General features: G+C 42.2%; 3 pseudogenes across 1 annotated transcript; 2 read left to right on the top strand and 1 right to left on the bottom strand.

Moving 5' to 3' along the window:
- Positions 1-37,753: 37,753 nt before the first annotated feature.
- On the top strand, positions 37,754-41,624 carry LOC149749921 (UDP-N-acetylglucosamine--peptide N-acetylglucosaminyltransferase 110 kDa subunit pseudogene; annotated as a pseudogene).
- A 44,524-nt stretch (positions 41,625-86,148) lies between these two features.
- On the top strand, positions 86,149-86,254 carry LOC149749920 (U2 spliceosomal RNA; annotated as a pseudogene).
- A 2,798-nt stretch (positions 86,255-89,052) lies between these two features.
- On the bottom strand, positions 89,053-136,124 carry LOC149749919 (UDP-N-acetylglucosamine--peptide N-acetylglucosaminyltransferase 110 kDa subunit-like; annotated as a pseudogene). Its single transcript, XR_016392873.1, has 5 exons — positions 131,558-136,124; positions 129,506-129,596; positions 127,023-127,084; positions 101,198-104,391; positions 89,053-94,735 (listed from the first exon to the last, which is right to left on the bottom strand). The product of XR_016392873.1 is annotated as a UDP-N-acetylglucosamine--peptide N-acetylglucosaminyltransferase 110 kDa subunit-like (transcript).
- Between the last annotated feature and the right edge of the window lie 8,055 nt (positions 136,125-144,179).

Raw genomic sequence — 144,179 nt, 5'->3', positions numbered from 1 at the left:
TTCCATTTGTTTTAATGCATTATAATTTTTGATATATTTTATTATTACTCTTTTGTGCTGTTAGATTTTATTTAGTTTTATCCACTTATTTCCGTGATAACTCGGGGTCATCAGTTCAATCAACGTTTGCATGAATAATGCAAATGGAAACAAGACAGGCATGCTTACTGAAACTGAAAATGACATGGCACTGGCTGGAATAACTGATGAGAGAGCAAGAAAAAAACAAAAATGAAAACAAACCGTGATCAAGAAACAATCAGTCAAGTTCTGACTTTCTTTACTTAGTTTCAAAACGGGATACCACAAATCCCAGCGAGAGACTCCAGCATCATCAGCTGTCTTTCTCCTTTGTTTCCACCTTCCTTTCCTTTTCCTTCTACCCTAGATTGTTCCAGAAGTGTTTATAGCTCCTTGCAAGACAAATTCTAATACTTGCTTTCTCTCACGCAAACTTCACAATATGTCCATGTGATAAATAGTGTAGAGGTAAAAGACAATTCATCACAGGCACATCTCCTATGAAAATAGAATTAGAAACTAGCTTCTAAACATGCAGAGAGAAGGGCGTGGTGTCAGGCACTAATTTCCTTGCGAATTCCTCTCCATTTCTAACAGACGTTCTTCTTTACCAAGATCCCTTTTTATTGGTGTCCAATTCCAGACTGCTCCACTCCGCCCATCCTCATCCTGTAAAATACATTCACACTCTTTTGTGACCCTACTTATTTGCCCATTAAATAATCAATCATAGAACTGTCGGAATTAAATATAGAGTGAAATTAAAATACTGGAGTCACTTGGAGGGTTTAAGCAGCTCCACCAGAAAACACTGGGCATGGATTTAAAAGAGGCTGCGTGGGACTTGTCCTTGTCCAAGTTCTTTCTCAAGAAGTATCTGAAATAAGCCTAAATTCAGAGTTAATCAGATTGGCCTGCTTTCTCAGGTGGACTGGAATTCACTGATCTTTACCCTCAACTCCCTGATGTCAGTGGCACTTTCCGGAGATGAGGTGGACTTCTCTGCCTACTGCAGAAGCTCAGTTCCCCCCGGGCCCACTCCCTGTCTGAATCCCACACTTGAGGCCAGATGCCAGCCTTCCCAGAACATTCGTGGTCTCCTTTCAGTTTTTGATCTGCTCAGATTGAGTTCCTGTAGACTCTTCCTCAGCTTGAAACCTGATCTTCCACCCCTTTCCCTGACCTCGATGGTTACCTTCCTACTTTAGGCCTCAGGTGCTTTAGCTATAAATTGATATATTTGCCCTTAATTCTAAAGTCTTCTTTCTAAAGCTCTACAATGTGTGGCTCCTTGAAAATGTTTCTCTTTGCTGGTTTTAATTTTGTAGAGAATTAAAAGCACAGCTACTCTAAAAGACAGTAAGTTGCATGGGTTAAGGAAAGTGTGCTTTTGTAGTTAGATTAACAGGGATGGAAGACGACTTAGTATGTTTTAAGATACTCGTGATCCGTTCTCGTGAGAGTCGGGGAAAGAAGGGGAAGAGAGTTAATAAAATACCAAACGATTGTGACAAATTAAGTTCACCAAGATGTAGCTGATTAGTTACTACTTGAATAAGCCACACAAGTCCAATTCAAGTTGTTCTTTAGTTTTCTAAGAAGGATCCCAGTGAACTGAGTCCCATGTTCAGTAGCTCCACGATCAATGGCTTAGTCTTTAAAAACTGTTATGTTGCTGGAAGAAGAAATACTGCCCATCAGTTCTAAGTGATGTTTAGCTATCATGCACATTTCAAATAAGTTTATTACATTGCCTGATCTCAGTGTAATACATTCCAAAGGGGCACAGAGCACACGAAAAGTTATGGAGTCTCCATCTTCTACACTGAAGTATGCAATAAATTACATATTATTTGGCTGTGAAATTCACAAGCCATAGAAACCACGCCATTAGCAATGTATACAGCGGTAAACAGCAGGTAATGAGAATGATATAAAACAAAACAGACTGTGTATGTTGGCACTGCTGCCAATAAAACAATCATTAAACGCATTCATATGCATCTATGCTAGGTAAGCTCTTTAGGGCAATTGCTATAAGTTCTACATACCTGTCAGGATATTATATATAGCCCAGTTTCTATGGCCTTTATTCGAAGTCTCTGAGAAAGGGTCACTCTGGGTGAATTCAGACCTTTTCTCAATATAGAATTTGGTCAACATGCATTCTGAACAGCAAAATTTCACAGTATTTTCCTACACTAATTGCCACCTCAGCAAATGCAGGATTAAGTATAATGGATTATAAGAAGTGAGAAAGGAAAGATGGAAGAAAAGAAGGAAGGTAGAAGAAAGGTGGGTATGGAGTACTTCAACATTTATGTAAAGAGTGGACCTAAAACTAACCTGAGGTTTCCCTGAGCTTTTAGCAAAAGCTGTAGAAACTTAAATGAAAAAATAAAAAAAAACCAGCAAGGGAAACTCAAAGATTCTTTGTTTTTTCACTTTACTGCATATACACGTCCATCTTAAACAATCTATATGCTTATATCCAATATGAGAGCATTGTTTTGCAAGGCTATTTGGGTTCTATCAGCATGTAAATAAAGGTCGGACGACTCAACTTTAGCAGAGTTAGCCTTCAGGTGAATAATTGCTTCTTTCAGGTTGCGAGCATTTGAATTTTCCAGAAATGTCTCCCAAAATATGAAAACTCAAAGAAGGGTCCTAGGACAGCATCCTTTAGAAGTTTTATATAGTATCAAGGCTTTTGGAGGAAGAGAATCCTTGTCGATTATCAACACAATGATTCCAAGCAGGTCAATTTTTGCTGAGAATATTATATAACAGAACCCACTTCACCTCCATTATACTGACAATGATCTTCCTTACTTCAACCTTGTGCTTCTTAGTAAAGTTGAAAATACGGAGGCAAGAACAGACAGTGACAATGCCAGAGACTCAGATGTACCTATAGGTGCCTTCAGACAACATCAGCCACCCAGGCTAAAGTCCTGGTTTAAAACATCCCAACATGAATGAATCTCAAAAACCATATGCTGAGCAAGTGAAGCCAGATCAAAAGGGCACCTACTGTGTTATTCAACTTACATGAAATTGTAAACTCGGCAAAAGCCATCTCTAAAGATAAAAAAACAGATCCGTGGTTGCCTTGGGGTGGGAGATGGGGATACTTTTGCAAAAGCCTAGGAGGAAACTTTCTAGGGTTTTAGAATTGTTATCTATCTTTATGGGGGTGGTAGTTAAACAAATGTATACATTAATTAAAAGTCACTGAACCGTTGACTAAAAATGTCTGCATTTTATTGTATGTAAATGATACCTTAATAAGGTTGATTACAAAATGAACCAAAACCAAAACAAAGCAGAAGAAAAACCTCTCAAGACCTCAAAGGAAATACACTGTTTTCTTCCAGGGCACCAGATTGGAAATGAGGCATTGGTCTGTTCTACCCTCAGATTATCCCTAGGATTATCTAGTCTATTTTAAAGCACTAGAGTCCCCTATCAGGAAAACTCACCCCATGTTTAATTACTTGGATTTCTTCTCTGCCTCTTCTCCCAACACAGTGAAGCCATTCACGGAAGGAAAACCAGCTTTTTCCAACTTTGCATCACCACATATTCTTTCCAAAGCTATTATTTATGGAATGAAATTTGGCTACACTTTGTAAAAATCTAGCTTTTTGAGCCTTACAAATCTTAACAGTTAACCTATTGCCTCCACTGGAATTAGGAAAAAAATTATTTTGAAAAGGAATAGCTGAGACTTGACATTTTTTTGTGTGTGTGATTTTCTCTTCCCCTAAGAGAGAAGTGAGTAGGAATGAGAAACACATACATAAAGAAAAAAAAATTATCTTGCTGCCTTTCCATGGTTATAATTTATAGGAGGCCCTTTTCAACAGTAATCTATTATCAGAATCAATAAAATATAATCTCCACGAAGGCCAGGCCAGGATATTTGTCTCTTTTTCAGCAGATTGCAATACAAACTACATTCATGGATATGCTTCTTGATGATCTTTGTAATACTGTAACAGTTGCCCATTTCCTCATGCCTCTTCACCTTAACTTCAACCTGGTTTTTTACCAATGACCTCACATTTCCTTCTCTATCACTTGGTTGTGGGCCTCTTTTCCAACTCCAACCCCAACTCGCATTTCACTCTGGCACCAAAGGAAGACTCACACCTTCCTGCTTTTTAGTGATACCTCAAGGTCATTACCATACTGTGATCACCCTGAAGAACAGCCAGACAATTGTTATTGCAGAGCCATCTGACAGTTTGTAGCTCTAAAAATTAACTAAGGACCGCATTTGTCAAAAATATCCTAGTTTAAGATTTTGGTAATACAGCAACAGTAATTCCGAAGTCATTTATGACAATCAGTGTGGGAAGCACCCTCCTTCAGGAAGATCCTTTGCCATAACAATACTCTTTCCCTGTCTGGTAATAAGGAAGAATGGCCGTGGAAAGTAACCTTTTGTGGAAAGAAATACTTGGCTTTGAGAAGGCTTGAAGTTCATACATTTTTCTTGAATTAGATTCCCCATTAATTACTTTATCCACAAAGAGGTAATTATCAGAGTTATGTAAGCAATTAAGGAGATGCTACTCCACATTCTTTCAGCTTGTTGACCTTTCTCACTTTATTTCATGTGGCTATCTGAAACATCAGTGATTTACATGCCTTTCTTTTTTTTTTTTAAACAGATTTCTGTGTGTGTGTGTCCCCATGATGAAAACATCATTAAAGTAAAATATCATGAATAGACTCTTAAGAAGCAGAGTCTACTTAAAGTCCTGGAAAATATGAAAGCACTAATATTCACGGACAACTCTACACTCTGAAAGTTACTCCAAATGTTGTTGATCTCTCTTTTGTCTAGGCGTTTTTCAAATTTTTACCATGATCTTTTGTTAGTTTTATAATTACATAATAAAGGCATTACATCATACAATCTTTTGTTATCCGTTGCAGTTTTAAAGCTATTCCTTTCCTTGTCCTCAGCAGATATGTCATAGATTATTAGTACACAAGCAAAGACTTTCAACGTAACAGTGCTTCATAGTGAGAAGAACTATACTGAGCTATCTCTATCCTAAGACAATGCACTAGGAAAGCACTAGGAATTCTTAAGCACTAGGAATACAGAGACGATCAAGGGGCAAGTTCCTTGCCTTCGAGTATACATGATCATTATAGCAAATGCTTAAATAGCACTTAGTATGTAACTCACCACAGCAGTCTTATTATCCTCCTTTTTAATAGGTGAGCAGAGGAAGCTACAGGGAAGTCATAGGGTAAAGCCAGAATTTGAACCTAGGTAGACTAGTACACTCTCCACGGCTTTAACTACTACATTAAAATATATATATATATATATATATATATATGTTTTATATATATATATACATAAAACTCCAAGTATTCCAAAGTTACAAAACACTTATCTACCAAAACTCAAAAAGGAGCACACAAACTTGCATAGAAAATAAACATGTGGGCTTCCCTTGTGGCGCAGTGGTTGAGAGTCTGCCTGCAGATGCAGGGAACAGGGGTTCGTGCCCCAGTCCGGGAAGATCCCACATGCCGCGGAGTGGCTAGGCCCCTGAGCCATGGCCGCTGAGCCTGCGCGTCCGGAGCCTGTGCTCCTCAACGGGAGAGGCCGCAACAGTGAGAGGCCCGCATACCGCAAAGAAGAAAATAAACATGTAAAAGTTCATAAATAAACCACAATATAACCTGCTCCACATAATATACTGACTGCAGTGTCCTGGGCCTCTCCCATCCTTAGGTAGCCGGAAATTACAACAAAATAATGCTTTTCACCTTTGGAAGCCACACCATCTCTCACACCAACCAACCAATTACTTCCTTAGAATTGGAAATTAACCTGAATATCATAAAATATATATATATAGCATTAGTGATGTAGAATCTTTGTTTAAAGACAATAACTTCAATAGCAGAGGGAACTTTACCATTGCAGGCTTCCGATAACCTCTATATTTCTCAGATTTCATGCTAAATCATAAAATGCCATATTGTGTCTGAAGCTATTTTTTCAATAGTCCATTTTCTTAAATGGACTAGCAAAGCCGTAAATACTGAGGAACATTTTGGCTCCCAAATCCTAAAGCCATTCTGATCATGCATGGGTGATCATGGGGACGTCATCGGAACTACCAGAGGACTGGCTGAAATACCAGTGTTCTGGCCAGCTTACAAATTAGAAATTATACAGAATCCAATTTTATTTTTTGGTTAAGTAATTCCTATGAGGCTTTTAGGATGTCAGTGTAAAGTCCTTTCATGTGTAATCTTTATCCATTAGATAGGGAACAATGCCAATCCCCGTCATAAATACTTTCACAACCTGACACTGAAAATCCATTGTAGGGCATAAGACCCGCAAATAGGATGTGAATCACACACATCCACGCATTCAGACAATCCACAAATATTCATTTTTAAGTCTACTATATGCCAATAATGTACCGGCCTCTCAGATGCTAAACCATGCTAAATGCTGAAACAGACATACTCAGTTCGGGCCCTCCTGGAACTTATTACCTACAGAAGTGCCTTCGTTGTAAATGGTCAGCTCTCAGCCAATGCTATTATCATCAGCAGGTGACCAAAGGATAGAGCTTGCTTCCCTTCAGAGGCACAAAACAGTTCTTACACCTGAATGGGATGCAAAGAATAATCTGACTTCTGTTCACCAGGGGATGAACTGAACTGTCCTTGCAGAAGAGGTAACAGATGGTGTGAACCCCAGATCCTAGAAATGGGCCAGGCACACGATAAGTGTTCAGCTTTTCAAAAACAAATGAACAATCACTTCCTCTCCTAGATCTTTACACCCTTCCTCTGTTGGCTACTTTCTCGCAGCTTATAAACATCCTCAAATATACCCACTTAAAAAAACTCTCAGACCTATGATTCTTTGGATATTCTTGTGGATAAACCTAAGTCTCTACCATGCCTTCAAACACCTGTCCTCCCAAAAGCCCACATCTGTACCTTGGGCCCAGACCTGTCTACCAGGCCCCTCTAAAGCACTGAAGATGAAGTAAGATCCTCTCGCCACCCCCAATCCCTTTCTACTGTGCTCTGTGTCTCTCAAAAAGATGCAGCTGTAAACTGTCACCCACGCTTGCTGCCCTCCCTTTTCTAACTGGTCGCCAGGCCTCACCCATTCTCTCTCAGATCTGCAAAACCCGGTCCCACCTTTTGTAACTTAAGTGGGACCCTCAGATTACAATTCACCCTGCACCCAATCAACTGCCTTCCACATGGAGGTCCAAGTGAGCCTCTAAACCAGAATTCCATTTCACTGTTCTTTGGTGTTTCCCGCAGCCTTCAGGATAAACATCCAAACTTCTGACAGGACAAACAAGGCGCCTTTCTGTTGGGCCCCACTGAGTTTTCAGTATCAACTCTCATTTCTTTCCCAAACCCTGAGTTCCAGTCCTGTACATTAGTTTTGCCATATTTTCTTACATTTCTCAAACTTCAACACACACTGCTTTCTCCTGCCACCCCAGGAGCTTCTACATATCCTTAGAAAGGATGGCACTTCCTCCAAGAATCCTACCCTGAACTTTCCCTTCCAAGTTTCTGTGCTCTGCAAAGGGGAAAGATGGCGGGGAGGGATACATTAGGAGTTTGGCATTAACATATACACATGACTATATATAAAATAATCAACAAGGACCTACTGCATAGCACAGGGACCTCTACTCCATATCCTGTAACAAACTGTACGGGAAAAGAATTTGAAAAGGAATGGATATACGTATAACTGAATCACTTTACTGTACACCTGAAACTAACACAATATTGTAAATCAACTATCCTCCAATATAGAATAAAAATTAAATTAAAGAAAAAAGAGATTCTGTGCTCTGTAGCAGCAGAACTCACTTCTTCCAGAGCACTGACTCCTGTGCTTGTGTTTACTTGCTGCCCAGTAGAAGGGAAGATTACCTAGGGCAGAAGCATCGTCTCCAGCAGCCCTTGGTTCTGACAACTCATTCAAGTGCCAGGATACTTTACACACATAACCTGCTTCATTAATTCTAAGAACCCACAGAAAGAGTGGTTTTTAATGTCATTTTACAAGTGTGGGGATTGTAGTGCAAAAGAAACCTGTCCAGGCCACAGAGAAAATAAGCCCTGGAATTCAAACCCTAAGCTGCCTTGACACCGGTGCTCTTTCCACTATATATGATACACCTATTGAAAAAAATTTTTTTTTCCTGAGCCCTGTTTGAATGGAAAGGAAATGAAGCTGGGATATATCCATTTCCTAATCGCTTTGGTGTGTACCAGGCAAAGTCATTCAGCAGACCAGGTAACATCTGTGCAACAATGAACGATGCTCCAAACTGTGCTAAGTGTTCTACTTTGTAGAGTCGAGAAGCATTAACACAGTGCATCCTTGTAACCGCCACGGAGGCTGGGTCCTGTTAAGCCCACGCTACAGATGAGAACACTGAGGCCTTGAAGCCTTAAGGCACTCGGCCGGGCTCACCGAGCTGGCAGGAGTCCTAGGCCGCACGCCCCGTCTAGCGCACGCACACCCGGGCACTGGGCACCGGTTCTAGTGCCCGCCCTCCACCTTTAACCATTTAAAACCCCGCTTCTCAGCGCCCACACGAGCGCCCCTGGAAGCGGCAAGTACAAACCTGTCTCGACAAGCCGTGGCTGGAAGAAGCTCTGGATACAGATCAGGGGCAGAGGGTGCTCAGGAGCGGCGCCCAGTCTACCCCGCGGAGGCGGTCGGCGTTAAGTCCAGCAGGCCCTCCCTCAGGGAAGCCCGCACGGAGGGCAGAGGCACCGAGTCCTGCAGCGCGCACAGGTCCTCAGAGCGCGAGAAGGAGTCGGCCGCGCTGTCCGGGCGCAGCTTCACCGAGTGTTCATGGCCTGAGCGCGGCCTCGGGGACGCTGGCTGCAGGCAGGATGCCCACACCCGCCTGTGGGTCCCGGCTCGCCTCCCGGCCCCTCGGGCGCCCACCGCCCGGCGGCTGCGGCCCGGCGGCTGCGGCCCCGCATCGTGCGCAGGACCGGCGTCGCAGCCAGAAGACATAGGGCCACGGGCCCCAGCTAGGCCGGGCCCTCCATGCCGCGCTCTGGAGCCCACGCGCGGCCTGCTGTTGGCGCGGGCATCAAGGCCCTCCCGAGCCGCGGGGTTGCGGTTTAAGCCTCCGGGCGGGCGGGCCCGTGGGGGCGGGGCTCGAGGACTTCTGCGCGCTCGCCGTGCGTCCGCACGCAGAGCCGCCTCCCATGACGACGCGGCTTGAGGAGCAGCACGCAGACCCGCCTCCCATGACGACGCGGCCTGAGTAGCGGTGTCGGCAGCTTGGAGACTACGGCAGCGCGAAAGGTAGGAGGTGTGGAGAATTTGGGGTTTCCAAAAAGCGTTTGCTGACTGATCCAAACAAAAGTGAGACATGGTTGTATCAGCGCATTTTAAAAGTAGTTAAACTCCCGCAAAGTGTCTGTGCTCGCCCCGCCCAGGAGAGAGCGTGAACTCCGTGAGGGACGCAGGAAAGGCTGAGTGAACGTCTGCCTGTGGTCCCTTACCTGGTGCACGGGTGTGTGAATTTCTGCGGAGAGCTCTTAATTTCTGTCGTTTCTGCTGACTTGACACGGTGGTTGGCAAACGGTGACGTGTTCCGTGCATTCAGGACATGATCGTGGTTCCTAATAATCACTTTGTTTTGTACTGACACCTCCACAGAGAATTTACTACTGAATATCCACTTTACAGAAGAGAAACTGAGGCATAGGAAGTGAAGTGACTGAGTAAGAGGAAGGACTCAGACATTTGGTGTTAGTAAATTAAGCCTGCAAGGAGGCCGTTAGCCTGCGGTGGCTCTAGCGATGCGGCCGCCTAGTTAAACCAACCAAAATCTAAGCCTGTCAACGCCTCAGGGTGACGAACAGCGCCGAGGACACCCAGTCACACACCACCAACTAGGCCTTAAAGCCATAGCAAATCACTCGTTTCCTTGCTTTGCTTCTGCCCTTTTAAAATAAACATCTCTGCAGCTCCTGTGGCTGGAGTGCTCCTCACCTCTTCCGCTTTGTGGTGCGTGAATTGAATCTATTTTTGCGCACATAAAGTGTTCAAATTTTAAATATGCCTCAGTTTGTCTTCTAAGATTGGCCGTAGAGGTTGGATTTGTGTCCAGTTTCTAGAGCAGTGGTCGTCCTCTGGTCAGGCCTTAGGCGTTACGTGTACAACGTTCCTCTTCTACCACCACCTTCTGGATGCCTCCACCCACTACCAGCTCCCACGCATCAGTTCCCCTAGATGTGGTCAGCAATGGCTTTTACATGCAGCGTGCTCGCATTATAACATCGCAGATACTCCTCCATCCTCCAGCCAGCGTGTGAAGTGAAACATTACCATTCCTGTTGAAGAGTCTGGTGTGACCACTTTCCCAAACACAGCCACTCCCCAGCTGACCCTGGGTAACCACTCCTCTGAACTTGGTCTCCATCACTGGCATGGATGTCTTTCTATGTAGGCTACATGTTTAAGTATTCTTAAACTGCATATCGTATTCTATTTTGTTTTCTCTTGTTACTTGCTTTATTTAGTGTTATCTTTGCTAGGTTCATCCATGCTGACATGTAAAGGTCTGTCTAGTTCATGTACTTTCCTCGCTACGTAGGATTCCCATGTAGGGAAATACAGTAATTTATATGTGCATTTTCCTGTTGATGGACATTTAAATTGTTTCGAATTTTAAGTATGATTTCTTTTTAAAAAAATTTTATATACTTTTTAAAGGTTACTTTACAGTTATTACAAAATATTGGCTATATTCCCTGTGTTGTACAATACCTCCTTGAGCCTGTCGTACACCCAGTAGTTTACATCTCTCACTTCCCCACCCCTGTATTGCCCCCTCCTCCCCCTCCGCACTGGCAACCATTAGTTTGTTCTCACTATCGGTGACTCTCCTTCTTTTTTGTTATATTCATTCAATTGTTGTATGTTTTAGATTCCATATATAGGTGATATCCTACAGTGTTTCAGACTTCAAAAGACTCTCACGACAGAAGCCAAAAGGTAAGAGCCATTTTACATTGATAAAAAGCATTTTAACTATGTAGAAGCAGGAAATGAAAAGAAAGAACTTTGCATTACATTTAATAAAAGCTTAGGGAGATCTTTGTGGTATATTAGTGAACTTATTTGTGGAAATTTAGCCATGTACATTGTGTTGGAGAGGCACCAAGAGTTCAAGAACTCTCACAATTTGAGTACACAATTGCCTTACTTGTAGGCATGGTGGCAGCCATTTACATAACAATGATTTGGAGGATGTTGTGTTAGTCAGCTCTTGCTGTGATAATACTTTGGAACAAATCGACCCAAAACTCAGTTCCATAAACAAGAATTTATTTTTCTTGGACCTATTGGCTAGCTGCAGTGGCTCTCTTTTAGACCTCTAGATGGCTGGTTTTGCTCCGTGTTTTGGGTCAGTTTGAGGTCTGTAACACACATCTTCCTCTGGAGCCCAACTGTGAGGCCGCAGCTCCCAGGCCCTGTCTTCTCACAAAGTTCACTGAAACATAAGAGGTGAGCCCAACTGCACAAGCCCACTTAAGGCCTCTGCTGCTCATTGAAGGCCATCATGTCTGCTCACACTTCATTGGCCAAAACATGTCACAGATCTAAGCTGTATTTAGAATATGTGTATTTGTTTAAAGTTGGGTGCCCTCGCAGAAGAATATTGCATTTTGGACAGTGTTACCTTAGCATTTTCATTGGCATTTGCAAACGTGATAAACGCCGTGTGCACTTTTCCACCTTTGAGAACTTTCTGAAATTGTGGGACCATTTCTATTGGAAAAGAGGAAGGTAGACTTTAGAACTCAACTCTAGTTATGGCATTGTTGGGAGAAGAATTAATGAGATAAGGTCAATACAAGTGAAAGATTTGGGATCACATATTCATCATTAACATTAGCATTCTACAGAACATTCCTGGAGAATTGTGATGCTTGCTTTATGTGATTTCTATCATAAATCATTAGAATTTGACCAAGACACTTCAGTGAAACATACATCATACAGCACATCGCAGTTTAGTTTTTCCTACCACTCCACAACTTATCATCAATACTTCACCATAACTCAGAAACAGAAAAAGAAACTGAGTGAGTTCATTGTTAGCAGACGGGCTTCACAAGCAATACTAGTGGAAGTTCTTCAGATGATAGCAGACAGTAACTCAAGCCATAAAAACAAAACAAAGAATGCTGACTAGAGCAGTTGTGTAGGGAATTATAAAAGATACTGTAATTTCAAATTTCTTCTCCTTTCTTCTCTTAACTAATTTAAAAAGTAAGTGCCTAAACAATATGACTATATTTGGATTGTTCTCTATATAACATAAAAAAATATCATATATTTGATGATATGGCACAACGAAGGCAGTGAGAACGAAGCTGTGTTAGAATAAAAATGACAGTAGATCATAAGCTGAATCCGCAGGAAGAAAGGAAGAGAACCAGAAATGGTAAATAGATTAACCCGACAAACTCAAAAATATTTATTTGCTCAACTTTCTTCTCTAAGCTCTTTGAAAAAATAAGCTTGTGAGAAGTAATTATTATAATATGTTAAGTATGTAACATATATAAATGTAATAAAAACAAAAAAGAGGGGAAGGCATACAGCTCTATAAAAGTACAGTTTCTGTTTCTATCTGGAATGAACCTAGTAAAAATCTGAAGAGATTCTGAGATGTATTACATAAGCCCTGGTGCAGCCATTACTCAAACAATGTGGTTAAAAATCATTAAAGGAATTACATGTTACAGTAGAAAATATCTACTTACTATAAAAGGAAAATGGAGGAACAATAACAAAAAAACAAAAACATGAGACATGTAGAAAACCAAAGGTAAAATGATAGACATAAATAAATCCTACCATATCAATAATAAAAACTAAATGTAAATGAATTAAACAATACAATCAAAAGGCAGATATTGTCGAACTGGGTATTAAAAAATGTTTTCTATAGCAGGCACTGCTTGGATTCAAGAGTCTAATGTGTACAAAGTAAAAGGATGAAAAAATGTACATCATGCAAATGGCAACCGTAAGCATTGCTGAAGTGGCTATACTAATACCAGAAAAAATAGACTTTAAAACAAACAAAAAAGTTACTAGCTATGAAAAGGGACATTTTATGATAAAGAAAGGGAAGATACAAAAATCTTTAACATATTTGCCCTGAATAAGGTAAAACCAAAGTACATGAAGAAGAAAATACCAAAATCCATGAAGAATTGAAGGAAGAAATAGATAATTGCACAACATTAGGTAGAGGCTTCAGTACTCCACAGTCAATAATGGATAGAACAGTTAGGCAGAAGGTCAACAACGATATAGAAGACTTGGACGAGACTATGAATCAACAAGACCTAATAAATGTTTACAAAACACTCAACCAAACAGTAAAATACTCATCCTGCTCAACTACATGTGAAACGTTTTCCAGCATAGATGACATGCTAGGCTGTAAGAGAAGAGATTGAAACCCACATACATTGCCGGTGGGAATGTAAAATGGTGCGGCCATTTTACAAAACAGCTTGAGAGTTCCTGCAAGTGTTAAACATAGAGTTACCCTGTGACCCAGCAGTTCCACTACTAAATATATACCTAAGAGAAATAAAAACTTATGTCTGCACAAAAGCTTCTACGTGAATGTTCATAGAAGCATATTTCTAAAAACAAAAGGTGGAAATAATTCGAATGACAACCGGATAAATGAATAAACAAAATGTGGAATATCCATACAATAGAATAGCATTCAGCTATAGAAAGGAATGATCTATTGATCCATGTTACAACATGGATGAACCATGAAAGCATTATGTAAAGTAAAAGCAGCCACTCACAAAAGATCACATATTGTACGGTCCCATTTACATGAAATGCCCAGAATAGCAAATCTGTAGAGACAGGAAGTAGATGAGTGGTTGCCTAGGGCTGAGAGGGTTGAGGAGATTGAAGAAAGCTTGTTAATGTGTAATGGTTTTTTTGTGGGGGGACAGAAATCTAAAATTGGATTCTGGTGATGCTTACACAAGTCTTTTAGTGGTTACACTGAGAACCACTGAATTGTATACATTAATGTGTTGAAATTATGGTATGTAAATTACATCCCAATAAAGCTGTTAAAATTATGATAATTTTATATTTATAAATTTGAAAATTCATCGAAAATGACAAATTCATTAAAAATGCAAGCTAACAAGACTAACCCAAGAAAGAAAAAATATCTAAAAACCCTATATCTACTGCAAAAGTTGTTTGTATAATTAAGTACCTTTACAGAAGATGATTTCCAGGGATAAATGGCTTTCCAAGTAAATTCTTCCAAATATTTAGGGAAGAAATATTGGTAATCTTACATAAAAATCTTCCAGGAAACAGAAAAGTATATATTGCTCAAAATGTTTATAAGGCCGACATAAGCTTCAGATCAAAACTAAAAGGAATATTACAAGAATAGAATCACAGGCCAATTTCTCTTTTGAACATGCATGCAAAATGTGTAAACAGAAGCACAAACTGTATCCATGGTATGTAAAACAATCATATATCACAATCAAAGTAGCTTTATTCTAGTAATGCAAGGTTGGTTTAATGTTCAAACATGAAACTGATCCCAGGAATGAATTAGAGTGGGAAAAAAAGTCATTTAAAACAGAAGTCTTGGGACTTCCCTGGTGGTCCAGTGGTTAGAACTTTGCGTTTTCACTGCTGGGGCCTTGGGGTCCAATTCCCGGTCAGGGAACTAAGATCCTGCAAGCCATGAGGCAGGCCCCCCCCCCCAAAAAAAGGAAAAAAAGAAGACTTAACCAGGAGAAGCACAAGATCGAATAAACATAACAGATAACACCTTATGAAAAGTAGGTGAAGATTATGGAATATTCTAAAATTTTAAAACAAAAAGAAACATTTAAAGATTCAAGAGGATGTGACAAATATTGTACATAGGCAAAAAATAAAATAAAATATACGGATGATGGGAGCCCAAAAATCCAGATGCCCATGTCCTGTCTCTGAAGATTCTCATTCAATGGGTTATGGATTTCCTCTATGTTTAAAAACCTACAGGTGTTATAAAGCAGAAACTAACACACCATTGTAAAGCAATTATACTCCAATAAATATGTTAAAACACAACAAAACAAACCTACAGCTGATTCTGATATGATTCACAGACAATGTAAAGCTTCTGCTTTACAGGAAATAATACCAGATTATTTTGTTATTTTATAGTTATAGTAACAGGTTGTACTATTGACCGGTAAGTCTGATGTCAAAACGCACTCCCCACTAGGGATATAAAAGGAACTAATAGTCTGTACGGCTACTTGGTGGCAGCATGCGTGTATTGCAAGGGCAATTATTGTAGGAATCCAAATGAGTGGAACATTTTAGAATTGGAAGACTACATACAGATCATCTAGTCAAGCTTCCAACTATTACAGTTGTGAAAACTAAGGCCCATATAAAAGAAATGATTTCTCTCCAAAGAGCGTTAGTGAAAGAGTATGAAATTAAAAATATCTCTGAACTTTTAATTTAGTGCTGTTTTTATTAATCTCATGTATTAGCTTAAACTTCAGTGTGACAGATTTGGATTGAATTCTTGCTCAAGTTTACTGATTGCGTGCCTTTTAGGAAGTTACTAAAACACTTTTTTTTTTTTTTAAATAGATTTCTTTTTGGCTGCATTGGCTCTTCCTTGCTATGCGCGGGCTTTCTCTAGTTGCGGTGAGCGGGGGCTACTCTTTGTTACGGTGTGCGGGCTTCTCAATGTGGTGGCTTCTCTTTGTTGCTGAGCGCGGGGTCTAGGTGTGTGGGCTTCAGTAGTTGTGGTTCACGGGCTCTAGAGTGCAGGCTCAGTAGTTGTGGCACATGCTCTTAGTTGCTCCGTGGCATGTGGGAGCTTCCCGGACCAGGGCTCAAACCCGCGTCCCCTGCACTGGCAGGCAGATTCTTAACCACTGCGCCACCAGGGAAGCCCTACTAAAACACTTTTAACTTCGCTTTTCACATATGTAAAATGGTGAGCCTTGGCTGATATAGAATATGAGATAACCTAGCACTGTTCTTAACACATACACGTAGTTAACATTTTTTGGCTCTCATCCCTCTTAAACAGCCTCTATCCTCTTAACAATGAAAGTGTGTTTCAGCTAGCAAAGCACCCCAGAGCTGACCACATTCTGGCAAGAGATATAGGATTCTTTTTCTTGCTGGTGGTTCTTTATACCTCATATTTGAACTGCACTGAAACATGAACATCTCTTGTTTATACTGTATTAATGGATTGATGAATTTGATAATTTGATAGATGAATTTTAAAAAGTAATATGCAGGGAAAAAAAAGTAATATGCAGGAATTGAGCTGCCTTACTCTCAAGAAATATAATTCGATAGTGGTGGCTAAAACGATAAACAGTGTTTGGACAGGGAGTCCATATTGGATGTGAACTACCTGTACTCCCTTTCGTCTATTAAGAATAAATAGAATCCTTTCAAAATCTGTTTTAAAGGGCAGTTATTTCCTTCTGACTCATTTAAGTTACCTGCAAGAAAAAGACAATCTCCTGAATCCTTGCTTAAAAGGCTTTTAATATAAAGCAGATAATTTTTTGCAACATTTCCCAAACTTTTCATTATCAAATTGGCTGAGGCTTCTCAACGATTATCATTTCACAACAATATCTCCATTTTCACCTTTTTTAAAAGAATTGGCCTCGTAGATGTGCCCTTAAAACAGAGCTTCACTCTCAACTTATTTTAAATTTTGTATTCAAACAGTATGAAGAAAACAGGATTAGGGAATTCAGCCATAAAAGTGAATGGATTACTGATACATGCTACATCATGGATGCAACTAAGTGAAAGAAGTCAGGCACGAAAGGCTCTATATTGTATGGTTCCATATTTATGAAATATCCAGCAGTGGCAAATCCATACACACGGAAAATATTATACATTAGTGGTTTCCAGGGGTTTGGAAGAGAGGGAAATAGGGAATGACTCCTCAAAATGGGTGTATGTTTCCTCTTGGGGTGGTGAAAATGTTTTGTAGTTGGGCAGTGGTGATAGTTGCACAACATTGTGACAGTAGTAAATTCCACGGAATGGTACAGTGAATTGTAAAATGATCAAAATGGTGGATTTTGTGTTATGTTCATTTTACTACAATAAAAAGGAGAAGGAATTAGGGAAAGACTTAGAGTTTGGGAAACTAAGGTGAACTGGTCAAGAAAAAGACAGCTGTACCGTTCAGTGTTCTCTCAGCTCTCCCAGTGCATTAATCCTCAGCAAAAAGTAGCCTGAACTTGTCGATGACAGTCATTCAACACAGTCCAGGGAGAAGTAAATAAAATAAAACCCAACTCTTCTTCTTTAGCACATCTGTGAAAGGTTAACTTGCTGCTCAGCCACGTGGACATTCATGAAGACGTTTCACTTTAGGTGTCCTCTACTTCAGTACTTTACTCACAGCTCATTCACACATGTAGGCAACAGCATTCCTTAATTGGATGGAATCTGCAGTGCTGGTTGTGATCGGTCTCATGAAAAGAAAAGGGAAGGAGGAAAAAGCCTCCACATTGACTTGGTGGTCTTGACGAAATGGATGCAGAAGACAGCTTGAGTGTCAAACTGGAAACTGTTATTTTCCTTTTCCTTTTCTTTTTATCTTTGCTATCAGGTCTTCTGCCCACTTCCCACCCCCTTCTTTCAAACAGGAAAGACACTAATTAGCTGCTTTTTTGTGTTTTTGGTAAAACACTATTGTTTTGCGTTTCTTGTTGTTCGTTGAACATTATTGTTTTTACTGCCAAATGAGCTTCAGTGGTTGATGTAGGGGGTCTCTTGGGAACTTAACTTCTTCCAGTTTAAGTGGAAAAGCTTTTTTGTTTGAATTGGCTTTTACTGGGTGCTTCAGGGTTTGCTCTTGGCTCTTTGAAGGGGGACTGAATAGCACTGTGTTTCCTTTGAGGTTCCAATGAATAAAGGATCCTATGTCCTGGGCACTTTTTGTTGATTTTGCTGTGTGTCCTCTCTAGTAGCCAGATGCAGATTCCAGGAAAATGACATTTAAATGAATATAAGTAATCTAATATTTTTACAATTTGCTTTGGCCATACTCCTGGTCTTATTCTACTTGTAGCAGATGGCTTTAAAGAGCATTAGCTCTGTATATATTAAAAATAATATAAATATACCAATATTAAATATTATATTGATGTATAAATGTAATATACTAATATTTATATTAGTGTATAACAATTATGTATTATATTAATATATATTTTTGCCTAGCATATATTATATACAAAATATATGAGTAATGAAATGTATTTCTATGGTTAATATGTTCATAATATTAATATGATATATCCTGTAATACTGATTATAAAACAATTATATCATAATATATAAATATATATTATTATCTGATATAATACACTATAGTTAATATATTCTATATAACACAATATATAATGTATTAGTATAATTGTATTATATAATATAAATATAATACATATATAAAACTATATATCTTTTAGTTATACATTACACATACGAGTATGTATAGCTATTTATAATTTTATTTACATAGGAATCTGGTCATCATAACAATTGATGTAAAAATATGCAATATTTTCAATCAAATGGGCCTTAACCTCACTACCTACACATAACTACTTTTAAAATCTTGAACCCTGTCTAACTCATGCTTCCATATCCCTCAACCGGCTTTTCTACACATGCACGTAGACACACATTTATACACGATATACATGTATACTACCAGTTTTCAGTTCAATGTATATAAATATGTAATATATAATTATATTCCTGTGTATGTATACAAATATAAATCAAAGGTATGTGTATAGGTATGTATTTCATATGTTTATATAAATATATCATACAATGTATGTGTATATCAATACATGACTGTATACATACATACACAGAAATATACTTATTTAAACAAAAGGGACCTAAATAAACATAGTTCTCTAAGAATAAAAAGTTATGTCTCACTGTTTCAATAACAGTTTATAGTTTTCTACTGTATGTGCTTCTATAATTGTTATGAACATTTCCCATTTTTGTTGAATGTTAAGTTGTTTTAATTTTTTGCCTTTTTTTGTTTTATGTTTGTTTTTTTTTGGTACGTAGGCCTCTCACTGTTGCGGCCTCTCCCGTTGCGGAGCACAGGCTCCGGACGCACAGGCTCAGCGGCCATGGCTCACGGGCCCAGCCGCTCCGCGGCATGTGAGATCTTCCCAGACCGGGGCACGAACCCGTGTCCCCTGCATCGGCAGGCGGACTCTCAACCACTGCGCCACCAGGTAAGCCCAGTCTTTTGCCATTATTAATGAAGTTCTGAAGAATACGGTGGGCAAGATTACTTGAAAAACTCTCCTAAAAGAAATGGGTTAGGTATGCTAGATTAAATGTACACAACTTATTTTTAAGTGCGTGGTTGATTTTGGAAGTGTGCAGTCGAAATTTCCAGGACCCATGAAGGAAGGGTGGTACATGTGTAAGAGTTATACAGAAGCTGGAAATCCTGTTTTTATGGAGCCAAATGGCAAATATTTTAGGCTTTGTAGACCAAAGAGGCAAAATTGAGGATATTATTTAGGTACTTAGGTAACCATTTAAAATGTTACCAGTTAAAACGTGAAAATTATTCCTAGCTCATAGGCCATAAAAAATAGGCAGCTGTCTGGATTTGGAATACAGGCCGTAGTTGAATGACACACCTGGTATAGAGACTTGTTTTTAAATGGCCATGACCACATGGGAGGCAGGAGGTAAGACTCCATCCCTACTAGATGGGAAGTTAGAACTAAACCTATCTATCCCTAGCTTCACCTTTAATGAAAGGGTGTGCCAGGAGAAAAAAATATCTGCTGGCAAAGGGAGACTAAGAGCAAATTCTCTTGGCCTCTGCTCTGGGTAGGAAACAGGTAGGAAATCTTGAGAATTCTGAACCGCCGATCTGTGTTCACAGTGTTTGGGTTGCAAATTTATTTGCGGTCTTGCAAACAGAAGCCAAGAACTTAACTTAAAATGCTCCCAAATCGGTGGTATTCCAAACACAAAACTAAACCCTTTCTGGAGAGGTAGACCCTCAACACAGGCCTATAGCGTTCCCACAGATAAAGTTTAGCTAAACGTGAGCTCATGATCTAAATTTACACAATAATGAAGAAATCAGCTACAAGTGGAGAGAATCAGCAAAAACAATCAATACCAGAATGAAATTCCCAAGGCCATCCATCAGATGTTGGAATAATCAGGTGCCAGGCAGAACATATACATAAAACTAGAACTGAAACGAGGAGCAAGGATGTTTTAAAAGACTGGGTAGGATCTTTCAAACATTTTTAAAATACATGTCATTGATAAAGCTAAAAACTCGAAGGTCGTGTAATACAGCAGATTAATCGTGGAGAAGAGTGAAATGATGCTGTTTTTTAAAATATGGCAGATCAGATTTCCTGCCTAATTATATAAGTTGATTTATCTTAAAAAATACACAGTACTTTAAAGACTTATTGGCTGTAAAATAAGTTGAGGGTATTTCAAAGGGCTTCTCTGCAAAGAAAAGTGAGAAGTAGCAAAACACAGAAAGTCGAGGGGAAAAAATGTCAATATATACATTGCTATAGGGTGAACTAAGCCTTAGGCCAGCAACTATGAGGAGGAGCGGACCCTTAGATACGTACAACTAAGCTGGAACCTTCAAAAAGTTCAACTATTTATAAGTAAAAAGATTTATTAAAATGAATAACCAAGTGTTTTAATTGACATCAGAAGAGTAAAACAATAAACCCTGAGAACATAGAAAAATAGACAATAAAGATATGAGCAGAACTTAATAAAACAGAAAAAAGTATAAAATTGAGGTGATTTAGTAAGTCAAAAGAATATTCTTTGAAAAGATTTAAAAAAACAAAACTTTGATTAAGCAAAACAAAAACGTAAGTAAATAATATACAGAAAGAATCAGGGCAATGTTATAGCAGAGAGTACAAACAGAGAATATATGAAATGCCAGTAAATTTGAACATTTCTGTAAAGTGGACAATTTCCTAGCTCCTAAAGTTTACCAAAACTGACACAAGAGGAAATTTGTAGCTGGAGTTCTTGCACCAGTAAAGGAATTAAGTCAATAGTTTACAATCTTTCACCAAGAAAATACCAGACCCGGCCAGATCATTTGGGAGGTGAATTCTATCAAACTTCTGTTAAACAGATAACATCAATATTAACAAAGAAAAACTTCTAGAGAGTAGCAAAGGAAGAATGCGCCTTTATTCATCTTATGAAGTCTATATAATCCTAATACTGAAAACAGATTAGGACTGTAAGGAAAAAGAAATTTACAGGTCAAATTTACTTGTAAATATAAAAGGAAAAATTTAAAACTATGATATTAGCTACCCAAGTTCACTAGGGTAAGAAAAAGCATGAGCAAGTTAGGTCATCCAATGAATGAAAAGGTAGTTTAATGTCAAGAATATATATCAATAGATTGAAATCACCACATTTTATTTCTTTCATCTGTGTCTTTAAAAAATTGGTAAGTACTTATATTGATCTCTCTTGTAGTAGGCACTGTGCCAAGTCACTTACATATTTACTCCTTTAAACCTTCTATCATCCCTGGGGGAAAGTTCTATTTTGCTTCCATTTCTTAGCTAAGACTCTAACCCCCAGGAAAGTAAAGCAACATTTGTAAGTTTTTGTGGATGGTCAGTGACGGGACCAGTACAGGAACATCCAAAGTCTGTGCTTGGAAACAGTGCCCCATGTTGACACTCACATTACAGATGAAAGGAAAGGAACCATGCACTTACCATATAGATTAAATCTCACATTACAGGTTAAAGGAAAGGAACCATGCACTTACATTATAGATTAATACCCACATAACAGGTTAAAGGAAAAAGAAACATGTGCTTCTCTCAAAAGTTGTAAAGAAGGCATATCCATTTCTAAATATATTTCCCAATTTCTTTGGCTTGTTTTCTGACCTTTGTAGTGCATTTTGCCATGAGGAGAATTTTAATTCTTATATAATTAAATGTATCCTTTTTTCTTTGTATCTTAGAAAGGTATTCCTCATGAATAATTTATTTCAAGTCTCCCAGGTTTCTGATACTTTTACACTTTCATTATTTTTTAACTTTTAACTCGTTGCTGTATCTAGAATTTACTAATTCTATGATAGCTATATTTTCCCACTTTTGTTGAATAATTTTTGCTGATCCAAAACGTGAATTTTATTTTCATCTCAATTCCCTTATGCTCTTGCATCTAATTTTAAGATGCTTCCTATTCCACTGGTTGTTTTGTCTATCTAAAACAAAATGCTACCTTAAAAATAATGTAATTATAATATAATAAATGTCATTAGTAAACAGAATACAATGTATGATAAATAACATAATATAAAATAACAAAATATAATTTACCATATAACAAGGTCAAAGGAGAGCAAAACTATACAATCACTTGAAATATCCCCCAAAAGATATTTTATAAAATTCAATATTCATTTGTAATTTAAAAGAAAGAGTAAAATAGGGATTGATGAATGCTTCCAAAATAAGAAGAAATTATATGTCTAAAAGAGAAAGAGGTAAGTGGTAGACTTTAGTGACACTGGCAATAAATGCAGGACAAGAGGAGGATGCCTGATATAATGTTAAAGAAAAAGTATTATGTAACATTGTTTTTGCAGGACTGATGAGTTCAGTGAAAAGAGAATCTCATAGAAAAGAGTATCTCGTTCTTCTTAATGTATGTGCACTTGTCCATTGCATGAACATAACAGCTTATTTAACCAATATGTTACTGATCTGCATCTGGAGTTCTAGGTTTTCATGGAATTTTATTATGCACAGTTGTTTCAAACACTAGGACTTCCTCTTATGTTTATATCTTTTGAAAGAAACAATATCTCCACAGATGATTTATCCGTGCTGGCTGCTAGCTGACTTTGGGTACTTCTCAGTTCTTCCCTTTACCTTCCTAGTCAATATGAAAAGGGAAGGCAAGAAGGTCTCCTGTTTAGAGACTGTAAAGATAGGTCTTGGTGATAAAGTCTTGGTGGTAAAGGCTAAAAGTATTAACCCAGAACAAATGTTTTTCCAGCTGTAACTGTGTGTGATTCCCTTGGCTTGATTCCGTAGAGGATGTAAGACAAGACTGTAGAATCTGCCCTCAAAGTGCTTCCGGTGGGACGAGCTAAGTCAAGTATGGTGGCATATCTAATTCAAGACAAAATATAACGTCTCCTTTTCTCCCCTGGCAAAACTTGGTGGAGTGAATGTAGAAGTCACTGTATGCTTTAAATTAAAGCAACACAATAAATCTTGTATTGGAAGGTGCTTATTCTGGTCTCTTTGTGGAGACGAATTGGAAATTGTCTAGAAGAAGGAAAATTAGGTTAACCAAAGTTAAACTCATAAATAATTGAGCATTAATTAAATATCTGTGGTCTATGTTTCTCTTTGATCATAATTTCTGCCAATTTATAGACCTCTTTGATACCTGATTAATCCTTGTCAAAGATGCAGTTAACAATGATTATTGCTGTGTATTAGGTTTTGCCTGGGCCCTGAAGAAACTATCCTAAATCACCAGCTATGATTGTCACTTGATTTCCTCACAGAGAACAATCAGAACTCCTTGTCTTAAGTGGCTTGGGATGAGAAACTAGTTAGTCTCTTAGATACTGTTAGAGGACCCTACAGAGCCCATTGGTGAAAGTTTGGAAAACACTGGGCTTCTTAAAATTGATTCTTGTAGTGCTTCAGGAAAGATCACTGAACCAAAAGGATAACGGTGTTTCTGGTTCTGTTGTTAGTGCTCTCCATGGAAACATTGCTGAAGCTTCTGGACTCAATTTCCTTCCCCATGTGTGAATGTCACTGAAAATATCCAACTCCATTCTATCCCCATGTAACTTCAGAAACTAAGCAAAATGAAGACTCAAAATTCATTTCAAATAATGAAATGAATATATAATGTAGAATGGAACTGGGAAAATACCTGGTTTAAATTCTGGAAAGTACCAACTCTACAATTCTGGATAAGTTGGTTAATCTTGCTTAGTCTAATTTAATGCCCATCTCACAGGATGTTATGATGATTAATTTAATATCTTTGTATAACATACAGTGTTACATAATTTCTTCTTGTTTTTCTTGAGTAAATTCATATCCTTAAGCAACTCACTGTAAACAACAGTTACTTACTTGCTTAAATTACTCTTATCTTCTATTATCAGCTGAATTGTGTCCTGCTCAAGTTAATATGTGGAAGTCTTAACCCCCAATACCTCGTAATATGACTGTATTTGGAGATAAGGCCCTTACATAGGTAATTGAGGTCAAATGAGGTCAAATGGGTGGGTTCTAATCCAATATGACTGGTGTCCTTATAAAAAGAAAATATTAGGACACAGACATGCACAGAGAGAAGACCATGTGAAGACAAAAGGAAAACATGGCATGTACAAACCAAGAAGAGATACTTGAGAAGAAATCAATCCTGCTGACACCTTATCTCAGATTTCTAGCCTCTAGACCTGTGAGTGAGTAAATTTCTGTTGTTTAACCTCCTCAGTCCCTGGTACTTTGTCATGGCAGCTCTAGGAAACTAATACAACTTTTTGTGGCCTCCTTGTCTCAAGTTGAAAGTTCAATATTTGGCATCATAGCTAGGAAACAAAAATATCATCTACATTCCTTGTTGTAGTCTTTCTTCCCCATTCTCATTGCTAGTAATTTCCATATTTGGGTCTGTTTTCTGTGCCTTGTAAACAGAGCGTTACGCTCATTTCTGGTCTTACCACTAATATACAGTAAATGTACAGATACTGAATAGATTTTGGAGAAGTGCAACATATAGTTGGCACATGTGTGTGTATTCATATAATTTATACTTTCTCTTTTTTTCCTTTGGTGTGAGCTAAGATTCTCTGCTTTTGTGACGAGTACTCCTGAATACTAATCCCTGAATTTAATTCACCAAAAATTGCCAAAAAAAATAATAATATGGGGAAAGAGAGAGTGATAGAGGGAGAAGAACAAACAATCAGGCAAGGGCAGTACTGTGAATTATTATGGTCTTATTAATAAGATTATGTTAGTCTAGAGGAAATGACCGTAAATATCATCAGTGAGCCCAGTTGGTCTTTACTGACTGCTAGACACATCCCTGAGTTCTGTTCTTAGTCTCCAACTGTATGATTACTGCTGTCTGGAAGTATTATTTGAACAACTAAAGTCACTTAATGGAAAAGGAATATGTCTTTAGAGAATCAACAGTAATTTTTCTATCTGATTAAAAAGGACTGTTGACTGTCTGGAAACCTCAGTCATATTTGTAAGCAGGAAAGCATTGGCTATTAAAAGTGGATGATGTAAAGAGATGAGCAGAAACTTTGGCGATAGGTATACGTGGATTTAATTCTCACTTCTACCACTTGGCAGCTGGATAGCCTTAGGCAAGTTTCATACCTCCCTGAAATTCACTTAATTCAGTCTGTAAAATGGCATAATAACTTATTATAGCATCCTTTTAGGAATTTTAAATCAGTTCTTGAAATAAAAGTACACAATATATAGACAAGTATGGATTCCTCAATAGGTGTTTGACCTTTCATTTCTCCAGTATCCCACCCGCATCAAATAAAGAAAAATACTTTTTAAAATTTACGAATATTTCATTGTTCTAAAGGTAAAGCCATAAAAATAGAAATAATCAAATGGCCTACTATCATACCATTAGAAGAAAAAAAAAAAACGGTGTTCATGAGAGTTCCATATTAGAATACAAGTTTTCCTTAGGTACCTGTTTATGTATGCTATTCTGCTCTTTACAATAAATAATTATATTTAAAAGACTTAATTCCTCACTTTTAAGACCTTATTAGTTTACAAATTACATATTGACCTATGCTAAATTTTATACCAACCCATGCTAATGAATTCAGTACAGAAAACAAAAAACACTGCACTCAAGCAAACTATATATATATATATATATATAACTTAAATGCATTTATATCCTACCGTGTCTCATAAAGCATTGTGGTATCTCAGCGGAATACAGACAATCAAATATAATGGCAAAAGCACTTAATATAAACAGGGCCAAGGAAACATAGACAGAAGATGAAGAAAAGATGAGGGAAATGTGAACAGGAGGACGTGTAGTTAATCGAGTTGTATGTTTTGACCTTAAGATTCTCTGTGTGGGGACTTCCCTGGTGGCACAGTGGTTGGGAATCCGCCTGCCAGTTCAGGGGACATGGGTTCGAGCCCTGGTCTGGGAGGATCCCACATGCCGCGGAGCAACTAAGCCCGTGCGCCACAACTACTGAGCCTGTGCTCTAGGGCCAATGAGCCACAACTACTGAAGCCCGCGTGCCACAACTACTGAAACCCCAGCGCCTAGAGCCCGTGCTCTGCAACGAGAGAAGCCACAGCAATGAGGAGCCCGCATACCACAATGTAGAGTAGCCCCCACTCGCCCCAACTGGAGAAAGCCCATGTGCAGCAACAAAGACCTAACACAGCCAAAAATAAATAATAAATAAATTTATTTTTAAAAAAAAGATTGTGAATAAAACAACATGTAAATAATTGGTTACAAAGCCACGTTATTTGAAGGTGCCAGACTGCACATTAACAGTCTGACACAAAGGGACAGCACAGGAAAACTATTCAAACATAAAGAGTTTTAAATCTTTGCAGTTTGAAACCTTTTAGAGCAAGTATAATGAGCTCGACACACATTTCAACACTCAACATGTTAATCACATGTTCAAAGTATGTCTCAAAGTCATTGGAAATAGTTGCTGTCTCTGTCTCTGATATGTAAAACTGATCTGTGATGTGTAAAACTCAGGAGGTATTGATACCCACTTTTTGGCATCTGAACAGGAAACAAAGTTGTTTCGCAGTGATAATAAAGAATGAAGTAAGTGCAACAGTCAAATAAAAGACAAAGTACTGAAGGAATGTATTAACAAAACGAATCCAACTAAATTCTGGTGACCTGGGGCCTACGATTGTACACACTGCATGGAAATACCCCAGCCTAAATACTGGCATAGGAGGAAGGGTACTGCTAAGCCCATCACAGTATAATCCTTTTAAATGTCCCTTTCAAGGTTGTCTGCACTCAACACTGAGTATAGGAAATCTTCCCATCAGGCAGAAACACTGGCTGCCCAATGATTGACCAAGAAATTAACACACTAATGAATAATTGATGCTAATTTATTTCTATCCCTGACGACGGGAAACAGCACACACTCTGTGTCAATGATATGTCCTCTTTCCCACTTTTCTAAATGGTCAATTATGTTTTTCCCTTCATTGCTTTATATCATGTGTGGCAGGCATGATGGGAAATGGCTACCAATGGTTCTGTTATTGATTTCTACCTTCCTTTCACTGTGGTTAAAGAAGATACTTTGTATGATTTCAGTTTCTTAAAAATGTATTGGTACTTGTATTGTGGCGTAACATATGGTCTTTCCTGGAGAATGTTCCATGTGTACTTGAGAAAAATGTGTATTCTGCTGTTGTTGAGTGGAGTGATCTATATATGGCTGTTAGGTTTAGTTGGTTAAATGTGTTATTCAGTGCCCCTACCTCTCTACTGATCTTCTGTCTAGATGTGTTATCCATTATTGAAAGCAAGGTATTGATCTCCAACTATTATTTTAGAACTATCTATTTCTTCCTTCAATTCTGTCAATGTCTGCTTCACATATTTGGGGGATGTTTGGTACATATATGTTTATAGTTGTTATATCTTCTTGATAGATTGAACTTGTTATCAACATATAGTGGCCTCCTTTTCCTCTTGTGGTAGTTTTTGATTTAAAGTTTATTTTGTGTGATATTAACGTAGCCATCCCAGATCTATCTTCCTTCCTTCCTTCCTTCCTTCCTTCCTTCCTTCCTTCCTTCCTTTCTTTTTCTCTCTCTCTCTTTCTTTCTTTTTGTTACTATTTGCATGGGATATTTTATTCTATGCTTTAACTTTCAACCAACTTGTGTCTCTTGTAATCAAGTGAGTTTTTTGCGGACAGCATATACTTGGATTATGGTTGTTTTTAAAGTCCATTGGCCAATATGTATATGTTTATTGGAGAGCTTAATCCACTTACTTTTTCAAAAATTACTGATGAGGAAGAACTTAATTCTGTCTGTTTCCTGGTTGTTTTCTGTATGTCTTATGCATTTTTTGCCGCTTATTTACTCCATTACTGACTTCTTCTGTGGTTTGCCGATTTTCTTGTAGTGAACTCTTGATCCCTTTTTCATTTCTTTTTGCATATAGTCTATTGATATTTTCTTTGTGGTTATCAAGAAGATTACATTTACCCTTCTAAAGTTCAACCAATATCATTTGAATGGAAACCAACTTCAATAGCACACAGAAACTCTGTTCCTCTACAGTTCCATTCCTCCTCTTTACATTATTGTTGTCACAAATTACACCTTTATACTTTGTGAGCCCAATAACATGGACTTATAATTATTTTATGCATTTGTTTTTTCAATCATGTAAGAAATAAAAAGTAGGGTTACAAGCCAGTAGCGCAATACTGGCTTTAGTATCTGCCCATGTATTTATCTTTACTGGAGACTTCTATTTCTTTATACAGCTTCGAGTTGCTGTCTAGTGTCCTTTCATTTCAACCTGAAGGTTCAATTTAGCATTTGTCATAGGGCAGTGTTAGGAAGTTGTAAAACAAACGCCTCAGCCTTTGTTCATCTGGGAATGTGTTAATTTCTCCCTAAGTTTTGAAACCATTTTGGCCAAATATAGAATTCTTGGTGGACAGTTTCTTTCTTTCAGCACTTTAAATATGTCTGGCCTCTTGCTTCCGTGGTTTCAGATAGAAAATTAGCTATGAATCTTTTTGAGGATCCCTGCTTTGTAACAAATTTGTTTTTTCTTTCTCCTTTGGGAGAAAAGATTCTTTCTCTGTCTTTTGGCATCTGAGAGTTTGATTATACTGTTTCTTGTTGTGGGGTTCCTTGAGTTTCTCTTAGTCCTGAAATCAGCCAAAGATTTACAGCAACCACACACATACTGAACCAGGGAAGAGGCAATTGGAAAATGGCAGGAAAGCTTTGTGGCATTTTTACTTGCCCTTGCCCCATCCACTGTTAGTGTAGAGATGGTCTTAAAGTGGTGGAGTCTTCATGCAGTGATAGTCTTAAAGTAGCGGCAGACCATTCGTAGTATGGGACCCTCAATCCTGCTTCAGGAGGGAGCAGAAGAGACCGTACTCTCAGATTATTATGTGTATCTGTTGTAACCTGTCTGGGAGCTACCTGAAGGACTGACACAAGATGCTTATCTCTGTCTTAGCTAACCTGGAACACAGTCTGGAAAAGCAGCGGTCATTGCTGAAAAAAAGTGCAAGGTGAACTAACAAAGCACAGATGGCTGGGGCAGAAGACTGTGCATTGAAATACAATAGACCACATAAGATGCAGGAGCAAAAGTTGGGGGAGATTCTTTGGGAACTTAGAACATACAAAAAGTACACATGTGTCCAGAGAAATTAGGAAAGCCGCATGCATACTCAAGATAAGATGCGTGTTCTGAAAACACCAGAGGAGTCTGTAAGCTTTCACCATGGGCTGAGCCCTGAACTCAGTGCAGGTCAGCTAAATGTTGAAGGAGTGATCCAGCAATCTGCACAATGGGGAGAGGTGTGTGGTTTTGAGTGTGCATGTGGATGTGCTTGTGTATATTTGTTTTTGTTTGTCTTAGGTGCAGGAATTCAAGGACATCTCTGTCAAAACATTAGCTAAACATGAACTAAAGGGACAGAGACTTCAGTGCCTACATACGATAAGGAGTCATTGCAAAGCTATTTTGGAAAGTCAAAGTCATTACAGTCATTGCAAAGCTAGTTTGGAAAGGTCCCTAAACAAACAGACTACTACAGCCTTCAACAATCAAAAGCCCAGAAAACCCTGGGAAAGTGGGAGAATCTGATTTCCATAGACACCACATTATAATATTTGAAAGCCAAATGTTCAACCAAAAAACTCACAAGGTATACAAAGACATGGAAAAGTATGGTCCATTTAAGAAAACAAATTAATTGATGAAACCATCCCTAAGGAAGCCCAGACTTTTCTCCATTGCATATTCTTGCCTCCTTTGTCATAGATTCATTGACCATAAGTGCATGGGTTTCTTTCTGGGCTCTCTATTCTGTTCCAGTGATGGATGTTTTTGTGCCGGTGCCATACTGTTTTGATTACTGTAGGTTTGTAGCACAGTCTGAAGCCAGGGAGCATGATTCCTCCAGTTGTGTTCTTCTTTCTCAAGACTGTTTTAGCTATTCAGCATCTTTTGTGTTTCCATACAAACTTGAAAATTATTTGTTCTAGGTCTGTGGAAAATGCCCTTGATATGTTGATACAGACTGCATTGAATCCGTAGATTTCCTTGGGTATGATGGTCATTTTAACAATATTAATTCTTCCAATCCGTGACCATGGTATATCTTTCCAGCTGTTTGTGTCATCTTTCATTTCTTTTATGAGTGTCATATAGTTTCCTGGGTACAGGTCTTTTACCTCCTTAGGCAGGTTTATTCTTATGTATTTTATTCATTTTTGTGCGATTGTAAATGGGATTGTTTCCTTAATTTCTCTTTCTGATAGTTCACTGTGAGTGTATAGAAATACAAAATTTATATATAGAAATCTATTGTATCCTGCAAATTTACCAAGTTCATGTTTGAGCTCGAATAGGTTTTTGATGGTGTCTTTCAGATTTTCTATGTATCATGCCATCTGCAAACAGTGACAGTTTTACTTTTTCCTTTCCATTTTGGAGTCCTTTTATTTATTTGTTCTTGTCTGATTGCTGTGGCTAGGACTTCCAAAACTCTGTTCAATAAAAGTGGTGAGAGTGGGCATCCTTGTCTTGTTCCTGATCTTAGGGGAAATGCTTTCAGCTTTTCACCATTGAGTATGTTAGCTATGGGCTTGTCATATATGGCCTTTATTATGTTGAGGTATGTTCCCTCTATGCCCACTTTCTGGAGAGTTTTTACCATGAATGGATATTGAATTTTTTCAAAAGCTTTTTCTGCATCTATTGAGGTGATCGTATGGTTTTTAGTCTTCAGTTTGTTACTGTGATGATAAGAGACCTAAGACAGCTGCAGAGGCTAAGTGACCTTTCCTTCCCTGAATGGGTAGGTATCCTTGTTCTGCCTTCTAATTGAGTTAGTATCTGAGGAAAGAACTGCCAGGTGTCATTTAGTTCACAATACACTGCTGTGGCAATATAGAAATGAATTTGCCTAAGTCATTTGGCTTTTCTCAATTATAGTAAATGAATATACTGAATGAATACTTCAACTTAAGGAAATGCTCTTAAAAATATATTAATGTAGGCAACTTCAGTGGAGAACTGAAAACAAAACAAAACATTCAGGTAAAGGGTTGAAATAAAAGTACACTCAGTTGTATCCAGTTTCCTCTTGTAAATCTCTCTTTTTCATTTGAGTGGACAGTCACTTGAGAATATCTGACTTGGGGCTAAGGCAATCTAAGCCTTCTTGGCCACACTGTATTCTCTTATGTCATTTACTAAAGACACCAGTTGGGTTGCTGAAAAAAGCGTGGGAAAAATCAATCCCTCACATCCAAAGGGCGGCTCTTGAAACTATGTGGGTTGTTGTAGTTATTTTGCTCTTCTGGCCTCAGAAGTTCTAATCTTAACCTTAGCCCCTCATGGAGAGAGACTTTGTAAACCAATTGCCACATTACTCATTATGTGACTGTTGAAAAAGAGAAACCCAGCTCTTTTCCTGTGCTTTCAACCAGTTATCTTCTTCAAAAATCTGTTTGGATTGTTATACCTTAATCTTGCCTGGCAAGGGACTTACGGGAAGGTTCTTATTGTTTGAAAGTTTGGTGCCAGTATCTGCAAAGAAAGAAGAAAGATGTGTTTATCAAACATCCCAATAGTGAAGGTGTGTGAAAGCAACTTTTGAAAAAGTTAATCTGTCAGAGTTTAGCCATATTATTACATTTTATTTTATTCATTGAAAATAAATAATTATCAATGAATCCTTTCTAGATGTTCTAGTTTCCCAAAGTTCCCTGTATTCACATTCTAAGAGGAAAAAATGGTATTTTAAGTCACTGCTCTCCACCTTATATTATTTATAATCACTCCTCGTGACCTCTTCCTTCCAAGAAACGTGATCCTGAGAAATGTCCTTTGTTTGTCTTTGTGGAATAAGTGATGAGGATGCATCCTGGAGACCTGTGAGATGTTCAACTTGTGGCATAATGAAACTAGGATGGAGAGTTGTGGAAAGATCTGGAAAGGTGGCTGGTAGAGTGTGGCCAGATGTGGGAGAAGAGAGACGTACAGAGAGAGGGAGAGGAAATTTTCAGAGGGAGAAAATGAAACAAATAATTAAATAAGTTTTGTTGTGTGGTGTGGGATGCAAGCCTTTCTCTCCCCCTTTCCTTCACAATGTCTTTGTTAAAGACTGTGTTTTTCATTAGTTTTACTAAGATAGGATTTGCCGTTTTGTTTGGATACTGAGAATGGACCCATGGAAACAGTTACATTTGGGTTATCTCTGACTGTCTTTAATGAAGAACGTAAATATTGGCCACACTATCTATGCACATGCTATCACCATGCCTTTTTTGTTCTCTGTTCATATATCTAAGTCCTCTTCTTTCTTTAAGGTCAATCTCAAATCTCATCTGAAATGTACATTTATTGATAGATTCAACCCATAATGAACTGTCCCTTCTTTGTCCTCCTTAGGCTCTGATTATTTATAAAAACTCCTTTTTGAACTTAGAAGCTGTCCAATATGATATATTAGTTATTTCACCAGCATGTGTTATATCCTCAACACAATTATACGCTTTTGTGGGGCTGGGATCGTACATTCTGTAATTTTTCTCAGTACTTACACTTACTTTGATAAAAAGCGCATTCATTCATCTAAACATCATTTATTGGGTGTTAATTAAATATCTCAACTCAGTAAATATTGTTTGAATGAATGCATGCATGAATGAGGGAGTGTGCAATAGGTAGCCTAATGTACCGCCCAATGTGAGAAAACCAAAAACATAAACACAAAAGCAAGCCAAAAAGTGGACCAGGACTTCCTGTAAAATATCCTGCTTTGTGTTGGATGATGCCATGAAAATCAAGATGCTCCTGAATGGTCTTAATAGCTGACCAAGAATAGTAAACAATTGAAATTCTCTCAGGCTTCTTCAACCCTATCACTGGACACATTTATACCTCTCAGGAATGATATTAAAAGAAGAGATTAATAAAGCTTTTATAGATGAGTTGATAAATCTCTAAAGATTTAAGTCTTCATTGCCTCCTAGGTTTTCTCTATTTTGGGTTTCCAAAAGATTTCAATAAACCACAGGATAATTAAAAATTAGACATTCTCTTTCTTACCTTGATGTTTTTCGATGGTAAACACCTTTTTATTGTCTCCATAGTGCTGCCCAATTTCCACCAGTACAGTACTTAAGTGAATTTTGCTCTGGATGGTGGGATATATAAGATGTAAACGAATTGTTCGTATATGTTTTAGAATTCTTCAAAAGGGCCTGGCCATGGAAATGCATTGAATATTACTTAAATAACTAAAGTAACTTCCTCAGAATTATTATTCTGTTCTGGTTAGGATACTCTCTGCTCTGGTTTGTTAGAATTTCCCTTTAGAGTGGTTTTAATTTTGTTTCTGATAGGGTCCTAGGATTTATTGCCACACCCATCCTGCATCTGTTTTTCTTTGAATTACTCTCCTTGCAGTTTCTGATTCATACAGGGCCTTACAGGTTAGTGACAACCTGGCCATCACAATGCTGGGAAGGACAGGCCTACTTTTCAGAGGTGTTGATGTTTTCTGTAGCTGAAGGTTTTCAAGAGATATCAATCTTCCTCACCACCGCCCTTGGCCCTCTTAATGGACTAAGCAGTTCCTCATGAAATTTCTGTAGGATATCTGTACCAACTTCTCAGTATTGTTCCATCCTGAGTCTAAATTCCTGGCCTCAAGGTAATGTTAGATTTCTAGCTCCAGCCCCTATTTACATAAGGCCTATACTAAGGAACGGAACCCACAGACATCAGTCCGCTCTTCTTTCTCTGGATTTAATTTCTCTGTTACTTTCTGAAACATGCAGGTGTTCCTTTCTTTCTTTTAATCTCAGCTAGGTGCTTTTAACTTGTTCAAAATTGACCCAGAATTTATATGTGTCTCCAGTAAGAGTACATTAAACTGAGCTTAGTCTGCTATTCTACTGGCATGTTTGAGATCGAGATAATTTGCTACTTAACTGGATTCAATGACCTGTATATTTCAGGCATCTAAAACTCACCATGTTCCAAATTTCCCTCCTTATAGTTAGTAATTTTCTTGGGAATCTGGATGACATTAAATGGAATAAAGTTAGTGAGTGGCCCAGGAATGCCTGAAAGTTTGTTTGTCAGAGTGGCCAGGGAAAGTGAAGCAAGGAAGGAAAGCAAATGAAAAACAGAATCACATTATTATGGCTGAGTTTACTCCCAGGATTCCATGCAGAGCTCTCTGTAGACCTGGGTTGGGTTATAACTTATGCCAGAGCTCTACGTGGGGCTGACACCATCTCATGCCAAGCTCTCAGTTCTGGGCTAACGTCATCTCTGGTCCACTCTGTGGAGTGGAAACTTTGGAGGAATGGCCAATGTGTTCCGCGGCATAGGAAGAGGGAAATTGTGAATGTGACTTTCTAAATTGTGGAGGAACTAACCACTGTAAATGTGCCTTGAACTATGTTGTTTAATTTGACCAGTCAGATCAATGACTTTCCCCTTGAATGAAATGCTGCTACGTATATGAGCAGAAAAACAAAACTGGTATAAGGAAGAGATAGCTAGTGGGAAGCAGCCGCATAGCACAGGGAGATGCGCTCGGTGCTTTGTGACCACCTAGAGGGGTGGGATAGGGAGGGTGGGAGGGAGGGAGAGGCAAGAGGGAGGAGATATGGGGACATATGTATAACTGATTTACTTTGTTATAAAGCAGAAACTAACACACCATTGTAAAGCAATTATACTCCAATGAAGATGTTTAAAAAAAAAACTGGTATAAGGAGATGGAGAGACTGGGAGTCTTATTTTCCCACCAATTAACTTCGCCTCTGACCATGACCTTCCCTTTGAGTCTCCTAGACCTTGGGGATGATCGCAGCCCCTTGGGTTGGGTGACGGCAACCCCATCTTCACTAGAACCTCTATAGTTAACTTTGATTTTTCCCACTCCGTCTATCCATCCCATGTATGCAGTCAGACATTTGATCTTGGACTTTTCCTGACAAAATATGCTTGAATATAACCATTTCTTTTCACTCCCACTGCTACTGCTATTGTCACTGCCTTAACTAGGGCTTTATCTTTAAGTTCTTTATATAAATATATAAATATCTATATGTAAATATAACATACAAATAAATAAAATATAATATTAATTCTGATGATTTTGAAGTCTTTTCTTGATCAAGACTTTTCCTGATAAAGATACACAATATCTTATATAAATATTTTTGTATTATCTGTTCTTTTCTTAGAATTTTAGCCATATGATTCTATCTCTTGGTTTGTCTAGAACTTTTTGATTGAACGCTGGCTATTTCATTTGGCTTTTTCTGTTTTTCTCAGTGGAAACGTTGTTTTGCTTCAAAATATTTTATTCTACCTGGAAGTAGCAAATCTTCAAATTACAATTTTTTAAATGCTTTCAAATATCAATACTATAGGTGTCACAAAATCTAGAAAAATGACATTTAAAAATTAACTACTGCCAGATGTGTCTCTATAAAACTTTTCCCCCACTCTTTTAGCTATATATTCTTTAACTGCCTCCTCATACGACAGTTTATGTATTTTCGAAATAAAATTTTAAGAAATAAACTTTGCAGTTTTTAGACATAGATTTCTTGTAACATGGTTGATTAGAATTTGCTTCTAGTTATGAATAGTTTAGAAAAGTTTATTTCAGCTTCACAATTTATTATTGATAATGTCACATTAATTTTCATTGTTAACTTTGAGAAAACCTCTATGGATTACTTCCTCATAAGTATTTACTATTATAAATGCATTACTGATTTCAGTACTGCTATAGGTCTGTGCATTACAGGGATTCTGATAAAATACACCATTCCATTACACACATTGTTGATGGAGTATATTCATTTATTTATTTATTTTTGGCTGTGTTGGGTCTTCGTTGCTGTGCGCAGGCTTTCTCTACTTGCAGGGACTGGGGGCCACTCTTCGTTGCGGTGCACAGGCTTCTCACTGCGGTGGCTTCTCTTGTTGCAGAGCACGGGCGCTAGGCACGGAGGCTTCAGTAGTTGTGGCTCGCAGGCTCAATAGTCGTGGCTCACGGGCTCTAGAGCGCAGGTTCCGTAGTTGTGGCACACCGGCTTAGTTGCTCCGTGGCATGTGGGATCTTCCCGGACCAGGGCTCGAACCCTTGTCCCCTGCATTGGCAGGTGGCTTCTTAACCACTGCGCCATCGGGGAAGCCCCTGGAGTATATTCCTGACAGAAGAAAATTTCCGTTTTGACTAAGCATTGATGAGAACTGAATCTTTGACTTATTTTTCACATGCCTGATGATTGAAATAATTTTCCACAGAATAGCTTCTGGTTTTGTACTTTTCAGTTGTTTTTTTCTTCTTCAAACGCACATGCTTTGAGAGCTGTGAAGTGCAAGATATGGCTATATTGTAAGGTGGTTTTTGTCCTTATGCTTCTGTGTCTTGTGCTAGGTTAAGTGAGTAGAGTAGTCAGTATGAGTACTGGAAGTTATTCCTGTAATGGGATAGTATATAGTCAATTACATACGGCGGTGTCTGAAAATCACATAATAGCCTCACTTAAAACATCTCCTTAGGGCTTCCCTGGTGGCGCAGCGGTTGAGAGTCCACCTGCCGACGCAGGGGACACGGGTTCGTGTCCCGGTCCGGGAAGATCCCACATGCCGCGGAGCGGCTAGGCCCGTGAGCCATGGCCGCTGAGCCTGTGCGTCCAGAGCCTGTGCTCCACAACGGGAGAGGCCACAACAGTGAGAGGCCCGCGTACCACAGAAAAAAGAAAATCTCCTTAGCCAGATTTCAAAAAAGCCTGTGGCCATTCCAATATGATCCAACATAGCGGAATATGATAGAAGGAAAATTGGCAAAGAAAGAGACGCTGGTCTTACCTGATGGAAGTTAAAATATCTCACTTTTGACAAGTTTGCAAAAACTTATAATTCCATGAACTAATTCCTAGGGTTCTTCATAGGACCTAAAAAGGAACCCATAGAGTTGTGGAACAACACTAGAAGCCGCTGTGATGAGAAGCCCGGGCACCGCAACAAAGAGTAGCCCCCGCTCGCCGCAACTAGAGAAAGTCTGCACGCAGCATTGAAGACCCAATGCAGCCAAAATAAAAATAAATAAAGATAAATAGATTTATTTTTAAAAAAGTAATACTCGGGTTTGAGGCATGAGAAATATGATGAGGAGAAATTAGCTAATCCTTTCAGAACTTTTGAAATATCAAACTCAGTCTCTAAGATTTGAGCATTATATACAACGTTGGTTACTTATTAGTGGTTTGGGAAGGCCAATTTAAAATTTTCTGATCTTACTGTATTGAAATACACGGCCCTAATGTTTTCCACATTGACTACATGAATGATGAAGTAAAGTCAATCATGTATTTCCTTTCCAACTGGACAGAAAACAAAAATTTAAAAAGTGTTTGGACTACTGACTTTTGATTTCTTCTAAGGCAAGTGTATAGGTAATTTTTATTCCCTGATTAGGAGAAAAATGGTGGAAGAGGGCAGGGTTAAGAATTAAGATTTCAAGAGCGTGAGAGGTAGATGGCCAACCAGAGTTCCTAAGGTTCGGTGCCTGTAACCGTTGCCGCTGCTTAAGCCTGCCAAAGCAGTGGTACGGCTGCTGCCCTCGTATTTGCTACCTCTGGAAACATTCTTGCCAGTAGTGGCGGCAGCGGGACTCAATTACCCCCTTTTCTCACTCTCTCCAGAAGCTCCAGATGGCGTCTTCTGTGGGCAACGTGGCCGACAGCACAGAACCAACGAAACGTATGCTTTCCTTCCAAGGGTTAGCTGAGTTGGCACATCGAGAATATCAGGCAGGAGATTTTGAGGCAGCTGAGAGACGCTGCATGCAGCTGTGGAGACAAGAGCCTGACAATACTGGAGTACTTTTATTACTTTCATCTCTACACTTCCAGTGTCGAAGGCTGGACAGATCTGCCCACTTTAGTACTCTGGCAATTAAACAGAACCCTCTTCTGGCAGAAGCCTATTCGAATTTGGGGAATGTGTACAAGGAAAGAGGGCAGTTGCAGGAAGCAATGGAGCATTACCGGCATGCATTGCATCTCAAGCCAGATTTCATCGACGGTTATGTTAACCTGGCAGCCGCTTTGGTAGCAGCAGGCGACATGCAAGGGGCAGTACAAGCTTACGTCTCTGCTCTTCAGTGCAATCCTGATTTGTACTGTGTTCGCAGTGACCTGGGGAACCTGCTCAAAGCCCTGGGTCGCTTGGAAGGAGCCAAGGCATGTTATTTGAAAGCAGTGGAGACGCAACCGAACTTTGCAGTAGCTTGGAGTAATCTTGGCTGTGTTTTCAATGCACAAGGGGAGATTTGGCTTGCAATTCATCACTTTGAAAAGGCTGTCACCCTTGACCCCAATTTTCTGGATGCTTATATCAATTTAGGAAATGTCTTGAAAGAGGCACGGATTTTTGACAGAGCTGTGGCAGCTTACCTTTGTGCCCTAAGCTTGAGCCCAAATCATGCAGTGGTACGTGCCAACCTGGCTTGTGTATACTATGAGCAAGGCCTGATGGATCTGGCAATAGACACCTACAGGCGAGCTATTGAATTGCAACCACATTTCCCTGATGCTTACTGCAACCTAGCCAACGCTCTGGAAGAGAAGGGCCGTGTTGCCGAAGCAGAAGATTGTTATAATACAGCTCTGCGGCTGTGCCCCACCCATGCAGACTCTCTGAATAACCTGGCCAATATCAAAGGAGACCAGGGAAACATTGAAGAGGCAGTTCGCTTGTATCGTAAAGCATTAGAAGTCTTCCCAGAGTTTGCTGTTGCCCATTCAAATTTAGCAAGTGTATTGGAGCAGCAGGGAAAACTGCAGGAAGCTCTGATGCATTATAAGGAGGCTGTTCGAATCAGTCCTACCTTTGCTGACGCCTACTGTAACATGGGAAACACTCTAAAGGAGATGCAGGATGTTCAGGGAGCCTTGCAGTGTTATACTCGTGCCATTCAGATTAACCCTGCACTTGCGGATGCCCACAGCAATCTGGCTTCCATTCACAAGTATTCAGGGAATATTCCAGAAGCAATTGCTTCTTATCGCACTGCTCTGAAGCTTGAACCTGACTTTCCTGACGCTTATTGTGATTTGGCTCATTGCCTGCAGATTGTCTGTGATTGGACAGACTATGATGAGCGAATGAAGAAGTTGGTCAGCATTGTGGCTGACCAGCTGGAGAAGAATAGGTTGCCTTCTGTGCAGCCTCATCATAGTATGCTCTATCCTCTTTCTCATGGCTTCAGGAAGGCTATTGCTGAGAGCCATGGGAACCTCTGCTTGGACGAGATCAGTGTCCTTCATAAACCACCGTACGAACATCCAAAAGACTTGAAGCTCAGTGATGGTCGACTGCGTGTAGGATACGTGAGTTCTGACTTTGGGAATCATCCTACTTCTCATCTTATGCAGTCTATTCCAGGCACGCACAATCCTGATAAATTTGAGGTCTTCTGTTATGCCCTGAGCCCAGATGATGGCACAAACTTCCGAGCGAAGGTGATGGCAGAAGCCCATCATTTCATTGATCTTTCTCAGATTCCATGCAATGGGAAAGCAGCTGATCGCATCCATCAAGATGGTATACACATCCTTGTAAATATGAATGGTTATACCAGGGGTGCTCGAAATGAACTCTTTGCTCTCAGGCCAGCTCCTATTCAGGCAATGTGGCTGGGCTACCCTGGGACCAGTGGCGTGCTTTTCATGGATTATATCATCACTGATCAGGAAACTTCACCTGCTGAAGTTGCTGAGCAGTATTCTGAGAAACTGGCTTATATGCCCCATACTTTCTTTATTGGTGATCATGCCAATATGTTCCCCCACCTGAAGAAGAAAGCAGTCATCGATTTTAAGTCCAATGGGCACATTTATGACAATCGGATTGTGCTGAATGGCATCGACCTCAAAGCATTTCTTGATAGTCTCCCAGATGTGCAAATTGTCAAGATGAAATGTCCTGATGGAGGAGACACCGCAGACAGCAGTAATACAGCTCTTAATATGCCTGTCATTCCTATGAATACTACTGCAGAGGCAGTTATTGAAATGATTAACAGAGGACAAATTCAGATAACAATTAATGGATTCAGTCTTAGCAATGGACTGGCAACTACCCAGATCAACATTAAGGCCGCCACTGGAGAGGAGGTTCCCCGTACCATTATTGTAACCACACGTTCTCAGTACGGGTTACCGGAAGATGCCATTGTGTACTGTAACTTCAATCAGTTATATAAAATTGACCCATCTACTTTGCAGATGTGGGCAAATATTCTGAAGCGTGTTCCCAATAGTGTACTGTGGCTGTTGCGTTTTCCAGCAGTAGGAGAACCTAATATGCAACAGTACGCACAAAATATGGGCCTTCCCCAGAACCGTATCATTTTCTCACCTGTTGCTCCTAAAGAGGAACATGTTCGGCGAGGCCAGCTGGCTGATGTCTGCTTGGACACTCCACTCTGTAATGGACACACCACAGGGATGGATGTCCTTTGGTCAGGGACACCCATGGTGACTATGCCAGGAGAGACTCTTGCTTCCCGAGTTGCAGCTTCCCAGCTCACTTGTTTAGGCTGTCTTGAGCTTATTGCTAAAAATAGTCAAGAATATGAAGACATAGCTGTGAAACTGGGAACTGATCTAGAATACCTGAAGAAAATTCGTGGCAAAGTCTGGAAGCAGAGAACATCTAGCCCTCTGTTCAACACCAAACGATACACAATGGACCTAGAGCGGCTCTATCTACAGATGTGGGAGCATTACGCAGCTGGCAACAAACCTGATCACATGATTAAGCCTGTTGAAGTCACTGAATCGGCCTAAATAATGACCGTGTGCACAGGAGAATTACCCTGTACCTGAGCCTCAACCTTCTGGGGGAAAGGGAACTACTTTTTCCTTATCCGTACAATACCATGTTGCAGATGGGTGACAGACAATGATAAGAAATAGCACAGCCAGACTTGCTTCCTGCATGATCATGATCGTGATAGGGAGAGACACAAGAGATGGGAAACTGCTGTTCCACAAGGAGTCTCCATAGAATTTTGCAGCAGCCAGGTGTCTAGAAGGTCTGGAAGGTAAGTCTGGAAGGTCTGATCTCCCTTGGTCTTCCATGGGATGGATGGTTAGTGTGGAAGGGAGATAGAGATTGCCCAGCCGTTTTGTGATTATCATGGATCGATTGAGTCTTCTGGATTAATATTTTTCTTTATATTTTGGGTATTGGAGCTTTTAAAAATGTTTGGTTTCAGGTATTTTTATTCATGTGAAGTGTATATGATTCTCTTGAGATAAGGTTTTAAGCTAAAATATTCCTTGTTTTAGTTTCTGAACTCTACAGATAAATGGGGACTTTGCTGCTGTAGTCTTTTTATAGGTTTTATAAACCACTTGAGCCTACATCAGTCATTTTAGTTTGTGACATAATGTTTGGAACTATCAGTGCTTTGTTGGTTTATAGATGATGGCTTAAATTCTTTTCCTGGTCCGTTTCCTTCTTCCCTTCCCCCCACTTTAAAAATTCTCCTGTAACTTGGCGAACAAAAAACCAAGTCTGATTCAAAACCTCCCAGAGTGTTTCTCTTAAACACATCTTCTGATGCCAAATGAAGTTTCTTAGGAGCGATTATTAATTCTGAAGGGCACAGTTGTGGTACTGTCACTGATGATAATAATAATGGATTTTTGGCCTAGAGTTTTGACCTATTTCACCAGTGTTTTACCGTTGACTGCCCCTCTATGCTGCTTCCAAAAGTGATAGTGTGTGTTAAGATTTTTACTTTCATTGCTAAAGTTTGTTTTTTTTTTAGTGGGTCCTGTCCTTCCTTTTTCTTTCAGCAGAAATGAAATCCCAGGTAAGTATAAGTATTCAAATATTTGATCAGTAAGTCACAGTTATCTCCAGTACATTAAATAACTTTCATCAAAAAACATGTTATAGGTAAAAAGCTCTGAAGGACCAGCTATGTATATGATAATTATGTTTCAGACCTTCTAGGGTATTATATATAATAACTTGTCTTCTGGACGTGGTCTTGAAGTCTTTATGGATTCAGCCTCAGTAGTAGCGAACTGCACTGCTACTTGGTTTGGAGTACAAATTAGACTTTAGCCCTCCTGGAGGCTGAGTTTTTGGTACTGAAAACCATAGGAATGAAATTATTGTATTTCAACAAAGGATCGAGGGCTTGAGGCTTAAACAAGGCAACATATGTTTGGGAAGCGGTCAGCCCTGAGAGCAGGTAAGGACATGCCAGGCATGCGGCCGCTGCTCGAAGGGACTGTCCCTACTTGTTCCCCTCCTTGTTCCATTCCATGGGAGATAAATCACCAGGGCCCAGAGATCAGAAAGAATGTAAAATGAGACAAACAAAGCTGTCTCCCCCCTGCACATGCAGGTTATTTTTGATGCTTCTGGTTTTATGGGTTTTCTCCCAGGGAATTTAACCTTGAGCCGAGACAGTCTGTAGATAATGTAAACCACCATCTGGCCACCTTCCGATTTCTAGTCTATATAATCTGCAACTGTAGCATAATAAAATTTGCCTTGCAACCATCAGTTGTCTTGGTCCTTCTGACCCCATCCGTCGGTGCTACTTCAGTTCCTTACCCCTTCCCTTCTGACCCTGGGCGGTGAGATCCTCTTACTCCGGCTGGTCCGCGGCAAGTGGCACTCGAACAGGGACCTGAAGCGTGAAGGCAATTAAAAGAAAAAGGAAGTGCAGGTAAGAGAACCCTTATGCAAAATATGTGTGGCCACCAGTAAAAGTGAAACTAATAGAGGCATAAGGCAATAGTCAGAAGTAAAATAAGATGGGGCAGAAGGGCTCAAAGGAGTGTGAATTATTTGCTCAGGTTTTACTTTCGATGCTTAAAGCTCGGGGTAATAAAGTTTCTACCTCACGGTTGACTGAATTTTTACAGCATATCCATGGTGTATCTCCCTGGTTTCCTGATGGCAGCTCTGTTGACATAGAAATCTGGCAGAAAGTTGGAGAAGATTTAAAAAATTATTATGAGTCTCGAGGGCCTACTCATACTCCTGTTGTTACATATAGTTTGTGGACTCTGATAAAAATATGTTTAGATTCTTCTCATGATAGTGTTGATTTGAATGTAAAGTCAGAAAAACATAAGCCTCTGACAGAAGGAGAGACTGTATTATCAGCTACTGTGTCGCCACTTCCTAAACCGAAAGAGCTAATTAATTTAAATATTTTAGATGAAAAGGAACATTTGGACTTAACAGATGAGGCTTTTAAACATAAAAGAGAGAAATATCCTGAGGATGATTTTCTAATGGCTATGATAGATAAGTCAGTGAAAAAGCTGCAGGTTAATAAGGACTGTCTTCCTCAAAAATCTACATCTGTAAAAATGCTCAGTCCCTTGCAGCGCGCCGTACAAGGAGCAATAAAACGAGGAGAAGATCCTATTTTCCGTTGTCCCGTCATAGAAAGACCTGATTCTAATAATCCTCAACAAGCTACTAAGGAGCATCAGTCTCTCCCTTTTAAAGTTTTGAAAGATTGAAAATCTGCCTGTGCTCAATATGGGCCCACTGCTCCTTTTACTACTGCTATGGTTGACAGGAGAAGCTCTTCCCCCCCGCCGATTGGAAGTCTATTGCACGAGCTTGTTTAAATGGTGGAGATTATTTAATATGGAAGTTTGATTTTTATGAACGGGCTGCTGAACAAGCAGAAAAGAATGCTGCCCGTAATATTCCAGTTGATTATCATATGCTGATTGGGGAAGGACAATATCTTTCTTTACAAGATCAATTAACTTATCCCTTTGTTGCTTATCCTCAAATAAATCATTTGGCATTACAAGCCTGGAGGAAATGACCTTCTACACACAAAACTGAGGATCTTTCAACAATTAGACAGGGACCTGATGAACCATATGCTGATTTTGTAGATAGATTGTCACAGGCGGTGGGGAGACTCATTGTGGACGGACTCACTGGTACAATTGTAGTTAAGCAGCTTGCTTTTGAGAATGCTAATAATGCATGTCAGGCTGCGATTCGACCTTGGAGAAAACGGGGAACATTGGAGGATTATATTCGCCTTTGTGCAGACATTGGGCCTACTTACATACAGGGTGCTGCTGTGGCTGCAGCATTAACTAAAGTGGGGTTTAAAAACAGTCAAAAGAAAACAAAGACTTGTTTTAAATGCGGAAAGGCAGGTCATTTTGCTAGAGAATGTAGATCTTTTAATTCTAACCCTAGTCCTTCCTTCCCTACTCAAAAACCTCCAGATGGTCAGAAAATCCCTGGTTTATGCCCTAAATGCAACAGGGGAAAACATTGGGCACAAGATGGTTGCTCAGTGGCCCACAAGGATGGGCCACCACTGTCGGGGAACTCCTCCCGGGGCCTTCCCCGGCCCCAACAAATAATAAGGGCAATGTCTGTGTATCCTCCTCAAATTATCAATCAGACATTAACCAAAAACAAAAACATACAATATCCTCGCTCTCCAGAGCAACACCAGGAAGCGCAGGACTGGAGCTCAGTACCTCCGCCCGATATGTATTAACTCCTGAAATGGGTCCTCAGGCCCTCTCTACGGGCATCTGTGGACCTTTACCCAAGGGTTTGATGGGACTATTATTGGGAAGAAGTAGTGTCACCATGAAAGGTTTAACTATTATGCCAGGAGTCACAGATTCTGACTACGAAGGAGAAATAAAAGTCATGGCACAAACTATTAAAAATATAATAACTATTTCTCCTGGTGCTAAAATTGCACAATTGCTACTTTTGCCCTTTGTACCTCATGGACAAATTTGACAACATCAAAAGAGAGAAACAAAGGCTTTTGGATCGTCTAATGCTGCCTACTGGATTCAGAAGATAGGGAAAGAACGTCCAGAAATGAAATGAACCATTAATGGAAAGGTTTTTTCAGGTTTGTTAGACACTGGAGCTGATGTCTCTGTTATGACGCAGATACACTGGCCTAAACATTGGCCCATTAGTCCTACTATTACAGAACTTCACGTAATAGGACAAAGCTCTTCTCCTATGCAAAGTAGTCAGTTTTTATTATGGCAAGATAGTGAGGGCCATTCAGGATACTTCCAGCCTTATGTTTTGCCTGGGCTGCCTTTAAACCTCTGGGGCCGAGATATATTAAAAGAAATGGGAGTATTACTTTATAGTCCAAACTTTCAAGTCTCTCATATGATGTTGGATCAAGGATTTCTTCCCACAAAAGGGCTGGGAACAAATCAACAAGGAACTGTCTATCCTATTGATGTGATAATAAAAAATGATAGACTAGGTCTGGGTTTTTCTTAGGAGCCTTGGATTCTCCTCCACTCACTGCTGATCCAATTACTTGGCTGACTGATGACCCTGTATGGGTGGACCAGTGGCCCCTCACAAAGGAGAAATTAGAAGCTGCAGAACAATTAGTACTGGAACAATTAGGGCATTTAGAAATTTCCAGTAGTCCTTGGAATACTCCTATTTTTATTATCAAGAAAAAATCTGGAAAATATAGATTATTACAGGATCTAAGAGCTGTTAATAAAACTATGCTAATAACGGGAGCTCTTCAACCAGGCCTACCCTCTCCAACAGCCATACCACACAATTATCATCTTTTAGTTATAGATTTAAAAGATTGTTTTTTCACTATTCCTTTGTTTCCTGAAGATAGAAAACATTTTGCTTTTAGCTTGCCTTCCTTAAATTTTAAGGAAGCCATGAGGAGATTTCAATGGGAAGTATTGCCTCAGGGCATGGCAAATAGTCCTACATTATGCCAAAAATATGTGGCTCAGGCCTTGACTCCTGTGAGAAAAAGGTTTCCATCATTATATCTCATACATTATATGGATGATATACTTTTAGCCACTGATAATATTTCTTTATTAGAGACTGCTTTTCAGTTTTTACAACAGTCCTTACAATCATTTGGCTTGGTCATTGCCTCAAAAAAAATTCAAAGACAATCTCCATTTTTATATTTGGGAAAATACATTGATAAGACTACTATTAGGCCTCAAAAACTGCAAATTCGAGTTGATAATTTAAAAACATTAAATGATTTTCAAAAATTACTTGGAGATATTAATTGGCTAAGGCCTTCCTTAAAACTTACTACTGCTCAATTACAGCCTTTCTTTGATGTTCTTAAAGGTGACTCAGATCCTTCTTCTTCACGCTCTATGACTCCAGAAGGATTTCAAGCTTTACAGATAGTCAATAGATCTATCAGTTCTACACAATTAACTAGGATTCATACTCACCTTCCAATTTTCTTCATAATTTGTCCAACCCCTCATGTGCCTACTGCCGTCTTATGGCAAACTGTTGGAATTATTGAATAGATTCATATGAAAACTACACCCTCTAAAGTTATTAACCCTTATTATGAACTTATTAGTAATTTAATAATGCAAGGTAGAACTAGATGCTTACAACCTATAAGTATAGAACCTTCTCAAATTATTATCCCTTATTCAGTTAGTCAACAAAATTGCCTTTTTCAACATAGTAATGAATGGGGTCTTGCTCTTGCAGGATTTTCAGGTACCTTGGAATGCCATGACCCTGCTGATAAATTGATCCAATTCAGCAAACTTAACTCATATCTTTCCTTCTATAATTAGGCAACAGCCTGTTCCTCATGTACCTTTGGTTTTTACGGACGGTTCTTCTTCAGGAGTGGCTACTGTAATCATTGACGACGGAGCAAACCTCATTAAAGAAACTTCCTTGACTTCAGCTCAACGTGTTGAACTGTATGCTGTCATTATGGCTTTTAAACATTTGCCTTCTATATCTTTTAATTTGTTTTCTGATAGTAAATATCTTATTAGCTTATGATTTCTTCTGGAGACTGCGACCATAGGACATACTAATAACCCTGAATTATCATCCTCTTTTCGTTTGCTTCAACAGCTTATTCGTTCCCACGATGGTCCTGTTGCAGGTCTGTATATCCGTGCTCATTCTAACTTGCCTGGTCCATTGACTAAACTTAATGCGACTGCAGATGTTTTAACTCGATGTAAACGTGATCTTTATCCTGTACATTTTCCTCCCAAGAATAGAGTTGAAGTTACTCCTCCTCCTCAATCTCTTTTCCCTAAAGCAGGACATGTCCCAATTTACTGTACTCCTCCTTTCCGTTCGTCATGCTGTCAAGAATGGCTAATGTACTGCATTCATTATCTTCATGCTGTTGATGCTCATGGTCCATGTCCTGGACACCCTCATATTACGGTAAGTTATGATCAGACTGCTTCACAAGCAGCACAGCCGTTGCACGCTCTACACCGTCAGTCGACGGCTACATTACACACACAATCTTCCCTTACTCGTGAAGCCGCCCGACAAATTGTTAAGCAATGCCCACAATGCTTACCTCACCTTCCTGTTCCACATTATGTTGTTAATCCTCGTGGATTATTACCTAGACATTTATGGCAAATGGATGTTACTCATATCCCGTCTTTTGGGAAATGACAGTTTGTTCATGTCACTATCGATACTTACTCTGATTTCCTCTGTGCTACAGCACAGACCGGAGGAGCTACTAAACATGTTATCACTCATTTATTACACTGTTTTGCTTTCATGAACCTTCCCAAAATTATTCAAACAGATAATGGGCCCGCTGCTTTTGCAACATTTTGTAATTCATTACAAAATTACCCATATTACAGGCATTCCATATAACCCTCAAGGACAAGGTATTATAGAACGTGCAAATAGATCTTTAAAGCTAACTATTGAAAAAATAAAAAGGGGGGAATTGTCTAGAACAACACCACGTAACCTTATAAATCATGCTCTGTTTATTTTAAATGTTCTCACTGTTGACAAATTTGGCTGCTCTGCAGGGGGAAGGTTTGTGGCTGAGCCAAGATTGGCCTCTTAATCTCCGGAGGTCCTCTGGAAAGATCCGTTAACCAGCACTTGGCGTGGTCCTGATCCTGTGTTGATTTGGGGACGTGGTCACGTGTGTATCTTATCCCAGATCAGCGCCTGGACCTTGCTGGCTTCCTGAGCGCTTAGTCAAGCAAATAGATGGCTCGCCACAGCTCACCTAGTTCAGAAGATGAAGAAGCTCTGCACCTCTCCGGAAAATTTGACAGTGTTGATTCAGAAAAAGAAGAAGAAGAGGAGACCACTTGCCAGGACGACTCAAAGGAGTGATGTTCCAACTTGGGGACAAATTAAACAACTGGTTTCACGAGCTCAAGAGTCAGTGAAACAACAGAATAATCCTGTTACACCTGTAACTTTATTTTTGGTTCTGTTGGCAACCATTTCATGTGTTCCCTCTGTTAATGCAGCAACTTACTGGGCCTATGTACCTGATCCTCCACTATTACAACCCATATCTTGGTCTGAAGCACAGTTTCCTGTATTTTACAATGATAACTGTTTATGGGCCTCTTATTGGGAATATAAAACAAATCAATATGTAAATTATACTAACTGGTTTAGTACCTATCCTGTCTGTCTTAGCCCATTGCATCTGGAAACTGGATGTGTAAAGGCTATTAGTTATGAGCATACAGATGTTTATGAGGGAACGGATCAATCAATTAGTTTGTCAGGCTCTCCAGGCATCCTTCGTTTTACAGGAACCAACATTACTCTTACATGCCCGGCTACCAGCCGACGAGAGGATCTTAATGATACCATCATTTGGTATAAAATGGGCAAGCTATTAATATTAGAGGTCAAATCTCATACGCCTCACCACTTAGGGATTCCGCTATTACTATAGCCAAGGTTACAGGTGAAGATTCAGGAAATTATTTCTGTATGAAGCGTTTACTTGGAGGACAAGGGATACTTATAGCTGGACATAAGGTTACTATGCTTAACAGAAAATCAAAAAACCAATTGCCTCCTTTTATGACTGTTAACTTTCCTGGATCCAGTTTTGAACGTTGCAATGCATCTTGGAATAATAACCAAATATGGTGTACTATAGATTATACCAAGGTGTCAATTCTTATCTCTTCTTTTCCCATCATACATAGGTTTATCACATTTCAAAAGAACAGGGATATATGGAAACTAGCTCTAACTTATTCCAGTACACCTGTTAAAACTTGTGTTGCTCCTCCATATACACGTTTGTGTGGTTCTATTAACATTGGTAATTCTTCCAAAGGAGGATATAATATTAGCTGTGTTAATTGTACTTTTAGCAGTTGTATGTTCCCTTCTGCAGGAATGCAATCTGTGCTTATACTAAAGCAACCCATGTATGTTATGGTGCCTGTACATCTGAGAGAACCTTGGTATGAAGATACTGGAGTACAGGCATGGGTGGAACTCTCTAAAGCCTTGCAGAGAAGGAGACGCTTTCTTGGGTGGCTAATAGTAAGTTTACTTGCCTCGGCTGCTCTGTCTGCTACCGTGGCTACTGCCGGTCTTGCTCTTTCACAGAGTATTCATCATGCTCACTTTGCTAATCCGTTATCTCAACATACCAGTCTTGCTTTATCTTTACAAAGTCACATAGATTTACAGATTAATAACAAGTTAGGTGAATTTAAAAAGGCAATTTTGGGGATTGGAGATCAGATGGCAGCATTAAAATTGAGGATGCGTGTAGCTTGTCATGCAAAGTATACATGGATGTGTGTTACTCCTTAAAAGTACAGTGACTGTATTTGGGAATGGGAAAAAGTAAAAATGCATCTGCTGAGTGTTTGGTCAGGTAATAATATTAGTCTTGATCTTAAGAAATTAAATGCTGAAATTCAGGATATACAAAATACACATCTTGTTGATGTTTCGCCAGAAGATGTAATTCAAACTTTACTGGATCATTTAAAGTGGTTAAACCCTCAGTCTTGGATTACTGGAAGGTTGTCAGGATTTATTACCCTGGCCATAATTTGCCTATTATTGATAATAATCTTCTCATGTCTGTTTCGTATCCTCATGCAACAGTATACTACTCTCGGCACTAAACTTCATGGAATTATTTTGCAGCAAAAGTTAAAAAATAAAAAAGGGGGACCTGTGGGAAGCAGTCAGCCTTGAGAGCAGGTAAGGACATGCCAGGCATGCGGCCGCCGCTCGAAGGGACTGTCCCTACTTGTTCCCCTCCTTGTTCCATTCCATGGGAGATAAATCACCAGAGCCCAGAGATCAGAAAGAATGTAAAATGAGACAAACAAAGCTGTCTCCCCCCTGCACATGCAGGTTATTTTTGATGCTTCTGGGTTTATGGGTTTTCTCCCAGGGAAGTTAACCTTGAGCCGAGACAGTCTGTAGATAATGTAAACCACCATCTGGCAACCTTCCTTTTTCTAGTCTATATTATCTGCAACTGTAGCATAATAAAATTTGCCTTGCAACCGTCAGTTGTCTTGGTCCTTCTGACCCCATTCGTCAGTGCTACTTCAGTTCCTTACCCCTTCCCTCCTGACCCTGGGCGGTGAAATCCTCTTTCTCCGGCTGGTCCGCGGCACACATGAATATATGGTTTTGTCTTGCTGTACTGCACCTGTGCTGTCTAGTAACAGATGTTTTGTCTGCTAGTAGCGTTCTGGATTATGTCTCTCCACAGCGCTGAGGCAGTGCACCTATTCTGTAGTTGCAGCTGATGCCTGAATGTATCCTAGCTGACAAATTATTGATTAATAAGAACTTGAATTTCTGAAAGATTTGTACTGTTAACCAAAATCTGAGCAAGGAGTCTCAAATGTAATTCTTAGCCAGAATTACATGTTAATGAACCATTTAACAGTGTGAATCAAGGAACATCAGTGTAAGGATTTCTTTTAATTTATTTTTTACCTGCTTGAAATATCAGTTAAAGTTTGCCAGCTTGGTTGCAGATGAACGGACGTTTGAAGTTCACCAAACTACTTAATGTGGGATAGGATAATAGACTTCCAGCGCCCTCAAGGCTGTGACCTTGCAGCCATTTTACATAGCACATCCTCCTCCTATAGGGATGAACCTTTCCCTGGCCCGAAAAGTAGCAGCTCTGTTGAAGCTTTGCTTATTGTAACAGGCTTTTGTTTCCAGGTTACATGTCTGTGGAAGACTTAATTCTGCATAGAGATATAGATATTACTGGAAACTAATTGTTTTCTCTATTATACTCTGATTTATCAAAAAAGTAAAACATTTAAATTGTGCTACATAAATTCAGAAGTTGTCTTGCAATCTTTAAACAATAAATGAATGAGTTGCCCTTAAAAAAAAAAAAGAATTAAGCAGTTAGGCTTTGTGGGCCTTATACAGTTTCTGTAACTTCTACGCTTTTTTCTTCAGCAACCTTTCTAAACGTGAGAACCATTATTAGCTCACAGTCCCACAGATCCAGGCTGAGAGCCTGATTTGATTTGTGGCCATTTTTTGCCGATTTCTGCTCTGCGTCCTTACTGATGCAGAGGAGGGGGACCATGTTTGAGTAATCACTTCTTTGAATCAACTATTGGTCTTCTGGGGCTTGTCCTTACTCTCCTACAGTCTCTAATCAACATGGCGTCCAGAGAAATCTTGTTAAAACATAAGTGAGATCATGTCACTTAAGTCTCTTCAATGGCTCCTTCACAGGAAAAGCAAAGTCCTCAAAGTGCGTCCACAGCCCTAGAAATGCGGGCCTCTGTTTCCTGTCTGACTATTTCCTTCTCCTCTCCACTTTGCTCCCTCTGTTTTCCACACACTGACATCCTTTCTGCTCCTTGGATACTCCAAACCCACTCTTGCCTCATTGCCTTTCCATCTGACTGTTCCCTCTGCTTGTACTATTCACTTCCCAGATATGCACCTTGCTCCCTCTCACAACCTTAAGTTCCCTCTTATATTTTATCTTCCCCAGAAAGCCCTCATCGACCACTTAGTTTCAGATTGCAGCCTCCTCCTACCAGCTAACAATCTCCATCTCCCTTCCCTGCTTGCTGTTTTTCTCCAACACTTACCTGATATACTATTCTATCCATTTATTTAATTTTTATTTACATATTTATACTTATGATTTTTTTTTTTTTTTTTTTTTTTTTGCGGTACGCAGGCCTCTCACTGTTGTGGCCTCTCCCATTGTGGAGCACAGGCTCCGGACACACAGGCTCAGCGGCCATGGCTCACGGGGCTAGCCGCTCCGCGGCATGTGGGATCTACCAGGACCGGGGCACGAACCCGTGTCCCCTGCATCGGCAGGGGGAATTTCAACCACTGTGCCACCAGGGAAGCCCTATACTTACGATTTTATATTTGCTTATTTACTTTTCTCTCCCCTCTCAGCTCAAGAGAGACTATATTCATCTGTGTTAATCACTGCTGTGTTTCCTGAACATGCCTATAAATCATACTGAAGAATGGTGCCTGAAATTTGGTAAGGGATCAATCAATTTTCTTGGCTGGATGAAGAAATGTGTTCATAAATTAATGAACAGATCTTCGGGGCTTCTGACTTGAGGACTAATGGGAAGAGGATGGCAAATGGTTGGGACAGGGTACTGCAAGAAGTAATATTTGGAGTACTCTGATAGCTATCCTAACAGATAAGATTGTGTTCATTTAAGTAGTTTTAATGAGAGAGCTGGGAACTAGGGACACACAGCATTAAGGTTTTTATAATGCATTCTGTAGAGTTCTTTTTAAGTCTGTACAAATATCATTGAAAATATATGCATACATATACACCGCTGTTACTTTACTTAGTGCTTTACGAGAGCCCCTCAAGGAAGGGGTAGTAGCAACTCTCAGCATCCTTCCTTTATGATGAGCTTAATTTATCCAAAGTTACATCATAATTTATTTGTAACTGTGAAACTAGACTTAGTTATTTAATAGACCCTCCCTTGAAACGTATGACATTAATAAAACCAACAAAACTTTGTTCAGTTTCCAATGATAGACACACTACAGACTCAATTATGGGCCATCCAGTTTAATGAAGGGAAGAAGTGATTTAACAAATATAGAGCAAACAGAATATGAAGTTTTATCCTCCATTAATATTAGTAATGGATAGTGTGGGCTCCAATGCCTTCAAGATAGCGTGAGACCATCATCTCTGTGTCATGGGCAGGGGGATGTTCAGCCAGGATGTCTTTCACTGTCACTGAGAAAAATTTCCATAGTATATAATGATACCTACTGAAACTGATATGGGGCATTTGGGTAATAAGGAATCTATTAGCATATTTTTCCGGAAGCGTTGACTACAAAATGAAGACAGTAGATTTGGACACTTTCAGCCATGAAGAAGTTGTTTGGATATTCATCTTTATGCCTAGTGAAATAAGCTTATTTCATCTCTGCAGCTTCCCGTATACCATTTTCCCACCTCTGTTTTATGTTTGGAAAGACTTTTAGAAATTCAAAGTCAAGTTAAAAAGTGAGTGACAACTTAAATGATATATGGAATATTTTGCTGACTTACAAGAGCATGCAGAATTAAATATGACCCAGTTCAAATGTTTATTTTAACGTGTATGTTGAGGTGGAGTTTTCAAGGTGCCAGAAAACGAGAATTCACCTTCCAGTGTGTGTTACCAGTTCTGTTCATTGCACAGAATCATCTTCATAAAACATACTGTTTTCTATGTACCTGGTATATATCTCAATTAGTTTGAAGAATTTCTCAGATACCTCTTAATATGTAGTGCTCCAATTCCAATCTTGCCATGCCCTGTACCAGTGACACAGCACACAGGAGTTTTGTTTCTCTTTATTTCTCTGGGTTGTTCAGAACCCAATGAAAGAACAATGGAATGGGATCCAAGAGATCAGGGTTCGTGTCCCAGATTTACCATAAAATAATTGTGTCCTCTTGGGAAAATTATAGTCATTCTAGGTCCCTTTTCTTTACTTTGACAGAGCTGCACTAGATGACCCCAAATAATATAGCACTCTTTCAGTAGTAGCTTAGATGTCATTGGTATTCTGAAACAAAGGAAGACAATGACACATGGAGCTGTGCAACATCTCTGTAACTCTGTTGTCTTAGAGTTGCCTCCATTTTACAGATGATAAGATGACTGTGCATAGAAGTAGATGTTTGGAACCAGCGGTTCCAAAGTAAGTGGAGGTAAACCACAAATTTCCTTCCTTCCTGAAGCTCACTTAGCCAAAACATAGGCTTCTGAATATTAAGCTGTAAAGCATATTATCAGTACATTTTAAAAGAAGCTATTCTTCTAGAATTTCCAATTAATAGCAGGAGGTTTTGAAATTATTAAAAGATCATTTAATTTTGTGAGATTTACAGTTCTATTTTCCTGTCAGGCAAGTTGTATTAGTGCCAGACAATCATCTGAGCTTCTGGATGCTTCTCTGAACCTCTTGAAGTTTTCTTCTTGCTATCTGAAATTCATGCCAGATAAGCCTTTTTCTAGAGCGTATGTACAGACTTGTGTATTTTTATATAGGAAAGCGATGCAGTGAGTCAAGTCGGGGGTTCAGCCCTCATTCTCAGAGTGGTATTGAGCTCCTGGTGAAATATAATCATCATTTCGTCAGAATCGAAAAGCAGTTATCTCAGGTGTATAATCCCATTAACTAGTTATACATTTACGTATGACACATGTATTCATTGTACCTACGAGGTGTGTTCTCTCTGGGAAGTACAAAGCTCTTAGAGACATAGGTTGTTCATTTTTTGGTTTCCCACAAATATTGTGACCCTTTGAGCAGGAAGGTCTATATTTTACTAACATCTAGAACCAGCAGTTAACACGGTGTCTAAGATGTAGTCAATAAATATGAAATAGATAAATGAACACATTTTTATGTAAGGGCCAGGACATGGACAAATAGAAATTTTTCATTTTCAGTCACAAAGCAACAACAGACATAAAAATGATACAGACAACAAGTGCTACGGTCGTTCAAAGAAGGCATAGAACAGATAGAAGGATCTCCTCTATGGCACAGGGAACTATACTCAATATTTTGTAATAACATCTGTATGGGGCACCTGCTCCCCACCAGGCCCTATGACAGGTGCTTACATACTTTCCCTCTCCCCCATCCTATGGGGAAAGTACCTCTGCTATAGATTTAACATTTGCCTCCCCCAAAATCCATATGTTGAAATCCTAACCCCCAAAGTGATGGTATCAGGAGGTGTGGCATTTGGGAGGTGATAAGGTCATGAGGGTAGAGCCCTCATGCACAAAATTAGTGCCCTCATAAAAGAGACCCCGCAGAGGTCCCTCGACCTTTCTGCCATGGGAGGTTACAGAGAAAACACGCCAACTGTGACCCAGGAAGAGGATACTCACCGGACTGTGGATCTGCTCGCACCCTGATCTTAGACTTCCAACCTCCAGAACTATGAGAAATAAACTTCTGTTGTTCATAAGCTACCCAGACTCTGGTATTTTGTTATAGCAGCCCAAATGGATTACGATAACCTCTGTCCTTCGGTTTCAGACCCAGAAACTCAACACTGTAGAGGTTAGGAGGACTCTAAAGCCACTCAACCAGGCAGAGGCAGATTTGAAATTTAAGTCTCCAATTCCACATGTAAGTCTATCAGACCCTGTCTCCAGACATGATGTCATGAACAAGAGCTAATGCAACAAAGAGTTTACATGCAGCAAAACAATTAGCAAACCAAGTAAGAATATAGTAGACCGACTGTTTTGGTCACCCAATAGCCATTCACCACTCTTCCAGTTGAACAGAAGCCATGCCCCGTGGGCACATTCAGCCCTGCTGTTTTCACTTCCCAGATTTGAGGGGTAGGAAATTATTATCCCTCCTGGCCATCAGCACCCTGACCTCTACCACCCACCGGGCCAGCTTCAAGAACAGCTGGATCCACCTGTTCAAATGAAACAGGTCTGCTCTCTGTGGTGTTGGCTTCTAGTTCAAGCAGCTCTCCCCACATGATAGCAAAGCTGGCTCCCAGCGGTTGCAAGCATGAATCCTACCAGCCTAGCAGTCCCAAAGCTCCAGTTAAAAGTCCTAGGCTGATTCCAATTTGATCTGCTCTGGACATTTTCTTTAGAACCTAGAAGGCTGCCAGACAAAACACAGGATGCCCGCCTCGTTAAAGCTGAACTTCAGATAAACAGTAATTTTTTTATAGAAGTATGTTGCATGCAATGTTGAAGACACCCTAAAAAGTCGTGGTTTTCACCTAAGGTTCAGCTTTAACTGAGCGCCCCGTGTGGGCTTTGCCGGCTGTGGTGGGCGCCGAGCGGGGTCGGCGGGGACGGGGGTGTGGGGGTGGGGTGGGGGTGGGGGGACTGTGGCCCGAGGCGTGTTGCACACCCAGCCCACAGCGTGCAGGGAGAGAGGGGCAGCCTCGTCTCCGCTGCAGGAGCTGAGACGGGGAGAAGGGGAGCGCCCCAAAAGGAAACCAGCTGCCCCTCCCAGGAGAGAGGAGATGGCTGTTCAGCAGCCAGAAACAGCAGAGGAGCCCGAGCACCGAAGCGGCGGCCTCTGAGGACGCGGCGCACATATTTCAGGTGGGCGAGCGGCACGCGGGCCGGTCCGTGGGAAAGAGGGGAGCCCGCGCCGACCCCTCCGCCTCCCGAGCCTGTGCGTTTCCCTAAAAGAGCAGCAGCTGTGCAAACTGACGGTTCACAGTTGTGATAAATCTCCTTAGGAAAGCACTTCGATTAAAGTCACATCTAACTAGAACGCAAGAAGTCACCCCTGAACAAACCAATTGGGAGAGGGGCAGCTCTGGGCGCGCACCCACCCCGCTGCTGTTTTGCTTTCCCCGCAGGACGAGGGCCGCTCACTGGGTCGCGGGGACAGCGCGCTGTCTCAGCTGGGGAAGAGGCGCTTTCTCAGGACACATGCAAAACCCAAAGTGTGAAAGGAGGCCTTTATTCCATTCCTTTGGGGGATTTCTTAATGATGTAAAGCCCAACTTGGTTTCAGATCTGCCTGTCGTTTCCGTGACAGGACCTTCCTGGGGGGTCCACCAGCAGCGGGGTGGCCAGGCGCCACAGGGCTGTGCTCTCCTTCCCAAGCCAGTTCATCTCCATCTGTAGCATTTTCAGAGAAACTCTCGGATAGGTTTTCTCCAACAGGTTCTTTTTCCTTCACTTTATAAAGTCATTCTCCTGCACAAAATGAACGGCCTGAAGACATCACTGAGCCTCTTTTTCTCCCAGGGTCAGGGCCAGCACGGCCCCCAGACCACAGGGGCGCAGGACCTCACAATGGGCTTCAGGCCTTCCCCTCCCCTCCCGCCCCTCCCACCCTGCCCTACCCCTCCCCTCCTCCCCTGCAGAAATCACATCCCTTTCTCCAGACTCCCCACTTCAGCTTGAATTCCAGCAGATCTTTACCCTGCCAGTTAGTAATTCAGGACTAATTAGGTGATTGCTTTCATTTATGGTTGCAGTTGGGGCGGGGGGGGGGGATGAAATGGCTTTGCCCCTATTCTTGTTGGAAAAATAAATCACACCCACTGTCACTTGAGATCTTATTTTTGCCCCCAATCAAGCAAATTAGCAGCGTGGTTCATTTTCCCAGCATTCACTCCTGAACAGACGGCAGTGCCCTGGAACGTGGCTTAGAGCTGTGTGGTCAGTGCAATTGTTTGGGGCTGTTTGTGCCGACAATGACAGGAGACGCCTGCCTCCCAAAAGTAGAGTGGCCCTTGTCTTGATTAGGCCAACGAGCTGCCCGGAGCGCTGCCCGCCCGGCTTCTGAGGAAGATGTACTCCGCCATCTAGTGGACATGGGGGCTCACTGCAGTGTGCTCGCTCTCCCGCCTTTCCTTCTGGCCGGTAAGGACAAGCAATAATGCTTCTTGTAAATTCCTAAAAATAGGGAGGTCTCATTATATCACCAGGAGTGAAATGTTTGCCTCAACGTCTGTAATGAAAGTGCAACCCCATGCTTGCACAACGTCTGTCTTGTCAGTAGCCCTCTTTCATCCCGATGTTTAGGTCCAAGACAGGATCGTCATTGTCTGAGCAATGGCTATCTCTGTGAAGCTGGGTAATTCTTCCCTGTCCCAAGTAGTGTGGGAGGAGACAGTGAGCACCTTCAGAGGCGCCTTCATCTCTGCAGCCTCGCCATCACTCCTCATCTCGCCCACAGCAAGCCCGATTCCAAAGTGCACAGGGTAGAGGCGTTCGAAAGTTGGCTTGTTCAACCAGGGGCATTGCCACTTCCCAGCCGGAGCCACAAACACACCCACATCCTAAGACTCTTTTCACTCTTGGCGTTGAGGAGGTTCCCACTCTGTCCCCTGACTACACGCAAGTCAGTGTCTTTTTCCTTTCCGCTCATTCTACCTACATGAAGAGCACGTTGATCTCCCCAGTTTTAACACAGGAACCATGATTTTCTTGGGTTTTGTGTACTGGGGAGGGGGGGAAGAGATTGGGAGAGAGAGCAAGTACATCCCAATATGGAAGGGCTTGGGGCCGTGGTTCTCAACCAGGGGCAATTTTGCACCCAGGAGACATTTGAAAGTGTCTTGGGACACTTTGGATGGTCACAGCTTACGCGAGGCTAAATGTTCTTCCATCACAGGACAGGCCCACAGCAAAGAAGCATCCAACCCCACCCAGCAGTCGTGCTGAGGCTGAGAAAGCCTGGTTTAGGCTCTCAGATATCACCCTCCAGCAAGCCGGTGAGAGCACTGATTGTCCTCAAATGGGCCACACTGCAGAGGCTGTGGATAGATAATTCATCCTCTCCCAAGTCAGTACTGACCACCGTTTTTCTTCTTTTAGACTCTTCCATTTTAAACATAATTTAGCTGTCTCTTTTTTGTCCCTCTGCTCTGCTGGGAAGAGAAAGGATTGGAAAGGGAGAGGGGAAGGTGACAGAAAAGGGGGATTAGAGGCCTCACCTGTTTCTCCTGGAGAAGCTGGGCACATTCCTCCCTCACAAGCTTTGTGACACAGCAGGGTACAATTAAAAGCACAACAATTTGCTTGTTATTCAAGTCAGGCATTAGTCTGGGTAATGGCATGCTTGGTAGAGAGATGGACTTCCTTGTTTGGAGCTAAGCACAGGACTAGCTGAATTCTCCATGGAGAAATCTTGATTTGTTCAGGTCTTTCATGTTTTCTACAGAGAAGGGATTATGTCTTCCTAAATTGGGGCCTTGCTTAAAAAGCTACAAAAGTATAAGAAAAGGATTTAGGGCAGAGGGGGCTGTGGTTACGTAGCTGAGGGGTACAGGGAATTTCAGAGCCAAGGATTATTTAAAGCCATAAAGTTAAAAAAATAATTGGTTTAGGGACTCCCCTGGTGGTGCAGTTGTTAAGAATCCACCTGCCAGTGCAGGGGACATGGGTTCGAGCCCTGGTCCGGGAAGATCCCACATGCCACGGAGCAACTAAGCCCGTGCGCCACAACTACGGAGCTTGCACTCTAGAGCCCGCGAGCTACAACTACTGAGCCCAAGTGTCACAACTACTGAAGCCCACGCGCCTAAAGCCCGTGCTCTGCAACAAGAGAAGCCACCCAATGAGAAGCCCGCGAACCGCAACGAAGAGTAGCCCCCGCTCACCGCAACTAGAGAAAGCCCGCGCGCAGCAGCAAAGACCTAAGGCAGGCAAAAATAAAAATAAATAATTTTTTTAAATTTATTAAAAAAATTAGTTTAGCACTACTGCATCCGTGCTGGCGAGTACGCTGTAAAGGCAATTAAGCATGAGCTAAAATTCATTTTACTTTGGCTAATTACTGCATGGATCCAGGAGAGGGAGCGGAAAGAAAACATGCCCCCTCCCTGGCAATCAGGGAGGACGTTGGTTTTGGTTTCTTTGCCTTATAGGCACGCTTATTAGTTGGGGTGCCCAGAATCCAGCCATCACAAGGGCCTTATTAGTTAAAACACAGGAAAATTGTTCTCTCAAGGCAGAACAGTGAATGCTCTGCTGTCCCAGTGACCAAGCAGGCAGAAGCCACTACTAGTTTTAACTCCATCAATTATTGTTAGCCAGAGAGGACATGACATACACAGTCCAGACTTCACCCATGTGCCTGCTGAGCCTGGGTCAGGGGCTCTCAACCCAGAGCAACTCTGCCCCCCTCCCCCCAGCTCCCCGCCCCCCGGACAATTGACAAGTTCAGGAGGCATTTCTGCTGTCACAGCTGGGGAAGGACTGCTGGCGTCCGCTGGGCAGAGGCCAGGGATACTGTAGGAGCATCCCACAATGCCCAGGACAGCCCACAGCAAAGAATTATCGGACACAAAATGTCACCAGTGGCAAAAGTAAGAGGTCCTGGTGTAGACAGAGGCAATTTCCTCTCCTTGAGTAGGTGAAGGTCTTCAGAATCTCCACTTCCTCAAATACATAATGGACAAGTCATCAGATGACCATATTTCATGCTAACACGCTTTTCTTCCCCCTTTTCTACACTGGGTATTCATTCTCCCACTTCAGGAAATCGAGTGACACTAAGAAAAACTTGCCCTGGAAGGATGGTCCGCGGGGGCGAACCGAGACCCAAGTCGCTGCCTGCCCTCTCCTTCTCCGATTCACACACACACAGCCAAGAGAAAAGACAGCGAGCTTCTCTGCAATCCCCTGGTTCGGAGTTTTGAGAAGTTTTATTCCCTTCTCTGAGATTACCCATTCTTCCCTGCATGAAGCATGTTCAGCGAAGTCATTTGTCCTGCAGCTTTACAGGAGTTCAGATCCCGCAGCAGTGAGATATCAATTTCCTCCCTGGAGAATGAGGACTCCCCCTGAGGGAGGTTAATGCTCAGGACAGGAGCATCCCTGGAGCTGGTGACAGCCAAGGGGCTGTGACTCAGGACTGTCCCAGGCAGGCCATCAGCTCTCTGGGAGAGCCTCAAGGATGTACTTAGCCTCCCTTTACAGGAGGTGAGGAGGGCAGAGTGCTGCAGACGGGGAGCGGGGCGGCCACACCCAGACTAAACCCTAGCTGGCACCCTGCAAGAGACAGAAAACCTCTCCCCTCAGGTCCCACCAGCCCTGCTCTCCCCTTCTGTGCACCCCTTTCAAATGCGTTTTCCTGCGTTGCCCCCTCCCATTCAATCCGTTCTAGGTACAGCAGTCAGGGTGATCCTGGTGAGTCCCAAGTCAGATGTGTTGCTCAGAGCTCAAAACCCTTCAGAGGCTCCCATCTGGATTCGAACAAAAGCAGTCTTCTCCCCCTCTCCCCCTCCCCATTCCTCTCTCTCTCTGTCTCTCTCTCTCTGTCTCTCTGTCTCTGTCTCTCTGTCTCTCTGACACACACACACACACACACACACACACACACACACACCGTCCCTCCCCTTCCCTCAAGCCCTTCCAGACACACTGGCACGCTGTCCCTGGCTGTTCCTAGCAGCTCCCTCCCCATAGCCTCCTGCACTTACTATTCTCTCTGCCTAGAATGTTCTTTCTCTCCATAACTACAGGGGCTGCTCTCTCCGGTCTGTCCACATGTCCCCTTCAAATTAGGGCAGCCCTCTTTCCCTTTGATGCTTTATTGTTCCCGTAACCTACATCATCTGGTAACATGCTAAAAACTTCCATGCTTTTATTTGCGGGTCCTTCCCTACCCCACCTCTCACTCCCAGATTGCAAGGATCTCTGTATAATTTTTTCACAGCCGTCTATCTCGAGGACCAAGTACAGTGCCCGGCTCCAGCAAGCACTCAGATATGCGCTAAAGAAATTAGGAAATGGACCAGGCTACTTAGCTTCAGAAGCTCTTTCATGGAAGTTCCCATCCCCTCCGTACCAGTTCTCAGCTAGTTGACTGAAGACTAGCACCCTGACAATGAGGCAGCTCTAAACTGTGAACGACAAAAATATTTACTGTGTCTCCGAGGGGCACTTTTGTTTGGTATTTTATTTTTTAAATAATTTTGTAAATTAATTGTTAAATTTATTTATTTATTTATTTATTTTTGGCTGTGTTGGGTCTTCGTTGCTGTGCACGGGCTTTCTCTAGTTGCGGCGAGCGGGGGCTACTCCTCGTTGCGGTGTGCGGGCTTCTCACAGTGGTGGCTTCTCTTGTTGCGGAGCACGGGCTCTAGGTGCATGCAGTTCAGTAGTTGTGGCACACGGGCTTCAGTAGCTGTGGCTCGCAGGCTCTAGAGTGCAGGCTCAGTAGTTGTGGTGCACGGGCTTAGTTGTTCCGCGGCATGTGGGATCTTCTCGGACCAGGGCTCGAACCCGTGTCTCCTGCATTGGCAGGCGGATTCTTAACCACTGCGCCACCAGGGAAGTCCATGTTTGGTTTTTATTTGTAGTGAAATGCACATAAAATTGTATCATCGTATCACTTATGAGTGTAGAGTTTAGACACGTTCAGGACATTCACGTTGTGCGGCAGCCAAACTCCAGAACTCTTTTCTTCTGGAAAAACTGGAACTCTCTGCCCTCCAGCAACCGCTACCCCCAGCCCCTGGCACCCACCATTCGACTTTCTGTCCGTATGAACTTGACCACTCTAGGTGCCTCATACAAGTGGAATTGACAGCATTTGTCTTTCTGTGACTGGTAGATTAGCATCATGTCCTCAAGATTCATCCATGTTGTAGCCTGTGTCAGAACTTCCTCTTCAAGACTGAATAATATTCTGTTGTGTATATACCCCGTTTTGCTCATCTATTCATCTGTCAGTGGGCAGTTGGGTTCCTTCCACATTTTAGTTATTGTGAACAATGCTGCTATGAACAGAGGTATACAAAGCATCTTGCAAAACCTGCTTTCAGTTATGTTGGGTATATACCCAGAAGTGGAACTGGACCATATGGTAATCCTACTTTTAATTTTGAGGAACCACCATGATATTTTGCACAATGGCTGTACCATTTTACATTCTCACCAGTAGTGCACAGGGTTCCAATTTCCTACATCCTCATTAACCCTTGTTATTTTTTGTTTTCACAGTAGCCACCCTAATGTGTGTAAGGTGGTATCTCACTGTAGTCTTGACTTGTACTCTCCTAATGATCGCTGATGCTGAGCATCTTTTGAGGTGTTTATGGGCCATTTATGTATCTTCTTAGCAGAAATGTCTAATCAAGTCCTTTGCCCGTTTTTTAGCCAGGTTGTTTGCTTTGTGGTTGAGTTTTAGGAGTTCTCTGTACACTCTAGATATTAATCCCTTATCAGATATGTGATTTCCAAACATCTCCTCTCATTCTGCGATTGCCCTTTTCCTCTGTTGATAGGGTCTGGATGCACAGATTTTTAAAAATTTTCATGAAGTCCAATTTCTCTATTTTCCTTTTGTTGCCTGTGCCTTCGGTGTCATATTCAAGAAATCATTGCCAAAATCTAATGCCATTAAACTTTGGGGCACTTGTGCTTTTTAAAAGACCTTTTAATGACAAGTTCCCCAGTTTGGGGAGTTCAGAGCCCTGAAACCTAACTATAAGTGTTCCCAATGCAGAAAGTACATAAGAACCAGAGTGCTTAATCAACATTTCTGTTGGCAAGCGAGGTCCCAAGGAGCGTGTGGAAGCACAGCAGAAGTAACATGGAGGACTTTTAGGCATGTTCTCTGCCACCTTAGTTTCCTCCCTCTTTCTCCATATATCCCTCCCATTTTTCATTCCTTCCTTCCTTTCAGATAACATGTCTGGGGAAGGATATGGTGAGGAAAATGCTTTTACCTCACTCCCCTATAACAACACTGACCACCCCATGAGCCTTGGAGAAACAATTTGCCTAATTTGGAGAGAAAAACTCCATTCAAGCCCTGCTGGGATGCACGTTCAAATCTGCGTGACCACAAAACCCACGTTCATGGACCCACTTGCCTCTATTGCTTTTTTAAGCTATAGGAATGCTGGATGAGGAATGTTGTCTGTTATTAACTAGCAAAACACGATCCCCCTTTGAGCCTTCATGTCATTATCTATAAGATGAAAATGGACAAGAACATCTCCAGTGTTACTTTTGAAATTTTCAGTGCTATCTTACATGAAAATAACATGAAGACACAGAAGCAAACCTGCCTTATTCCCCCTTATGCCTTGACTTCTTGGCCTGCAGAGAGGCCTCCAAGACCCTCCTTGGACGATCCAGGGTTCAGCCCAGCACTGAGCTAGACGACCATGGGCTCCCCTTCCGTGAGTGAGTCTTTGCATGACTGTTTTGGGTTTCTTTCCCTAGACTCCCATTTCTTAAACGTTTAACAGGAGAGCCAGTCACAGATCTCCCTTTCACCCGAGGGCTGGCAGGTCACGAGGTCGCCAATATTTGTTTTATGTACTGCTAAGAGATTAAGGGGCAGTATAATTTCAGAGAAAAGTTAGGTTCTCTGGAAGTCAGGAACCCCAGCATCCTGCCCTTAAACACTCGAATGACCTTGAGCAATGAAAGGTCCCCAGACCTTCATTTCTCATCTTCAAATGAGAAGACAAATTGGACAACATCACTGTTTCCTAAAGTGTGGTGTGTACACCGCTGTGGAAAGTAAGCAATAGGTAGAAACAAGTTAGGTGCTTTTATCTTATGTATATATCTATAAATACTTAAATAGCCTCTCAGCTCTACAGTATCTTAGCTATTATTGCTACAGCAAGGCTGAAGTCGGTGACACACACACAAGCAAGACCCAATGCTAGTACATGCGGTGAAGGTATCGCACCTTCAGGAATTGTCCTTTCCACCCAAACTGTCCAGAAAGATTGACACCGATGAAATGGATCGCTATTGTGGATCCTCATGTACCAAATTCCCATGAGCTTTGCTGAGAAGACCTCAGCAGTGCATCAAAGCATCCCTTTGATGCAATGTGAATAAGGTTTAAAAAAGTTATTAATGTGGTTAGTAACTGACTGCAGTTTGGGAAATCCTACACTTGATTTCTTGGTTTCTTCCACGTCTAGCTGTCTTTGACGTGTGACGTGCTTAGACAAAAGTCAGTGTGCTCTCTTCAGGTCAGTCTTAATCTATAACCTGTGTTATACATGTGCCTCATTAAGGACAAATTTCTAGTTCCAGATGGGGAATTTGGAGCGGGCTCTTTTTTCTCTAAATGAATGGGGCTCTACTCCAAGAACACAGACTTCACATATATGGGTATAAACACATACATACACCAGTCAAGTCACTTTCTATCCCTCTATTCACTGTTTAGGCCCTGAAGGTATTGTTTACAGCTGGACACTTGGCTTGCAGGGAAGAATCTCATCCACCTGAGATCTTAGGCCCAGTGCCTCCAATCCCCTCCTCTCTTTCTGTTAAATTTCTGCAAAGGCAGGAAGTACCAGAGTGATGCAGAGGTTGGCTGGAAGGTTGAGAAGAGGCCCCAAAGATGTAAGGCTTAGGATGACCCTGAAGAACAGATGGGGTTTGGGCAGTCGGCATGGAAGCTAGAGAAAATTCCAACTGGGCAAGGAAGGAGTGGGCACTATAAATGGGGGACAGGGAAAAGACTGGAACACAGGGTTTGGACTGGGAAGTAAAGAGGATGCTATAAGGCAGGTTCGAGGGGTGGGTTAGAGAGAGCATGATGGCCCGCTAAATCTTTTAAGCTCCACTCTGTGCCACTCACGTGCTACAAAAGGATTTATTTCAGTGTGAGGTAAGATGTAAGTGCTACTTTAAGAATTTAACTGAACCAAAATGACCTGGGGACCAGGATGCTAGTCTACTGTTCTAGGTACCGTTCTCCTGGGGAAAAAAGCCAACGTACAATGGTGCATTAGTCTGTTTGGGCTGCCATAATAGAATACTAGAGACTGGAGGCTTAAACAACAGAAATTTCCTTTCTCGCAGTTCTGGAATTCTGCAGTCTAAAATCAAGATGCCAGCAGAGTTGCTTCCTTCTGAGGCCTCTCTTCCTGGCTTGCAGACAGCTGCCTTCTCACTGAGTCCTCACATGGTCTTACCTGTGTGTGTGCATGGACAGAGAGAGGCCGCTGATGTCTCTATCTTCTTATAAGGACACGAGTCCAGTCTGATTAGGGCTTCACCATTATGACTTTATTTAACCTTAATTACCTCCTTAAAGCCCCTATTTCCTAATACAGTCACATTAGAGGTGAGGGCTTTAACTCAGGAATTGGCGGGGGCGGGGCGTTTCTGCCCTATGTGAGAGGGCTGGGAATGGCACAGAGCACATCCCGCTGAAGGCTGTGCCTGTGCTGCCCTTCCCACCTTTTCCAGTGGTAAGATATAGGCAGAGAGGGAAGAGCGTTCTAGAACAGGCTTCATGACTTGCTTCAGTTCAAACCTATTCAAACCCAAGGACAAGCATTCACTCTTGTGGACCAGCACAGCTTACCAGATTTTCAGGGGTTGGGGGAGAGTTTAAAGCCCAAATAAAGTGTTAATTTCTCGTTGGCCGGGGCCACAAGCCGCCCACACAGTGTGGGCAGGTAGCTCCCTCAGCATCCAAACTCCCTCTGTGGGGAAATGAAACCCCCGGGGTCATTTGGAGGAAAGGTGCAGTTTCAATACACCCATACAAAGGGAGTAGAGTCATAAGATTTATTACTTTCAAAAATAGATAACTAATGAGAACCTACTGTATAGCACCGGGAACTCTACTCAATGCTCTGTGGTGGCCTAAATGAGAAAGAAATCTAAAAAGGAGGGGATATACGTACACGTGTAACTGATTCACTCTGCTGTACAGCAGAGACTAACGCAACACTGTAAAGCGGCTGTGCTCCAACAAAAATTAATTTACAAAAAATGATTTCTTACTTATATATCCCAGAAGCAAAGGGACACAGTGAGCCGGGGGAAGGGCAGTCTTCCACCCCAGGTCACAAGCCAGCAGGAGATAGAGCAGGGTAGCAAGCACCTAGTCCTTACAAGGTGATTGGGGCAGAGGCTACTAACTTTTCACAGGCTTAACTCTAAGTGGTTATTTTTTTTTTAACATCTTTATTGGAGTATAATTGCTTTACAATGGTGTGTTAGTTTCTGCTTTATAACAAAGTGAATCAGTTATACATATACATATGTTCCCATATCTCTTCTCTCTTGCGTCTCCCTCCCGCCCTCCGTATCCCACCCCTCTAGAGGGTCACAAAGCCCCGAGCTGATCTCCCTGTGCTATGCGGCTGCTTCCCACTAGCTAGTTTACGTTTGGTAGTGTATATACGTCCATGCCACTCTCTCACTTTGTCACAGCTTACCCTTCCCCCTCCCCATATCCTCAAGTCCATTCTCTAGTAGGTTTGTGTCTTTATTCCTGTCTTACCCCTACGTTCTTCATGACCTTCTTTTTTTTTCCCTTAGATTCCATATATATGTGTTAGCATACGGTATTTGTTTTTCTCTTTCTGACTTACTTCACACTGTATGACAGACTCTAGGTCCATCCACCTCACTACAAATAACTCAATTGCGTTTCTTTTTATGGCTGAGTAATATTCCATTGTATATATGTGCCACATCTTCTTTATCCATTCATCTGTTGATGGACACTTAGGTTGCTTCCATGTCTTGGCTATTGTAAATAGAGCTGCAATGAACATTTTGGTACATGACTCTTTTTGAATTATGGTTTTCTCAGGGTATATGCCCAGTAGTGGGATTGCTGGGTCGTATGGTAGTTCTATCTGTAGTTTTTTAAGGAACCTCCATACTGTTCTCCATAGTGGCTGTATCAATTTACATTAAAAAATTTTATTTTATACCCGCTTAGCTCTAAATGTTTTTAAACTTTTATTTATTTATGTTTTCTGGCCACACAGTGTGGCATGCAGAACTTCCCTGACCAGGGGTCAAACCCATGCCCGCTGCAGTGGAAGCTCAGAGTCTTAACCACTGGACCACCAGGGAAGCCCACTCAGTGGTTATATTAAAAGGTTCCACCAGGGAAGGCAAAGCAGGAACCTGTGGGGATACCCTAAACCTATCTAAAAGTCCAGACTCTGAACTTTTGGTGTTAGTAGGGTCACCATACTGTAAAATGCCTAGGCAGCCACTCAGAAAAACAAAATCGTTTTCCTCAAAGTTGTTTTCCTCATCACCCCTTTCTAGTTTTGACCCTCTTGCATTATGATCCCAGCTAGGACAGCAGGTGACATGACGCAGCTGCAGGAAGGGCTTGGGGAAAAAAGCTCAGTGAGGGCAGCCTGGAGTGGAGTAAGATAGATCCTGGGTGAAATCCCAGCTTCACCACTAGCTGTGTGACCTTGGGCAAGTGACCTCACCTCTCTGAGCTTCCATTAAAAAAAATTTCCATTATCAAAAATTTTAAACAGAAAAATAGAAAGAGAATACAATGAACACTTATACATCCGCCCAGATTCAACAAGTCTAAACTCTGCCATATTTGCTTCAACTAAGCCACTTTAAAGTAAATTACACACGCTAAGGACCATCGTCCCTAAATACTTTAGCATTTGTGTCCAACAAAAGAGAACATTTCCCCCCATAACCACAAAACTATTACGCCTCAATAAAACAGTTCCCTGGGACTTCCCTGGTGGTCCGGTGGTAAAGAATCCACCTTCCAATGCAGGGGACTCGGGTTCGATCCCTGGTCAGGGAACGAAGATCCCACATGCTGCAGGGCAACTAAGTCCACGTGCCACGACTACTGAGCTCCCACGCCTCAACTAGAGAGCCCGTGTGCCGCAAACTACAAAGCCCACACACCCTGGAACCCACGCTGGAACCCACCCTGGAACCCACAACTAGGGAGAGAAAATCCGCACGCCACAACTAGAGAGAAGCCCGAGCCCGCACGCTGCAACAAAAGATCCCGCATTGCCACAACTAAGACCTGACGCAGCCAAGAAAATAAATAAATATTAAAAAAACAATTCCCTTATATATATATATTATTTAATATTCTGGCCACATTGAAATTTCCGCAACTGTTCCCAAATTATATTTTACAGATGGTCCATTCACACCAAGATCCAATCAGAGACCTTGCATTGCATTTGGTCATTATGGATCTTAAATCACTGAGTTTCCATTCTGCTCATCTGTAAAATGGGAAAAGAATAATACATACCTCACAGGGTACACAAATTAGACATAATACATGTTAAGGGGTTAGGCTAGTGCATCCAAAAATGTACACTATTATTATTAGCTTCCTTACTGGACTTGCTCTGCTCAAGGCAGCAGTGCATTGGGATGGAGTGTCTTGAGATGTCAGTAGCATGGGCTAGAGATAATGAGGCAACAGGTCCCAGCATCCTCAGGGATGTAGACCCACAAGCTGCATTTTGCCCAGCCCTGGCCTGGGGATGGAGGGAACCAGTCTCACCTTGACCACCTTCAGCACCCCCGATTCCTGGTCCAGCCCATGCTCCCCCTGGAAGCTCTGCTCCCTCAGGAACTGCTCCACAGCCTGCACAGTCTCCAACACCTCTTTTTTCCACTTCTGGCTGGGATGCAGGCAGTGAGCCACGAAGGAGTTCAGCCTGGAAGCTGGGGTGACAAAGAGCTTCGGGGGCACTGCCATCTCTGTCTTGAGAGTACCACTGGTGGCTAGATATATACCCACACACCTACCCAGCTCCTGGCACACACACTCTTCTTTAAGGGGACTCCTCCTCAGCTGACCTCCAGCACCCTGTGGAATAAAGGACCAGAGTGGAGAGGAAACAAGGGGTGTCTGGCTGACCAGGGGATCCTCTTCCTGGAGGCCATTCACTGCAGCTGGGGTATCGACGGACCCTGGGTGAAACCACATTAACAGGCGGGGCTTTTAGTCACCCTTTCTGCTGTAGGTTTCATTTCTCACCTCTTAATTTTCCTTTTACAACTTGGAAACTGAAACTGGCTTGAGGATGGCTCTGGGAAAGGCAACTCCCCCAGGAGATGGGAGCTGGATGGTATCCACCAATCCCATCCCCACAACCTTGTCACCCAAAACAGGCTCAGTAAGAGCAGGCACTCGCTGGAGGTTGGGCTGAACAGTGGGAATTCTAGGGTTCCGCAGAACAAACTCTGGAATTCCAGTCTGCCCTTTGCCAGACTCTTAACCTCTCTGACTCTCACAGAAATAATCCTTAAAATGGGTTTAAGAATAATACCTACCCCATAGGTTGTGTGGATTAAGCAAGAGAACATTTAGCAGAGAAAACATTAAGTAAATGCAAGTATTGTTATTCGTTCACTGGACATCTATTGAGTGCTGGCTGGGTGCCAGACATTGTGCTAAGAAGACAATGTAAGACGTGGTTCCTGCCCCAGGGGCTCCCAGAGCAGTGGGGGAGACGCAGGAGACACAGAGAGTCCAGTGTCCTGTGTACTAGGAGCAAAGAGGGCACAGAAACTTGGTGGAAATTCAGGCAGAAGAGTTTCTTTGGGGTCACCTGTGGTGTCAGTGAACACCTGCTTGAGATGAGTCTTAAAAGACTGGGAACGCGGCCAGGAGACAGAGGGCACAAGACAGGATAAGGCTGAGAAGTGTGAATCATCCTGGTATGTGCCAGGACTCGGCTGTCAGATCCACGTTGGCATGGAGGGCAGGGAGGGGAGAGGTGAGAGCTGTGCCTGGACAGGTGGGCAGGGATTGAAACTCGGAATGCCATTCATTCATTCATTCATTCAACAAACATTTGTTGCGTGCCTGCTATGTGCCAGGCAGGTGTCCTGGGGATACAGCAGTGAATAGGCAAAATTCTCGGACTGCAGAGAGCTAACACTCTAATGGTGGAGACAGATAATAAACAGGATAAATAAGTAACATTATAATAATTAAGACGGTGATAAGTGCTAATCAGGAAAATAAAGCAGGGAAAGAGGTTAAAAGATACTGACTACGTGTGTGGGGGGGGTGAGAAGTGGCAATGTTCAGGGGTTCAGTCTCAAGAAAGGTGGCTAGGGAAGGTCTGAAAAGGAGACATTTGAGCAAAGACATGAAGGAGGCGAAGAGTGAGCGGTATGTATGTCAGAGGGAAGAATGAGAGAAAGTGGGACTTCCCTGGTGGTCCAGTGGGTAAGACTCCACTCTCCCAATGCAGGGGGCCCAGGTTCGATCCCCGATCGGGGAACTAAATTCCACACGCATGCCGCAGCTAAGAGTCTGTATGCGGCAACTAAGAAGTCCACACGCCCCAACGAAAGATCCCGTGTGCCGTGACTGAGAGCCGGCTCAGCCACAAATTTAAAATAAATTAAATAAATTAAAAAAATTAAAGAAGAATGGGAGAAGGAACAGCAAGTGCAAAGGCCCTGTGGCGGCAGTATGCCTGGTGGGATTGAGGAATAGCAGTGTGACTGGAATGGAATGATCAAAGGGGGAGAGTGGGAGGGGATGAGGTTTGAGTACAAGTGTAGGGGGCAAATTGTGTAGGATCTTGAAGACTACGAAGACTTTGGCTTTTACTCTGATTGAAATGGGGAACCACTGGGGAGTTCCAAGCAGAAGAGGGACATGGATGGACTTTCATTTTAACGGTATCACACTGGCTGTTCGTGGGAAGATTGGATTAAAAGCAGAGGGTGGGGAGTGGAGGTGAGAGCAGAAGCAGGAATTCAGTTAAGAAGCTACTACAACAGTCCAGGCAAGAGACGTGGCGCCTTGGATCAGAATGGTAGCAGTGAAAGGTAGGGAGAAGGGGTATGATTCAATTTTCTTATTATGGAAAATTTCAAACATGAACAAAAGTAGAATAATACAATGAACCTCCATGTACCATCCCCCATCTTCAACAATTATCAACCTGTAGACAGTTTTTTAAATGTTTATTCAGGTCTTCTGCCCATTTTTATTTTTATTGGCCACCCGGCACGCGGGATCTTAGTTCCCCAACCAGGGATTGAACCCATGCCCCCTGCAGTAGAAGCACAGAGTCCTAACCACTGGACCACCAGGGAAGTCCCAACCTACAGACAATCTTGTTTCAATGATATCTCCATCCACATCTCCCCTCCTGTATTATTTGGAAGTGAATCCCAGACCTCATATCATTTCACTGGCTATATTTTGAGTATAAACAGGTCTTGCTAAAGGATAGAGTGTGACGTGAGAGAAAAATTAGAGTCAAGGACCACTCTAAGGCTTTTGGCCTTAGCACTGGAAGGATGGAATTGTCCTTAACTGAGAAGGGAAACACTGGGCCAGGGCACAGTGTAGGCATGAAGGTCGGGAGCTCGGCTTTGGAAGCAAACTTGAGTGTCTAGTGAGAGAGATCCAAGTTGGCTAGGGAGTTGCATATTTGAGTCTGGATTTCAGGGATGAAGTCTGGGGTTGAGATACAAATTACCAGCATAGATATATTTAAAGCCATGAGGCTGGATGGGTTCACCAAGGGAGTGAGTATAGAGCAAGACAAGAAAAGGACCAGTGACTGGGCCCTGAAACACTTAATAGTATTAAGTGATTGGGGAGAGGCAAGCATCCGGCAAACAAGAATGCGAAGGAGTAGCCAGGGAGGTGGAAGAAAAATCAGCAGTGTGTTTTGATAGCCAAGTGGAAACATTGTTCTAGGAAAGAGAAAGTGATCCACTGGGTCACATATCAGGTGAATCTGCGCTGACTTTGTCCTGAGGGCAGTGGCAAATCAGAGGAGCGACCAGAGGTGAAATGACCATTCTGGAAAGATTGGTCTGGCTGCTTCTGTGGGGAGGATGGATTGCAGGGGCCAGGGGTAGATATGTAGGGAAACGTGTCAGGACACTGTACAGTGATCCAGGTGAGAGGGAAGGTGACCCGGACTTGGCCGGAGAAGGGATGGGATTCTAGGTCTACCTTGGGGGGAGGGTGAACAGGACTTGGTGACTACAGGTAGGAGGTGAGGGAAAAGACAGGATGGCTATCAGCTCTCTGGCTTGGGTACCTGGGTAATGGATGGAGGGTACTGTTAACAAAGGGAGGAAGATAAAAGGAGGAGTGGGAAGTGGGGAGGTCTACAAGGGTAGCTGTTTAAGCCAGAGAGCTTAAAAAAGTTGTCCACATTGCCTAATGCTTCCGATAAGTTCAGGAATATAGGTCTGAGAAGCACCCAAGAGGCTACTGGTGATCATTGTGGGTGAAATGTAAGGGAGAGCTGGGAGCAGAAGCCAGATTTTAGGTGCGGGGTTGAAGAGTAAGTTGGGTGAGGAGGATGGAGACCAGGAGTGTAGATAACACTTTCAAGAACTTTGTCGTGAAAGGGAGGAGAAAGACCAGGTGTTAGCTGGAGGAAGTGGTGGGGTGGAGGGTGTTTGTTGTCTTAAATACCATTTGGGGGGAAAAAAAAACCCTCAATCATGACACGTTTCAATTTAAACTTTCCAACTGGCTAACCCCAAACGGAAAGAATCACATTTTTAATTACATAAATTCTAAAAGTCTCCATATTTTCAAAGTTTGGTAGTGCCTGGTCCTTAAACAGTCCTATATTATAACTGTTTAAAGAGCAGTGGCAATTTCGCAAACCAAAGTCAACAATAAAGTGAGATTCCAAACATTTGTCCTATGTTTATAATGACAGATAATGAGCTTCAAGGCAATATAAAAGTTATTCAAACAAAAGTTATTCAAACATTCAGACCTTACATCTTAGTTTAAAACTTTTTTTGAAGTATAATTGATTTACAACACTATATCGGTTTCAGGTGTACAACATAGTTATTCAATATTTTTACAGGTTGTACTCCATTTGAAGTTATTATAGGCACTTCCCTGGTGATCCAGTGGTAAAGAATCTGCCTTCCAATTCAGGGGACACAGGTCTGATCCCTGGTCGGGGAACTAAGATCCTACAGGCGGCAGGGCAACTAAGCCCGCGTGCCACAACTACTGAGCCCATGTGCCCTGGAGCATGCAGGCCACAACTAGAGAGAAACCTCCACACCACAACGAAGAGCCCACGTCCTGCAATGAAAGATCCCGCACGCCTCAGTGAAGATCCTGCGTCTCGCAACTAAGACCCAATGCAGCCAAAAATAAATTAAATAAATAATAAACCTTTGAAAAACTAAAGTTATTATAATATATTGGCTCTATTCCCTGTGCTGTACAATATGTCCTTGTAGCTTATCTATTTTATACACAGTAGTTTGTACCTCTTAATCCCGTCCTCCTATTTTGCCTCTCCCCACTGGTAGCCACCACTTTGCTCAATAGACTTTACATATTAGTTTTGATTCATTTCATTATTCATTTTCATGAGATATCTGGGAGTTCAGCAGCTTTCAAGATTTCGAAAGGGGGAATTCCCTGGCAGTCCAGCGGTTGGGACTCTGGGCTTTCACTGCCAGGGACCAGGGTTCAATCCCTGGTCTGGTATTTAGGAACCTGCAGGCCTTGCAGAGTGGCCAAAATAAGGGAAAAAAAAAACGATTTAAAAAGGGAACATGGGGCTTCCCTGGTGGCGCAGTGTTTAGGAGTCCGCCTGCCGATGCAGGGGACGTGGGTTCGTGCCCCGGTCTGGGAAGATCCTACACGCCACTGAGCGGCTAGGCCCGTGAGCCATGGCCGCTGAGACTGCGCGTCCGGAGCCTGTGCTCTGCAACAGGAGAGGCCACAACAGTGAGAGGTCCGCGTACCGCAAAAAAAAAAAAAAAAAAAAGGGAACATGCAGTCGATTGTGTATTGGTTTTATGGTTTGTAGAAATGCCACGTAGTTGGGCACATTTCTATGGCGGTGGGGGAAGAGCTAGTAGTTAGGAAGGGTGTGGGCTGGGTTTTAGGAAGAGGAAGATACATAAAGATGGGTTTTCTCTTAGCTTGTGTTCCTCCAAATGCAGAGCCTGAGACAAGGAGTTGCATGAGACTTGTTTTGGGAAATGATCCCAAGGGACAGGTGTGGGGGATTGAGAAGGAGGAAAAAACAGTCCAAGAAATATCATGAAATTGATCAGTACTGTGGGCAGCTGAGCTTTGATCCCACTGGGGACCCTCTAAGGAGCAATGCAGAACGTGCCTCAAAATTATCCACCTGAGAGGTGGAGGAGGGGAGTATGCACTCGCTGCACTCACTGGTTCCTGTCTTTCAATGCGCCAAGGCTTACCCCCTGGGGTGTTAACTCCCTGGAACTTCCATATTTGCTCAGAATTACTTGGAAGGCTTGTTAAGACACAGATTGCTGAGTCCCACTACCAGAGAACCTAACTCAGGTAATTCTGGGCTAGTTGCTGAGAAGTTTTATTTCAAAGAGGTTCCAGATGATGTTGATTCTGCTGGTCTGGGGTCCTTACTTTTGAGAATCAATAACTTAGAGGTTTGAGCTTTGAAAGGTGACAACATGGGGGAGAAGGAAAGTTGACTCAAAGTCATGGAGTTGTGAGCCAGCATTCAGTGTTCTGGAATTGCAAGTGTTTGGCCACGTCTGGTATGTTCTGAGAGTGACGAGGAGAGACTGAGAGGTCAGCAAGAGCTAAATGGTCAAGAACCCTGAATGCCAAGCAAAGGAACTTCAACTTGATTCTGTAGGTAATAGGAGCCATTGGAGAATTTTAAGCAGGGGAGGATTCTGTTTCTATTTATGCTTCAGAAAGAGCACAGTGGTCTGGGTAGAAAGGGGTGAGCTAGGGGGACATGACCATAGAAGTCTACAAAATGAACAGCCTGATCTTGGCACTCGTGGGGACGTGGGGCCTCTCTTAACGAGCATGATGGTGTCACAATCCTTGATGTGCAGTCTGAGAAGCTATTGATTCCACAGTTTCTGGCCCCGGAACCTGAGTATCTGATCCTCCATGTAAGGTCCTCCAGCCTCTTCAATCTTCTCTTTCAAGTCGTGGATGGAGTCATCAGGGTCAATGGTGTAAGGCTTGCCCTGGCCACTGGAGTCCTTCATGAAGACCTGGACCTCAGGGGGGAAGGTCTCCAGCACCTGGAGGCTCCTGAAAGGAGAGACAGTGGTGTCCACTGGGGCCACATGTCCTCTTGTTTTCATAGTTTTGCCTTTCCCAGAATGTCATATGGTTGGAATCATCCAGTGTGTAGTCTTTTCAGACTGGTTTCTTTCAACTAGCAATATGCATTTAAGCTTCTTCCATGGCTTTTCATACATCACCACTCACAGTAACAAATTGTTTTTTTCTTGTGATGAGAGCTTTTAAGATCTACTCTCTTAGCAACTTTCAAATACACAACAATATTGTTAGCTATAGTCACTACATTATACATGACATCCCCAGGACTTATTTATCTTATAACTTGAAGTTTGTACCTTTGGTCCACCTTCAGCTATTTCACCCACCTCCCACCTCTGGCAACCAGTCTATTCTATGTATCTGTGAGTTGTTTCTTCTTTGCTTTTAAAGATTCCACATATAAGTGATCTCATACAGTATTTATGTTTCGCCCTCTGACTTAATGCACTTAGCATAATGCCCTCAAGGTCTATCTGTGTTGTCACAAATGGCAGATTTCCTTCTTTTCATGTGGCTGAATAAAATTCCATTATCTATCTATCTATCTATATCTATCTATCTATCTATCTATATCTATATGTCACATTTTCTTTATCCATTCACCTGTTGGACACTTAGTTGTTTCCTAGTCTTGATTTGCCTATTTTATTTTATTTTTTTACACACACTGCATGACATGCGGGCCTTAATTCCCTGACCAGGGATCAAACCCATGCCCCCTGCAGTGGAAGTGTGGAGTCTTAACCACTGGACCACCAGGGAAGTCCCCTGCTTTGCCAATTTTAGAATCAGGTTATTTGTTTTGGTTTGTTTGTTTGTTTGTTTTTTGCTATGGAGTTGTTTGAATTCCTTATAGATTTTGGATATTAACCTCTTATCATACATGTGGTTTGCAAATATTTTTTCCCATTCCTAGGTTGCCTTTTCATTTTGTTGATTGTTTCTTTTGCTCTGCAGGAGCTTTTTAGTTTGATGTAGTCCCATTGGTTGCTTTTTGTTTTTGTTGCTTGTGGTTTTGTTGTCATACCCAAAAAATCATCACCAAGACCAATGTTAAAGAGCTTTCTCTTTATGTTCTCTTCTAGGAGTTTTACAGTTTCAGGTCTTACATTTAAGTCTTTAATCCATTTCAAGTTAATTTTTACAAATGGTGTAAGATAGGGGTCCACTTTCTTTGTTTTGCATGTGGGTATCCAGTTTTCCCAACACCATTTACTGAAGAGACTATCTTTTCCCTGTTGAGTATTCTTGGATCCCTGTCAATTAGTTGCCTGTATGTGTGTGGATTTATTTCTCGGCTCTTGATTCTGTTGCATTGGTGTATGTGTCTGTTTTCATGCCAGTACCATACTATTTTGATTACTCTAGCTTTGTAGTATAATTTGAAATCAGGAAAAGTGTTGCCTCCAGCTTTGTTCTTCTTTCTCAGGATTGCTGTGGCTTTTGAAGTCTATTGCAGTTCCATACCAATTTTAGGATTGTTCTTCCTATTTATATAAAAAATGTCATTGGAATTTTGATAGGGATTGCACTGGATCTGTAGATTGCTTTAGGTTGTATGGACATATACTCTCTGACTGAGATGTGCATGTAAATGATTTGCCTAAGACTTATTAAAGCAAAACAAAAAAAGTCAAAGAAACTGCTACATTAGAAAATACTAAACATGTAGAGTATGGGCGGCTGGTGTGTGCTCGGGATGACCCAGCCCCCTCCAGGCCAGAGAGGTGGGTGGGAAGCAGCAATTACAACAGACAAGGATGACCCTCCCTGTTTACCCCTCCCTCTGGGCCCATTTTATTCCGGGCTGCATCGTTTAAACTCAAAACACACTTTTAATATAGGGCCCTTGTAGCCATCTTGTTGTGCTACTCTTCACAACCCATGAGCAGGGTCACAGGAAACTGTAAACAGGTCTGGCTTTCCATGTTACCACTCATACAAGCCAGTGCTTTTCCCACTTGATCTACAGATCACAGACACGTGAGGATTATGCAAAAGAACAAGAACAAAGCTTTATTATAAGTTTCACATCGAAACAGGGTCCACACGAGGCCCAGCCTGGGAGGAGGTGGACACTGATGGCCTCGCCACAAAATTATTGGCTCAGGCCAACTTCCTCCTCTTAAACCCCAAGGTAATGAATCGTGACCCGGAGGAGAATGACTTGGTCGATGGCCCAGCGGTTTGTTGTCCAGCCAAGCGCTTGGCAGGTGATGAGGGGGCCCTAAGAGCAAGGCTGCACCTTGCTGTGCCCACTGCGGAGCTGGGGCTGATAGTAGTAGAGGCCGGAACCGACACACCCCTAAAGTCAGTCTTGGCTGGGCATGGGTTGCGCCCTCCGCTGGAAGTAGGGGGGCCCTGCCTGGGTGCGCCCACGGGGATGTGACCTAAGATGGGCCCTCCCGTAACACTGAGAGCTGCAAACATGCAGCTCAGATCTCGGGCAGCCGCTCTGCTCCCAAAACCCAGCTGTGTGCTGGCATGGGTGCCCACGGTGGAAGTTGTAAATGATGAACACCCAGAAGATGCTTGTGCGGGGCCGTCCGAAGCTGCGGGGCCTGGAGCAGAGGCAAAGCCTGGAGCTTTCCGCTTCCTATGCTGGGGAGAGCTGCCACAGGCGGTGGTTCCTCGCTGCTGCCAATCAGGGGCCCCAGAGATGGGCTGGGTAGTGACTCCAGGCTGCAGAGGAAATCTCAGAGTTTGGGTGCGGGACCTGAGTGCAAGCAAGCTGGTGGTGACTGTGACTGAGGATGTGCTGTCACTGGGGGGCGTCTGCCGGGCCTGGGTCGAGGAGAAGAGGCTCCCACTGGAGCCAGGGGCGGACCCCAAGAGGAGAGGATGGGAGGGTGGAGTGGTGTCCATGGGGGTGACCTCAGGGTCAGAAGCGGCCTGGGGTGCCAGGCCCGCAGATGTGCCGGGTGAGGGTCTGGAACTGACAGTACACGTAACGGGCAGGCTTGGGGAGGGGGCAGTAGGGCTGGTGACGGGAGGTAGGTTCTGTGGGGTGAAGACAGGAGAGTCCACACACATGGGTTTCCTACGCTGGGGAGAAATGCCCAGGTCCCCGATGGCATAGGTCTCACCCCGCAGCGCACTGTTGATGCGCCGGAAGGCTGCTTGCTTCTCCGAGTCTAGGTCTTCAGCGGTGACCCGGAAACCCGGCTCAGGGGCTGGGGGCAGCCTCAGAGGCTCCCCTCGCCGGTGCGGCAGCAGAGGAATCCTGCGTTTTCGGGGCCTGGGACTGTCAGATGTGCGGGAGCCCTTCCTCCAGGGTCCTTTCTGCCCTCTTGCTGTCTCTGCATTTTTGTCAGGCTGGCTTTTCCTCCGGTAAACCACCGGAGCTGCAGAGGGCGATGGAGGGCCCTCCTCGCCCCCTGTCTTTGTAGACTTCTGGGGCAGCCCTTGCGGTATAGCGGGACCCCTCCTTCTTTCCACTGGCAGGAAACCTCGGGTGGAGCTATATGAGCTCGTGATGGCGTTTCTTTGGGGGCAGGAGCTCATACAAGAGGTCTGCTGTTTCCTGGCGGATCTGTCCTCTGCCCACTTGGCGTGGAGGTCTCTCTGCAGAGGTCCAGACCTGGGCACGAAGAAAGAGCCCCCCAGGGGCCTAAATGCAGATCGTGCGTCCCCGGTGTCATTGGGGCCGCTTCTCTGGTCATCGTTCCGCACTGTGACTGTGGGGACTTCCTCCTGCTTGGCCATCCCTTGCCCGCTCTCTCCCAGGGCCCTCAACACCGTCTTCTCGGTGCTGTAGTTCGGGACACAGCTGGGTGTCGTGGCCGGCACTGGCTGCCCCTGCGCCACACTGGCAGTGACTGTGTCCACTGCGGACACTGAGCTGCGGGACGTCGTGGAGGTGCGAGCACCCATCACTGCCTTCTTCCGATGGCCTCGCCTGAAGATGGAGATAAGGATCCCCATAAGGAGTGCAGCGTCTGCGGGATGGTAGAATGGGGTCTCAGAGACTCTGTGGCAAAGCGCAGATGCAGAGTCACTGGACACTTGTGGGCTGGCCTGCGAGTGGATAGCCGGCCATAGACAGCTGGGTGGCCCGGGCCGGCCACGGGAAGTCGGTGGGCGCGGGGAGCGGGCTGGGGGCAGCCGAGCCCTCCTGGCAGGTGCTGGTCCCCCAGTGCCCGGGGCGGGGGTGAGGGGCAGGGCCTACCTAAGTAACTGCTCCTAGAGAACTTAGGTGAGGTCGGTCCGTGGATACAGAGCTGGGCTCTGAGCACTCTCCTTCAGCTGCCAACTCGGCCAAAAGTGGAGTGCGCTCTCTTTGGCCTGTTGCCTTTTTATACTCTGAAACCTGTGAGCGAACAATGGGCGTGCGTTGGTGGGGCGCAACAATTTAGGGAGGGGTGGCGCATGCGCAGAGTACACGTCAGGCCCTGGGGCGCACAGGTGAGGATGCGCGCCCCTGGACCGTCTAGCGCTTCTGAATCCCCCGGGAGTCTGAGGGCTGGAGGTGTTTGCCTTGAGGGTGATGAGCTTCTTGGCAGGACAGCTGGCCCTTCTCCCCTGGCCGCGCCCCAGTGCTGTCGGGGTAACTAACTGGACTGGATGGGATCCCCGCCCAGCAACGTGGAGCAAGGTTGCTGGCTGTGCAGCTCCCACAAGAGGCGGCAGCTTTGGCAGCAGCGCCTCTGTGTTCCCCTGGCGCCATTGGAGGGGAGAGCCGCTAAGAACGGAAGTGCCCACACCATCCAGATCCTGCTGGGGTGACACCTGAAGTGGTGGCCAGGGCTGGCTGAGAGGGCCATACTTACCATATGACCCAAAAACCCACTCCTAGGCAGTTAACCAAGAGAAAAACTTTTCACAAAACACAAATGTGAATGTTTTAGCTATCTTGTCCACAATTCCTAAATATAGGACTATTGAGGTTATCCAATTTTCTTGAGTTTGTCATTTTTTAATTGTTCTTGGAATAACACTATGTATACGTATTGTTTCACAGTCTGGAGTTAATATTTTATCAATTAAATAAAATTCAGAAGGCTTACATCCATATAGATTCTTTTACCTTCCACTCTTTGTTATAGCTGTCATATGTGTCACCTTTATATGACTTCAACGCCACCCTCTGAGACTGTGGTATCCTTTTTTCATACATATACAGGGAACTCCCTGGCGGTCCAGTGGTTAGGACTCAACACTTTCACTGCTGGGGCCCTGGCTTCAGTCCCTGGTAGGGGAACTAAGATGCCGCAGGCCACGCAGGCGTGGCCAAAAAAAAAAAAAAGTCATACATATATAAAATAATGTAAGAGGATAATTTTTCCAGATACTTGCCATTTTTGTTGCCCTTCCTTTGTTCCTGAAGTTGCAAGCTTACTTCTTTCTTGTGTCATTTCACTTCAGCCTGAAGAAGTTCCTTTCATGTAATGTTTTTATAGCAAATTGTCTGGTGATGAATTCTCTTAGTTTTCTCTCATCTCCATCAGACTTCATTTTGGCTTTTGTTTGGCTTTCAGTCTTTAAGGATATCCTTGCTTTAAGGATATCATATCCTGGTTTGGTCTTTTCCTTTAATACTTTAAAGATGTTATTCCATTCTTTTCTGGTCTCTGTTTTCTGATGAGAAATCACAGTCCTTCAAGTTGACATTCTGTGATGTATAACAGGTCGGTTTCCTTGACTGCTTTCAAGATTATTCTTCACCTTCGCTTTTTTATCAGATTGTGTGTCAGGGTGAGGCTTTCTGAGCTTAGGTCTGTGTCTCGAAATCAGTGACGTTTTCAACTATTCTTTTCCTCATATATTTTCTTCTGCACCTTTCCTTCAGACCCTCCAACGGCACAAAAGGTAGAACTTGCAATATTGTTTCACATGTCTCTGAGACTTAATTTTTGTTCAGTCATGTATCCTCTTTGTTTTTCAGATTGTGCCATTTCTATTGATCCATAAGTTTTCTGAATCTTTCCTCTGTTTTCTCTGTTCTGTTATTCAGCCCATCCAGTGAATGTTTGCTTTTGGATATTGCATGTTAAGTTCTAAACTTTCCATTTGCTTCTTTTTCATAGTTTGTACTTCTCACTGAAGAACTTCTTTCCATTAATTTCAAGAGGATTTACCTTTAACTCATGGAGCATGGTTGTAATGGATGCTTTGTCTGCTAATTCCTCCATGTGGGTTATTTCAGGGCTGGGTCTGTTGATTGCATTTTTCTCTTGAGAATTTGTCACATTTTCCTAGTTCTTTGTATGCTCCGTTGTGTGATTTTGGGTGGTATCCTGGAAAGTTTGCTTATTATGTTTCGAGACTCTGGTTCCTATTAAAATCCTCAGGAGATTGATACTTTTCCTTTTTCTGTGGTTTTTATTAAGCAATTCATGAACCTATGGTCAAACAGGTATTGTGCCTTGTCTTCTGAGTTGTTCCAGTCTTGGTGCAGTTTTCAGGACACTGCTGTGCTGTTTGTGTCCACATGGTGCACGTACCACTCAGGGGTTAATCTCGGAATTGAGTGGCAGTTTATACTGTAGTTCACTTCCGCAAGCCTCTACTCTGCCTCGTTGGCTCTGTCTGTGCATGAGGCTCAGGGGGATCCCAGGACTTATGTGGGCTCGTACACAGACCTAAATAATCTCCTCCTATAGCTCTCTCCTCTTTGGAATTCTACCCACATTCTCAGGCTTCAGGGGCCCCTCCTACATGTTCCTTAAAGTGTTTAAGCCGCCATGCTGTCATGCAGTTCCCTATGACCAGGTTGACCTTTCAGGTGAAATAGCAAGAGAAAAGAAAGGAAAATAACGGCATGCCCCCACACTCTTCAGACAATAGGAGCCTCTTAACCTGTTCCTTTGTCCAGAGACACAGGCCATTTCTCAGTGAAGGCCTCTGCCATCACTGAGGTTGCAGGGGAGATGTGGTAACTGGGGAGAAAAAGACCAATGGGGATGACCCCCTCACTCCTCAACATCCAAGCCCCCCACTTTCTCACTTGTCTGGCTAGAAATAAAAGGTTGATCCCATGGTTTTAACTTTCAGCTGTTGCTGGACTTTGCGTGCCTTGCGTAAGCTGGGAGACAGAGGCAGGAAAAAAACCCACCATAATCACCCTGTTACGGGCTGTTATTCAACTTTGGACTTCCAGGCCCCATCTGCCTGTTAGCGTTCACTTCTTAGAGTTTCAAGTGCATGCTGTTTGTCCTCTATCTTGCTCCATGCGGCTCTCAAGCCCTCGTAATATGACCACAGTTCTCGTGCCACATGTAAACATTCGAACACTTTGCAGATACTGAATTAAAAATCTATTATTTACATTGACTCCACCATTTTTATTTTCCTGGTGTGTTCATTAGAAAATTCAAAATTACATATGTGCCTGGCATTATGTATTTTTTGGTGAGCAGTGATCCAGAGGATGGAAATGTATGCCTCCTTCGACTCCTTCAACTTAACCCCACTCTGGGGCAATGTCCCAGCCAGGCAGAAACTGCAGGTGGAGCTGGAGACCTTGAAGAGTTTGGCTATACTTCCAGCTCAGCCCAAAGCCCAAGGATGATTCTGGACTTTCATTCTGACTCGTGCATTTCAGATCTTTCTGGGTTTGGACCTGGTATATATGTCCCTCCCAGCCCGCCCTGCCTGCCCCTTCAGTTGTCACCCCAGCAGGATCCGGTTGGCTTGGGCACTTCTGGGTTTTTTTTTCTTTTTTTTGCACTTCTGTTCTTAGCGGCTCTCTCCTCCAATGTTACCAGGTGGGAGGGCAGGTGGACGCACAGGCGCTGACGCCAAATCTGCCACCTCGGGCGGCGGCTGCTGAGCCAGGTACCCTGCTCTCCAGCTTTCCTGCTCTGGTGGCCGGGGACCCATCCTGTACAGTTAGAGCCGGCCGGGGGAGAAGGGGCAGCTGCCCTGCCAAGAAGCTCATCACCCTCAAGGCAAACACCTCCAGCCCTCAGACCCCCGGGGAGATTCAGAAGCGCTAGACGGTCCAGGGGCGCGCATCCTCACCTGTGCGCCCCAGGGCCTGACGTGTACTCTGCGCATGCGCCACCCCTCCCTAAACTTTTGCGCCCCGCCAACGCACGCCCATCGTTTGCTCACAGGTTCCAGAGCTGCATCCCAGCAACAGGCCAAAGAGAGCGCACTCCGATTTTGGCCGAGTTGGCAGCTGAAGGAGAGTGCTCGGAGCCCAGCTCTCTATCCAAGGACCGACCTCACCCAAGTTCTCTAGGGGCAGTTACTTAGGTAGGCCCTGCCCCTCACCCCCGCCCCGGGCACTGGGGGATCAGCACCTGCCAGGAGGGTTCATCTGCCCCCAGCCCGCTCCCCACGCCCACCAACTTACCGTGGCCGGCCCGGGTCACCCAGCTGTCTATGGCCGGCTATCCACTCGCAGGCCAGCCCACAAGTGTCCAGTGACTCTGCATCTGCACTTTGCCACAGAGTCTCTGAGGCCACATTCTACCATCCCGCAGACCCTGCGCTCCTTTCTGGGGGTCCTTATCTCCATCTGCAGGCGAGGCCATCGGAAGAAGGCAGTGATGGGTGCTCGCACCTCCACGACGTCCCGCAGCTCAGTGTCCGCAGTGGACACAGTCACTGTCAGTGTGGCGCGGGGGCAGCCAGTGCCGGCCACGACACCCAGCTGTGTCCCGAACTACAGCACCGAGAAGACGGTGTTGAGGGCCCTGGGAGAGAGGGGGCAAGGGATGGCCAAGCAGGAGGAAGTCCCCACAGTCACAGTGAGGAACGATGACCAGAGAAGCGGCCCCGATGACACCGGGGACGCACGATCTGCATTTAGGCCCCTGGGGGGCTCTTTCTTCGTGCCCAGGTCTGGACCTCTGCAGAGAGACCTCCACGCCAAGTGGGCAGAAGACAGATCCACCAGGAAACTGTAGACCACTTGTATGAGCTCCTGCCCCCAAAGAAACGCCATCACGAGCTCATATAGCTCCACCCGAGGTTTCCCGCCAGTGAAGAGAAGGAGGGGTCCCGCCATACCGCAAGGGCTGCCCCAGAAGTCTGCAAAGAAAGGGAGCGAGGAGGGCCCTCCGTCGCCCTCTGCAGCTCCGGTGGTTTACCGGAGGAAAAGCCAGCCTGACAAAGATGCAGAGGCAGCAAGAGGGCAGAAAGGGCCCTGGAGGAAGGGCTCCCGCACATCTGACAGTCCCAGGCCCCGAAAACGCAGGATTCCTCTGCTGCCGCACCGGCGAGGGGAGCCTCTGAGGCTGCCCCCAGGCCCTGAGCTGGGTTTCCCTGTCGCCACTGAAGACCTAGACTCCGAGAAGGAAGCAGCGTTCCGGCACATCAACAGTGCGCTGCAGGGTGAGACCTAGGCCATTGGGGGCCTGGGCGCCATGCAGCCTTCCTGTCCCTTTCTGCTGCCTGCCGCAGGGGCTGCTTCTCCGCAGAAAATGTTTCATAGTTATTTCTATTTTAATATGATCATGGTACATTAAAATGTATTAGTGCTGGCCTGTGAACACTGAGGTCACTTGACTTGTAATTGTCTATGTTGTTCTATATTTTTGTGACTAAAGGCATTACTTGGGGGAATGAAAAGAATATCTTGAAGCGATTTTGGCTTTTGATCTGCCACTAACTCCTATTTAACCTTAATTCAGGCGTCGGATTCTTTGACCCAAGGAAACAGAATAGTATAAAAAGAAAGAATGTGAGTGTCAGATGGTGGCAGTGATTAAGTATAGCAAGAGACGCCTTTGCAAAAGTTACTCTTGGTCCCAGAAGACTCTCACTTAGCTGTGTGACCGTGGGCAAGTCACTTCACCTAAATCTCTGAATTATAGGGCTGTGCTGATGATTTAAAAGTGACTGAGCACGGTGGACACTCGGAAATCCTGGGTTCTCAATAAAGTCACTGCCCTGCTCTTTGGTCCTTTGGGATTACTATATTAGTAAAATTTATACTTGACAGTAATTTTAGCTTAAAGTTTATTTTGTCTATTTCATCTCAGGCTTTTGGCTAAGATCAAGTGTAGTATCTGTTCTTGTCAATTTAAATAGCAAGAGAAAAGAAAGGAAAATAACGGGCATGCCCCCACACTCTTCAAACAATAGGAGTCTCTTAACCTGTTCCTTTGTCCAGAGACACAGGCCATTTCTCAGTGAAGGCCTCTGCCATCACTGAGGTTGCAGGGGAGATGTGGTAACTGGGGAGAAAAAGACCAATGGGGATGACCCCCTCACTCCTCAACATCCAAGCCCCCCACTTTCTCACTTGTCTGGCTAGAAATAAAAGGTTGATCCCATGGTTTTAACTTTCAGCTGTTGCTGGACTTTGCGTGCCTTGCGTAAGCTGGGAGACAGAGGCAGGAAAAAAACCCACCATAATCACCCTGTTACGGGCTGTTATTCAACTTTGGACTTCCAGGCCCCATCTGCCTGTTAGCGTTCACTTCTTAGAGTTTCAAGTGCATGCTGTTTGTCTTCTATCTTGCTCCATGCGGCTCTCAAGCCCTCGTAATATGACCACAGTTCTCGTGCCACATATAAACATTCGAACACTTTGCAGATACTGAATTAAAAATCTATTATTTACATTGACTCCACCATTTTTATTTTCCTGGTGTCTTCATCAGAAAATTCAAAACTACATATGTGCCTGGCATTATGTATTTTTTGGTGAGCAGTGATCCAGAGGATGGAAATGTATGCCTCCTTCGACTCCTTCAACTTAACCGCACTCTGGGGCAATGTCCCAGCCAGGCAGAAACTGCAGTGTGTCTTGGAGAAGGTCTTTTGCATTGAGATAGTAGGATGCTCTTTTAGCTTCAAGAACTTGGATGTTGTTGAGTTTAACCTGGTATAAGTTCAAATTAGAGTGTTTTAATTTTAGGATGTTAAAGGTAATCCCCATGGTAAACACAAAGAAAAGAGCTATAGAATATTCCCAAAAGGAAGTGAGAAAGTAATTTAAATATTGTATTGTAAGAAATCAGCTAAACACACACAACGAAAGAGAGGAATGCAGGAAATGAGGGGCAAAAAAGCTTTGGGCAGATGGAAAAGAAACAGCACAATAGCAGAAATAAGTCTTTTTTTGGTCAGCAATTACTTTAAATGTAAATGCATTAAACTCTCCAATCAAAATACAGAGATTGGCGGAATAGGTAAAAACATATGATCCAACTATATGCTGTCTACAAGAGACTTACTTGAGATCAAAAGACTCAAGCAGGTTGAAAGTTAAAGGATAGAAAAGGGAATTCCAAACTCAGTGAGAAAACTCAAATAGTAACCAAGAGAGCAGGAGTGTCTATACCAATATCAGACAAAATAGACTTTGAATTTAAAATGGATCAAAGAGTTAAATATAAGACCTAAACTATACAAATTTCTGAAGAAAAAAAGGGATAAATCTTCATAGTCTTGGATTTGGCAATGAACTCTTAAATATGATAGCAAAAGCACAGACAACAAAAGGAAAAAGAAATTGGACTTTATCAAAATTAAAATCCTTTGTGTTTCAAAGAACACCATCAAGAAAGACATAATACAACCTTCAGAATGAAGGAAAATGTTTGCAAGTCATATATCTGATAAAGCCTAGTATTCAGAATATGTAAAGAACACTGGCAACTCAACAATAAAATGTCAAATAACCAAATTTTAAAAACGAGAAAAAGAATCTGCACAGATACTGCTCCAAAGAAGACACAAATTGCCAATAAGCACATGAAAACATGTGCAAAATTATAAGTCAAAATTATGCAAACTGAAACCACAGTGAGACACCACTTCATACCCACTATTGTGCCATATAATTTTTTTAAAAACAAGCGTTGGCAATGATGTGGGGAAATTGGCACTTTCAATCATTGCTGGTGCAAATACGAAAAAGAAAATAGTTTGGCCGTTCCTCAAAAAGTTCAACACAGAGATACAATATGGCCCAGGAACTCCACTCCCAGGTATATGTCCAGGAGAAATAAAAAACATACGTTCACACAAAAACTTGTACATGAGTGTTATATTGTCGTATCATTATTCATAATAGCCAAAGAGTGGAAACAACCCAACTATTCGCCAACTGAGGAATGGAAAAATAAAATGTGTTATATCCATACAATGAATATTATTCAGCCATTAAAAGGGTGAAGGACAGATACATGCTACAACCTGGATGCACCTTGAATACATTTTGCTTACTGCAAAAGTCAGACACAGAAGTCCGCACATTGTGTGGTTCTATTCATATGAAAGGTCCAGCATAGGAAAATCAACAGAGACAGAAAGACCCAGGGCTGGGGTGAAAGGGGTGGACAGAATGAGAATGACTGATACTAGGTATGAGGTTTCTCTTGGGGATGATGAAAATGTACTGGAATTAGAGATGTTGATTGCAAAACCTGAGCACACTAAAAGCAGCTGAATCACACAGTTAAAAAAAATGTGAATTATATCTCAATCAAAAGATAATATGACAACCTTTTTATAGTCATTACTCTTGATCAGTTTCAGGATGGAATTCTCACAGTGACTTCAATGGAGTGGCTTGTATGGGATGATATTTGAGGCTCAACCCTTTGGGACTAGATGTTCATTTTGAGCTGTTGAATGACGGTGAGGGCCAGCCAGTATATTTTCTTCACGGAGGATCAATCCCCATATGGTATCCTTGGTTTGAATCCTTGTCTTTTTCTCTTCATATTCCTGAAACAAGCTCCTAGGAAATACATTCACAATAGTGAGAGGTGTTGACATCTTCCTGGCAAAAGTCTTATTCACAGGTGAAACTTCAGAGCTCCTTATTACTAGCTGCCCGGGGAGTCCCCTGAATCAAAGTAGGGCTTATGAAGATGGACCTTGCATTTTAGCGTGCACTTAAAATACCCAACAGGCTGATCCCATGGGGAAAATAACTTTATTTACATGAGACAAGTACAAAGTCAGCACAACACAATGAGGGAGAGTATGGGTGCTGGTGCCTGATGGCCTGAAATCAAATCCTATTCGAACGCCATGTGTACCTGGGAAGGTTAGTTACTTAGCTCTTCTGTTTCTCAGTTCCCTGGCCAGGGATATGGAAATATTAGTAGGACCTGCTTATTCGTATTATGTTCTGAGGCTAAAAATTAGTAAATACAAAGCCTGAAGAAAAATGATGGGTACTTCATAAGTGCTACCTACATAAATGTTCAAGTATTAAATGCCTGGAAGAATAAGTAGGTTGTCTCCAGAAAGGGCACCTAGGAGGCTACAAATAGGAGGATAGAGCCTACTTTTTCACATTGATGACACGAGTAAGAAGTTTTAGAGCTCATGGAAAGAATATTATTTCTTGTGATGCACTGTGGGGTGGGCAGAGTAGGGGCTGTGACCCATATTTTATGGTTCAGGGCACTGAAATTTAGACAGATTGAGTAACTTGTCTAGCGTCACAACACTGATGAGTGATGGGTCTGAGGCAGGGGAGGGACAGAGATTCCGGAACACATGGACATGAGATCATACCCTGGATACACAAACCAAGAGCTCTCCTCACTCCCTTTCCCACATCCTCCTGCCCCAAGAATGCTGCAGGGAGACAGCTGGTACTCGGAGGAGGTGCCTGGCCCAAGAGAATGGCTCAAACCTGGACCCACCTCCTGGCTCTACGTTTCAATCCCTGACCCCAAATACAGTGTCTTTCCCCCAAATGCAGACCCCCTGATGGACCAGGGTATCCAAATATGTGTGCATCTCCCCTCCCTTCCCCCTCAGCACTTGATTCTAGCAGCTGATTTGCAGTGAGACTTCCTGGTGGTCAGGTGACCACCCTGAATGACCAGTAGTCTACTTGACTCCCTAACTGACTCAAAACCCAGGACATTCCAAACCAACTGCCCACATGACAGTTGCACAGAGAATTAGCATCATCTTCAACTGATCAAACCTGGATGATGAGCAGTTAATATTCATTAGCTGGGAACAGGGTCTACTGGGCTCGTGTTTTGGTGGCTTAACACATGAAGGTTACAGGCCCCCAGGGTCTCACTGACTAGAAACTGACCAATCGTCTGAGCAGCTTGGACTAAGGCCTGGCTAAGAGCGGGCAGTGGCTGCACGGGCTCTGAGTGGGCACCTTCCCTGCCCAATCCTCCCTCAGCCAGATCCAGGCTCTGCTGTACAAACTACAGCCATTGCTCCTGAATCTACTTGCTGGTATTAGTTCCACAGTACCTTCAATGGAGTGGTCAGTGGGGGTGCTATTTGGGTCCCTACCCTGTTGTTTGGCCAGATGCTGATTCTGATGTGCCTGAACCACCGCTGCGGATGGCCAGCAGATTATCTTGATCACAGATGATATTCTTGTGCAGCCTGTGTTTGATTCCTTTATAATCTTCCTTTTCTTCTTGGTACCCGAGTCATGATCCTGGAAAACACAACAAAAACTGAGAGAACTATTGATATGTTGCTGGGAGAAGACCATGCAGAGGTGTCAATTCATTCCCAGGTCACACGTCTGTTCTCTTTGTTCACCAGCCTCCTAGGGGAGTCTAGGGGAGTCACGTGAATCGAAGCTGGGCTGAGAAGAGGGTGTTGCAATGTGGTGTGCACTTAAAATAGCCAGCAGGCTGACTGCACGGGACATGACTTTATTTAGTGAGATAATATAGAAAGGGAGCACAGCACAGTGACCGACAGAGTGGGGGCTGGTGCCTGATGGTCTGGATTCAAATCATACCAGAAGCCACATGAACCTGGGAAGGTTATGCAGACCCTCTGTCCTCAGTTCCTTGTTCTGTGATAGTGGAAATGTTAATAGGGTCCACTTATTAGTATTACATGAGGAAGCTTAATACAGCAAATCAGGTAGACCCTGATGAAAAATGATGCTTACTTCATAAGTGCTACCTAAGTGTTCAAATATTAAATGTCTGGAAGAATAAGCAAGAAATGTGGTAGTGCTGCCTCCAGAGAGGGGACCTGGATGCCACAGGGCAGGGGAGTGGGGAAGGTTATGGGTGTGATGCTTTAGAGCTTGTGAAGAATATCTGTCATCATCTCCTGTGATCCCCACATCAGCCCCGTGGGGAACTCATGGCAGGTGCTGTGAACCATATTTTATGGTACATGGCACTAAAATGTTGAGATTTTAAGTGACTTTCCCGGAGTCGCAAAGCTGATGACAGATGGATGTGGGACAGGAATGTAGCTGGTTCCCTGGGACAGAAATCCCTGAACCCCTGAATCCTCTAGATGGTGCTCTGGACTCCTGAGCCCAGGGCTCCCCTCCCTCCATCCCCCCAAGCCTCCTGCCTGCCCCATGGTTGCTCCAAGGACAGGAGGGGTCTGAGCCAACAGGAGGGCCCAAGCCTGACCCACTGCCTCCCTTACATGTTGATCCCTGACCCCACAGCTCTTAAATATCCCTGAAAGAAGGTCCCTTGAAAGATCAGGGGGTCCCATCTATGTCCCTCCTCCCTCAGCGTCTTCACACACTGGGTGAGCCTCCTGGTGGTCTGACCAGTGGTCAGCTTGTCTCCACGTGGCTCAGAGCCCTGGTCTCTCCAAGCCAGTTGCCCACATGGCACGTCTCTAACAAATTAGCTTGGTCTTCAACAACCAGCCCTGGATGCACAGTTAGTGCTGATTAATCAGGACAGTGGCCTGCTGGGCTGTGCTTGGTGGTTTAGTGGGTGAAGCTGGCGTGCCCCACTGTCGCCTGACTATTGATGTGAGCAACTGTCTGAGTAGCCTGGGCTACGGCCTGGCTGGGGAGGGGCCGTGGCCGCACTGGCTCTGAGGGCGCACCTTCCCTGCTCATCCTTCCTCATCAAAATCCAGCCCCTACAAACTCCTCATCCATCCCTAGACCCTGCAGTGGCACAGGAGAGAGGCCCATGCCCTTATAGAGGGACCCCTCCATAGCCACAGCCTAGAGACCCCATCCCAGGACTGTCTCTGAGGATGACCCAGGCCCTCCTAATCTCTGTCACCAAATGTTCATTCCACTAACCCGATGGCATTGTCCCTTCTCTCCACGTTCCCAGGCAGCGCCCAAACACCCAGTGATCCTGTCCACATCAACCACTGGAAATACCGCCACGAAATCCCAGTTTCCTTCCTTTCTGAAAACCTCTAGGTTTAGACTGCTAATATTTGCTTTTGGATTTTGACATCGACATTCAGAAGTGTTTAGCCTGGAATTTCTCCTGTCCTGTAATATCTACTGCTGGTATGACATCAGTATTCTCCTGGTCCGATGAAAGCAGTGTGGGTGTGTTCCCTCTGTATCTGTTCTCTGGAAGAGTGTGTAGGAGACGGGCATCGTTTCTGTCTTAAATGTTTGGTAGAAATCAGAGGAAGCCACCTGGCCCTGAAGTTTGTTTTGTGGGGAAATTTTTTTGGCATCTCTTTCTAATTGAAGTTTACTTGGTGTATTGTACAGGGCACAGATCTTAAGCATAGAGCTTTATGGTTTCTTGTAAATATAAACACATCTGTTACCAACACCCAGTTCAATATACAGGACGTCCCCAGCACCCTGGCCACCCCCTGTCGAAGGGGAGAAGAATAAGTGCTAACTTATTCGGTTATAAGAATGAAGTCAGTTACTCCATGTATATTCCAAGTGCAGTGATTTACACACAAATAACTCAAAATGAGTGTGGCAGCACAATGAGAAAGTAGTGGAGGGTGCTGGAGGGCTGGGAGAAGCCAGTCCCTTTGGGATTTCCGCTGTGGAGGTGGGGCCAGAGTAAGGAAGCTGAGAGGAGCTTCTCTGAAGCATCTGGGCTTTTACAGAGGGAAGAACTACTGCTCCCCAGAGTGCAGCGCCCATTGTAATTCACTGAGCCCTCCCTTTGCGGAGGGTGCTTTTCTAAACTTGTGTGTTATTTTACATAGAAATGTTTAAAAAAAAAAAAGAGATCAATTTTGTTTGATGTAACAGCCTTTCACTGTTAAAAGTAAGACATATATCTAAAATTATGCTAAATCTGTACAGCTCCGACAGGAAGTAACCGGCACTCACTACCTGACTCAGGAGCGGAGGCGGAGCAGAGAGGCGGCCCTCCTTCCTTGGCCTCGTGTCTCATGTAAGCTGCCAGACGCTGCACAAGCTCCATCCCCTCTGAGTCTCAGGCTGACGCCTCCAGGTCACAGTCTTCACAGGTGTCAGACGAGAACCTGCCACACAAAGGCAGGGACTGGAGTCAGTGGGGAGGTGGGCTCCCTGGGGTCGGTGTGTGGGACCCAGGGGGCTACTCAGACCCTGCAAGTGACTTTGGGCCCTGACATCCCCAGGGCTCACATCCCCAGGGCACTGGGGCCTGTTTGCTGCTCTTTGCCAAGTGTGTTCTGGTAGCAGAGAGACCTGTCCTACAGGGGCGATTTAACCTGGGCATTTGGCCGGGCGGCGTTCGAGCGACTGGTCCCCTGAACAGTGAAAGTGATGCAGAGGAAAGGGGAGGCTCTGGGGCTCCAGGGTGAAAAGTGTGCGTCCCTCCCACCTGGGCGCTGTGAGGAGTGGGAGGTCTGATGACACAGGTGGGAGTAGTGACCCTGTCCCTCCAGCCCACACGCAACACGGCCCATCATGAGACCAGCACAGTGGAAGTGGGCAGAGAACCGCAATGTTCCCTTTTCCCCTAATAATCGTTTTTCTTTCTTTAACACCCCAGCCAAACTTGCCTGTGCTTTTTAATTTAAAAATATCCTGATGCTGTGGTCACAGAATCATAAATTCTATAGCTTTGCTGTATCCCAACATGAAAAGTTTGTAGAAGACACTGCTTTTCAGCATGTAATAAAACCAGATGTATTAGTTATCTAATTTTAAGGTCATAATTAATTTGGAATCCTGGCCCTTTAACTCATCCTAAATTAGCATTGCTTTGAATTGCCTTCATTTTGTGTGTGTGTTGTATTCAATTTTTACACATCTATGAAAAATCTATAGAACCTCAGGTTGAGAAATGGTGCCATGAGGTGACCCAGGCCCTTCAGTGGGGCTCCACAGAGGCTGAGGAGTCCCCAGGGGTTGGGCAAATCCCAGCCAGGTGTGGATCCTGCAGTGTCCCCTACCGGATGACAGGGCTACTGTGTGCCCACAGGGATGCAGCAGCGCTGGGCCAGGTGAGCTGTCTGCTTGCATGAGAAGAAGCCCCGGTTCCTCTGTCCTCCTCACCCTTTCCCCAGGACGCCTGAACTGGGGGGTACCAGGGCCACTCCAGATATCTCACTACACCTGGTGATTAACTGGGGATGTTGTCTGCTGACCTTGGCGGGTTGGGAGGGCAAGGCTGGGTCCTTCACAGGGAGATGTTGAACCTCACCAGGGACACTCTTTACAAAGAACACAATGTGAACAACACCTCCAGGAGTGATGTATGTGATGACTCCACAGACACCTTCGGCCCCCCATCTAAACATAAGAGCCTGGCATCTTCAGGGATTCTATGGAACGGGGACTGTTCCCTGGCGAGATGCACTCAGGTCATCCTCCAGTTGCCTGCGCAGATTACCACCATTCTCTTCTCTCCACCTTTTTGTTCACATGCAGTGGTGAGCACCTCTGTGCTCTTCTCTGGCTTTTGGGTTTTCCTGAAGCGCCAAAAAAAAAAAAAAAAAAAGTCAGGGATGGCAAGGGAAGCACATACACTTATTTGCCTTCTGCTCTTCCTCCTACCCTCTCCACGCTCACATTTCCTCTTCTTGTTCTTCCTCATCCTTTTACTTCATCCCTTCTCTTGAATCCAGGATGAGAGAATTTCTTTTTTTTTTTAATTGGATGAGTCAGTCTTCTTTTACTTATTTATTTATTTTTAACGTCTTTATTGGAGTATAATTGCTTTACAATGGTGTGTTAGTTTCTGCCTTATAACAAAGTGAATCACCTATACATATACATACATCCCCATAACCCCTCCCTCTTTTGTCTCCCTCCCACCCTCCCTATCCCACCCATCCAGGTGGTCACAAAGCACCGAACTGATCTCCCTGTGCTAAGTGGCTGCTTCCCACTAGCTATCTAGTTTACGTTTGGTAGTGTATATATGTCCATGCCACTCTCTTTGTCACAGCTTAACCTTCCCCCTCCCCATATCCTCAAACCCATACCGTTTTTATGCTAAGTTATATTCTACCTGTACCTGGAAAAATGTTAAAAAGATTTTTAAAGAACTGCGCATCTATTTTTGCAGCTGATTTGCCTGTTCAAGGCTCGCTAGCACTTTATCCATCTCAGTACTATTTCACTTAGTAAACAAATGCAGTTACCATAATTGCTGCATATGTGTCTGTGTTCCCTTCTAGGTTATATGTTTTTGAAGTTAGAAACTATATTTATATCACAGCCCCTATGTATGGCACAATATCCATTGCTAATTCAGATTGTGTTTTAAGATATGAGACAAAATTTAAGACTTTTATTATAGTCATAAACATCTAGCAAATCAACCAGAAAATAAAAACTAATTTTCAATTGGTTGGCCAAGAACAAAAAAGGGAGGAATACCTAGTGCAAAATCATATCTCTAATAACTACTGTTGGATTTAGAGCACACACATGCTAAACTTATTTTAAAATATCTTCTTATCAAAGATTTGAGGTTGGACCGGAAAAAATTATATCAGAAGTGAAAATAATTATGTGGTCTGACCAGCGTGGATCACAGAAAGTAAGGGTATACTATATATAAAGTAGATAAACTACGAGGTCCTGCTGTATAGCACAGGCAACTATATTCAATACCTTGTAATAACCTATAAAGGAAAAGGATCTGAAAAAGAAATATATATATATCTGAATCACTTAGCTGTACACCTGAAACACAACATTGTCAATCAACTAGTCTTCAAGGGAAACAAAACAAAACAAAGTAAGTGTAAAGGGAAGTATAGTTTTATAAATTCACCTCTGATATCCAATGGCCCAACTGAAAGAAAACAGAAAGTACAACTTTCTAGGAGACAGGACATGGCCAGCAAACCAGGCCGTTACCCTCGCTAACGGTCATACCTGCCAAAAAATATACAGACTAGCCTGCATTCAGGAATACATAGGAATTCTTCATTTATCTGGCATTGTTAGGCAATGAGGTATTGCATGTTAGGAGAAGTATTTTTAAAATGACAAAATGAAGAGGAGTTGTTTTAACCTTCACTCGGTAATTTTTTTCTAAAATTAAGAAATGTATCCACTGGTGTATTTAATGTTTCCGTGATAACTCGGGGTCATCAGTTCAATCAACGTTTGCATGAATAATGCAAATGGAAACAAGACAGGCATGCTTACTTACTGAAACTGAAAATGACATGGCACTGGCTGGAATAACTGATGAGAGAGCACGAAAAAAGCAAAAATGAAAACAAACCGTGATCAAGAAACAATCAGTCAAGTTCTGACTTTCTGTACTTAGTTTCAAAATGAGATACCACAAATCCCAGCGAGAGACTCCAGCATCATCAGCTGTCTTTCTCCTTTGTTTCCACCTTCCTTTCCTTCTCCTTCTATCCTAGGCTGTTCCAGGCAGTGCTTATGGCTGCTTGCAAGAGAAATTCTAATACTTGCTTTCTCTCACACAAACTTCACAATATGTCCATGTGATAACTAGTGTGGAGGTAAAAGACAATTCATCACAGAGACATCTCCTATGAAAATAAAATTAGAAACTAGCTTTTAAACATGCAGAGAGAAGGGCGTGGAGTCAGGCACTAATTTCCTTGCGAATTCCTCTCCATTTCTAATAGACGTTCTTCTTTACCAAGATCCCTTTTTATTGGTGTGCTGTTCCAGACTGCTCCACTCCGCCCATCCTCATTCTGTAAAATACATTCACACTCTTTTGTGACCCTACTTATTTGCCCATTAAATAATCAATCATAGAACTGTCAGAATTATTTACAGAGTGAAATTAAAATGCTGGAGTCACTTGGAGGGTTTAAGCAACTCCACCAGAAAATACTGGGCATGGATTTAAAAGAGGCTGCGTGGGACTTGCTCTTGTCCAAGTTCTTTCTCAAGAAGTATCTGAAATAAGCCTAAATTCAGAGTTAATCAGACTGGCCTGCTTTCTCAGGTGGACTGGAACTCATTGCTCTTTCCCCTCAACTCCCTGATGTCAGCGGCACTTTCCGGAGAGGAGGTGGACTTCTCTGCCTACTGCAGAAGCTCAGTTCCCCCCGGGCCCACTCCGTGTCTGAATCCCACACTTGAGGCCACATGCCAGCCTTCCCAGAACATTCGTCGTCTCATTTCAGTTTTTGACCTGCTCAGATTGAGTCCCTCTAGACTCTTCCTCAGCTTGAAACCTGATCTTCCACCACTTTCCCTGACCTCGATGGTAACCTGCCTACTTTAGGCCTCAGGTGCTTTAGCTATAAATTGATATATTTGCCCTTAATTCTAAAGTCTTCTTTCTAAAGCTCTACAATGTGGTGGCTCCTTGAAAATGTTTCTCTATGCTGGTTGTAATTTTGTACAGAATTAAAAGCACAGCTACTCTAAAAGACAGTAAGTTGCATTGGATAAGGAAAGTGTGCTCTTGTAGTTAGATTAACAGGGATGGAAGACGACTTAGTATGTTTTAAGATACTCATGATCCATTCTCGTGAGAGTCGGGGGAAGAAGGGGAAGAGAGTTAATAAAATACCAAATGTTTGTGACAAATTAAGTTCAAGATGTAGCTGATAAGTTACTACTTGAATAAGCCACACAAATCCAATTCAAGTTTTGCTTTATTTTTCTAAGAAGGGATCCCAGTGAACTGAGTCCCATGTTCAGTAACTCCACGTTCAATGGCTTAGTCTTTAAACACTGTTATGTTGCTGGAAGAAGAAATATTGCCCACCATTCCTAACTGATGTTTAGCTATCACGCACATTTGAAATAAATTTATTACTTTGCCTGATCTCAGGGTAATACATTCCAAAGGGGCAAAGAACACACGAAAAGTTATGGAGTCTCCATCTTCTACACTAAAGTGTGCAATAAATTACATATTATTTGGCCGTTAAGTTCACAAGCCATAGAAACCATTCCATTTGCAATGTATACAGTGGTAATCAGCAGGTAATGAGAATGATATAAAACCAAACAGACCGTGTATGATGGCACTGCTGCCAATAAAGCAATCATTAAATGCATTCATATGCATCTACGATAGGTAAGCTCTTTGAGGGCAATTGCTATGAATTCTACATACCTGTCAGGATACTATATATAGCCCACTTTCTATGGCCTTTATTCAAAGACGCTGAGAAAGAGTTACTCTGGGTAAATACAGACCTTTTCTCAATATAGAATTTGGTCAACATGCATTCTGAACAGCAAAATTTCACAGTATTTTCCTACACTAAGTGCCACCTCAGCAAATGCAGGATTAAGTATAATGGATTATAAGAAGTGAGAAAGGAAAGATGGAAGAAAAGAAGGTAGGAAAACGGTGGGTATGGAGTACTTCAACATTTATGTAAAGAGTGGAACTAAAACTAACCTGAGGTTACCCTGAATTATTAGCATACGCTATAGAAACTTAAATGAAAAAATAAAAAAAAACCAGCAAGGGAAACCCAAAGATTCTCTGTTTTTTCACTTTACTGCATATACACGTCCATCTTAAACAATCTATATGCTTATATCCAATAAGAGAGCATTGTTTTGCAAGGCTATTTGGCTTCTATCAGCATGTAAAGGTCGGACAACTCAACTTTAGCAGAGTCAGCCTTCAGGTGAATAATTGCTTCTTTCAGGTTGTGAACATTTGAATTTTCCAGAAATGTTTCCCAAAAAATGAAAACTAAAAGAGTCCTAGGACAGCGTCCTTTAGAAGTTTTATAGTACCAAGGTTTTTGGAAGAAGAGTATTCTTGTCAATTATCAACACAATGATTCCAAGCAGGTCAATTTTTGCTGAGAATATTATATAACAGAACCCACTTCACCTCCATTATACTGACAATGATCTTCCTTACTTCAACCTTGTGCTGCTTACTAAAGTTGAAAATACGGAGCCAAGAACAGACAGTGACAATGCCAGAGACTCAGATGTACCTATAAGTGCCTTCAGACAACATCAGCCACCCAGGCTAAAGTCCTGGTTTCAAACATCCCAACATGAATGAATCTCAAAAACTATATGCTGAGCAAGTGAAGCCAGATCAAAAGGGCACCTACTGTGTTATTCAACTTACATGAAATTCTAAACTGGGCAAAAGTCATCTCTAAAGATAAAAAACAGATCCGTGGTTGCCTTGGGGTGAGAGATGGGGATACTTTTGCAAAAGCCTAGGAGGAAACTTTCTAGGGTTTTAGAATTGTTATCTATCTTTATGGGGGTGGTAGTTATACAAATGTATACATTAAAAGTCACTGAACCGTTGACTAAAAATGTCTGCATTTTATTGTATGTAAATGATACCTTAATAAGGTTGATTACAAAATGAACCAAAAACAAAACAAAGCAGAAGAGAAACCTCTCAAGACTTCAAAGGAAATACACTGTTTTCTTCCAGGGTACCAGATTGGAAATGAGGCATTGGTCTGTTCTACCCTCAGCTTATCCCTAGGGTTATCTAGTCTATTTTAAAGCACTAGAGTCCCCTATCAGGAAAACTCACCCCATGTTTAATTACTTTGATTTCTTCTCTGCCTCTTCTCCCAACACACTGAAGTCATTCACGGAAGAAAAACCAGCTTTTTCCAACTTTGCATCATGACACATTCTTTCCAAAGCTATTAGTTATAGAATAAAATTTGGGTACACTTTGTAAAAAATCTAGCTTTTTGAGCCTTACAAATCTTAACAGTTAACCTATTGTCTCCACTGGAATTTGGAAAAAAATTATTTTGAAAAGGAATAGCTGAGACTTGACATTTTTGTGTGTGTGATTTTCTCTTCCCCTAAGAGAGAATTGAGTAGGAATGAGAAACACATACATAAAGAAAAAAAATTACCTTGCTGCCTTTGCATGGTTATAATTTATAGGAGGCCCTTTTCAACAATAATCTATTATCAGAATCAATAAAATATAATCTCCATGAAGGCCAGGCCAGGATACTTGTCTCTTTTTCAGCAGATTGCAATACAAACCACATTCATGGATATGCTTCTTGATGATCTTTGTAATACTGTAACAGTTGACCATTTCCTCATGCCTCTTCACCTTAACTTCAACCTGGTTTTTCACTAATGACTTCACATTTCCTTCTCTAACACTTGGTTGTGGGCCTCTTTTCCAACTCCAACTCCAACGCGCATTTCACTCTGGAACCAAAGGAAGACTCACACCCTCCTGCTAGAGTTGCAGATTATATAGACTAGAAAAAGGAAGGTGGCCAGATGGTGGTTTACATTATCTACAGACTGTCTGGGCTCAAGGTTAACTTCCCCGGGAGAAAACCCATAAACCCAGAAGCATCAAAAATAACCTGCATGTGCAGGGGGGAGACAGCTTTGCTTGTCTCATTTTACATTCTTTCTGATTTCTGGGCCCTGGTGATTTATCTCCCATGGAATGGAACAAGGAGGGGAACAAGTAGGGACAGTCCCTTCGAGCTAAGAGAAACACTCCGGGAAGTTCTGAATCAGACTTGGTTTTTTGTTAGCCAAGTTACAGGAGAATTTTTAAAGTGGGGGAAAGGGAAGAAGGAAGCGGACCAGGAAAAGAATTTAAGCCATCATCTATAAACCAACAAAGCACTGATAGTTCCAAACATTATGTCACAAACTAAAATGACTGATGTAGGCTCAAGTGGTTTATAAAACCTATAAAGAGACTACACCAGCAAAGTCCCCATTTATCTGTAGAGTTCAGAAACTAAAACAAGGAATATTTTAGCTTAAAACCTTATCTCAAGAGAATCATATACACTTCACATGAATAAAAATACCTGAAACCAAACATTTTTAAAAGCTCCAACACCCAAAATATAAAGAAAAATATTAATCCAGAAGACTCAATCGATCCATGATAATCACAAAACGGCTGGGCAATCTCTATCTCCCTTCCACACTAACCATCCATCCCATGGAAGACCAAGGGAGATCAGACCTTCCAGACTTACCTTCCAGACCTTCCAGACACCTGGCTGCTGCAAAATTCTATGGAGACTCCTTGTGGAGCAGCAGTTTCCCATCTCTTGTGTCTCTCCCTATCACGATCATGATCATGCAGGAAGCAAGTCTGGCTGTGCTATCTTATCATTGTCTGTCACCCATCTGCAACATGGTATTGTACAGATAAGGAGAAAGTAGTTGCCTTTCCCCCAGAAGGTTGAGGCTCAGGTACAGGGTAATTCTCCTGTGCACACAGTCATTATTTAGGCCGACTCAGTGACTTCAACAGGCTTAATCATGTGATCACGTTTGTTGCCAGCTGCGTAATGCTCCCACATCTGTAGATAGAGCCGCTCTAGGTCCATTGTGTATTGTCTGGTGTTGAACAGAGGGCTAGATGTTCTCTGCTTCCAGACTTTGCCACGAATTTTCTTCAGGTATTCTAGATCAGTTCCCAGTTTCACAGCTATGTCTTCATATTCTTGTCTATTTTTAGCAATAAGCTCAAGACAGCCTAAACAAGTGAGCTGGGAAGCTGCAACTCGGGAAGCAAGAGTCTCTCCTGGCATAGTCACCATGGGTGTCCCTGACCAAAGGACATCCATCCCTGTGGTGTGTCCATTGCAGAGTGGAGTGTCCAAGCAGACATCAGCCAGCTGGCCTCGCCGAACATGTTCCTCTTTAGGAGCAACAGGTGAAAAAATGATACGGTTCTGGGGAAGGCCCATATTTTGTGCGTACTGTTGAATATTAAGTTCTCCTACTGCTGGAAAACGCAACAGCCACAGTACACTATCGGGAACACGCTTCAGAATATTTGCCCACATCTGCAAAGTAGATGGGTCAATTTTATATAACTGATTAAAGTTACAGTACACAATGGCATCTTCCGGTAACCCGTACTGAGAACGTGTGGTTACAATAATGGTATGGGGAACCTCCTCTCCAGTGGCAGCCTTAAGGTTGATCTGGGTACTTGCCAGTCCATTGCTAAGACTGAATCCATTAATTGTTATCTGAATTTGTCCTCTGTTAATCATTTCAATAACTGCCTCTGCAGTAGTATTCATAGGAATGACAGGCATATTAAGAGCTGTATTACTGCTGTCTGCACTGTCTCCTCCATCAGGACATTTCATCTTGACAATTTGCACATCTGGGAGACTATCAAGAAATGCTTTGAGGTCGATGCCATTCAGCACAATCCGATTGTCATAAATGTGCCCATTGGACTTAAAATCGATGACTGCTTTCTTCTTCAGGTAAGGGAACATATTGGCATGATCACCAATAAAGAAAGTATGGGGCATATAAGCCAGTTTCTCAGAATACTGCTCAGCAACTTCAGCAGGTGAAGTTTCCTGATCAGTGATGATATAATCCATGAAAAGCACGCCACTGGTCCCAGGGTAGCCCAGCCACATTGCCTGAATAGGAGCTGGCCTGAGAGCAAAGAGTTCATTTCGAGCACCCCTGGTATAACCATTCATATTTACAAGGATGTGTATACCATCTTGATGGATGTGATCAGCTGCTTTCCCATTGCATGGAATCTGAGAAAGATCAATGAAATGATGGGCTTCTGCCATCACCTTCGCTCGGAAGTTTGTGCCGTCATCTGGGCTCAGGGCATAACAGAAGACCTCAAATTTATCAGGATTGTGCGTGCCTGGAATAGACTGCATAAGATGAGAAGTAGGATGATTCCCAAAGTCAGAACTCACGTATCCTACACGCAGTCGACCATCACTGAGCTTCAAGTCTTTTGGATGTTCGTACGGTGGTTTATGAAGGACACTGATCTCGTCCAAGCAGAGGTTCCCATGGCTCTCAGCAATAGCCTTCCTGAAGCCATGAGAAAGAGGATAGAGCATACTATGATGAGGCTGCACAGAAGGCAACCTATTCTTCTCCAGCTGGTCAGCCACAATGCTGACCAACTTCTTCATTCGCTCATCATAGTCTGTCCAATCACAGACAATCTGCAGGCAATGAGCCAAATCACAATAAGCGTCAGGAAAGTCAGGTTCAAGCTTCAGAGCAGTGCGATAAGAAGCAACTGCTTCTGGAATATTCCCTGAATCCTTGTGAACGGAAGCCAGATTGCTGTGGGCATCTGCAAATGCAGGGTTAATCTGAATGGCAGGAGTATAACACTGCAAGGCTCCCTGAACATCCTGCATCTCCTTTAGAGTGTTTCCCATGTTACAGTAGGCGTCAGCAAAGGTAGGACTGATTCGAACAGCCTCCTTATAATGCATCCGAGCTTCCTACAGTGTCCCCTGCTGCTGCAATACACTTGCTAAATTTGAATGGGCAACAGCAAACTCTGGGAAGACTTCTAATGCTTTACAATACAAGCGAACTGCCTCTTTCATGTTTCTCTGTTCTCCTTTGATATTGGCTAGGTTATTCAGAGAGTCTGCATGGGTGGGGCACAGCCGCAGAGCTGTATTATAACAATCTTCTGCTTAGGCAACACGGCCCCTCTCTTCCAGAGCGTTGGCTAGGTTGCAGTAAGCGTCACGGAAATGTGGTTGCAATCTAATAGCTCACCTGTAGGTGTCTATTGCCAGATCTATCAGGCCTTGCTCGTAGTGTACACAAGCCAGGTTGGCATGTACCACTGCATGATTTGGGCTCAAGCTTAGGGCACAAAGGTAAGCTGCCACAGCTCTGTCAAAAATCCGTGCTTCTTTCAAGACATTTCCTAAATTGATATAAGCATCCAGAAAATTGGGGTCAAGGGTGACAGCCTTTTCAAAGTGATGAATTGCAAGCCAAATCTCCCCTTGTGCATTGAAAACACAGCCAAGATTACTCCAAGCTACTGCAAATTCGGTTGCGTCTCCATTGCTTTCAAATAACATGCCTTGGCTCCTTCCAAGCGACCCAGGGCTTTGAGCAGGTTCCCCAGGTCACTGCGAACACAGTACAAATCAGGATTGTACTGAAGAGTAGAGACGTAAGCTTATAATGCCCCTTCCATGTCGCCTGCTGCTACCAAAGCAGCTTCCAGGTTAATATAACCATCGATGAAATCTGGTTTGAGACGTAATGCATGCCGGTAATGCTCCATTGCTTCCTGCAACTGCCCTCATTCCTTGTACACATTCCCCAAATTTGAATAGGCTTCTGCCAGAAGAGGGTTCTGTTTAATTGCCAGAGTACTAAAGTGGGCAGATCTGTCCAGCCTTCGACACTGGAAGTGTAGAGATGAAAGTAGAAAATAAAAGAATAGGATGTGATTTGTAGTCGATACTACTTTTGCAAAAATTAGAAAATACAAAACAATTCGGTATTTCAAATATATACATATGTTTAAAATAACTATAAAGGTGAGTTGGGAGATTACATATTAAATGCCCCAAATGGTGCTATATAGGGGAAAATAAAGGAAATAAATCTGGCAGAGGAACGTCGGGACCAAAACCAATCTTAAAAGTATTAGAAAATAGAGTGACCATACACACTGATGATAGAGTGACATGAACTGAGGCATATGGTCCCTTTTGAGTAAATGCCTTAAATACAAACTAAAAAAATGTCATAAGATTTACAAGCACTCTAAAAATATTTAGCAGTATTGCAGTAGATAGTAGAAATATATAACCTTTCAACTTAAATAAAAACAAGACTGATGAAATATCATCTTTGTTTCCATGTCATCCATGCTAAGGAAGAAATAATAAATCAGCTTTCAAGATAGAATTTTTTACAATGAGAGATAAAAAAACAAAGAAAAAGAAACCCTAACTGTTTATCCCATGAAGGGAGGAAAAAACAATTTGAAAAGTCAGAGTAGAACTCTATGAGGATAATATTTAACATCAATTTTTTTTTGTAAAACAGAATTTTAAGCTGGTTTTGAATTGTTTATAGAGTTTTTAATTGGCATGCTGAGGAAATACAGGGTCCATCTTAATCCAGAAGCAAGCAAAAAGTTCTGACTCTTAAAATTCTAGGCTCTAGAGTAGGTGTGTGCTGGTGTGTATGTGTGTGTGTGTGCACATTTGCTGTGTGTTTTCAATAAACTCAAGAGTACATAAGGGTGTATGTTACTACATTGTAACAATTCTTGAGCAAGTCTAACTGAAGGTCAGTAGCAAACAAGTAGATGCCGCTTGGGTGGCCCCCCAAACTCTCAGGTAATGCGCAGATCTGCCTTGGCAATCATGTTCTGCTTTTAGACATAATGCATTTTTATGTTCTTGTTAGCACTGAAAGACTAACTTGAATATTCTGCAACTGATGAAATGGACAACAGAGCAGTAACCTAGAGTTTACAAGTATTTGGGGCAGTAAAACTTTAGTTCTAGATTTAACTTGGATTTGAGTCCTAATTTAACTTGGATTTTCTACAACGCATTTTTTTTCTATAAACTGGAGGTGTATACCACCATAATCCTAAAAAACCTGTGACTTTGGGCTTCAGGGGTCTAAGCCTTCTCTCTAAGTGACTGAAAGGTACAACTGGATATTAGACCTGTCTAAAAATTGTCCTTTTCTGTCCTCACATACAAGGGAACGCTTGATTTTTGGATAGCTGTCATTAAAAAAAAAAAAAAATGTGCAAAGAGCTAATGTCTTTTGCTACAAGACAAAACAATTTCTCCTGGACATGCAGTAATAGGAGGCAATGCCATGTGTTGGAAGCACGCACATATTTTATGATAGATATTAATCTGGAGGTTAACAGCTAGGTGATCTGGTTGAAGCAGTTTATTTCATACATATAATGTTAGTCCACTTTGTAACAAAGCCTTCAACATTTCATATGCAAATTCGTTTTTCTTTCTAGTTTAAGCCCAAGGAAATCCCTATAAATCTTGTCTCCAAAGAGAAAATATAAAGAATTCATAAGATTAAAGAGTTCTTATCAATTGTATAAAAAACTAAAAAGGTACTAACTAGATAAAAATGTAGATGTCTAAGAGAACGTCCAACAAATAGAAAAGTAGAGGACTGCACTGAGATTGCAATCCTGAGAAAAATATATTATTTCTAAATGAAGAAGTTAAAGGAGATAGCATAAATTAAAGCCAGAAGAAAAATTTAAAACCTACAAAAGTACGAGTCGATACAAAGTTAAAAACCCATTAATTTTACTATATACCCAAAGGCTTCACAAAAGATCTCATGAATATCACAAATTAAAATAAACAAAAGCCAGAAATATTGTTTTCCCCAAATTGTACTACTACCTGCTTATTGCTTCAGTGGTAAGAAGAAAAATTATCTTCAAATAGTTGAATTGTATACCTACTTATATTTTAACTCTTAGGTGGATCTTGTTATATAATATATATGATCTTTAAAGAAAACCTGTTGATTGTTTATTTTGGCATCTGTTAGGAAATTCCTATTTAATTAGATAAATCTCCTTAGATAACTCTTAAATAAAAATAGATGCAAATATAGTATGTTTCCTATCATTCATTTTAGACCTCTAAGAGTTGGAAAAGCTCAACCTGGAGAAGAAACTAGTTTTACTGAGGGAAGAAACTACTTTCCAGTTTAGAAGAGGAGGGATTATCCCATTTCTGTAGAGGAAGCAATCAGGAAGATACAAAAAGAATGATCCTTGCCTAGTGCTAAGGCCAGAACCACTGTGAATATTGTACCAGATCTTGTAAAAACAGCCACTGTGCTGGCACTCACAGGCCTGGGTCATGGTGTGTTCAACAATAAAACTTTGTTCCAAAGGATGGAACTCCTTCGGGCCAAAAAGCTTTCACCTGCATGATTCCATTAACCTCACTGTTTTGTTATGGGAAATGCGTTTATTTTTTGAAATGACATTGAAATATATCCTTAAAAGAACACTTTAGGTCTCAACAAGATTCTCTTCTCTTTCAGCCAACACATTACCTTTTAGAAATCAACAGTCTACTTCTTTCTTTAAATCATCACATTTCAAAGCTGTAGCAGCTAATAAATGTTAATATGATTTTTCCAAAACTGCAATCTCCCTAAATTTCTATGCTGTCTTCTTTATCCTGTCTTTTCAAGGTAAAGGTATCTTTCCAGTTTTCTTAGCATTATCAGGATTATGGATTTTGTTCATTGTTCAAGTTCATTATTTATGGACATAAGTTAATGTAAATGCAAAAATATCTCGTATTATTCACAAGCTGGCTGACTTAAATCACTCGCTCTTAAAACAACTTTACTGCTCTCCAATCTGTTCAAATGCACGGAAATATAAATTCAGGATGATGTGGCTTTTCTGCAATGCTTTCTTTTCAGGCTGCAGTCTACATGACAGCGTTATATCTTATCCTTGCTGCTGTTGTTGTTCAATCTATAAAACCTCTCTTGAAGACCCCCAAAACAGCTTGTAATTTAAACTTTTACTTTTGGTGACTCACTGTTTTCAAATTGCCATCTCTGACCATATCCCCCTTCCAGGGGAATTTATGCAGACTCTTAACCCATAATTGCTTTACTCTTTACCTCTATTTCTGGGTTCTTAAATTAACTGTTACATCAGTGTTCTTCATTACTCAAATTATTTTTTCTTAAGAACTTTTCCTGGAAGTAAGTTCATGCTATTTTTGACAAGCAAACATTTGACTTCTGAAAGAATTCTTATGGAAATGGGTTTATATCCCAAATGTACCACCAAAAATCTTGGTGACCTTGCATAAACGTCCCTTACCATTTCAGGTGCTATCTTTGCTTGACTCCAAAGGGAACTGATTAAAACTATGAGCATCTAGCTGTTATGCACTTTTGTCTCAGTTTGGTCAATGAAACTCTTAAAAATCCATCAGATTTTCATTATTTTTATCATTAGCCTGTTTGTGTAAAATAAGTTACCATTTATGGAGCCAGTGTTCTCCTTTATTCCGGCATCCAATCATTGTAAATATTTCTCATGGACACATTCTTAGAAGGCCTATGAATAACCTGGCCTCTTACTGATTCTCCCTTTTGGAGTCTTACTAGCCAGACTTCCCCAATAACTTTCAGAGAGAGTTCTCCCCCTTTCCGGGTCTTCTTTTTGACTTCTATACGCCATAGAACTTTCAAAAGTCATCACACCAATACTAAGATTACCACATACCCTCCAAAAAGCTCCAAGCTGTTTATGCCTATTCATTAAGTTAATACTTTATCAAAACTTGCCCAATTGAGTAGTTTTAGCACAGATATTTTACACATTTTAGCACAGACATGCTCTGTTTAAGGCTGACAGATCCATTAGGAATTAACTTTCCGGTACATTTTCCCTCTGACATTTTCCTCACAACTGCATTTCCTCATAACTGAGCCATCAGTTATCTCTTGCCTATAGAAAGGCAGATAAAAGAAAGCTAAGTGAGAAAAGATATGTAAATAGACTAGCACAATATTGGACACATAATAAGTATTCAATAAATGATAGCAAGTATTCTTACCCTTATCCTCACATTAGTTTATATGTATTAAAAACTGATTACTGGACTCAACTCTTACTTCCATTTCTCATTAGATCCTCACAGAAACCTTGGAGGAAGCGAGGTTTTATCCCCATTTTACAGGTTGGGAGACTGCAGCCTAGAGGGCTTAAGTACCTTAACTGAAGTCATATAGTCAAGAAATAAGCCTATATTTGTCACAATCACTTGCCCATGCTTTGACGTGACACCACCACCCATCATTTACCCAGCTTCACCAAGGTACTACTAAATTTTTTACTCTTATTCTCCTCTCTTTGCTTCATACTGCCATTGCCACCAACCCAGTCAAATTCACTTTTAATTTTCCAATGTTAGTGAAGGGAGTAGAAGGTGGAAATTGAGGTTAAAGGAGGAAACTTTAATGTTATTCAAGGATGACTTCATCTTAACGTCCAGCCTTTGTCTACCCATTCTCTGCTCCAGTCACACGCAGAGTATTTGCTATCTCTTCCGTAAGTCTTGACTTTTCTTGTCTTTATGCCACTTTTCTTTTCTCCATTTGCAATGAATCTCCCTTTCCCTTGGTTCTTCACCATTTCTTACTCCATACTCTCCATTAAAATTCAAATCTACCTTTAAAGCCCAACTCATATACCAGTTCTGTCCTGCAGTCTCCTGGATCTGCCAAGTCAGAACTAACCACTTGTTCCTCCGTGCTCCTGCAATGGCAATGATGTTAGAAGGGCGAGTGATTTTACAGCTCGCTCACCACCTGCGGGAAATATGTCCTATTTGCCCTTCCACATCCTTTCTCCACCCAACTCTATATGGATGGCTTGCATGGCCTATCTTAGTAAGTGTCCTTGCTCTGGCTTCTGTTTGGCTCACCAATGAAGAGTACCAATAGAAGATTGTAGGGAATGAAGGAGGGGAGTGAAGTTAGGGTATTAATTCTTGCCAAATTGCTGGGAGTTGGCTGCATCCCCCAACTAACGTATAGTGCTTCTCTGTGGGGCATCACAGCACCTTTGGGGAGGACTCTCTCTCCAGCAAGGCTTCCTTTCTCTTTCATCTCCTATAAAGTAGCCACACTTTTACTGAACCCAGGGCACTACACTATCTCTTGATTCTCTACATTGGGCTCAATTTATCCCTATTGATGTACCCCTGATTTCCTGCTGAGACCCTGTCTGATGAACTTCGTAATATGCTCTTCTAAGCTGTTAATTTTACAAACCACATTATTACACTTATTAGAAGAATGTCTTCAGGATGTGTCAGTAAGCTCTGATTGATGATAATGGTAAACAGCTAGAATTTATGGAACATAAAGTATGCTTTGGTTACTCTCTTGAGTACACCGTGTGCATTATTCTAATTAATTAAAATCACTATTAGCTAAGCAAGGCATACAGATGCTAAGAGGTTCCCAGAAGTAACTTGCTCATGGTCACTCCAGTGTCTCAGGAGTGTTTAGGACTCAGATCTGTCCAAAGCCTAAACCTTAAGCTCTAGGTCTAAGCAGTGGCTCTCAAACTTGAGTATGCATCGGCATCACCCAGAGAGCTTGCTGAAACAGGTAGTGGGCCCCACCCCCAGAGTGTCCGAGTCTGCAGGTCTGGAGCAGGGCCCAAGACTTTCACTTCTAAAAATTCCTACGTGCAGCTGATGTGCTGGTCTGGGTACCAGACTTTGAGAACCACTAGTCCAGGCATTTTAGGTCCAGAATTTCAGGTCTTAGAATAATTTTCTGGTGATAAATTGTCGAAAAAAAAAAAAAAAGCACTGCATTTTCCTGTTTGTAAGGAGGTAATACATTCAGTCTTAAAGAGTCAATAATGGGGCTAAGTATTTAAGAAAGAAGAGTTATTCTCCAGGAAGATGGGAGGAGATGGACATTCTAAGGACAGGAATGCCCTTTCAGGAATCTTGCAAAGGGAACAGAAAAATAACAGTAAGATTCTGCTATCCAGTGTTCACAGAACATGAGTGGGATACTCTTGACTGTAAAATGGGAAGCCAACTTTTGCTCACCATATACATACCTTATTCAGTACAAATGTTTATTAAGAATCTCCAAAAGCTAGACACTAGGCATCAGGGCTACACTGATAGAGCAGATAAAGTGCCTGGCCTCAGGGAGCTTGTGCTTCAGAGGATGTACATCAGCTAGGTAGACTGAATGATGGATACTATATTGGGTTCACACTTCGTCTGAAGAAAAAAATATATCCATAGGCGTGATCCAGGAGTCAAATGGCAAAAGACCGAGCCTCAAAGTGAGTGTTAATTTCATTAAATGGTAGGTAAAAATTATTTTACATGCCGAGATAGGCTCTGCTTAAAAGACACACTATTCCTCCAAACGTATTATACAAGCCAGCTTATAAACCTGTGACTTTTTCTAGGAGACATGTTGCCTTCTTTCCCAAGAAGGGAGCAGTAGGGGTCGGGGTGGAAATAGTTTCATCATCAGAGGCACAGTCTCACTACTACTGCTCAGCTCCAATTCGCAACCTTCTGAATGGTTTCCAGACTAAGAAATTTAGCAAAGTGATGAAGAAAACATGGCCCATTAATCTTATGATGCGTGTTATAACTTAACTCTGGGTTTAGCATAGGAAAAATATTATTTGCATTGATTAGAAATATGCTTTATGGCTGCATATATTATTCACTCTGAACATTCTAAAATTATTAGCTGGGTTGACATGATGAACTGCACAGGAGTACTTCTAGATGGCATCTCAATGTCATCTGTTACTCACATCATATAGGTCTAGGAATCAATATGTATTTTACTCAATATGAGATCTTATTCCAAACACCAAAATATGCCTGTTTTTATTCGATGGTTATCATCATGAAACTACCAGCTAAACATCATTTAGAAAATTCAAAGCAAGTAAATTACTGTATTAACTGTCCAACTATGATTATGACTTTCCTCCACTTATAGCTGAACCTAATATAATGATCTGGTCAGTCTGACTAGGAGGATTTATTCATTAATTTACTCAAAGGTTCTGAGGTATATTTTGAAGGACTTAAATTATGGTCTGGTTGGTAGGATCCAACAGTAAGGGTGCAGGCTTATCTCCTACAAGCTCTGTGACCTTGCCCAAGTGACTTAGCATCTCTGAGACTCACTTTCCTAGTCTGTAAAATGGAAACAATAGTAGAACCCAAGTTGTAAAGCTGAAGGAAAAAAAGGAATATGGTAATGTATTTTGGCACAAAAGAGCAGTTACGCTGACGGTCATTATTTGTGAATACTGTTGCTAAGATTATTGAAAACCTGTTGTGTGTTAGGTGCTGTTCAAGGACTAGAATTTTAAGACTGTTCTTCACCTTTATCCCAGTTTTACCTGCAAAGTTCTGCCATGCACTGGAAAAACATACTGGTATTTCTAGGGAAGGGGACCACTCAGGTGACATTTTTGTTTCACCAGGTATATAAAGTATACAGAGGTTATAGTGTATCTTTTAAGTCCTTTGGACGTCTAGTTACCTTTCACTAGAATGATTCTAGTAGATCCTGATAGATACCTGAGACAAGGTCATGTCAGTGATGTTGGTACCTTTTCTGGCTTAAGAGCATAGGGCAGAAACACAGGAAGGGAGGTCTTCCTTTTCCACTCCTGTTACTAAGAACCCTCTCGAATAATGACAATCTGAAACAGATCACTACATTGTTGTATGTTGTAGAATCAAAGCAGTGTACAAAGCAAAGAGCACTGGCCTCCATTATACGTGCATTTCACTTGAGATTCACTTTTCTAGACCGTGGAGAAAGCAGATGTTCCAACACTTTCCAGGCACTGGAATATTACAATCTGGCAATCTCTACCACTGCATGTTTGATCACACTATTCCCTGCAAATGGAATGCTGTTCCATCAAGGTCAGATTGACCAGTGCAAATACCTGATTTTATCGTACGGTCAGAACCAAATTAACTTACTGAAATTCTGCCCAGCTCAGGGTCTACCTTCTCTGTGAAACCTCCTGTGAGATCCCAAGTTACAAACAACTCTATCTTCTTCAGAAGACATTGTATACTATATAAATAGTAATTTACATATAAATATATGTATATGTGTGTGTATTTCTTTGTTACATTAAGTTATAACTCCTGTGGTTTCTCTTCTTAACTAAACTGGACCCCCTTATCATCACAGTGGCCATGTACATCATTGTATCCTCCAAATAATCCAGATAATAATATCATGGATTCAGTATATAGTTGTTTAATAGAAAACAATTAACTAACCACTGCAGAATACTAGTGTCTCTCAAGTGTGTTCAGTGGATCATAAATCCTATGAGACAGTCCATGAAGGAAAAGATTTCAAATAAATTTGGGATCTGTTGTCCACTACATCTCCTTATCAGAGACTCATAATTCACAAGACTGGTAAAAAGCTCTGTAGCAAAAAAACTGTTGACTTAATTTGACCCAGTATTTCTCTTACAAGAGTATCAGTTCTGGAGGTCAAGCACATTTTCCACCTCTAATACAACAGCTCTACTGCCTAGTAGAGTGCCTGGCACTTAGTAGACACCTAATAAATATTTGAATAAGTTTCAACATACATTCCCCTTTTAAGCTATAGAAGAAAAACACAGTATATAGTAGATTTTGATTTACTTGGGGAGAATAATAATATGAATAGATAAATTTACACAAATCATTTTAAAGTATATATATTTGATAATACTTTTTTCCACAAATCTACACGATTGCACATTTAGTGGTGATAGTAAACGAAGTACATTTGCTTCTGTAAACTTGCTAAGAAGGATGGCTACTAAAAACTACAACTTGAACCCAAAACAATTGATTTAGTTCACGGGTCCCCACTCCTTAGCAGTTTTAATATAGAAGAAAATAGACGCATATATTTCTTTTCTACCATAATATGACATCATATAAGGAATGCTATTTTATTAGCTAGAAATAAGATTTGCTTTTGTTATTTTAGTACATTTCATCACATAAGAATAATTCTAGATTTTTTCCCCTCCTGTGACTCTCATAGCATCCCCATCTAAAATAGACTTTGGAGATTTAGATCAAATGTCATATCAATGGTCCTAGACTGCTTACTATGTGCTTTCACTATAAATTTTAATGTCAATAGAGAAAGGAGAAGGAAAAGTCAGAGGGAAATGAAACAGGTGTATGCAACACCCCTCTCTTACTACCGACATTTCTCAGAATTCTGGGGGAAGTTGCATCTATAAGGGGAAAGTTTTTCACCATGGAACTCACGGTGGTTGAACTTCTCATGAAGAATTTTTTTTTCACTACTGAAGAAAACTATGTTTGATTTTACCATAACTGAAAAGTTCTCCTGTTTCTACTTCTGAGGTTTGCCCTCAAGACTACTGTTTACCTAATGGAAGTGACTCCTATGCATGGAGGAAAAAGTGCACCATTTGAAGGAAAAGCTAAAGGAGTGATATTCAGGTAGCTCCTCATTCCACCAATGAAAACGTACACATAGATTTTCCACTTTACACCTCATTTTCCACCTTATTTTCATGATTTTGAAATGAAATAGAATACAAATGATAAGCCATATGTAAAAATGCTGTGTGAATAAACTGGTATACCCCAAATAATACAAATGAGTGAATGGCAGTAAATGCTAAGAGGGATTAACAACATAAAGGATATTAAAAAAATGATGACCGTATTTCATATTTATGTGTCTTTTTCTCTCTCACTCTTTTCTTTTCTTTCTTTCTTTTTTTTTTTTTTTTTTGCGGTACGCGGGCCTCTCACTGTTGTGGCCTCTCCCGTTGCGGAGCACAGGCTCCGGACGCGCAAGCTCAGCGGCCATGGCTCACGGGCCCAGCCGCTCCGCGGCATGTGGGATCTTCCCAGACCGGGGCACGAACCCGCGTCCCCTGCATCGGCAGGCAGAACACTCAACCACTGCGCCACCAGGGAAGCCCTTCTCTCTCACTCTTACTCAACTCCTAAATAACTAAGAGAATATGCTCACAAATGGTAAGCATGTTTTGGATGTTCGATGTGTGTTTGTGGGAAAGAACAAAAAAAATACTGCCTCAATTAGGTCAAATATCATACAAGAGACGAATGAGATTAGAGATGGGGTTGGGATTTGTGTTAGTTACTCAATAGCTAACCAATCACAGATATGACAGGGTAGTGCAATATGCAAATATACTTTTAAACAACTTCTCTTAAGTTATCTACTGTCTGTAAAGACAATCACACTCAACTGCTCTGCACTTAAACCCCAGAGCTTCTGAGTTAGAATCTCTTAGAAATAGGTACACGTTTCATTGCTTTGGCAACATGTACATGGCTCTGCATCAGGCAATACAACTGCTAAGATCACACTCTGGGAATTCAGGAAAGGCTAGTGTCCAGTTCTGGTCGTTCTACCACCCAACTGTGATCTAGGGTAAATTCCTGATTTAAAAAAAAAAAAAAAAAGAAAAACCCTGAAGATGCTGAAACGGTATTTCCTACTTCACAGGGTCGTCATGGGGATAAAAGGTCATTAGGATAAAGTGCCTCTCACCCAGGAAACACTGATAAATGCTACTGATGCTACCATCATCATCATCGTGACCGATCAAGAACACATGGCCACATGGAAATTCAACATTCCCTGGGCCATTCACAATTTTCCTTTAAAGGACTCATATTCTATGTGGGGTCTTAACACCTTCAAATAACAGAAAATACAAGTCTTTACGCCTTTTTTTCTGTAGCTAATTTTGGCATCTTTCACCTCTGTCCACTTAAGTGTTGGTTTAGCATATTCTTGTCACACAAAGAAGCTACTTCCCAAAGAGAGGAACAATGTGTCAAGTGACAAAGACATTGAGTGAAGTCTTTCACATCCTAGATTGTCCACGGTACAGCTCAGCTGGTCTCTGGGTTGGAAGGCCCGGGTCTACTTTGCTCGTCTTTTACAGGGGAAGGGACACGGTCCTTAGCATGTGGTCTGTGAAACAGAGGCAGCTGCAGGTAGAATTATAACACAAGCAGAACTGGCTTCAATTCTTCCTTCTTAGGTCTTTTTCTTCTTGTTCAGCTGTTCAAGGAACTTGCCTGCCCTCTGTCCCCGCCAGGACGATGTTACATCTGCCTGGATAAGTAGGTCACCATTGTATATCAGGAAAGGTCTTATTTGTAATCATCAGGGAGCAGATACGGCTAATTTGAGCAGAAAAGGAAACTTTTGGAAGTTTATGGTTAGGTCTCAGTAACTAGAAGCAGACTAAACAACCGAAAGCCAAGGCTATGCTATTGCAATTATAGGATCAGGCCAAAGTGATGTTATAAGTCCTAGCTGGCCTTGCTACCAAGCAGGAACAGGAAACAGGAGGTTGACCCAGCACTGCTGGCCTTGCTTCTTTACATCATTTATTTGTAATTCAAAATCCAAGAGAGGGGTGCAGTTGGCCAACCCGAGGTCGCCCGACTGTTTTCCATCTGTAAGGGAGACTGAGCATGTGAGTAAACAGTGTATCTGACATGTTCAGCTTGTATAACGAGAGGAAGGCTCTGTTTCTCACCAAGACCCACAAAGTGGAAAATTCCCCAAAGAGAAAGGAATTTCACATCAGATGCTTGGAAAGTTAAAAACAACAACAAACAAATGCAGATGTGGAATTAAAGACATGGAGTAATTAAGAACCTATATGTGGAGTGATTCAGACCTGAGTTCACATCTGGAGCAAGCTACTCAATCTTGCTGAGCTTCAAGTTTCTTTAAAGGAAACAACGTGGAAGATGATATCCACATGTAACTTGTGGTACACATGAAGGAGGATAGTACAGTATATGATGCCTGGCACATCCTATGCATTTTCTAAAACTACTAGTAGTACTATTATTATTGTTACTTATTATACAATTTATTGTAGAAATTAACAGGGAGAGTATTAATAAATGTTAATACAGTGCTAAGTGTCACATTTATGATCTCAACTAATTATTTGTTGATTCAACAAACATTCCACATATCAGAAAATAACCTGTGTGTATATATATATATATATATATATATTTTTTTTTTTTTTTTACAGAAGAAAAGAAACCCTGAGGCTTAGAAAGTGTAAATAATGTACCAAAAGTCACTCATTTAAGAGGTAATGGAATATTATTCAGCCTTAAAAAAATGAAGGAGATCCTTTCATTTGTGACAATATAGATGAAACAGGAGTGCATTATGCTGATGAAATAAGCCAGACAGGATAAATACGAATGATATCATTTATATATGGAATCTAAAAAGAAAAAAAGCCACACTCATAGAAACAGAGTAGAAAACTGGTTGCCAGGGGCTGGGGTGTGGGTGGGAAAAAGAGGGGAAGACTGGTAAAAGGGTACAAACTTTCAGCTGCAGTATTGTATAACTAACATTTTCGGAGAGAATAGAACTTAAGTGTTCTCACCAAAAAAAGAAAAAAAGGAAAAAGGTGTCATGAGCTGTTAGATGTATTAATTAACGTGATGGGAAGGATCCTTTTACAACGCATATGTGTATCAAATCATCATGATATACTCTTTGACTATCTTACAATTTTGTCAGTTATACCTCAATAAAACAGAAAAAAAAGAGGTAATAAAGATGAGACTCCAATCCAGGATTATCCTGCTCAAAAAACTACACTCTTAACCATTACAATATAGTATCCATCCATATGTTGTAACTATAAAATGCTTAACACAAAGGAAACGTTAAATAAATGGTATTTATTCTAACTCTAATGCTTACTAGATATTAGTTATGTGGTACGCTTTACTTCTAACTACAAGGGTATAAGGTGCAAATTCTTGCTACAGAACATAAAAGCCCCTGTGGTACCCTGTAGGATAAACACAGTACCTGTAAATCTCTCATCTCTCAACCCAGGGTCTCCTCAAGTTGGAGGTCTTTTTACCCCCTTTATAATGTGGGAATAATGCCTTTCCCACATTTGCACTGAGCATGAAAATCCATACTTCCAGGTGTATACTGAACCTCCACTTAGCTCCTCGTCACCTTGGAATCACCAGACCAAAGATCATTTATTTCATTAAGATAAATGATGTAGGGATAGAAGTACAGAATATACAGAGAGTGTTGGAGGAATCCAAACAACAAGTCCTCCACTCTCAAAACAAATTTTACAGTTCCAAAAGTAAAGAGCAATGTTTGGAAATAAAACTAAAAATGAAACTAACATCTACAATTAGCCAAGTATTTATTATGGGCCAGGCTACTTACTAGGCACTTGATAAACATTACAGCTCATCTTCCTGCAGCCCTTCAAAGCATATAATATTGTTTCTATTTCATAGAGAAGAAAATTGTATCTCTAAGCAGGTTAGTGATTAGCCCAAGACCACAGGGCTAGGCTGTAAGAAAAGAAGGCCAAGTTTCAGTGGTCAAAATGGTGATGGATGTTAGAACTAGAAGATTATGGCTAATCAAATAAAAATATTCAGAACGGTCCTAATGTATTATTAGGATTTCTTTAGAATAACTTGGGTGCCTTAGTGAATACAGTAGTGGTAGGCACTACAGTCTCTTTAATTTGCTAATAATACAAATCTACTTTAATATTCTTGGTGACAAGGAGCTAACTACTGATAAGACAGCTTCTTCAGTTTTGGGGCTACTCCAGGGTGAAATGCTGGAACGTCTTACTGCCTGCAATGTTACCTAGTTCTACCAGGGGGAATAAAGCAGAACAAGTAGCCACTGTTCTTGACAAATGGATACAGTTTCCGTTTTTCAAACTATGAGTGTCAGATTCATTCATTGTATCAGATAGATCTGTCAAATGGCTTTGCCCATTTACTAATGGATGGCACACTGCAGACACACGTTGGGTCAAAGGACTCAATGTCACCTCATTGATACTGTCATCAATATAATTTGTATTGGCATTTTGTCTCACCCTGACTTTAAGGACTATGTGAGGAGATCCAAGTCTCCAGACCACGGACTGATCACCACTGCTTGACACAGTATTCTCTGCTCATTTCCAGAGGGGACTAAGGATGAGCTCTTGTACTTCTGAGTCTATTCACCCTACCTGGCAACACATACTAGCTGGGCTGATTGGATCAAGCAGGAGCCCCAGAGTTTAAATTTCCAGCTGCATTGGAGGAAACAGAGGCTATGCCCCAATCCCATAACCCCTCACTTCTTACCGCTAGCCTATCCTAGGCTGTTCTTGCTGATAGGAGTACTTCATGCTAAAAATTAATTTTGCTTACCTGATGGCAGTCACACAACCTCAAATGCCATTTTTATAAATAAGGCAACCACCAATGGAGTGTGATTTAGGGTTTTTTCTTCTGTAGACCCTGCCTACCCTATAAAATCTCCCATTACTGCATCATGGAGACTATAATCCCTTTCCGAGGGAATAGATTCTTTCCAACCATAAGATGAAATAAGAACTTACATTTCCATACTGCCCAAAAGGAAATACATTGATTACAAAATGCAGGAGAATGACTGATTTTCCACATTTGTTGTGTTCATTAAAGGGTTTCTGAATAGACTTGACAGTATTAAAGAAGTTCAACATACACAAAATAAAAATTAATAAATGAAGAGAAAAAACTTGCATTTACAACAAAATAAACACATTGATATATAAAAGGTTGTTATACATCGATGAAAAATGGATGTCATAAAGTCACAAACTAAAAAGTATTAACAGCCAATAAAGATAGGAAAATATGTTCAACTTTGCTATTATTAATCAAAGAAATACAAATAAAATAATTCAGGTGTCATATTTTACTGACTAGAATGACAAAGTTTTAAAAAACGTGATAATACTGGTATTGATATTGATAATACTGGTACTGATGAGTGTGTGTAAGAAACCACACTGGATGTTAAATTCTTGGTAGAAATAAAAAGCACGGTAACCTTTCTGGAAGACAATATGTCAGTATGTACCAGAACTGACAACCAGCCATTCAAGTTCTAGAAGTCCATTCTAAGGAAATAAACAAATGCTCAAAGACATATGAACAAGGATGCTTGTCTCATTGTTTAGCAAAACAGAACAGGAATAATCTAAATGTTGAACAGTAGGGACTGGTTAAATAAATAATAGAATGCTGTTCAACCATTAAAAATGATGCTGCAGATTTTTATTAGGTGATGAGTAATCATACTTATATTACTAAATAAAAATGTTATAGAACTGTTTTGTAGTTGGATATAATAATTAAAGGTATTTTATACTTGCATTGTATTTATATGCACCCCGTCACAAAAAAGTTTCAAAAGATACCCTCAAAAACGTTACAGAGATGATTTATCAGAAATGGGATTTTGAGTTATTTTTCCTTTTTTCTTTAAATCCTTTCAATTTTGGAGTTTCTGCAATGAGCCTGTATTATTTTTACAATTAAAAATATTTAAATTTACAACAAAAGGATCTAAATTCATTTTCCATTTATTTTCCACCCTGGCTCAGGGTATTTGTGTAAAAAAAAAAAAAAATCAGCTTATATTCTCTTTTGTATCAATCTAAATTTACTTTTCATAAGTTAACTGTTTTAGTCTGGCAAAAGTTTCACACAGGAAAATTGTTAAGGTCTGAGTATTCTATTACCTTTAAAAGCACTGGAACCTTTGAAATTATTTCTTTCAGAATTTTCATATAATACTGAAAGGTGGGGGGGAGGTAGCAAAATGAAGGGAAATAGATAGTAGTAGTCAACTTCAATTAAGAAAAAGCAACAAGAGGCAGTTTGTACTCTTTTGATACGGCAGAAGCCCCCTGTGTCAACTCATGCTAAAAAATGTATGTATACACACACATATATATGTTTGTGTGTATTATATGTATATGTGACACGCACACATAATTAATCCACAGTCTTAGGCTAATCACTCATTGTGGCAGAAACAACGAGCTGTTGACTACACTTTAATTAGCTCCTCCAGCCTGTAGAGGCATCACTAGGATCAAGATAGGAACAACAGTCTCCATCTCCGCTTGCATCTGGGTATGGTTCTATCCCAAAGAATGTGACCAGAGGTGACCTGAAGAGTTTATGTCTGAAGGATAACGAGTTGATAATTGTAGCTTGCAGCTTCCTCTCTCCTTTCCTTTTTAGGACAAACGTAGAGCCACTTGATGAAGGTGGTGGGTCCCTGAATAACTGAGCAGAAAACTGACCCTCAGACCACCAAAGTCCATACTACACTCCTGAGTGAGTGAGAAATGAACTGTCCATGTGTTGCTCCACTGAGGTTTAAGGTTTATTATTTAGTGTTTAACTAACGCATTTTTTCTTTAAACCTCAGTTGCCTTCTCTGTAAAATAAAGTCTTTGAAAAGGATCCACTGTAAGTTTTTTCCATTGCTTATGTTTTTATCTTAGTTTTTAATTCTCAGAAACATTGTGCGCATTTTACCTTTTAAGTTAGTAAGTCTACTTTTTTTCCCACAAAGACGGGTTCTTCAAGTTATGGAGAAGTCATAGCAGACTGTTGCTTCAGTTTAAGATACGCATTCACATATGAGATGAGAAGGGTGAGGACCCAGAGAAACGCCTTTGACAGAGGGGAGTGAGAGCATACTGAAGAACGTTTAGTAATAAAGAATTCAGATGGGAGAAACGGATGGGTTACATCTAACAGATTTGCTCAAAGGAATTCTGGAAAGGCAAATATGTGAAAATGTATAGCAAAGACGTGAAATGCCTTTTGGTCCCTAAATGGATTTCATTTCAAAGACGTGCATATTGCAAATACATGTACCATAACACTTCTCTGTCCACTTCTAGAATTTTCTAAAGCCTGACAGAACATCTGCAGAGAGAGGATGTCATTCCAAGATAATCGACTGCAAGTTACTAAATTAAGATAAAAATGTCCTTAACCTTGAACAGTTTTTAAAGAGATTTTAGAAGAAAGGAGCCCTCCAGGGGGTTGTATAACTATATAATTGTACCCTTTCTAAAAGGCTATTTACAGATACATGTTTCCCCTCCGTTCTTTAAAGTAAAATATAGGATAAAAAAAAAGTTTGGGGATAATATTTGTTTGGGACAGCAGGCACTGCTAATCAGTACCACTCCCTGCTTATTCCTTACTATCAAAGCCCTGGTTTAGGAGACCCCATTATCCTTAAGGCTAAGGTGGCCAGTTTAAAATCCGAGCTGATGAGATCTAAGTGCAAGTCTGCTGACCATCTGTGGTAAAAAATTTGCTCTCTGAGTTAGACACTGCCTTTTTTTTCTTACTTAATTTCTTTTTGTTTTCCTTTTCTTTCTTCCTGCCCAAATTGTTGGAACACTATTGGAGATTCTGGGGTCACTTTGAAGCTATGTGGACGTGCTAGAGATGTGGAAGCTGGAAGAGCGAAGCAACCCAGTCCCCTGGTGATGCCCTTCAGCAGCTGGACTAACGCTAGAGGGACTATCTCCAAACTTCCTGCTACCCGTGGAAAGTAAGGTAAATCACTCATTCACTTTCTGTTACCTACTAACTGATCCAGAACTCTAACCTCAGGGTTCTAGAACCCTTCTCAGTATCCCATAGTCATACTCATGTTCCGGACTCCTGATCATCAGACTTGCTTATAGCAGATGTATGGGGAGGGCAGGCTCTTCTGGAAGCCCTCATACTTCCTCCCCTACCCCCACCACACACAAATAATGATCTTTATGTCCAACTCATCCTTCTATCTACACTCAGAGGCCACGGCCCCCAGGAAGGCTTCACTGACAACCCTTTACTACTCTCTACATGCAGAAAGGGTAGAGGTGTGGGCTCTGGAATCACACTTCCTAGACTTGAATTCTTAATCTGTTACTTACCAGTTTAGGACGTGGGCAAAGTAGTTACCTTCTCTGGACACCCCTGTAAAAGAGGAACACTAAGTAGCACCTATGTACCTTACTGAAAGGATTAAATGAGCAAATGCAGGTAAAGTTCTTATAATTTTTTCTTGGGTCAATCAATTCTAGCTGCTATTGTTACCTTTGGCTAATTTAGGGCAGAGTCCCTTTGCCCTCCTTTGGTTCTCTGGGCCCGTCTCATTCACAACACACACAACCGCACACTGCAGAGTTTTGAAAGGTGGTTCTCAAAATGTGGTCCCTGGGCCAGCAATATCAGCCACACCTGGGAACTGGTTAGAACTCTGGCACTGGAGCCCAGCAATCTGTGTTTTAACAATATTCTCAGGCAAATCTGATGCACACTAAAGGTTGACGACAACTGAGAACATCTGTCTCAGACTCTCCTGGAGGCATTCACCAAAAATAGAGATACAGGACCTTACACCTGACCAGCTGGAGAAGGGGTCTAGTAATTGCTCTGGTTATCATGCTTGTCATGATTTTTCAGCACATAAATGTTTGAGAATCACTGCCATTTTGAATGTGTGTTTCACTTGTCTGTTTTTCCAGTGGACTCTACTTCCTTGCAAGGAAGGTTTGTGAAGATCTGTTGTTGTTGTTTGCATTATTAATTTTATTATGCTAATTCTAGAATCTCTGGTGCATAGTGTAATCTCAGGCAGGAAGTAGTGGCTCATTAAAACAGGTATCCCAAAAGTCTTAGTAGAACTTCAAGATTAATTCCTTCAGGAAGAGGTAAAATTGTCATTAGATGCAGATGATATGATTCTATATATAGAAAACCCTAAAGACTCTACATGAAAACTACTACAACTGATAAACGAATTCAGCAAGGTAGCAGAATACAAGATTAACATACAGAAATTGGTTGCATTTCTTTATACCAACAATGAAATATCGGAAAGGGAATGTAAAAAAACAATGCCTTTTAAAATCACAACCCCAAAAATAAAATACTTAGGAATAAACCTCACCAAGAAGGCAAAAGACTTATACGCTGAGAACTGTAAGACATTAATAAAGGAAAGTGAAGATGATTCAAACAAATGGAAAGACATCTCATGTTCTTGGGTTGGAGGAATTAATATTGTTAAAATGCTCATACTACCCAAAGCAATCTACAGATTTAATGCGATCCCTATCAAATTACCCATGACATTTTTCACACAATTAGAACAAATAATCCTAAAATTCATACAGAACCATAAAAGACCCAGAATTGCCAAAGCAATCCTGAAGAAAAAGAACAAGGTTGGAGGCATAGCCACCCCAGACTCAGACAGTACTCCAAAGTCACAGTAATCAAAACAGCATGGTATTGGCACAAAAACAGACATATGGATCAATGGAACAGAATACAGAGCCCAGAAATAAACCCACACACCTCAGTTAATCTTTGACAATTAATCTTTGACAAAGGAGGCAAGAATATATAATGGGAAAGAGACAGTCTCTTCCGCAAGTGGTGTTGGTAAAGTTGGACAGCCTTATATAAACCAGTGAAGTTAGAACACATCCTTTCACCATACACGAAAATAAACTCAAAATGTCTTAAAGACTTAAACATAAGACCTGACACCATAAAACTTCTAGAAGAGAACACAGGCAAAATATTCTCTGACATAAATCATACCAATGTTTTCTTAGGTCAGTCTCCCAAGACAATAGAAATCAAAATGAAAATAAACAAAGGGGACCGAATCAAACTTACAAGCTTTTGCACAGCAAAGGAAACCATAAACAAAATGAAAAGACAACCTACAGAATGGGAGAAAATATTTGCAAATGATTGCGACCAGCAAGGGCTTAATTTCCAAAATATACAAACAGCTCATACAACTTGATGATAATAAAAGCAAACAACCCAATCAAAAAAATAGGCAGAAGACTTAAAGAGACATTTCTCCAAAGAAGAAATACAGATGGCCAATAGGCACATGAAAAGATGCTCAACACTGCCAATTATTAAAGAAATGCAAATCAAAACTACCATGAGGTACCACCTCACACCAGTCAGAATGGCCATCATTAAAAAGTCTACAAATAACATATGCTGGAGAGGGTGTGGAGAAAAGGGAACCCTCCTACAACACTGTTGGTGGGAATGTAAGTTGGTGCAGCCACTGTGGAAAACAGTATGGAGGTTCCTCAGAAAACTAAAAATAGACCTACCATATGATCCAGCAATCCCACTCCTGGGCGTATATCCAGACCAAACTATAATTCAAAAAGGCACATTTACCCTGATCTTCACAGCAGCAATATTCACAATAGCCAAGACATGGAAACAACCTAAATGTCCATCAACAGATGAATGGATAAAGATGATGTGGTACATATATACAATGAAATACTACTCAGCCATAAAAAAAGAATGAAATAATGCCATTTGCAGCAGCAACATGGATGCAACTAGAGATTATCATACTAAGCAAAGTAAGTCAGAAAGAAAGACAAATACCATGATACCACTTATATGTGGAATCTAAAATATGACACAAATGAACCTATCTATGAAACAGAAAGAGAATCAGAGACATAGAGAATAGACGGGTGGCTGCCAAGGGGGAAGCAGGTGGGAGAGGGATGAACTGGGAGTTTGGGATTAGCAGATGCAAACTGGTATATATAGATTGGCTAAACAACAAGGTCCTACTATATAGCACAGGGAACTATATTCAATATCCTGTGATAAACCATAATGGAAAAGAATATGAAAAAGAATGTATATACATATGTATAACAGAGTCACTTTGCTGTACAGCAGTAATTAACACAATGCTGTAAACCAAGTATACTTCAATAAAAAATAAGTTAATTCAATTTTTAAAAAGATTAATTCCTTCAGAAGAACAAGTACTACACATTCACAAAAAAAGCACCCTTTGAAAGTTTAAATTTTTGAATTTCTTTGCCACTTCCTTAGTTTTGGTCATCTTGGACAATATATTTTTAATATTGACTTTTAGAAAGAATTGTGTTTCAGTGTTTGCTATCTTTAGAGAGACAGAAACAGATAAGTACAACTAAATACTTATTTTTCAAAAGTCTCAAAAGTTTAAGGGAAATGAAAGTAATTATATCTTCAAATGATTTTGGGGTATGTTTCTAATTTCATACTTCTGATGCAATTAAAGATTAAAACTGTATTAAGACATTTGAGACATGCCGCATTGGTATTAAATGAACTTAATTTTGTGTAAAGTGGTAGAAATATTTTCTTCAGCAAACATACCTGCAGATATAAAATCACAACCATAAATCTACAAAAAAGCAAGCTATTGAATGAAATTTGATTGGTTATTTCCCTGCAGTATGGATCTGCTAATAATTTAATTTACTACTTGCTAACAGAAGCCAAAATTTAAATATACATATATATATATGTGTGTGTATATATATATATATCAATTTTAAATCATTCATATATATGAACAAGTATACATACACATATATAACAATTGTTCATATATATATATAAACAATTTAAATTAAACAAAGTACATCTGGTGGCCTATTTCTTCCTCCCGATTTCTAAAGAACACCATATTCTATTCTAGGCAGTGGAATGTCAATCCACCTTAAGGGTTGTTCAATGAGCATATCTGAGAAACCACTGGTTTAGCCAATGATGTACTTATTCAGGGAGGCCCTAGTGCCACTGTCAAGAGCTTATCCACAGGACAGATAAGAAGGTACTTGTTTGGTTTGTGAAAAGAAGGAGTAGTGAGGAATGGCAGGTAGCTGCAGGCTGATGACACGTGATATCCATATATATGTAGAACCAACACGCCCATAATTGCACCCATTTTCCATACCCAAATCCAAAGCCTTTACATCATTAATCCCAGGCAAAAATGGTAAGATTCATGTGTGTTACTATCCCATGGCTTCAAGATGCCTATAAACTCATATGTCTTAGTTTTATCAGTGGAGGACAAACCAGGCTTCTATCAGCAAGCCCCATTCCATAACAGGCAAACCAGTCCAATACTTCTCTGAGTGCTGCAGGAGAGTCTATGGAAGGGGCGCTCACTCCACTGTGATGCCTAAAATGCCTTTGCACAGAGCAAACATTCAATACATGCTGAGTGAATGAATGAGTGAACTGGTGTCATAAAACAGGCTTATTTCAGGGAAATTCCATTCAACAGGCTGGCATTCCTTCCTACCCATCTTAACTGTTAAGCTTGCCATCAGACAAAAAATTAATTATAAAACGTTAGAGCTGAGGAAATTTTAGAAACTATCTACTCTCCAGAGGTATACAACTTTAATTTAGTGATAAAAATCACTAGAAGTGATTTAGGAGTCTATCACACCTGAGTCCAAATTCCACATCTACCATATATTTGTGAGCAAATAACCACTTCTGGGGCTCTGTTCCATGTATGCATTATGGGATATCATAATAATACATACATTAATTGTATGACTATCAGGGGATGAAATGACACAATCCATTTGCCATGCCATGGTCGGCTAAGTAATTTGCACCAAGTAAGCACTCAAGACATTAGCCAAAATTAATAGCAGAGAGATGAAAACAAAACTCTGGGACTGATGCCTACCTTAGTGGCCCCAGTGGTCATAATGACTTTCTTCCATTCAGCCTGCTCTCTTCTCACTAAGACTAAGGAAGAGAAGATGAACAAATTAGGAATAACAATTTGAAAATGGTTTTATACTCCCTGAATGAGTGCAATTATAATAAAATGATTCATGAGTTCTGCAGAAATATGATGAGACTTTAGATCTTTATGTTAGTTCTCTACAAAACCAATTTATGGCCCTAAGATGTACCTTCCCACCCAGCCCCATCCTTACCAGGATCAAATATCATTGTAAATGGAAAAGTCAACAACACATAATCAACAAGCTAAGTTACAAGCCAGTGAAGTCTTGAAGCTTTGAAAGAGAAAATTCAGATTTATCATTATATGTAAAAATAAGATGATATGAAGAACTCAATCTAAAAAATATTACCTGGAGATCTATAATTCTACAATAGTGCTATAAAAAGTAAAGAGCTAGAAATCTATTTAGATGGTTTTCCTTATAAGAAAGCACTTTCTGTATAACTTTTAATGTACTATTGATGAGAACAATTCAACAAAATTCAAATAAATACCTGCAGATGTCCTACAAGAAGAAAAGAACAGAGTTAGATGTGACAGGGGATAACTGGACTTCAGGATGAGTAAGACCCTATACTTGACCTCAATAAATTAACATGAAATACAGTGGATGAGTCATGTACAGAATGTCAGAATTCTAAAAGGCCAAGCTAAGTACCAAAAGGAACATGTGGGGACTCTTAAGAAGGAAATAAAATATTGGTTAGTTGATTACGAAAAGGCAGAAGGGAGTAGGTTCCCTTTGGCTGCTCTTTGAAGAGGTCACTTCCTTTCCCCCCTAGTCCTGAGGCTAGGGTGACATGGGCAATAGAGGAATGTGGGGACTGAGAATCATTTCTACTCTCACCAGAGTGGCTGGAAGCAGATTTTCTTACCAGGATGTAGTAGTATGCTAATATTTAAGGGTTCTTGAGGTCAGAGAGAAGGGTTTGAATACTCCGGCTCCATCTCTTGCTGTGGGTCAACTTTCTTACCTTTCCAACACCTCGGCGTCTTTATCTGAAAATTGGGGATGATGATAATGTCTCCCACCTGAGTGTGAGAACTACATGATATAGTGCATACGCAGGGCTAAATTTGGTGCCTGGCAAACAGAAAGTGCTCAGTACGGCAGGCGAGTGTAGTGACAATAAAGGCAAAGATGACGGGGGTAGTGCCGGTGTTGCTTCTGCCCCCAGAACAGGCTCTGACTGGGAGAGAGTTAAAGCACCTTTGGGTTCATGGGGGTTTATATATAAGCAACGGTTGATCAATGGGAGCTGGTTGTCCAAATGATTATGCGCAATCTAAGAAAAAAATGGGCCTCGGATCTGCTCAGCTACTTAATAATATTAGCAGCGGTAGTAGTCAAAGAAGCTAATTTTATTACGTGTTTATATGCCAAACAACGTGCTGAACGTTTTAAAAGGATTTACTCACTTACTACAACGAGGCTATATGCTAGGTCCTGATAATGTTATTCGTCTCTTTCAGATGTTGACTGAGCCTCAGAGGGGTTACAAAAGCACCTAAGATCCCATTGTCAGTACATGACGGAAATGAGTTCAAATCCAGCCTGTCTGACTTGTTCTTAATCACTAAGGTATGAAATTAAGCATGTTGCCCTTTGCCTGATTCTCCTTCTGAGGCCTGAATATTTCACTTAGCTCTCTGAGTGCAGAAGAGAGAAAATTCTCTCTCCTTGACCCAACTTGGCATCAATATCCAACTCCCCTTCTCAAAATGGGCTGCTTCAACGAGCAGCAATGAATGCCGGGTCGTGGACCAGTCACCTTGATGACTAAGAGTCAGACACTAGGGAAAGAAAATGCTCTGTGACAAACCTACCCCTGTACAGAAACAAGACAGAAATGGGGGGACAGGGCAGAAGATAATGGAATAAGGCATAGGAAAAATAGCACCTGGCATCGTGACAGTAATAATAATAATAGTAGTAGTAGTAGTAATAGTAATAGTAATAGACTTTACTATGCTCTAGGCATTGTATTAAGTGCTTGGTGTAAGTGACTTCATTTTAACATTGAAAACAAGTCTATGAGGATGAAATATTATTAACATCATTTTATAGGCAGGAGTATTGAGGTTCAGGTAATCAGGTAAATTGCCCAAGCTCATATGGTTAGCAAGTGGAAAGCAGAGATTTGAACCAGCACCTACACTCCTAACCATTATGTTATAACCATTATGCTGAAGACATAAGAATTCCAATGGTCTTTCCCCATAACCCACTCCTGCACTCCAGACCTAAACAGTCCAAAATCAAGAGAGAGCAAGCTTGGAGTTGCCACTCTTCAGTGAGTGTCAATCATTTCAAAACACTGTGTTTGCTAACAAGATGCAGTTCCTGTGATAATCTTCTCAACCAGCTATCAAGAAACAGGAAGCAAAGATTCAAGTAACAGCATGTTCCTACTTACGAGGAAGATGGGACAGCATAGTTGACACTGGGCTTAACTGTTCTGGGAAACGTGGTCCCAGTAGGCATACACGCTGGTACATTTTCCCCACCTACCAAATACAAAAGAAGTATTTCATTTCCATGTTGCTCTTCAAAGTTCCACCTCATTCGTGCCTGTCATTCATCCTCTGGCCTCTTCCTGTCTCCATTTCTGTACAGAAAGGTGCTGAGTCTCTGCTCTCGGATACGAAAAGGGTGTGTTAGGAGAGGGAGCCATGGTACCTCAATGTCTTTTTTTTTCATCTTAATTCTATTATGCCAACTCCACTGAACTTAATTAGAGTAAATACAGAATTACACAATTACCCTCTGTTCTATTCTTCAGATGTTATATTTTGATAAAATTTATGACATGCTGCTCTCCCCTTGAACACCAGATGAACACTAGAAATGGATGTGTGTTGACATAAAATCTGTTATAATTACAACTAAAGTATAGCTTACATAATGATAGTGTTAACATAAAATTATAGATGTGTAGAGACAACGTGGTCATGCATTTTTTAGTATAAGTACATGCTTAGACCAATATCTGTTAGCGCAATGAAGATGGAAGAGAATTTTGGTTAAGCCACAAAGGCTGTTTAAGGACTTGCAGATAGCTAAGGGGAACTCAAAGACCAGTAAGATAGTATTTCCCCTGCCATGTTTTCAATTGCAGAGTGAAGGGAAGATGTGAAAGTAAGTACCCCTATGGAAATGACAAGACAAGTACCTTTTTTTCCTTGAATACCGGGGTAAATGCTTAAATTCTAATGTATATCAGTGATGCAAATTTTCAACTGAGTTTGATAAATCATAAAATAATAATTATACATATATGTATATAAAACTGCATGGAACTAGACAGTTCAGAATTACTTCTAATTAAAGAGGTACCCTATGACAACTAACTTAAACCTTACAAAATATGGTTCCAAGTACCCTATCAGAGTGAAAAGTAGGAGACTGAAAGGTTTATTGTAAATGTTTGTAGTCATGGTGTCTTAACTAAAACTACTGTGTCACAAATACTATTAAAATAATTGTGACATTTTATTCACTTTTACTGCAAACAACAAAACAAACTATAGGTGTTTTTTCATTTCAGGTAATTATTTTAGCTAACAGTTACTAAATGTTTTGAGAAAGCAGAGTGCTAACTGCATGACTTCATTTTATCTTTAAAATAGCGCTTCCATGTCATTATTCTTAATATCTCCATTGTATTAAAGTGTATCTCTAGTTTAGACCTTTCTTCAGAACTGCAGACTTGTGTATCCAACTGTGTACGCAGCATCTCTGCTTGGACGTCACGAAAACATCTCAAATCTTACACCTCCAAAACTGGTCTTTAATCCACCAAACACGCTCTACCCCAAACTTTTTCCATCTTAGGTGACAGTAACCACACCTTTCCAGTTCCCCAGGCCCTAAATCTCGAATTCACCCTTGACCCCCTCTTCCTTTCCATTCTTGCATTCAATCTACCACAAAGTGCTGTCACAACCTTCCCAATGTGCCACTTCTGAGAACTACCAGCCGCTAGCAGCCTGGTGCAGGCCACCAACATAGACCTCGAGGATCCTGTAGTCGCCTCCCGAGATTCTCCCTGACTCCACTCTCTCCCCACATCCTCAAGACCACAGATAGAGTTATGCTTTTCAAACAAGAGACAGTTCATGCCACACCTCGGCTAAAATCCTGCCCCTGGCTGCCTACATTTAGAGTAAAAGACACAATGCATGTGATGGCCTCCCAGGACTTACCCAATCCATCCCATCACATATCCGACCTCCAGCCCTCCTGCTGTCTCTTCCTCCCCACTGACTAAGTCAGCCAGGGTGGCCTCCTTGATATTCCTCCAAGCTGCCCGGCATATTTCTGCCTTAGAGTTTTGGGACTGGTTATTCTTGCTCCCAGGGAGTGGTCTCCCCATCATACATTCTGACAACTCCCTCACTTCAAGTCTTTGCTCAAATGTCAACTTATAAAATCCACCCTGACTACCCTATCTAAAATCAGAACCTACCTGTACACTCCTCCAGCACTCCCAACCCAAGCCTCTTCAGTGAGCTTCACATCCTTTTCCTTATCCCGTAGTGCCCATCAACCTGTGACAAAGCATAGAATTTATTTATAACATCCGTTTCCACACGAGAGTGTAAGGAGGGAGAAAGCATGCAAGAAGGAGCACGCAGGCAAAGGCTCTTGTCTAACCTATTCATTGATACGTCCAAGCATAGAGAACAGGAAGATGCTTGATAAATAGTCCTGAGAAAGATACAGATGAGGAAACCAGTAGTAAAGCTCAGAAAGTTTAAGAAACTTCCTCAAGGTTCCAGAGCTAGAAGAGGGTCACAGTAGAATTCACACTTGGGGATGTCTAACTTCAAATCTCTTAGCCTCTCTGCTATCTTTTTTTTCTTCTTTGCGGTACGCGGGCCTCTCACTGTTGCAGCTTCTCCCGTTGCGGAGCACAGGCTCCGGACGCGCAGGCTCAGCAGCCATGGCTCACAGGCCCAGCTGCTCCGCAGCATGTGGGATCTTCCCGGATCGGGTCACGAACTCTCAACCACTGCGCCACCAGGGAAGCCCCTCTCTGCTATCTTAAGTCCATGAAATTCAGGATTTGTTTTAATCAGTGCCATGGAAATTCTCACTCCACTGAATAGGATCACTAAAGTGTTCTCTGTCTAGATTTATATATATATTTTCCATTTAAACAAAGGAAACAGAAGAGGGGAATTCATCATGGGTTATTGCGCTAATTTTACAGCAATTTTAGCAATAATGACATTTAAGTAATAGTGATATTTAATGATAGCATAATAATAATAAAACAATAGCTCTTAAATGTATTGAAGATGAATTGCATGCTAAACTCGGTGCTAAAATATTTCCATGTATATTTTGTGCAAAATCCTTATGAATATTCTATCGGATGAGCTTTATGTGTAACTCCACCAGGCATACTTCTCTTATTCCGCTTTCAAAGATAAGGAAATTGATGAGAAGTGTGGTAACCGTTTGATCAAGATGAGACTGGTAATAAGTTGTGAGTATGAATTTAAATTCAGGTCTAACTCCAGAATTTGATTCTCAATCCATACATGAAAATTCTGATAACTCTTTTGATAAGGGTATGTTCTCTCCTGGAAAACATCCCCCATTATGTCTGCCTGTGCTCATACCTTCAGAACACAGTCAAGTTTGAAACATGATAAAAATGTTTAAATAGTGTGCTTTAATAAATGGAAATATCTTCATCTAAACAATAACACAAAAAGGCAGGCTGAGCCCTTTGAAGTGGCTTCGTTGCTATCTTCCATCCAGAACAAGAGAAGGAATCAACAGCTGCAGAGTAAAGAAAGCATGAAACCCAGAGATGGAGGATTCTGTAAATGACCAATTACAAGACTATTAAGCCACACTTTCATAGCAAGAGGCAAAATATTCCATTAAACTGAAAATTCTTCTACCCCTCACTCCAAGGCCCACACAAACATTAATGTTGCATTTATTAGGATGTATTTCCTGTGCTCTATCAACTTGACTTTCAGCAACTGTATTAATACAGTCCTTTCGCTTTGCACATATATCTGAATGACGGATTCCATTACTGGAGTTTTGTAGAAAGAGTGGAGTGAATGAAGTAAAGTTTGGGAAGAGCCATCATAATCCATAATGATGGGCACTGAATCAGGACAAGAAGAAACCTCTCTTCTCATTTATTTGAATGAAAATTCTACTATATATTTATTGCCTCTGTACAGGGCCATCTGTTGAATAATGGAAAACAAGCATCTTTCATTTGGAGGTAGGATTTGTGTGCTCAAGTTTCGATGGGCCTGCAGAATTAATCTTGTTTTAGAAATGAAATAAAATGTAATTTCTTACTGTAAGTAGATGTGCTTAAGCAACTGGCAACTTTGATGTCTTTAAATCACTGCGGTTTCAGGGTAGGCAAATCTATAATTATTTCAAGCACTTCTTTATTGGTGCAACAATTGAGCAGTGTACATAGTGGTCAACAACCTGGGCATTGTCAGAGGACTCTAAGTTTGAATCTAGACTTTGCCACTCACCAGCTATGTGACTTTCAGCTATGAGAATCACTTTCTTCAGCGTTACAGTGTGGATTATTATATGCCCTTTGCAGAACTACTGTAAGAACTAAATGTATATGGGCACAGTGGCTCATAGTAAGGGCTCAAATTAGTACTGTGGTCACTACTAGTAGTATTGAAAAGAAATTACAACTTCTATTCTCATAAAGTGGGATATGTGTCCCTTTATCATTGTAATTTCATATCATTTTACTTTTGACCTTATAATTTAATAGCTTGATCCAGGAAACATTTAGCAGTAAATATAATTGAAAGAAGGTTACTTGTCAAACATGAAATACTGTAGTATGAAGTGTGCTGGCACAATACTCTGCTCAGATAATTAACCTGTAAAAATATGTTATTGTCTTCTTTTTAATTAAGCACATTGAACATATATATTTACTGTGCCAATTGGCGAAAGGTCCATTAATTAATCAGTCTAACTATATGTTGCATAAATGTCTTCTAAACATAATCGTATATGTATTTTATTTGTTGGGAAAATGTGTTTGAGATTGTTCTTTTCTGCCTATTTAAAGTAAAAGAGGGTGAGAAGTAGAGTTAGGCTTAATGTACTTTGTACTCCATTATGCCATGAAAATGCTTCTGTGCCCCGGAGACAACAACAAAAGATTTGCTTTAATGACAAGAATCAAGTATGTTCTAAAGCTTCCAGGTAGGAGGCGTATAGGTTGCAGTTTATATCAGAAGTCTTTGCTCTCTCTCTCAACTGCGTCTAGATGGGAAAGATGTGGTCACAAATGCTTCAAGGTGATATAGTAAATGTTGGAAAAGAGGGGGGTAGGAGGCAGAGTTTTGAATATCTCAAACCTGAGCTAGAAGGATTTTATTTAAAGAAAATAGCGGATATGATTTTTCACTTAAGGAATGCCAGTCAGCAAACCTGACATTAATGTAGGAAATTAGCTCTTTTAGCTATGATGCTTTCAAATGCACATGGCTGAAAACAAATTCAAAATAGTCAAAGGAAATTTAAAAACAAAAACCAAACAACAACAACAACCTCAACAAACAAGTACTAGAAATTCAGGGATGCAGCCATATTCAAATACAGTTGGATCTGGAAGTTCCAGAGTATCAGCAGGGTTCCAGCTCTCTCTCAGTCGCTCAGCCCTGCTTACCTCTGCAAGACTTTGTTTTACAGAAAGTCTCTTCTGGTGCTGGATGGTCACTGGGAGTCCCAGAGTCATATCTCCCCAGCTTAGAAATTCCAGAGAGAAAAGACAATTCTTCCATTTTGCTCTGAGAGAAAAGTCCTGGGGAGGAGTCTGATAGACTTAGCCGAGGTCAGATGCCTACCCATGAGCCAATCACCTGCTTTACTGGAGTTCAGTCCCTGGGCGACTCATCCCCGGGGCCCGTGAGGAGGCAGGATGGCATTATCTGGCAGTTCTCCAAGAAAAGCCTGCTGTTTTTGTAAGATGAAAGGGGAGAGGACATGAATAATGAAACCTGTATCTGCTTCTGTAAAATCCACAGAATCTTACTCCCTGCCCTGTGTCGATGACCATGCAGTAAGCTGACCCAGAAGATCATTTTTCCCACAACAGTCTTTATATATATGACTAAGGAACACACTGGTAAAAGAATATGGGAGAAAGTCTGAATATGACAAGTCAGCTAGACTGATATTGACTAAAAGAGCTGTGTGAAAATATCCTTAAAAAGTTGCCCCCAACTCACTCAAAGTCCAAAGTTGGAGCTGGAAATACAATGTCATGGAGTTTGGATAAGAACAGGTTTTCTCCAAGCTGAACTATGACACAGAGATTAGAGACTTCTAGAAACTATACTTTTTCAAAGAAAAAACATCACATGAGAAAAATGAGGCCTAGAAAAATTAAATGACTTAAGCTAATTAATGGCAGGACTGAGACTAGAGTATACTTTGTGTAATTGGCTATGGTCTTTTGTTGTTGTTGTTGTTATCACTTCAGAACGAAAACTTAAAGAAAGGAAACACAACCAAAACTCAGTGGTTGGAAAAGAGATGGATGTGAACGCCCACTTGTTTCTTACGTATAAAGTTACCCCTCGCAGTGTTTTGGAAGAGAAAACGCTGGCTCTTCCCAACGTTGGTTACAAACGCAAAGATTCCAAAGACAAGACACGTGCTTTGCAAACAAAGTAACTAGAACCAGCTCAGGCTTCCCCGCGCCGGGTCCTACGTTCCACGGTCAGAACCACCAACTGTATCCCCCCGGGTAACAAGGTGATTCAGAAAAGCTGGCGCCTTCAGAGAAGGGAGAAAACTTAGCCGGGAAGAGAGTCAGGAGGAAACTTGCTCAGCTTCTTGCTGGGGTCTGAAAGGATCCCAATAGAGTCCTTAAACCCCTCAGGTTTCCCCAATCAAGCACCCTCGCCTCCAACCTGGGCCACCCCAGATCTGACTATCAGACGACAGAAGTCTGCGGACGCACGGAGAGCTGACCACCCCACGAGAGGGACCTACGCGCCGCCGCGCCCACTCACCCGCCGCTCCCCGGGAGACGGGAGACCAGCCCGGGGTCCAAGTCCTGGGCGTGGCCGACTCGCCCCTCTCCGGGCCCGGCTCCAGCTCACCTCGGCGCGGCCCGCCTGGGCGCCGCCATCTTGACCACAAAGGGGGCCTCGCGCCGGAGGCCCCTGAGCGGGCGCCCTGAGCGGAGCCGGAGCGCCGGGGAGGCCCAGGTCCGCGCCCTACGTACCCCGCGCGCTCGCGCCCCGTCCACGAGCGACGAGAGTCCCGCACGCAGCGCCCGACCCAGGCTTCCGCGGAACCGGCGCCCCGCGCAGCCCGCACCGCGGCTCAGGCGGCGCCGAGGGCGGCCCGGGCGGAAGAGCGGGCGCGGGGCACGCGCTCGGTAACCTGGCAACGCGGAGCAACCAGGCGTCTCTGGCGAACCCCAGCCATCCACCGCGAGGAAGCACGGACCCCGCACCCGCCGCCCAGCCCGCGACGCCCCTCGGTCGCTCCGCCCGCCGCTGCCCGCTGGCTATGGTCTTTTAAATCCATGATACAACGTCTATATGTAACAAATCTGTTAAACCCTAAATGTTGATGATATTCAAGTAATCCAGTATCTGAATTATTCTTGAAGATAAAACATCCAAAGACTTCTTAATTGTATGGGTATACATACATAAAATACACGTGGAGGTAACTTCAAATATAGTATGTGCCTGTCTCTATTCCTTCCCTCTCCGCTCTTTTAAAAAATGCCCCTTTAAAAATTGCCCACTCACCATCTGTTAGGTAAATTTGCTGAAACACAGTAAATGTGGAGACAGAAATTGTTATAGAGACTATTCCAAATGGCACTGACACCTGTATTTATGAAGTTTTTAAAAGGGTAAGTTAGAGTTGTTTTTTTTTTTTTTAATCCCACTATAGTTAACACCACATCATCCTAGGTGCCCAGTTCTATCCAATTACATAAGATGGAGAAAGAGAGAGAGAGAGAGAGAGAGAGAGAGAGGAGAAAGAGAAAGAAGAAAGGAAGAAAACCAAGTACTTATGTATAAAATGTTGCTCCCAAAGTTTGAGATTATACTCAAGCATCAATGAACAGAAGGAAAACACTTACAAATTTACAAATGTATTTCATTTATGGTATGAGGGACACAGGTTTAGATTTGCAACACGCTCCCACAAGGGTCAAATTGACCACTTTTTTCTATCTAGTTGCTCTTGAGAGAACAAAACAATTGAAACAGATGCCATTCAATTCCAAGTCTATAGCTTAGACCATGTCACTGCACATGAAATATTGTTCATTCAGAGTCAGCACATAGCAAGAGTAATTTATACTCTCAGAGTGTTTGCTCTCAAGTCAATAGCAGAGAAGCCTTGAATAAAAACGTTCCCATTACTTTCCATTGTAATATATCTTACTTATAGCCCATGAAACAGTGGTCAGAGGAGATTTATTCTTTGGACACCATATTATATAATCTCTCCACTTTAAGCCATCCCCCACTCGGCGATTATTTTTTAAATATGTTACTCGTAGTCAATATTAATTTACATTTAATCTTTCTTAGCATTAGGAGAGTATTATTTTGTACAGGCTCAGAAACAAATCTCCCGAAATTCCTCCCTGATGCTCCCTTCAGGCTGAAAATGCATTGCAGGGTGGCTGCAGTGACTTAATTCTAGTTGGCAGAGCCCTGGCCACACACTAATTTCATTAGCCTCAAACTCCTGGATTTGAAAGATCCACTGAATATGATTCCTGTCCTCTGACACGTCACTCACTAACCAATTCAGTGTGCATACAGAGGAGAGAAAGGACTTGCTCAGCTCTGGCCCACCGGCAGGCAGATGAGAATTCCCAGTCAGAGACACTGTTGACATCTGAGTGGTCATTCTTGCCCGGGTCCTCACTTTCAGGAAGGAACCTCAATCCAGGCTTTGCTGGCAGCTGCAGCTTGTTACATCCATTACTAGCTCCTTGTTCCTTCCTGCTCCCCAGTGCTTAGCATCCCCCATTTCAGTCACTAAGTCTTCCTTCCCCCAGCCTAGAAGCTTACCTCACCATAAATTTTTATCTCAAATGATAGGTTTGGCACATTCCCCACAGCAACCCACAGGGACTGGGGAAAAGAAAACTCAAATCTCTGGAGAGCTAAGAATTCAACCATTTAGAGGAGTTTCTTTTATACAGGACAGTCTTCATTGAGCTGAACCCTGCAATCCCAGAGAAGATTCACCTACCCGTTCTTTTCCTCTTTCCCTAAAGTGACTGTGTCTTTGAACAATGGGTCTGTGTTCCACTATTCTCTCTATTCGTTTGGCAGGTTTACAGAGGCTGGGAAACTGGGGACTGGACTTACATGCCAGGAGCTTCTAAGATCACACGCAAAAATAAGGCTACTGGAAGAGATTGTTGGAATCTATCTCTGTATATTTGAACATGGGCAGTGGTCAACCAGGATGCTCACACCAAGCTTATATCCAGCTTGCAGCACAAGCTACAAGTTGGTGCATCCCTCCTACTACCAGCCTCTTCTCAATAAATGCAGGTGAAAACTGGGGGCTCTTTTCCCTCAGCTGTTCAATCCAACATGAATAGCTGCAATTTGCAAATTAGAGGAAAATAACAGTGTTTTCTCTGAATGGTTTTGGTCCCAACGCACACTGCTAATGCTGGCATTCAGTTCCTTTCCTTCCCAGCCCAGGGAATGGGGGAACTAAGCATAAGGCAAGCATTCTCTTTTCTTGCAAGTGCCTCAGATCCACACACCAGAGAAGGAATCAGCTCCCCCTGGAATCTTTTTCAGCAAACACAATCCTTCAGCCTAGTCTGCAAGCTCTCTCTTGACTTTAAGATTTCACTCTTTTTTCGACAGGCAGGCCCATCTGCAAGCTCCCAAGCTCCAAGTGAAGGCACCAAAATAATTTTTAAAATGTCAAACAGCAAATGTGCCTTCAACCCCCAGAGCTCCAGTAAAAATACTGTGAGTTGCCCCTGTGGTTCTCAGGTGACCTCTGGCCTCATCCTCCCTGCAGCGCTGCCTCCTCAGGTTCTCTAGTTTAAGCTCAGAGGTAAAGGAAGTGCTTCTGGGTTTTGCTTACAACAACCCAGGCTCTTCCTGAAAGCATTACCTCAAAGTGAAGGCTGCCCAGAAGCACTTTTGACCTTGCAAACATCTAGAGGTGGCATACTCAACAGGTGCTAGGGATGCTCAGAGGCTCAGAGGGGCCATACCAGGCTGCAGCTTTAGACAGGCACCCCTCCTTCTGGCACAAACACAAACTTCATACCCCTGGGTGCTGATGTAGTGACAGCTTGAATCTCACAAGGAGTCCCCTCCAGAAACCCAACATGCTTCAGGAAAGGCGCTTGAGAGGGAGCCAACTTTTTAGCTACGGGGAGCACAAGGGTCAGCCAGAACATCTGGAGAAGGGGCTGAGCTTGTGTCCTACCAGGCAGGGAGAGAGCTGTGCATTAGGAAAGGATCACTTCAAGACAGAGATGAACAAAAAACTTGGAGATAGAGGTAGAGAAGGAAAAGAGAGGCAGAAATTGAAAGGGAGAACATAAAAACAGAGAGACAAAAAAAAAAAGCAGGGAGAAAGAGGCACAAGGAGAGAGACACACAGGAAGAAAGACAGAGAAACAAGAGAACCCATAGTCACGCAGACCCTGAAACTCAATTTCTTCATCCAGAAGCCATCCATCTATAGCCAGGGCGGCACAGGAGCCGTGGGGCCGAGGCTGCGGGAGCAGGCGGTGAGAGAGCACTGCAGCACCGCCCACCGCTCAGGGGGCCCGATCCGCCGTCCTCGCATCTTCCGCCGTTGCCCGCCTGCACCCGGAGCTAGAGGACCGCCCGGCCTTGCTCAGCGCACCCTACTGCCTCCCTCCAGGCGCCTTCTTGTCTGGCTCTGAGAATCGTCCTCAAAATCCAGGACTGGGGTTGGGGGCTGCGTTAGGGAGGTCGTGGGAAAGGATGGGCACAGGGTGGGTGCAGAAAAAGCGACTGTGTTTCGCAGTGAGCATGAGCTCACCTCCGGGCTCTGAGCTGGCAGGAGTAGAAAGCTGATCGCCCGGCTCCTGCCAGTGGCCGGATCGCAAAGGCAGTTTAGACGGTGCAAACAACTGCCCAGAGCAAATCACCTGGGGGCACGTCTGCAGGTGGCTTCTCCCCGCTTGAGGACAGTCCCCACGCCTTCCGCCCCATGCCCTCGCAGAGACAGGTTACAGGTCGGGAAATCCAACCCGAGCGAAATGGGCAATTCACGTCCAAACGTAGGTGAAGACCTAGGCTTCGGTTTAAGAACGGCCTCCCTAAGCTCTTCTCGAAATTGTCCAAGGGAGCTGCAGCTTGTCGGGCGGCTTGGGGCAGGGAAGCTGGGGAGTTGAGACATGCCTAGTTTGTAGGCGTCTTCTCATCTTTCATATTCCTTGCGCCTAAGTGGCTCTCACAGGAGCCCGGCACTTTTACAAGCCTGTTTTGGAACCATATATCACTCGAATGCAAGCCCATTTAAATCATCGCCTTGTTTTTCGGAGACTGTTTCTTGTCAATGGGGCCATAAATCCAGAATGTCAAGCCGGATGGAGTGGAGCGCGGACAGGGGAGAGATGGAAGGGAAATGAATCAAGCAGGGAAAGTACCTCCTCGGGTGAGGTGGGAGGGATTCGGCAGGATCTCCAGGGTGGAAATGAGCGAAGGCTGACCAGACCCCGCACCCCTGGAGTCCAAGCCAGTCTTCAGGATAAAGAGCGCGGGGAGCTACGGCGCGCTCTGCCCCGGAGGGAGCGCCCCCCCTACCTGGAAAAGCCTCAGGATGTTGGCTACCATGATGGAGACCAAACTCCCCGAAGCCCCAATCACTCCAACTACTTTCTCGGGCTTGACGAAAACCGGAGGCTCGCCGTTGGTGCAGCGCACTTCGGAGGTGTCCTTCTGGATGAGCGCCTGGACGAAAGTGAGCGACTGTTCGAGCGTATAAGTGTCCCTGGAACAAGTGTCCAGGATCCGCGCTCCCAGCGTCACGTTGGGCAGCAGGTTGGGATCGCTGTTGATCTGGTCCAGGGCGTAGAGCATCGCTTCCAGCCTGTGGATCCCGTTCTCCCTCTTGATGTCGCCGCAGGGCACTCCGCTGGGACCCTTCGCGTGCACCGGGAACAGCCCCCCGAGGGTGACGTCCCCCTCGATCCGAATGGAGTGCGGGGCGTACATCTCCTGGCCGCGCGCCGCCGCCGCCAGCGCGCACAGAAGCACCTCCAGCACGCAGCAGGGAAACTTCATCAAAGTCAGGGCGCGGAGCAGCTTCCCCAGCTGGATCATGCTGCTCCCGCGGCTGCGGTGGTGGCGGCGGCACTCGAGGGGACGGTGGCGGGCTCGCCGGAGTCCTGGCGCCTTGGGGTGAGCTCCTCCGGGGAAGCCCAGGGTCTCCTGCGGGCGAGGAGGGTAGGGGCGCCCGGGAAAGGGCAGCCGGCGAGGGTGGGGGGTCCCGCGGCGCCTGCCAGCTTGGGGCGCCGTGCGCTCTTGGGTTCCCCGGCCAGCGCGCCTCGCTCGAGCTCGCGCTCGGTGGCTTGCAGCTCGAGCTCTCCAACAGCCCAGCACTGGGGAGAGAGCGAGGATGGCTATCGCTTTAAAGGCGCTTTCGACTCCCTCTCCTCCTCCGCCCACTCCCTCCCACCCTCGCTCGCTCTCAGGCTCTCCCCACCCTTCCCAGCGCCCACCCTCCCTACGGTTTTGCATCATCACGCAGGGAGGGGCTGCGTGCTGAGGTAAGGGGGGAGGGAATGGGTGGGCGGCTGTGGGGGGGAGTACCTCCTATTGGGAGTTTCGAGGTCCCCAGGGAATCTGAGGATTGCAGGTCGCAGGCGAAGGCTGAGCTCCTGTTTCGGTCTCACTGTAGAAGCCGCTCGCTCGCCCGCCTGCACCCACACGCACATTCTAGGCACAGGGTGGCATCAGCCCCGGACAGGGCGGTTCTAGCTGGGCTGGCTGACTGCTTCCAACCCTGAGGTCCGGAGCCGGCGCTGTCAGCGCCGGGAGAATGCGAGGTAGTCGGTGATGCCGCCAAGCATGAAGGGTAGTAGGGAGACCCCAGTCTCTACTGCTAATTCGTCTGTGCCAGTTTTTCCTAAGAAAAACACACATACACACAGGAGCCTGATTTATGACCTAAAGAACCTTTACGCAGAGACTTCTCCGGGGCCAGGCACTGGGCTAGCCTGTAGGGAAAGACGCCAACAAGAAATGCTGGGAATGGAAATGCATCTTTGGTCTTCAGGGGTTACTGTGGCCGGAGCCCGATGAAGTAACCCTGGTCTCCAGTAAATCTGTGCCGGATTCGCTCCTTTTCTTCCTTTCATCGCAAGAGATGGAACAACTGAGAACTCTGCAGAGCGCACTTTCTTCTCTGGCGCTGACAGGTGTAAGGCTCCCTCCTACCCATTTCCAGAGATGCTTTTGGGCTGATGTCAGGTTTCCTCGGGCAGGAAATAGCAAGAAAGAGGTGACAGTAGGAGGAGCAGACAGAAATCTCCCCATCGATCCAGTGATCCAGTGATCCATTCTTTTTTTTTTTTTTTTCTGGCTGAGGATTTGGGGGGTTGGGGAGTGGAATCAGGATGCCAGAGCAGGTTGTGGTGCAGTTAGGAAGCTGTTTTTCAAAGGTGTCCCCTCCTGCAGGTCCAGCCCAAACTTGGCCCATTAAAGCAACAAGTGGCCCTAGTTCCTACACAAGGAAGGGCAATATATCTGCCCTTGGTGCCCACGTGTACTGCTTATGGTGGTCTCTACTCTTGCTGAGCCTTTCTGTTGGAGTGCAACGAAACTGTCTTATACATAATTGAGGGCGCAGAGAAAACCAAAACAAGACTATACTTTCTGTTGTAATGTTAGTGCACTAAAGAAAAATGTCCTTGCACATAAACAAAACAACACACACACACACACCTAAAAAGTCAGAAGCTGGGAAGTTGGTTGTCTCTTCCACCAACCACCTGTATGACCTTGGCACTTCTGTTCCTGTGCCTGAATTTTACTTTGCCCATCTGTAAAATGATGAAATTGAATTGAATGTTTTACAGGTTAACTTTTAACTTTCAAATCCTCTGTTGAAATAGGCCATGCACCTTTGGCCATGGTGTTCTTTTTAGACCAATATCCTTTGTTGCTTTATGTGTAGGGCACCCGTTTTTTGATACCCAAACAACACTTCAAACATTTCCTGGTACAGAGGATTTTAGTTTTTTTCTTGTTGACCACTCATTTATCTTCCTTCTAGGGAGAGTCCAGTCCATCATTTTCTTTTCAGACATGCCCCTCCTCCAGGTTTCAATGCTTAAGGTTTGAGGAGGAAAAAAACCTTCTGGCTACAGTGTTCAAGGAAGGGAATAGAGGCTAACAAGAGTTATGCAGGGCTAATCCCTGGACTTCTGCTGGAGTAACGAGGTTGATGACATAGGGTTACCACTGTCCAATAGACAATCCGTGCCAGAGTTAAAAGAAAAAGGAGCCTCCTTCCTCTAAATGCTTTATGTATATCTTTTGGACAATGTTACACTATTTGATTTTGTAAAAACATACCATTTTACTGCCATCTTCAAGAAAAGTGATGTAAAACCTATGCGAAGCTACCCCTGTATACAATGTGATCATCCATCACTCATAGATGTGATGCCCTGCTATATAAGTGCACACCTTGTGCAACCTTATGCTGTGATGCGCCCGCCCCTTCCAGCCAGCCCTGGAGCTGCGAGCGTATAAGACCGCAGTTGTGCCAGAAGCTCCCACATAAACAGGGAAATATTTGAATCCCATAATGAGAGATACCAGAGAGGAGAAAAGGCAGAGAGAAGAAGGGGTGGGGAAGAGAGAAAGGGATCTGGTTAAAACATGTGAACTCCTGGATCCACATGTGCCTGAAAGATTGCCTCTTTTTTTTCAATTATATAGTATTTTATTTCTGTTGCTTGAAGTCAAAATATCCTCTTGTAACTCACCTATTCTGCTATTCAATACATTGGATCAAAAAGGCTGGAACAAGTGAAATAGATATCCTGGTAAGGCAGC

Source organism: Delphinapterus leucas, chromosome 3 (genome assembly GCF_059928025.1).
Source record: "Delphinapterus leucas isolate spDelLeu-1000000601 "Yukka" chromosome 3, BTC_Dleu_Yukka2, whole genome shotgun sequence".
In the NCBI taxonomy this organism is placed as follows: Eukaryota; Metazoa; Chordata; class Mammalia; order Artiodactyla; family Monodontidae; genus Delphinapterus; species Delphinapterus leucas.
This window is presented reverse-complemented; position numbering and strand designations above follow the sequence as displayed.